The sequence below is a fragment of the Wolffia australiana genome, chromosome 12 (genome assembly GCF_029677425.1).
Source record: "Wolffia australiana isolate 7733 chromosome 12, ASM2967742v1".
Lineage (NCBI taxonomy): Eukaryota > Viridiplantae > Streptophyta > Magnoliopsida > Alismatales > Araceae > Wolffia > Wolffia australiana.
The window spans coordinates 11534578-11662211 of record NC_135846.1 but is presented as its reverse complement, the minus strand read 5'-3'; the positions used below and the strand labels follow the sequence as shown (position 1 = coordinate 11662211).

The window sequence follows — 127634 nt, the reverse complement described above, 5'->3', positions numbered from 1 at the left end:
TCTCGATGCCTGTATTTCGTGCTGGCATTGTCCTGAAGCCCTTTTGCTTGGGGGAGCAGGCAGAGCTGCACCCATTTTGGAGGCAAGACGAGCTCGTCAAGTTCTGCCAGAACAAAGGCATCCACGTTTCGGCGCTCACTCCGCTCGGTGTGCCCATCGATGGAAGTTCTACCCAGAACGACGGACGGCAGGAGGATGAGCCTGGCACCCCTCGTATAACCCTGTCTCGCTCGAGATCCGTTCACGGCCCCATGCTCAAGCTCTCCGTCGTCGCAGAGATTGCAGAAGCCCGCAAAAAAACGCCGGAACAGGTTACAAATCAATCTTTCATTTTCTTTTTCGTAATCGTGATAATCTTCTTAAACCTATTCTCAACGTGATATAACTTACATCTTTTACGTCGAAGAATACTTGAGAATCATATCGTATCGGATTCTTAAGGATGAAATCGATAAGGTTAGAAAAGATGGAGAAAACACCTGAGTCCATTGATGATTTATTAGTCTTGACGGTTAGCATTTGAGTCTACAAGTGGTGAACTTGTTTAATCTCTTGAGAGAAATTAAGCCAAATGCATCCCTATTTATTGGCGACGGAGAAACTTAATGTTGTTAGTCTATCCTAAGGTATCCCATCATTTCAATCAGGATATTCTTAGCCTTTACACGTTAATCAAGCTGCACAATTAGTGAAATGTCTACATTTTTTGATGATGGTTAATATGTTTACATTACAGCATTGATAGTCCCCTCACTTGAAATAATATCGTCCCCTTGGAAAATTATTTCTTTTTCGTAATTCGTTCTTCAGAGAAAATTACTCTCTTTCATAATAATAACAATTACCATCATAAAATCAACATTATCTTGAACAAGAAAATATTTCACATTATTCCTGTTCAGCGTATAATAATAAACTATACATCATCTGTAGGTGATTCTTAGGTGGGGGCTGCAGAGAGGGACGAGTGTTCTTCCATGCAGCGTGACGCCGGAGAGGATCCGGAAGAACTTCGACATATTTGATTGGTCTCTCACCGATCGGGAGCTGGCACTGATGAAGAAGATCGAACCGCAAGTCTGCCTCTTCGGCAGTGGCTCAACTACAGTGCCAGACACGCCCACAAGCTCAGCCAGCGGCCATCTCCAAGCTGTAAGCGAGATCGACGACGACGCGGAGGCCGATACGTGATCGTGTAATGCCCAACTCGATAATTGAAGAGATGCTGTAAAAGTCCTGCGCGATGCGTTGTTGCTTATCCTGTGGGTATTCTGTGGTTTGATATGATAAAAAAAAAAGCGATGGTAGAAAGACGATTTGGTGGAGAGAAGATGGAGAAATAATGGAAGCAGAGAGAAAAGTACTTAGGAGGAATTGAAAAGGACAATGTCCTCAGTAGACTCACAAAACACTTCCAACGGTTGTAATTCAAGAAGAATAGATAAAGCCTATGATTTGGAAGAAATACAGACTGGTATTTTTTGACGAATGGGAGGGAGATAGAAAGAAGGATGATGTATGAATGTCTTCACTAGACTCACCAAACACTTCAAACGTTGTTATTCAAGAAGAATGATAGAACCTCCGATAATTTCAAGTAAAACAAGACTATAAAAACAAGTGGAGAGGACGTTCTCCCTTCGCGAACATCAAAAGGGCATAAATTTTTTTTTTCCGAAACCATGTAGAGATCGCAGTTACTTTGGAGAGAATTCTAGTAGAATATGGGGGAAAATAATCGCTAGCCTGAAGAAAAGTTGAGAAGTTAAAATATAGACAGGTTTATTCTATGGAAGGGTAGCATGAGAACCTTTACTGGATGAAGCACACTGATTGAGACCCTAGCGGCCCCATATGCATAATGTGACACTGATGGCAAGGCCTCACATGGTTGGGTGTCCACTATGTATGTCCATATATGGCCATATGTGCGATATAAGACGTATTACCAACCTTATCCAAGCCGAAAACGTATGATGCAGTGACATAGGCATTGCGCAAGAGGTACAATGACGCTGCCAAATTCTTGTTTCTGCATGTTTATAATCGAGCAGTAGAAGTAGAAAAATTCTACATAATGGACAGGAATGAAGAAGACATTGTCTCGCACCCTTTAACAACAATCGGAAGAAGAACGTCTTTCCAGTTATTACAGAGACTCGTTCCCTGCGACGACCTTGTCCGGATGATTAGATCGGGCTGAGAGATCCTTCTGGTTTTGTGACAGATTGCTGAAGTCCAGGAAAGTGAACGAGTCTTCAAGAGACATGACAGCCTAGGACAGACGTAAGACGTAAGACATGTTGCTGTCCCCAAGGGCCGAAACAGCCTGCTCTCTATCTCATGTCGTTGTCAAGGCCAAGCATGTCAGTTATACGAGGCACTAAGAGAAGATATTTTCCCTTGGCTTGTGGCCAACGTACTCATTGTATCTCTTTGAGCATGAGGCATTCTCCCTCGTTTTTGTGTTGGCTCAAGAGGGTGGGGTCGTCTTCGAGAACCTTCCAGATATTCTAGACTTCTATAGAATCTTCTAGACTTTTCTAGAAGCTTATTAATCCTTGTAGAGTTTCTAGAAAGATGTTTGCATCTTCTAGAGAAGGGGATATTTAGAAGTTTCCATGCAGTGAAATGAAAGGAGGAGCTCACCTCGACCTTGAGGTGCTTTTGATAGTTGAAGATTTGAGATATAAGAGGAGGGGCAACATAGCACCTTCAAGAAAAACCTTGCTGAAGACGTGGCTCCTTGTGTGGTTCTTTTCATTCATTGTCCCTTTTGAGACTTTACTCTCGCCTTCTCTTTGTTCATTCTGTTATAGACCTCATTTGTGATCATTTATCATTGAATTCAAGAAGGTTTTTCTCTCAAATTAGTTTGTGGGTTTTGTTTACTCTCATCCCTTGCTCTTCGTGGATACCTTATCTTCGTTAGATGCATATTTATACTTATTTTAATATGCCTTTCTTGGTGAAGGCATCTTGATTTAATTTGAGAGTGTCAATCCTAATAAGATGAGATAATGATGGAACAAACCATAATCTAGATGTGTGATACATTATTTGGGACAGGGAGACTTAACAATATTCTTAAAGTATTTGAAAAAATTATGATATACATATGATATCATATATTATGTAACCTATATGCAGGGAAAACTATATTTTTTAATTTTATTTTGAACCAGTTTTATGTAAAAAAGGATCGATTTAGACCGCTGATGAGTGAACCATTACAAAAATGAGAGGCGTATATGAGGTAACAACTCTAGTCAATCAATGTCTTGTAAAGTATTGGATTTCAACCATGTCTTTAAATGGAACATTGTACATTCAATCGGGGAATACTTAGATTTACATAGTGTAAAAATTATGTCCTTAAACTAATAAAATCACTGTCAGCGCCAGGTAGCAAGACTGGCCATGATGGCGGAGATTAGTCGTTAAAAAACATATTGATTTTCAGCTGTTTGTATTTATTCTCAATGGGATCTAATAGCTACAATATGGTTGGAAATGATAGTAAGGATAAAGATAACCATAAGATTGACGGAGTTATTGATGATCACCATATGACTATGGTTTGAAAATCTGATCAGTGGTCTAGATATTAGAAAAAAATGATAGCTGGCCCAGAGTGAAGCATACCCTTAGATTCTATCAGTTTGCATACATACAGAATTTCCATAATATAAGTGTCTCCAATAACAAGAACATATCAATTAAATATATTTGGATCGAGTCCCAATTACTACGATCCAATCTCACTCTATATTCATCACCATTTTTAAATTCCCAGTCTAAACATTTCACTCTCAATATCTAGTCAAATCTATTTAACTCAACTCAATTATATATTTCACTCTCAAGATCTACTCAAATCTATTTAACTCAACTCAATTATATATTTCACTCTCAAGATCTACTCAAATATATTTAACTCAGCTCACTTATATATTTCACTCACAATATCTACGCAAATCAATTTAACTCAGCTCAATCATATATTTCACTCTCAGTATCCACTCAAATCAATTTAACTCAGCTCAATCTTCCACCCAATTTCTCAAATTTAACCCAATATTCAAACTTTCTCACTAATCAAAGTCCTTGTATCTAAAAAACTTTAGTCTCATTATCCCACAAATCCTTTCTGTTGGAAGCTAAGAGGGGGGGTGAATTAGCTTATCTACTTTTTGTTTGCCTAATTAGCTTTTAAGATTCCTTGATTTGACTCTCACCTTCTTTCTCTCAAACACTTAGATTTACTTGGTTCCTCGATCCGCTTAGTGATCGAGTCAATCCAAGGCCCCCCTTCGAGTCCAAATTAGGACTCAGGATAACCTTACTAAGGATCCTCCCTTGTAAGGTACCCTAACCCAACTTACAGAGTTGCTTCTGCAGAGGAGTCTTCCGATGGCATGTCGTGTTCTTTGGTGTACGAGCTTCAACCCCGAACCGCCTTCGGGTAGACCGTCACGAACTCTTCCTCGTACGTCCACTTCCCTCGTCACCGTCACGTCCTTGGTGCCACCAACGTCACCTCCTTGCCTTCTCGATCTTTGTCACCTGCTCATATTAGTGAAACAGAAGTTATGCCGCTCCCCGTGATTGATCAAAGGTCAATCACCGCTCTCAATGATGTATGACAGATAATCAACACTAAAATTCAAGATATGATATCAAGATCAATATGTCAGCCTTTTGCTTTCCAAAATGTCTACTCAGATCACAAATTCAATCCCACTAAAACTTCTTTCAAGGATTCAAGATCAATCCTTCACACTCTTTCAAGAAATCACACAAAGTCACCACTTATAACAAGAATGTAAAGGAAACTATCACTCTATTCACTAAATGGATGAATAATGAAAATGAAAAACTTCCCTTATCAATGGAGAAGCACAACCATGCTGATTGCAGGGGAGAAACTTCATAAGAAGGAGCACTTTCTTCTTCAAGAGTAGCACAAGAGAGATGGTTTTCAAAAGGGATGCATCAACCCTTGCTCTGAAGGGGTATTTATAGGGCCAGAGGGGTAGGTTGTAATTTTCTGAGAATTTTTTAAAAAATTCGAGCTCAAACGGAGCTGTATTTAATTTTTTATGAATTTTCAAAGATTTTTGGAAGGTTTCATTAATGACGTTAATTACCCATTAATGAAATTAATGAGGGAATGTCAAAAGTCGGAAAAATTCAAATTTTGGCATTTAATAAAAACCTTTTCGGAAGGTCAACTGTCGGACCCGCCCTTTGACCCTTTAAATTCCTTCTTTAATTAAGTTTAACTTAATTAATTATTTATATCAAAAGAAATTCTTTCTCTAAATAAAACCCACGTGTAAAATAGATAAAATTAATTTTTTTTTTTAAACAGACGACGTGGCACAACGGTAGAGTGCCACGTCGCGTACTTTGAGATCCCGGGTTTGAATCTTTCGTGCGCCGGAATTTTTCATTTGAAAAATTGTGGCGCGCCACGTGTCAAATACAATATTTTTTATATTGTATTCAAAGAGAACGTGGCCCAGTGGTGAGATGCCACGTTGCATAAGGGGAGGTCGCAGGTTCGAGGATAGAGAGTGCCAAAAAAATATTCTTTTTCTCTCTTTAGCGGATCCGGTTTCGGGTCCGCCCATTAAGGCCTTATTGGGCCCCCTTTAAAGGGACTAAAATACCAAAAATTTAAAAATCAAATTTGCACCATTTAAAAGGCTTTTAATTTTAAAAAAATTCAGAAAAATATTTTTAATATTTTAAAGTAGTTTTCAATATTTAAAAACATTTCTAAGGCTTCTGAAAATAATTTTAACATACCTTAAATATGAAATGACCTTTTACAATATTTTAAAGTATTAAAATATTATTTTAATACTTTTAAAAGTATTTTCAGAAAGTTTAAAAAATATTTTTCATTCTCCCAAATACTTTAAGATTATTTTAGTTTATTTTATAGTTTTAAAACAGTTTAAAAACATAATCTTAAAACATTTTTAAGCTCTAATTATAAATTAGTTTCTTAATTATAAATTCATGATATTAATGTAATTAGTGTCCATTAAAACACAAAAACCTCAACACTTTCATCTCTCAATTCTTATAAAATATATCAATTCAAGCAAAGCTTCTTTCATTTTTAAATTATATCTCTCAAATATCAAAAATAAATATACATGTAAATTATTATATTTCATGGAAGAATATGGCCTAGAAGCCAATTGAACATATATCACTAAGTTGAATTCATTAATAAAAATGATAATGTTTATTAATTAATAAAATCCAATAATATGTGAAATGATAAGTGAATTATGATTACCATACTATAGCGTTCACTTCGCCTTAAACACAGGCCCTAAACATTCTTTTTCATAGGATATTCATGAAAAATGATATTAGAGAAGCACATTGAAATTTTCCTATCTTAAATTATAAGGATGGGTTTATCCATCACCATTTGAGTGGATAAACCAAGTGGAGGCCAGGATAGAGAAATAGGAGAGATAATGGAGACACTCACATAATTCATACGAAAAAATGGATGGTTTTATCCCTAAGTAACATGTAAATTACCTTGGATAAACTATGCATATCAGATAAATATATGCATCTAAATTACCATATGTGCATGTTATTATGGTTTATGTTGATTAATATAGCATCTGGTGTACTTCTACAATGCTCCATATTCAAATTCATTAAAATTTTAATTTATTCAATGACAGAAAATTTTATAATTATTTAAGTGATATATTGTTGTTTTTATATTTTTTGTTATTTTATATACTATTCTAACTTCAGGTTCCTTTATAAATTATTGTTAGATGTCAGAAAGTATTTTTTATATTTATTAAATACATTAATATTTTTATAGAATTTAGTTTTGATTTATAGCTCTCTGACAAACCTAAAATTGGTGCGTAAAATATGTTGTAGTTTGGGTTTTAGACTTATGCAATAAAATTTGTAATATCCCCTAATCACTAAATACTATGTATAGAGCAAGCAAGGGGTCGAACCACAGGGAGACACTTTGAAAGAACGTATATCCTATTTCAATTGAATTTATTCAAGAATGAATTAATTTTACATTTAATGGGCCTTAATTGTGTTCAATGTTGTTTCGTCATTAATCAGAATTAACCAAAAGCTTAATTGTGATCTTAATATTTTCAGTCAAGAAACTCTAGATAGGATAATTTTGATTCTTGAATCAGATTAATTCGGATTATCAAGATATAAATCAATCTGATTTATCAACACAATTTTTTATGAATTAAAATAAGGAATTTATGAGCAAGAAAGGGATTTTGAAATTGGGCTTGAAGATGGACGAATTTTTCAATAAAATTTTGTATTTAGGTTTTTTATATATTGAATTGAATTTTTAAACAATCAATTTCTATATCTAGATAGAGAAATTGGACGAATTAACCTAGAGAGAGAAAATAGAAGAATTTAGGGGAAAATGAATTAAAGATGAAATTTGACCCTAATCTAGAGACCTAAGATGCAATATGAAATGAAAATCAATGTAGTAAGATTTAAGAGTAAGATCTTGAATCAAAATCAAATTACAATGCTAATCACCATAAAAAGCATCTCCAATGGCATGTACATTTCGCCCATGCCTTGACGTTTTAGAATCGTTCAAGAAGAAGTTCAAATAGTGAAGAAGAAACTTACAACTTTGAATAATAAACCAATATCTGTCGACTTCAAAAGCAGCACTTGTATCCTTCCTGGATAATTTCTTGGGGGATAGCTTCCAAAGTGAATTACCCCTTCTTCCCAACTTCTATTTCAAGATCCAACAGTATGGATCGTAGAGGGTGAAAATACAAACCTACCACCATAATTTAAGCGCGATCGAACGGTTAGGTCTCAAGATATCGCGGATTTTCTATCTGTCCTTCACGTGGATACAAAATGACATTTTTTTATTAGCCGAGGCTTTTTCTTTGTATTCTCCACCCTCTGATCACGTGCTGCCATGTCTTTGTGCATGGAAAAAATGAAATCATTGGTGTTAAAGAGAGAAAGAGAGAGAGATTATACCTTTTAACGGCTGGGAAAGCGTCACGTCGCCACAGCAGCTTCATTTTGAATTAAAAAACAAATGTGAGCTTACCACTTCTAATAAATACACGCAGAGTATCGAGTCGTCGTGTGCATTTATTGCACACGGTTATCGATTCTATGCATGTATTAATTACACGAAATTCCAAAGGCGCAAAAGAACAAAATTACATTTACATGTACCATGGTCACTTTTGTTTATTTATATTGCACGAATGATCATGTTTCCAATCATTGGGGAACGGCCCATTATGACTCAGATTTGTAAAGCATTATAATGTTGTGAAGCATAAGGGCCAATTATGAGCCTCATCTTCTAATGGCAGCACATAGGGACAGGGAGAAAAAGGAGAACACAAACATGGGGTTGAATCAATGAATTCAGGTTGGTTTGCACAACAAATGTGACTGAAAAGGGACTAAAAGGCAGTATCGTGTGATCCAACATGAAGAAGGGATTTTTAGAGCAACAGATGTCAGTAGACACCCCACAAATTCCTATACAAATGGCAGATTGCAGTGGAAGGAGAAAATGAAGAATCTTAAATAGCATATCCCGATGCATAAGCTGTTATCATAAATTTAATGATCAAGTAATCTCTTTATTTTTTATACTTATTAAATCGAGAAAAGAGGCTGTAATTTGTTCATCAGTAGAGAAATCAAGGAAATGGGCAATGACTGATTATCTTGCAGAACATGATCCAGCTGGCTGCTACCTTGAGGAGAGATAAAATGATTCAACATTTGAGATTTCAATAAATTAAAAGTTCGTTATCTGAAAAGCCAGCTGTCTGATAGGGCTGCAATTTGAAGAGCATTTTTTTTACCCTCTATCCATCCATACAATTGGATCAGTTTAGAATATAGGTTCAGAAAAAGTAATTTTGAACCAATCCCAAAATCTATTTGGCCAGGTTGTACACAACAAATTTCTGGAATAAAAATTCCTTGGATATTCAAGAGAAATTGTAATTTTTTATTAATCATTTGATTTATTTCTTGATTGTCTCTGAAATGCTAAGGCATGTGCTGCATGTCAATGCCCTTGAACCAATTTGACGATAAAGATAACTATATTTCATTCATTAACATGATTAAAATGCATAAGTATTAATGTAGTATGTTTCTGATCAATATCTATATCTGACGTTCCTTACAAATCATTTTCCCCAATTTTATCACGATTCTCTCTAGATCAATTTATCTATTTTATCTTTCTAGATCTAGAATTTCATAAATGAATTTTTCCCAAGTTATAACTAAATTTTTCCCAATTTTATTATTCCATAACTCTAATTCCTATATCGCATATTTGTCCCTAAAATTTCATAAACGAATTCATTCATTTCCCCTTCCAGTTTTGGAATAAATTTTTCTTGTTTGAAAATTTTGAACAGATTCCATTCAATTCTTCTTCAAATCCAGTGTCATTCCATTTTGTTCAGCTGTCTATGCATGTACGTGGCCAAGTTTTGGCAAAGTTTTGAAATCCTCCCTCTTTGCAAATGGACAATTGGGCCTAACTCCACGTGCCCTTGGCTGCTCTATGCAAAATGCTGCACAAAACTTGACCAACCATTAGTTGTGAAGTTTTTAAGTATAAAAGTTTAATTAAATTAAAATAATTTAAAATAAATAAACTACATATTTTATGTGCCCTACAAAATAACCGGTCAGATTTGGTTCAGGTCACATGATTTACAACTCTGCTTTGACTTTTGGGGGTTCCTAGGTATTACACCTGTTATCATGAAATATCAAGTATTTGTTGAATCGTGTGAATCACGTAAAATTAAGATACTCAATATTCAAGAAGAGACTATTCTTTCTTGGGAGGATTCTGATCTTTCTGAACACAAAAAAAATTCTTGAAAAATCCTTTAATATTTTAAAAATACAAAAACAATCACTTATGTCATTCTTTCTAAAATCTTAAAATATTTTAATCATAATTAAATTCAGATTTTTTATAACTACCTCCTTATGGACTGGCCACTTTCTCATCCAATTTTTTTATTCGTTTAAAAATTCAGATTTTTATCAATTTCATTTTATGTATAGTAATTGATAAACCAAACCTCACATGTTTCCTCATAAAATAGGTATCTATATACACTGGATTTCACCGATTCAATATAAAATTTTGATATTTTCTTCATGAAAACAGGCGGTTTTAGTTCATGGTTGAGTATGTTACGGTGTGGATAAAATGAGGTGGTCAATTTTTACTTTTGACTTTGTGAGAATGCAATAACCTTAGGGCTGGGTGTCATCTTATAGTCAATTTTAATATCCTATTCTAGTGATCCTAAGTCCTCTTTTAAATTTAAGTCATTCTTCATTTACCTATAAATTATAATCAATCTAGTATGAAGTTTTGACCTCATTATTTTTTAATTTTCTCCTAAAAAGTGTTCTTCTTGTTCCACCCTATCAGTGACTATTTAAATTTTGTGATAATATTTATGACATACATTCAAAGCCTAGTATTCATGAGTATGGTTCATTGACTTGTACGCCCTAACTTTCTTTTCAGTTTCAATTTCTATAAGTTCTTGATGCATGGGCAACAAAAGGCCACCTAAAGTGAGCTAAATCCACATAAAAGGGGGAAGAAAGGAGATAAATACATTTATACACACACAAAGTAGAAAGCTGATGAACCTTCAATTTTGACTAACACCATTGGAATGTGCCAGAATGGAAGATATAAAGTAAAGTGAAAATTAAGCTAGCATAAGTATTTTTTCTCATAATTATTGTTCTCCACCTATAATTTTCAAAGAATTACGATTGGATAATAGGGCCTTGATTCTAGAGTCAAATGCCAAACCTAATGATCGAATCATATGTGAATGTATTGGACACGTGATTTTTCGATTCCATGAGCAAGACAGAATGACTTGTTCATGTGTCCTGACTCTAGATATCCATGAGATCTTTCGCATTTTGAATCTCCTCCTCCGTATTCACAAGAATCTATATCAATACGAAATCATCATTACTCCATTTTAATCACATCAGTAGTAGAGAGGAGTAGAAGAGAGAAGCCAGAAGAAGGGTGGGCGCCATAAATTCTGGTGTAGGTGAATTTCATATAGGACCTTCCCTTTTTATATCTAATGATTCTTTTCATAAAACTCCTTAACTTTAAGTATGTCTTCCAACATCAAAAAGACAATTGTGTGTGATCTATAGGCCCATGTATCAATCTAGTTAATGAGTCTAGTAGCTTGATAATATTTATTGGTCTTTCAAATTAATTATATATTGAGTTAAATATAAATTAAGTATATTTTACCCGATCAATGTCACTTCATGTTCTAGAAGATACAAAGCTCCAAAAATGGTGTTTTTACCCTATCTATAATTTTTAATCGTGTACATATGGTAACTAATTTGATTGAGGCTTCAAAAATGGCTCAAGATCTGTCAAACCCTAATTGGCTATTCGTTTAGTATTGATACATTCAAAAATCATAAGAAACATCTTCTCTGATATTCTATTACCTTGGTTAAGAACTTTATTGCATCATCTTCCTTCAGATGTCTTCTCTTCTACCAAGGTTGATGATCCCATATTGACCACTCAATCATTTTGTGAACTTTTTGATGCACCTAAGCTAAGAGGATGTGTACTTCATGAATAGTAACTTGTATCATAATCAAATTGTAGTTGTCCATTTACAGGTTGTCTCTGATGTCTCATGTCCTTTTACCATGGCATGAATCAACATGATTGATAAATTGGCATAATACCATTCAGATTAATACGGAACAATTCAGTGAATTATTTTTTCCAAAGACCACCCATTATCTATTCTTAGTGTCTCCAATCTAGTGACTACAAGATCAATCAAACTCATCATATGAGGGGACTAGATAGTGCTACCCTACATGGATATTTTGATGTCCTTCTCAAGTATTCGTTGAATAGGAATACTCATATAACATTCTTAAAGACTTGTGATTTGTATATGATCTCATCATAATTCATGTGATCTTTATATTATGATCTCATCATAAGTCATTGTGTCAGATCATGCAACCATGGACTTCATGACAAGCATCACACATGAAATATAATTAACACATTTTATTAATGAACAGTGAATGATGTATAGCATGTGTGATTAGCTTGTTGGCTACATATTTTTTATCAGCTATAAAATGAGATATTATAGTGACATTTACATATTATCTCTAACGTTGGGACTACGCCCTTATGTAAGGGTATTTCTAGAATGTATATGTTTCTTGTTTATTTTTCTAAAATTAACATTTTTATATGGATATATTTAATACTTGATATTCGATCTCAACATTTGCCACCATCCCTTCAATATATATCCTGATATCTAATATTCACTTTGGTGCCAATTAATAGACCATTATGTGATGTTTCTATGTGATACCATTTCTTTCTTACCATGTATGACATTTCGGTCTTTTATATCCAATAAAAATGAAACAATACAAGAAATTTGGGCTGTCTCATTTTTATTGGAGCACCAGATTTTATTTTCCTATAAATAGAGCATGCTCATTGATGGATTAATGCTTACTTAATTTCAATGTTTAAAATTTAATCTATACATTAGAATTTGAAAACATAAGTCACTCTAAAATATTAATTGTTAGTTTTGGTGGCTAAGGAATAACCTACGAGGGGGGCTGGATTAGGTTCTCTAGCTATATAAGTTATTTTTTTTAATTAACCTAGGATTTTTCTACCTAGGAAATAAGTGAGTGGAAATGGGAGACATAGTTATTTTTTTTAGACAGCTTAGGCTAATCCTTAATGCTGTTAGAGGGTATCCCTCTTGAGGTGATGATGTTTACTAAGTCTGTTTGTATGAATTCCACCAAGAAAATAACTTAGAAATAGGGCTAAAAAATGATAGCAAAAAATGGAAAAAGCTGATGAAGCTATATCGTCCTCAACCCCCATAGTCCTCTAGGAAATGATGTTGTTTGGCCTACTTCAACTTGGCCCCAAAAGCCTTCTTCTTATGCTCCCCTAAAGCATTAATCTGACTGACCATGTTTCTCTTCTGATGAAAATTTGTGATTCATGTTTGACCTTTGGTGCTTAAAACTCAAATATCTTCTTCATTCCTACACCAAATGAGATGATTGAAACTTCTAAAATTTGTTAATATAATTATGAACATTTATCTCAGACAAAATATTCAACATTAAATCAATTAAATCTCCAAAGGTCAAATTTTCTACGTTCTTAGGCAATCATCTGGTTCCTCCGCAACCAAGCTCAAACCCCTATAACGCTTTCAAAGCTCAACCAAAAGATGTGATTCCAAGTTCTATGGATTTGATGAATGTTAGAAACTATTCAAGTTGAATAAAAAATTAAAGTCAATATAAAAAGTCGTCAAACTTATCATGAGGTTGAGGACATGCAAAATTCAGAGGCTAACCTTTTTTCCTTTGATTCTTGAATCCCCCTACACCAAAAATGACAATTCCAAGTTCTATGGACTCAAATTGACTTTAACAACAAATATCCGCTTGAAGAATTTCTGGAAAAGTGCTTGAAAATTACTTCAGGGAGTGAAAGATCTCTCTAGCTTTTGGATTGTGATTTTCAAATAGCAAGGAAAAGTGGAGTTTGAAATTAGGGCTCAAAACTGTTTATATGGACTTATACCGGTCATAATCCCAAAGGATATACCGGTAATTTTCCAACGTTCCAACAATCATGTGTGGATTATGATTGGAAAATATGAAACACTAATCCTTTTAATTTTGAATTTTTATATTTACTATTTTTCTACAATTTCAAAATACCTCTCAAGTGTTAAGAGTAAAAACTAGCCGTTATGCCAACGAATTCTGTTTTAAAATAATCTCAAAAAATAGGAATTATTATAAATAAACTCAAAAAAATTGGGGTAAAATTAAGTCATTGTGAATTTGAGTTTAGTCAAAGCTAGTGAGTGATGATCAAGGGCAGTCTCCATGGGGAACAGATCTTAGGAGATAACTCTCTCTTTAGGGTGAATTTGAGATGGTAAGAAGCTAGTGTAAGAGATAGAGATAAGACAAAGATAGTGATCAAAGATAGGGATAGTAGTTCTTTAAGAATAACGGTACAGGTATGATATGAGTAGTGAATCGTGATCAAAGTGAGTGGAATCGAGAGAGAATGATGAAGGAAGTCATGATAAAGGGACAATTAGATGAGATGAGAACTAATGGTTGATGATAATAAGATATTTATATTTTAGGGTTTTGTATTGAAATGAGGGTTTAGTATTGAAATGAATGTTTAATATGACATAGGTGGGTTTGAAGGAGAGATGTGATGGTCGTAGGTGACGCAGGGATGAAGGTGGTTGAAATAGGAATAGATTAATGCACAATACGGAGGAAGCCAATAATTTAAGTTTTCTTAGATAAATAGAGAGGGGATAGATGACTAGATCACGAAGGTGTAGGTGATACGTGAGGTAGATGGTAGATAATGATAAATAGGGATGATGATGGATGTTGATAGATATGGACGATGAATAATCTACCAAAATGAATGTGTTGAAGAATAATCAATGTAAGGCAAGAGACTAACCTTATATCCCTATGTTATGTCAAGATCAAGGCGTCTTCATGATGCAGATCAGCCTCCCCAGTTCGATTTTGATCCTCTTGAGGCACTAAAGACACTAAGCACACTCTTAATGAACCTTCAAAACTTTACTTTCTTTCAATTTGTCTATCTAGGAAGAAGCGAGCTTAAAGATGTTTTTTTACAAAGATAGGGAGCTCAATTTATTGATCCAATGTATTTAATAGATAGATGATGAAAAGAAGAAGATAACTTTAAAATTTCAGCTCAATTGGATCTTTGGATTGTCAGATATCAAGCCTATAAGTTAGATTATTCCTTGAGTTCTTTTAATCCAAAGATTACTCTGCCCTTCTCCTCATCAGCATCATCATGTCGTTCTATTAGGGTTTTTTCTTTTCATGGCATTTTATGCAATCATGGCTCAGATTCTTCCTCGTCATTTGCAAAGAATGGATCTCATTGCGCTATGTGTTGTGTTATGAAAAAAGACAAAATGTAATTTATGGTATTTTAATATTTGTATTATTTAAATAAGAAGAGGATGTGTAACAAGGTGGCACAGCAACACTCACCACGTCAGCACACCTCTAAGATGACTAATGAGAGTGAGACAGATGCGCATCACATATACATGTGACGCCACGTGTCTCGCGACACCTTAGTTGAACCATAGTATTTGACAATTCAAAGGGAGAAAAATCATTATTTTAGGTCTTTGAAACCTGGTTGGGCCACATCGCATCTAGTGCAAAAAAGTGCTCTTTTTTTTATTAGGACACCTCACCCTTGTGATTTAAAAATAAGAAAGAGATTTTTTTAGCTATAAATGCCATAAGGGTTTGCCATTATTAACCAATCATTAACCATAACGGCTGGTTGGTTGTCATTTGATGAATTAAACACCGACGCTGGCATGGTGATGCTGGACATTGTCAATGATGTCGCCAAGTCGAGTATTGAGACGATGCCCTGATACTAAGAAGATACCGGATGTCGTCAATGGCGTCGCCCGGTCGAGTATCAAGATGATGCTCTAATACCAAGATGATGTCAGATGTTGTCAATGGCGTCGTCCGACGCGTAAATCCCCTAAGGATATGTAACTACGTGATGATGTGAACCCTAGGCGGATGTACGTGCAGGCCTCGACTCATGGGGATTCGCCGAGCTCTGGGCTTTGGGGTGGACAACCGGTGATGGTGACGGTGACCTTCTGACCCTCGTCGGAGTGACGACGATGACTAAGACATTGAACGAAATAATTCCAATGACGCTCGCATGTAACGCACGAGCTCGACCCGTACCAGGGAATTCACTCAATTCTAAGTTTTTGATATATAATATCTCACCTATTCTAACCCGAGCACGGTGGAGCATAGTCGACAGTATACTAAAGATGGTAATATAACTGACGAGCAGAGGGGAATGACATACCTTGTAGGTGGCGGCATTCATCGTTGGGGTCTTCGTCGATGCGTGGGCCGGTGTGGGCAGATAGGTGGGGGTGCATCATTGACGGGCACAACTTGGCTCAACTGGCGGCAATGTTTCACAACAGGAGCGCGGTGTTGGAGATTGGAGGCAAGGAGAGGAGAGAGACGTACGATGGTGAAGTGTCTCAAGCAATCAGCTAAGTCCGGTGGAATGTCTTGGAAATGGGTCAACACAGGTGGAGCCAAGCAACGGAGGTGAGCCACGACAGGCAACACACAGACGGAGCACGTTCTCGAGAAGTGGACAGTGGGTAGCAGTGCAACACGTTGGCCAAGTAACGTGGCGTGCGGGACGGCTCAAAACAGTGCACAACTGAGCGGTTGGTCCTCGGCACGATCGTTCTGTCCATTCAACTTGACACCACGGTTGCCCAATGGCGGTAGTGGGTATAGGCGACACCGCAAGCCAGGCCGTGAGCAAACGGCACCGCCAATGATAACTCGGCGGGCCTGACACCACCGATTGCCTAGAAGGATACAGTAGGCTGGACAGCACCGACGAAGTCAGATGACGTTGTTGCAAGGAGGACGTTTCTCAGGTGATGTTGCCAGCAGAGGAATCCGCGGGATCCACGAGATGGGTCAATGTACGCGGAACGTGAGTGATCACCAGTCGGATTGACAGGTTGTGGATTGCTCACGTGAAAACGGTGAGTCACCGATGTGAAGCATCCACGTTGGCCATGTGGTGAAACTTCATGAATGGGCGACAATGCGGACCCGAGCTGAAACAACGGGCTTTATGTGGTATTCTGATGATGCAACATTGCGCACAGCACGTGCATGGGTCGCTTGAAGGCAACTAGAACGGGGATGCAATGCTGATGGTTCAGCGATGGGCAGTTGAGCGATTGGCAAGGGCGACTGGGCGATCAACGACATTCAGCAGAAGTATCGGGGTTGGCGACTACGTGAGAGAACTATCAGCGGTGTAGGGAAGGTCGCGCGATACCTCGTTTCACGCACGAGGTCATGGTCATGCGTTGACCCCAAACTGGTGAGCGTGTGATATCAGGCATCGACAGAGGATCCATGGACGTGAGTCGTTCACGCGTGGTCCACAGTAGCAGTGCAACTGCGTTCAATTCTGCACCTATCACGATGGCCAGGCACACGCACTACGATGGCAATGGGGCAAGCGTTGTGACCCCAAGGGATGGAGGAAATGGTATCCTTATTCCCTTGTTTGGCTGATACTTCTCTTCTCCTTCTCCTTCTCTCTTCCCTCTCCTTCTCTTCTTGCGGTGAGACATGGCAGATGAAATTCCACACAAAATAACTGCAACCAGATCTCAACTGTCTTGGTGCCCCATTAGGGTTCTCCCAACCGATATCCGTCTGTCATCCGGTATTGGACAACCAATATCCGATAGCTATGAAAAATTGGGACGGTGCCGGATATTGGATATCATATATCAGATGATATCCGTCTCTGAGGGGTAGACGAATATCGGTACCGAAAACCGTAGGTAGAGGGAGGCGATGGATACCGGATGCCGGATATCAGTTTTCGATATGGGAATCGGTATCGGTATGGGAATGGAATATTGGAACCAGTGTCGACAGTAAAAATATGATTTTCATATCAACCTATGACTTACGTAAACTAGCATCAAATGGTTTTAATCTATTTTCAAGCTCAGTTAATATATAGAGTGCAAAATTTTTATTTTCTTCCATATGGGATAACAGGATTCGAAGTGTAATGTAAACTCATAATCTCGTTATCCCACATGGAAGAAATTAGAAACCTTTCTCTATATATTAAATGAGTCCGACTATACATTAAATGGTAAAATGTTATTTTAATCTATACTCGCCATATTTAATGGACCTCATATTTGTTTATTATTTAATATAATAACACATCGTCCAATAAATAGAAGTAAAAATTTCTATTTTCTTCCATATGGGATAAAGGGATTCGGAGTTTAGCACCAAACCCGAATCCTGTTATCCCATATGGAAGAAATTGAAAATATTTGGCTGTAAATATTAAATGAGATGTGTAAACAATCAAAAACCTCACTTATTACTCTCTTGCCCATGTTAATCACTGAACACATAGAAGTTAATAATAATTTTAAGTATCCTTTCGATGTGGATATTGAAAACCGATATCCACACCCGATATCCGATGTCGTCATCCTCCCTTTCGATGTGGATGCTGACATTGAGACAGATATCGATATCCAATTTTTGGATATCGAAAAGAACGGATACTGGAAATTGCCTTTTCGGTATCTGATACAGCATCCTTCCTGATACCGGCATTCGGTACCGGTATCGGGATGGGCGAACACTACGCCCCATCATGGCCTTATATAGGACCATGATGGGCCCATAACATAGGATCCATTATGGGGCCCATATGATTTGGGGCCCCATTTTACAACAAACTAAAATAAAATAAAAAAGGAAATACATTTTAGAAAACACAAAACAAACACAAAATGACTGTTATATGAAATGACGCGCGACTGGATGGATACGCACAGGACAAGAACAAACACGGTAAAACGAGGAGTCAAACGAGCACGAGCAGATGAAGATCAAAATGCGAAGAATACTCAGGGTACTTAAACCTGGGCATCTTCACTGATGCTTTGGCGTGTCGGTCAGGCTGGACACGGACCGTCGGGAATGCTGATGACAATGAGGGTAGCTTAGAAGACGTCTCCAGATGGTCGATTTGGTGCGCTCCATCACATGGTGGAAATAAAGGACCCAAAAATATCTCAAAATTCATAGAAAATTAAATAATAGCCCAAAAAATCTAAATATGTATATGTATATATGTATTTCGACTTAGAAAATTCATATCTTAGAGAAATAAATGACAACGAATTAAGGGAAAATCATATTTTAAGTCAAAATATTATTTTATTTCACAATATGCTGTCATAAAATCCATAAAAATATGTAAAATGCACAATATGCAAAACATCATTCTAACGATGGATTTAATCATTTTAGGCTTGATAACACGCATATATAATCGACTAAAAATATATGTAAATATAATCATATTAACCTCTTAATTGTTGGGTTCTTAGGCCTCTATCTGGATGAACAATTTAAATTGATTCACAATCAAAGACTTTAACAAAATCATAATGATATCATTAAAACATGAAAATGAATAACCTCTGCTGAGATCGCATCCTTGATTCCTTCGATCCTCGAATGAGTCATGTGGAGATTCTCAAGAGTGCAGCCTCCGAAAGTAACCACACAATCCTATGCACGTTGAAACTCCTCTTTTGTCTTGACGAACTCCATTCAACCTATGTCATCATCGTTTCCCGATTGCATCAGGAATGGAGATGGCACTATTTGATCTAAATACTTCGATGTCCTCCTTGAGTATCCTTTGAGTAGGAATATTTAGAACACATGCTTAAAGACTAGTGATCTTTCTATTACGATCTCATCATAGTTCACTAAGTGTAATCATGTATTCATGGACTTCATTATAAGCATCACACATGCACTATAATGAATATGTTCTATTAATGAACAAGGAACGAGATATGGAACGTGTAGTTGGTTTGACAGCCACATATATTTCCATCAACATGGGCCTAGAGGGTCACATGCATAATATCATAGGGGCATTGGTGAATATATTTTACTTAATGGGTTTTGGAGAAAAACTTAAGTTAAATATAACGTGGGCTAGGGCACTCATTTTAATCACCCAAGCCATGCATAATGGGGAACCCCACCCTCCCCCCTTTCTCCATTCTCATCTCTTGTCTACTCAACTAAGGAGAGTGTCTTTATGGTGAGAAGATCTTCAAGATTTTCAATGAAAGTTGAGTAAGAAATGGAGACCCAAGAGCAACATGATCGCATGGATACTTCTAGAGGTCGGGCATGAAAACAGCTTCAGAACATGTGATGTATAATTTCAATGATCAATTTGGAATCAAAATCGCTTCCACATTCATGAAAAACCTTGTTTTCCATGATTGAACCACGCCATAAAACCCAACATGCCGGTAGGCCATTTTTCATTTGAAAGCAATTTAGAATCATTATTTAGCTTGAAAGTATATATAATAGATCAAATACCCTTTATGACATTCCATCATTTTTTCTCTTTCTCCCTTGTGGATGATTAAATTCATTAAATATGTATTTAAGTGGGGTTTTCATGATACATATTTTCCAGTTACCATTTTTAATCTTCCCGCCTAAAATTAATGCATAAAAATTGTGTTAGAAACTCAACTGACTTCTGCGTGGACAACCTTGTACTCGTCATGATGGAAATGTCGAAACTTCTTTGAAATTTGAGATTATAAATGTAGTGAATGAATTAACTATAAACCAAAAAACATTGGTAAAGACTTGATGATCCATCAATTGGCAGAAACATGATGTGACAAAACTTTATCAATATAAATTATAAAATATAACATTTGCAGTTTAACATAAAAATATGATTAATTTATTTATAAATCATATATTCATTGTTTGCATTTAAGCACTTGACACTATGTGATAAATACGCTTCAGCTCAATATTTAATTATCAACATTTATCTTTTTAATAATATTTTTACTTGGACTTTTATATGTTTATGCAAAATCAACTGGTGTGTTCGAAATCCAAAGTTCAATTCATTGCAAATGAAATCAAATATCAGTATTTTATGTGTATGAGAAAAATCAGAACCACTACAAGTAAACATGCAAAAAAGAGAAGGGTATAGATTCAATGCAAAGTTAACAACATGAGTTAAACTACACCAGCATCAGTCATATAAGGAACTTTAATATCAACTTTAATATAAGGAAGAAAAACCACATCAGTCACTGTAAAATTGATGTAGCCCAAAAGCCTGTTTCTTGAGGCCCATTAGAAAATGGTGGGCCACGATGGACATTCTTCTAGAAGCTAAAAAGTGTTGGGCTATGCGCCTTGGTTCAATCATTGAAAACAAGTTTTTCCATGAATGCCAAAGAAATAATTGATTCAAAACAAACCTATGAAATCATGCATCACATGTACCTTGTGGGGAACCTTGTCCACCATTGACATGCTCATGTTGAGATTGTTCTAAAGCCATTCACTTGCCCAACCTCTAAAAGTATCCACACGATATCATTGCCCTTAGATCTCTGCATCTTCTTCTTCAACTCTACTTGAAAATCTTGGAGATCGTATCACCATGAAGATAGTCTCCTAGGTTGATTACGGAAGAGAGTAGATTGGACAAAGGGGGGGCTCTCAATTCTGGCCGACCAAGGTGGTTGAAAATGAGTGCCCCTTCCCTATTTATATTTCACTAAAGTTTTCTTCTCAGAAACCCATTAAGTAAAATATATTAACCAATGACCCGATGATCTTATGTGTGTGTGGCCCTCTAGGCCCATGTACCATACTAGTTAATAACTTTAGTGGCCCAATAGAAATTATTACCCAACCTTATTAATTAACTATATCAACCTATATATTAACTAGCTAAAGATACATTTAACTTAATTTATAGGTTAATTTTCCAACTGGTGGGGTGCCAAGCTATACCTCGTGCTCAAGAAGATATTGATTAGTTTTCAAACTCTCTCATGGAACTTTTAGCACATCAGTTACCGTATACGTATAATCCATTATCCGCATGAGACTCTCGAATGACTTGGGGTATAGTTGATCATCAAACCCTAATTCGCCATTGGATTAGTACTTATGTGTAACGGGAATCATAGAGAACTCCTTCTCTAATATCCTCACTACCCTGGCCAGGGATTTTCTTTATCATCTTCCTTGAGTCAATCTCCTCTTATACCGAGGGCGGATGATCCTCTCTTGACCACTCAATCATCTCTTTGAGCTTCTTGCTACATCTAAGCCATGACTTGTTTGAATCCCTTGATTAGAGGCTTGAAAGATATAGTCAAAATGTAGTCGTCCATCTACGAGATGTCCTTGGTGTCTTAGGTTAGTGGATCACTTATACAACCATTACATGAATCAACCTAATTGATGTTTAGGTATAATATCATCCAGGGATTCTTCGGATCAATTCAGTATAATATTTCTCTGAAGAGCACCCATTATCTATACTTAGTGTCGCCACACTAATAGCCACATGATCAGCTATACTAATCGTATAAGTAGGATCATTTACGTTCACTATGTCATTCCACATATTCATGGACTTCATTATAAAATCATACTAGAATAATAATGAACGTAATATTTTATTCAATGAACTTAAATAAAATATAGTGGTGTGACTTGGTTTGACGGCCACATAATATCCATAAAATATACGTAGAAAACTACCTCTAGACTCTCAAAATCCTCTGACAGATTTTTATTCGATATAATTCTCAGAAAGAATATTCATTTGTCAGAATCTACAAAAATATATCTGCTACACCTTTTGATAGGTCCAGATATTATATTTTGTCTCGTAAGAATCTTCTTGAGCGACACATTGTTTATTAACAAATTCTACATAGATTATAATTTGTAGAATATCATTGCTTTGGCTACTCAAGCTCCTGGTTATTTTGTTTTCATTTTGGATGAGTTTTTTTTTCAATTTTATAAATTGTCTTTTTAAGGGTATCGTCATTATGGATGACTCTGAAATTTTAGGGTTCTATAGAAGGCCCTTTGTACAGTTGAATGATGAATATTGAATTATTTTATTTTGTTTGCTAATCATTTTCTCTCCTCTAAGTATTCTCTTTGTCACAGAGTCCTCAAGTGCTGGTGGATTAAAGCACAAAATTGTCATGGGCTCAAGGAGTCGGAGAAGCTAGTTATGTGGATTCAAGATTTGGCTACGCCAATTATGTAAAAGGTTGTAGTTTCAAGCTGAGTTCTTTCACAAAAGCTGTGTCAAAAAATACTCCTATGTCTACACCTTGAAACCATATCCCAATGTCTTTATCTTCGATTTCTATTGAATACCTCATTAGTGATGTAATACAAATTTGATAAAAATTGAAGAAAAAAATATGGACCAATCCCCTAAAAGTGATTTTTTCGCTTAATGAGATTCTCATTCCATTCTTCAATGTAGAGAAAAATCATCCACAAATTGGCACTTATGAAACCTCAAAAGTTATTCATACAAAATATGAATGATCCTTGATTAGAAAAGGCCAAATGGCCCTTTGAAAGTACCCCAAACCAAAGTAAACACTTATTAATATATAACATGACTATGAACAACTATTACTTTTGAATCAATGTAGTAGAACCAGAGAATGATGAAATAGCTAATTTCAGAATAAATATTACCTTTGAAGAAATGAGATGTAGTATTCACCTAATATATTATTTTTATGAGTAAAGAAAATTTAAACAAATATCCATGGGATCAAGACAATTAGTGTTAATGTAAGACTTTCGTATGACAGGGTGAATATTCAGATTTCACTATTAGTATATAGATATATTTTCATAATTTATTTGCTAAAGGGATAAAGACAAGTGACATATGCACATTATTACTATTTAAGGTGACTTTTGACTCAAGTCGTTTTGTTCACTGAAGTGCAAAAATATTTGTGACTCAAGGATATGAATACTCAAATATCTATGAATACTTCATCTATTATGATTACTAGGAAATCTGAAAAAATCATTGTAGATGTCATTTCAATGTGAATCAAATTAAAAGATAATGAAATATAATTGTAAAAATATGTCTCATAGATGTTCTATACTATTTGATTAGAATCTTGATAATGTTTAATGTAATTTATGATTAGTACCAGTCATAAATGTATACAAGTTGTTGTAGGATCATTTGAAAATATGAGAAGCATAAATATATAATTAAAATATAAATAAAAACACATGAATACAATATATAAAAATATTAGCTTCCTGCTTCAAAAAGATCTACTGCAAGTAATCAAATTGATATTTAGAAGACTATTAATTGAGCTTATACAAGATAGTGCGCTAAATTTAGAATGAATAAATGAATAAATGAAGTAATAAAAGAGTAAACTAAGGAATAGACAGATTCTCTTAGATCACATCATAGGATAGGGGATATAGAATTGTTTCCAATCGTTGCAAGGATCTCACCCAATGAGTATGTACTGAGGGTAACAAAGTGTGGATAAGAAGCCAAAGAGTCATAAGAATGAAAGGGTACATTCTTCTCACATAAATATAATTCATCGCAGTGCGAGGAGTGGGAGTAGTTATGAAACAAAGTAAATAAAAATTATGAAGCAAGGAAGGGATTTTCAGATACTTTCAGGTTACAAAGTATTTTGAAATTTCAATAATTTATCTTTAGGTGTGTAAAGTTTCTGCGTAACTGGCTTGAGATATAGGAATAACAGTGAGATCCTTATGTCTAGATCCCTAATATATTCTGAATCATTGTGGGGATCTTCATTCCTTGCGTAGGTGGCTTGGTAGCATGATATTTGAAGTCATAGACCATTTGGTGAACATAGACATTGATTCTCTAAGAGGAAATGGTCTCTCAATTTTTAGGGATATAGGTCTGGGTCCCCTGAATTAGAAATTTATTTATCTCCCTCAAATATAGTCATTTATGTATTTTGTTTAACTTCTGTGTAAAACTAAGGTGTTAACCCTCTAGATTTTAGGAAACTAGGGATGCTTAAGTGATTCACAAACTGAAGCAGTTCTAAATTTTAATGAGTTAAACTATAGTATACAACCACTATTCTCCCCTGTTTCTTATCTAGATTTTTATTTATAATATATCAATAGGAATTATATTTGTTTTCTCCAACTATGTTATCTTATAAATCACTTAAGCATAGTGAATTGACTAAAGTCATTTCCATTTATCAAATGTTAAGTTGACACGTTTCTAACAGACATCACTCCCTTTCTTAAGTGTCAATTAGAAAATGTGTTAGGCAATATTCACATTATTTTATTTTTTACATCTATTGCACACAAATAATTCAAAAAACTATTAAAACACATTAAACTGGATAAAATCATATCCAACATAACTCTGTATTATAATTATGGTTAAAGTATGAAATACTTTCTTTTATAATTCGTATTTTATAAAAAAAATGCTTGTTACCAAACAATGAGCTCACGAATTGGAAAAAGTCGACATTAGAAGTAACATTTAACAAATTTCTAATGTCGAATTTTTCCAAATCGCAGAAAATAAAAAGGTAACAGGTTTGGGGTGAATATCCACGTCGGATCCGTCGTTAATTATTAATTAATTCCCCAGACAGTTACACTTCCGCACGCGTGGAAATAACGCAAAGGAGGCGACGAATGGGAGTGCAGCGACAGATGCACGTGCGACGGTTGTTCAGCGCTACTATTTATGGACCTCCTCGAGATCATCTCCGATCTTCTCTAGTTATACATTCCATCTCTAGCTTTCTGTAGAGTTTTTCCGTCCCCAATCCGTCGATCGAAGGCGGAAAGCTTGCGTCGATCTCTCCAATGTCGACGTCATGGCAATCGTTTCGATCGCGAGGAAGGATAACTCCAGTTTCGGTAGAAATTTCGTGTTTGCACAGATCGATTTCGGAGAAGATGCCAGATCAAGCGGCGGGGATGATCTTCCACGGCTTTCTTGAGCGGTTTACTCGTACGCCGACCACCGTTTTCCGAGGCAAATTTCGGAGCGACTTTGTAAACGGTTCAAGAAAGTCGCGGAAAATCATATTCGATCCTTCTTCTGATCGGTACATCTGCGTTTGAATCGCCATCGCCGCGGGAGGAGTATAGGAGAATGGCGAGACAATTAGGTTATTTAACTCTTCCTTCGTTTTTCGTAAATTTTTTTCGCCGTGATTTGGCTTCCACTAGGCAACAAAGCGTTTATCTATCTCTCTCGCTCTCTTGCACGGATTTCAAATTTTACCATCCAAGCTATCATACTTGAATGCTCATTAAATTACGGTTACAATTTGACAATAGGAATTATAGGATATTTTTTCGACTGTAGGGGAGTTTATGAAATTTTGCTCGTCGACTTCACGGATTTGGCGAGAGCACGTCTCGGATTTCCAGAAGTCTAGCCCATCTGCTGTCGATTTTTCCCTTTTTATCGTCAATATCTGCCAGGGAGCGAAGATTTGAAAACAAATCTGAGATTATAAACATCGGACGAAGAGATTAGAGAGCATACAGTTCCATCTCGGGGAAGACTTCTCGCAGGCCAACGAGCAAGCACCCTGCAACGGGATTCAACCGAGGTTTCAAATTTTTCCTCGAACGAACAAACTAACCACCAAATAGTAATTCAATCTCTGAATAAAATTTTCTGTGATTACAGCATTTGCCGTCACTGCCAGACGAATCGTGTCCCGGATCAGAGAATCGAGATCCGCTTCCGTTCCCGGCTTCACGTAAATCACCTGCTCATCATCCGATTCTAAATTCAGAGTATTTTACTCATCTATCTATCAATCCTATATATCTATCTACGTTTTACATATCTACGAATCTATCTATCAATCGATCTATCTATCAATCTAATTTTTACTTATCTAGGCATCTATCTATCAATTTTCATATCGATCTATCCACTTTTTTACAAATCTACGCATGTAATCTATCAATCATTGTATGAATATAAGCACCGATCTTTCCAAAATCATATACAGAGGGATCGCCGCTGCCGATCTCGGGGAGCTCTGCAGGATCGCTTCTGCTCGAAGGAAGAACCCAGACATCGAACGACGCATCAATCTGCAGAAAAATCACCGAGATTACTAACAAAAACAAAAAAAAAAAACGATTTTCACGACGAAATTCCTCATTCACCGGGCTACCTCCTTGTCGAACGTGGAGAGGCAGCCGCTGCACTTGCGAGGAAAACAAGTGGCGATCTTCCCTTCCACGGAGAATCCAAATCCCGCGTGCTAAAGAACAGATCAAGAAACAACAAAAGATCAAATCAAAAGACGAAGACGAAGAAGAAGAAGAAGAAGAAGATTCTAGAACCTTCTGGACGAGGAGGCGGATGAGGACGGCGGCATCGGCCTGGCCGAGATCTGCCACGTCACCCAGGCCGAGCTCCCGCAGAGTGAAGACGTAGTCGCAGTTCCACTCTCCCTGCCATCGCCCGTCCGCCGTGGAGATGGTGATCAGCCGCCGCGGCGCCTTCGGCCCTCTCCGCGCCGCCGCCGCCGCCGCTCTCTTCTCCTCCGCCGCGAAATCGGCGGCGGCGGCCCGAGCGCCGCCGCAAGATCCCGGCGGAGGAACGGAGATCCGATGGCCTATCGTTACCCAGCGCCGCCGTATCGGCTGCAGCACGTGAGAGATCGGCTGCTGGCCGTACGATCTCGCCGCCGCCATCGTCGCAAGCCTTCTCCCCCGCCGCTCCGCTCAGATAATCCCCTCGAATTGGGCGGGAGCGGCTGAAACAAGCCCACGTCACCCCCCGTTCAAGTATATTCCCTTTTGCTTTCCGAATTACACCAATTATATAATCGGATATAAACGAATTTACTTTACTTGATTTCAGGAAGCTGTTCGTGGAGCTCCGTCTTCGTCCTCGCTAGGGCATGGCACGGAGCTCCTGATCTGTCGTTCTTGGCAAGAAATGGAGAAGGCGACGAGTCTAACGCCGCAGGAATGGGAGGCGCTGATCGAGGATTTTCAATCGGGAGACTCGTCTCGCCAGCTCCATTGGCTGTCCAAGCACTCCGCGCCTCTATCTCTGCTGCAAATCGCCCTCGCCTCGATCCTCCGGCGAGATTTCCCGTTGAAATCTCTCGTCGTCCTCTACCTCGAGGAATTCGGCCACCTCCTGATCAGATCCCCCGCGGAAGACGCCGCCCAGGCCTTGTCATCTCTCTCGGAAGCCCTCGACATGCTCCTTCGCGCCCCGGCGGACTCATCCAACGCCCTCAAAGAGCAGATGATGGTGGCCGTCACCTCGATCGCGATCGCGATCGACGGTCTCGATCACGCGCCGCGCCAATTCTCGGCCGTGGTGGAGACTCTCCTCGTCGTCGCGAACCGCCCCAACCACAGCCCCGATCGGCAGACAAGATCGATCGCCTGCGACTGCCTGAGAGAGCTGGAGGAGGCCTTCCCCTGCCTTCTCTCGGAGACTTCTTCCCATCTCTGGAATCTCTGCCAGAGCGAGCGGACTCACGCCGTCCAGAGCTACGTCCTGCTCCTCACCGCCGTGGTGCGAAACATCGTCCGGCATTCAAATCCCCCGACCGTTGGGGGGATCCTCTCCACCTCGCTTCCTCTGGTTCCCTTCAACGCCCCCGAAGAGAAGAAGAGCGGCCTGGCGCTGTCCGATGAGAATCTGAGGGACGTGAAGAAGGTGATGGCGTTTCTCCTCGAGCGGCCGATGATTCTGACGCCGATGGGGATCGCCCAGTTGATCTTCATGCTGATTCGGGTCGTCGTGGAAGAAGAAGCTCAGATTGGGGCGGCCGCGGCGGTTCTTCTGAAGGTGCAGTTCTCTGGCCTGCTCTCCTCGTACCATCCGATGCTCTGCCACGCCGTTCTCACGCTCTGCTCGCGTTTACCAGATGCGTTCAGCGGCGACGATTTAGAAATCGCTCGCCGGCTGACGGTCTTATCCAAGGAAACCCAACAGCCGTTGGTCTTCCGGGTTCTTGCTCTTCACTGGCTGTTGGGCGTAGTGGCCTCTCCAACTGCTGACAAGAACGCTCTTCTGATTTCCATGGCAGCTAGTTTTTACCCGGATTTGTTTGACCCTCTGGCGTTGAAAGCTGCAAAATTGGACGTTTTGGCCTGGGTGGCGGCGTCGCTTGAATCCGGAGAGCAGAAGGAACAAGTGCCTGGCGTTTCTCCGGTGAAGCTCTACCAGGATGGCCTTGTCTGCGTGTCGGCTTTCAAGTGGCTGCCTCCGTGGAGCACGGAGACGTTGATTGTGTTCCGCACTCTGCACAAGTTCTTGATCGGCGCCGTTTCCGGGTCCGATTCGGAGGAGTCTCTCCTCGTCCGCGCCGAATCCACCACCTTCTGTTCTCTTCAGGTACTCCTCGTCGCTTATTATTATTATTATTATTGGGCAAAAACACGGTGCTGGGTATAACCAACCAAGGGACATATATGTAAAGATTTAGTGTTTGCAAGAGTTTGTAGGTGTAGTATACCAATTGGACATGAATCCTACTTGTCCATGCCCATGGCTCAAAGTAAAGACATACAATGGGGACACGTATGTAAAGATTTAGTGTTTGCAAGAGTTTGTTTGTAGGTGTAATATACCAGTTGGACATGAATCCCACTTGTCCATGCCCATGGCTCAAAGTAAAGACATATAATGGGGACATGTATGTAAAGATTTAGTGTTTGCAAGAGTTTGTTTGTAGGTGTAGTATACCAATTGGACATGAATCCCACTAGTCCATGCCCATGGCTCAAAGTAAAGACATGCAATACGGATACAGCGGCAAGACGCAAAGTAGGCCTCAAATGTCAGCTGCTGAATTGTGTCCCCCTCTGAGTCTTCTGTGATTTGTGTCCCCCTCTGAGTCTCTCTTCTTCATCCTCCCATATCATCATAAGAGCTCAGCGTTGTAGACCTCCTAGGCAGCATTGCATTGTAGCTGGTTCATGCCCTCCTCATAGCTTAATTTCCTTATAATTCGTTGCAGGGGATGTTAATAGACATGGTGTTGGAGAACAGGGAACTGGTTCCCGTGGCGGCGGCTTTTCTGGACCGCTTGAAAAACGGTAGCCAGATGGAAGTCCTGCTGGGGGAGCGACTTCTGCAAGCCATGGACGAATCCCTGTTGCCCAAGCTGGAATTAGACTTGACGACGTCGGCCTACTTCTCCATTCTCGAACGGATCGCAGAAAACAATAAGATACCGCCGCGTTCCCTGCTTGAATTCCTGCTCAAGTACATGGCTTTCCTGTCTAAGAAGCGAGGCCCAGACTCGGGTCCGAGGCTATGGACAAAGGGTAGCCAAGTCCTACGCATATGCCGCACGTTGATGACGACCCACCAGAGCACGAGAATCTTCAACCCTCTCTCCCGCCTCCTCTCCTTCACTTGTCAGTGTTACCCCGACCTTGAAGTCCGGGACAACGCCAGGTAAACAATAGAACAACATCCCGCTTAAAAATGAAAGTAGCGCCCTTGCTATCATCTATAGCTTTTAACACAGTTGGTAACTCGCTGACTATAGGATATATCTCCGGATGCTGATCTGCATCCCGGGGAAGAAGCTCCGGCAGCTGCTGAACCCGGGAGAGCAGCCGCCGGCGGTGGCGCCGCCGCCGCAGAGCGGATTCTTCTACGAGAAGCCATCTCTGCCGAGCCCGTCCTCCATCGTCTGTCTACAGAGGAGCACCCCGTTACTGCTGAACCAGTCCTGGTCGCTCGCCATCCGAGAGATGGACGGCTACGGTTCTCCGGAACCGATCAAAGACCCCCCTCATCCGACGGCCGAGACGAGAGCAGACGCTCCGCGGGTGGTGGATTCCAAGGCGGCCGAGATTCTAAAGATTCTGCGGCGGCACTTCTCCTGCATCCCAGACTACCGCCATATGAAGGGGCTGAAGGTGGAGATTCCCTGCGTACTTAGCCTGAACGCGGAGGCTCTCGGCCAGCCGGCTCTCTTCGCCGTGGTGCTGACCTTCTCTTCCTCGGCCGCGCACGGGCCAATCCCGTGCCGCCGCGTGCCCTTCCTCCACGGCGCCCGGCGGTCTGCGGTGGCGCTGGAGCTCGAGCCGCGGGAGCCGGCGCCGGGCCCGGTCTCGGTCGCGGTCCGAGCCAACGCCGCCGACGGGCTCCTGCTCTCGGGCCAGCTCGACAGCGTGCCGGTCGGGTTCGAAGACATGTTCCAGAAGGTTCCTCTCCCGGAGGAGATCTCCGGCGCGGAGGAGGCTCGCCTCTACCTGCTGGAACTGTTTAAGGCTCTCTGGGAGGCCTGCTCCAGCGCCCGGCCCAGCGAGACGTTCCCGTTAAAGGGGGCCAAGGGAGTGGCCGCGGTGCAGGGGACCGAGTCCGTCAAGCTGCTGGACGGCGGCGGCGGGGGTCTGGTCGACGCCGTCCGCCGCCGTCTGGCGCCGTTCATCGTCTCCGTCGAGGGTGGGACGCTTCTGCTGGAGTATCGGACGGCGGAGGAGAGCGGAGACGCGGAGATCGACGGCGGAGGATCGTCGGTCGTGGTCCTGGTTCTGATCTTCCTCCCCCCCCGTTTCCACTTGCTCTTCCGGATGGAGGTTTCGGATTCTTCGACTCTGGTTCGGATCCGGACCGATAACTGGCAATGCCTCGCCTACGTGGACGAGTTTCTCGAGTCCCTTTTATAAATAAATCTTAATCCTCCTTTTTTAAAAAAAATAAAAAGGCTTGATCTGTTTTTACACGTGGCGAGATCTGGGCCGTTTAGGGGGGAATGGGGGGGTATAAAGAGGGCTTGGGGGGTGGGAAACCCTAGAGCGACCGCAGTCGGGAGGGAGAGGAAAGGAAGGAGAAGATGCCGGCCGGCCATGGTGTGCGCTCTCGGACGAGGGATTTGTTCGCGAGGCCGTTCAGGAAGAAGGGGTACATCCCCCTCACGACTTACCTGCGCACGTACAAGATCGGGGACTTCGTCGATGTTAAGGTGAACGGCGCCATTCACAAGGGCATGCCGCACAAGTTCTACCACGGCCGCACGGGGAGAGTCTGGAATGTCACCAAGCGGGCTCTCGGTGTTGAGATCAACAAGCAGGTAGAGCTGAGCTTTTTCTCCCTCTTTCTTTAGTATTTTTCTTGATTTTTTCTGTTTGGAGTGATTCAACTCTTAGTTCTGCTCTTTTTTTGTTTTTTGGGTCTCTAGATTCGGCCAAAGACTTACTTGGTTTGATTCCAATGTCTACGCGTCTCTGCTCTTTCTCTGTTCTTATTGATTGAGATGGCTACATCCGAGTTATGAATTGCTCTTTTGCGTCTTAGAAAGTTTTTCACCATTGATGGCATTGAGGTGGAAGCGTCTCGTTCTGTGTTTTCCCTCATTTTTCTGCCGCGTCGATTCTTGATTCTTCATCTCAAGAACTTCGTTCTTTGATATAAATCGAACTCACGAATTCTGCCGCCAATCAAATAACGCATCTTCCGCTAGATTAATTTCATTTCAATGGTAATCTAGTCACACCCAGTTCATCAATCTGCGTTCTTTTACCGATATTGGGGGATTTCGCAGGTGGGTAACAGGATCATCCGGAAGCGTATTCATGTACGAGTGGAGCACGTACAACCATCGAGGTGCGCAGAAGATTTCCGATTGAGGAAGATCAAGAACGATGAGCTGAAGAAGGAGGCCAAGGCCCGTGGAGAGAAGATCAGCACCAAGCGCCAGCCGGAAGGTCCCAAGCCCGGATTCATGGTGGAGGGCGCCACGCTTGAGACCGTCACCCCCATCCCTTACGATGTCGTCAACGATCTCAAGGGCGGCTACTAAAAAAGCCCACCAGGTGTGCCAGCACCGCTTTTGCTCTCATCTTTCTATATTTTGTTTTCCTTCTGGATAATTTTTTAACTTCTTGGAGAGGATGCTTAGTTTTCTCCGTTCTTGCTTCCGGTTTATGTTTTTTTTCGTGGGTTGATCAGCAATGAACAAATATCAGTTAGTGGGAATGCGTTCAAATTGTCATCTAGTGAGTAATTCCATTATAGGCTCCTACAATTGGATTGTATGATTAATTTTTCGTGTACTATATCACAAATCAAAATATAAGTTCCAGGACGCACTAACGGTTGACTTCCTAATATAATGTTGGGCTGAAGCAGAAAATAAATATTACTCCTCTTATTTGAAATGTAGTTGGAGTCCAAGATCATTGTGACTCAAAAGTTCATTGTGGGTCTAGCGATAAAAAATGGATTAGAGAGACATAATGAGTAGACCAATAGATAAGAATCTCTACTTAAGTAAGAAGAGTCGAGGGAAAAAAGAGATCCTGTTGTTTGTTGAATTATCGGTTGAACTCCCTAAGGGGCGGTCGTGATGTCTGATGAAACATATATTAGAGTTAAACTTATTGTTAAAAGCGTAGAGCAATATTTATAAATTTCCTTCGGAACGTAGAGCAAGTAAGAGCTCAATAACCTAGGAAGTATTATTTAATAAATGAATATTAGCTTTACTCTATTTATGAGTTTTGAATTTTATTTCATTTTTTAATATATTTTAAGAAAAGAAAACTCGTGATTATTTATTTAGCATTAAAATCTCTATATCAATGAGAAAATATTTATCATAATGAACCTATTTTTAAATTTATATAATGATTTTAGACAATTTTGTAGAAAAGTATAATCATTTCTCGCTAAAGTACATTTGCAAATGCATCAGCACAATAATTATAATCATTTCTACCTAAAGTATATTTGCGGACTAATGCATCTGTAACGAGATGGTTGCAACAAAGGTGATAGTGGGTACTCTCCCACTAGCAGCGAATCAGGGGTAAAGGATGACAATGCTATTGTTACCAGTGTGACAGAGATGGAGTCAGCTAGGCGACTATGGCAGAGATCAAGATCGTGCGCGTGATAGTGGAAACCTAAGGTATCTGTGATGATAACCTAAGAAAAATGAGCGAAATGAGTCAAAAAAGGATAAAGATCACAGAAACGACGTTACGTGCCCTAAGGGTCAAGTGGTGGTTTTTTCACATGACTTGATCTGAACATCAATCTGTAAATCATTTATTGTCAGATTACAAAAACTTATCCAGACCATATTTGAATATGCAAATCACTCTGCTAATCGTAATTAGGAAGAAAATCTAAAGGTATGTTTTCTGCGATGATGGGGGGGGTTCTATTTAAATATCCAAAATGGCGGATAGATAAATGAGAAAAAATGGAACTCCTTTCTTTTCTGCTTGAAACTCCTTTTAGATGTTATATAAGATTGTTTCAATTTGGATCCAACTTTCGCTCATATTTAATCTTTCCCCTTTTTAATTTGCAAATTGTCAGCATGGCATGCATTCCTAGGAGCGGAAAAAAGTCAGCAAATTCATTAAAGTATTTAATTAAGTTCAAATATATATTTTAATGACATATTCTTTTTTTTAAATAACATTCCTCTCTAGATGCCCACATGTCTGGCCCCCCCACCCCGCTCGCGCTTATAAATTAAATTTATGTCAAAATTCCATAAAATAGAAGAAATCTAGAAACAAATTAGAATACCATTTTAAAATTATAAGAACCACCTTGAGGCTTTTAAATAAATAAAAATAAACATTTATGAATTTTAAAAATATCTTATTCATAAAATTATGCCTCAAAACTATGTTAATAACACCATAAAATAAAAAAATAGGAAATTCAATGTAAAAGGGTAATATTTCATTTTAATCATCGATAACATGCATTTGTGACAATTTTAATGAAGATAAACACACAAAATGCATGAAAGTATTACTAGTAATGGTATGGTGTTTATGAGTATCGATCAGACTCATGCCAAATACCCATAAACTTTTGACGAACTGGTAGGATAATCACCCCCCTTGAGAGTTATTGCATTCACTGTGAAACAAATATCTTTAATTCATCATATCTTAGAATAATGAAATGATTTGACCCCATGACATGTTTTTACCCAAACAAACACATTTTCGAGCAGCACTGTGTTCCTATTTTTTATATCATCCCTGTAGAGATTCTCTTTTTTGCTCTTACAAGATTGTTTCCCCAAAAAAAATTGATGTTTAAATCAGTAAAACTCACTTAACCATTCGTGTCATGTTACAATGTATGTTACTCACATAACTGGACTATGAATCAGATGAGTATGGTTGTCCAGTCACAATGTCCTTCAATTGACCTCTCTATCATAGTACCCACTAAATGTTGGCTGGGACAAGAGGATGTTGTGTATCATGATTATGTCTCTATACAGTCATAATAAGGTCAAAGGGGAATGATCCAAAAATTTTAGACTGGGGTACAAATGACTTCAATCATTGAGTCTAAAAAAAGTAAGGGGTTGTAATGGGTTCATGATCCCCATTCAACTTTTTCTCAACCACTTACATCAAGCATATGAAAACAATAGTTAATAGTTTAACTCCGCCAATTTTCAAGTCATAAATGGCTACTGGCTGGGAAACTGCTGTTTTAGATGGAATGATCTCACAACAGACTAGGAGATCTGATACCATATCGAGATGGAGTTCTTTGCAAGAGCTTATCAGACATCAATCATTTGGAAAACATTCAATACATGTTAAAAGAAATTGAATAAGGTTAGGTGCCATGTAGTAAATCAAAATATTTTGTGTATATTTTATGATTTAATTAAATATCTGCTCTGCAACGCATGGCTAACCGCGATATTCGTCCCAAATGTATAAGATACGACAACGAACTTATAGATGAATCTCACTACTTTAAAATAAGTCCCAATTTTTTAAAAATGTGGGAATTGAATTTGATCTTCTTTACGACGCCAGATTTAAATTTTCTGTGTATATTACAATTCCACCATAAAACACGACTTTTCTAAAATTCTCCGTGTTAGTACTCTAGATATTCATGATACCAAATTTTTGTGATTTGGGATATATCGCTGTAAAAAAATACAAATAACGTTAAACTATCTAGTCATTTATTGTTTGGAATTCAAGGTACATGAGCATAAAAAGGGTTGATGTATTTATAATATATCAGTTACTAGAATGAAGTCCAATACTATCGATGTAAACAAAATAATGGAATAACATCTTTAAATTATGTCTATCTGGTGTATTTTTTTGGCAGTAAAAATCGTTTTACAGTCGTATGTATCTGAACTGTTTCCCCATAACATTATACAACGTCCACCAGAGGTCATCTAACAGATTGAACTGCACATTTAAATTAATTAGTGTGGACAATCTGATGTGATACAACTCGTGTATATTCGATTGATTGAACAATATAGAGTAATTTCTGTGTTTATTTAATTCATGAAACATGTTCAATGATATACATACATATATATATATATAAACTGATGTGTTATAAAAATAAAATACAATATGCATTGGTAATAGAATTAGCCATGTCCGTTATACTTTAAAATTAGCCAAGTTATATATATATAAACTGATGTGTCATAAAAATAAAATCCAATATCCACCAAGCTTTGATAATTAGCCAAGTTAGTTACCTATATTTGAAAAAAAAGTGAATCATATGTTTATACTTTAAAATATGGTCATCTTAAATAATCGTTTTAATGCAATATCAGTTAATTGAACCAGTTTATGAAAACATTAAAATCTGGATTCAGTAAAGTTAATTATGAAACAAAAAAATGAATCATCATGGATAATCTCTTTCCATCGGGTTTGGGTCAATAGTTGTATATACTCATGTCACTAGTCCTGACGTTTCAGTAGCAGATCGATAACACCAACAAGTTAATAATTCAATATTTTGAGCTAGTAGATTTAATATCCTCAAATTATATATATAGTTCTTACCATTTAAATGACAACATGGATTGTTACTACCAATAACACCCAATGGTCCATTGTAAGATAGCAGGGAATGTGTTTAATCTGCATGTAACATATCATTTTATACAAAAACACATAAATAGTGAAATCAATACCAAAATTTTTTTGTTGAAAAATATTATTCAAAAATTTATGAAATTTCCCTACCATGTTTTTGAACAAAAATGACCAAAGAATCCTGTGACACCTTAAAAATTGTGATTTTTTTTAGTGAAGCCAAACTTATCCACATGCAATCAGGAAATATTAATCCCACAAAAACATTTTGAGCAAAAACTTAGTGTTCAGCCCGTCTCTTTGTAAGTAACTTTATTTTAACATATTTATTTTTTTCTATCCCACTTACCTTTTTGGGTTTCCAGAAAAATAACTATTCTAGTTCTACACTTGGGTATGTGATGTCCTACAAAAGCACCGTAGCTGAGTCCGAGGGAGTCAAGAACCAGCTTCTAAGAACAGAGGACTCCCCGCAGGCCTGCCAAGATTGCAGTATTGTATCTCTTTACTATGGTACCTGTGTGTATAGTTACGGATCATCTGGGACGTGGACGATGGACGGGATGGGACGAGACAGTTTTTTCGTCCGAGACCTCCAGATGGGGCGGTTTTTTCGTCCAAGACCTCCGGACGCTACGTTTTTTTCGTCTAAGCGGACGAAAACCGTCCCGTCCGTTTGTCTCGGACGAAAAAATCATCCCGATTTTTTTCCAACCTTGCGCAGGATGATTTTTTCATACTGGGATGAAAAAACAGTCCTGTCCGCGTCCCTGCACTTTACCTGTGTAATTGGAGTATGTATGTTCTCTCCACGCCAACAAACTCTTGCAAACCTTTACAAATGTAAAACCCCCCTCGGGTGGCTTCTAGGGCACTGATGGATCGGTCTACGAACACGATTCTTGAGTAGGTCTTTCCCGGCACTTTATTTTTGCCAAAAAAATCTACCTTGTAGGATTTATTTTATCTTTACCCAAGTTTTCTTTCTCAATAACTGTCATCGTTTGGGCCGGGCTGAAGGTATGGTTTTGGGCTTTTGCAGAGGCCCAAAAATAAACCCAGCCCAGAGTCTTTTTATACGATTTAGGCGGTGAAAGAAGCGCCTGTCCACCTTCGCCCGTTGTCTGCCCGCTCTTCCCATTGATCGCTGCTGCTACCAGACTCCACAGGTCAGAATAATTGCTCACATCCTCTCTCAAATCTTCTACTTTGCTGCTCGTAATGGGAAATTCATCTTCATCTTCATCTTCATCATCTGCAATTTCATCTCTTTTCGCCGCCGGCCGCTTGTGTCTGTTCACAGAGGTCTGTTTTCACTGCCTCCTTCTTCGCCATCGATGGTGTAACTCGCGGGTTTTCTTCATTTTTCACTTTCCGCCGTACCCAATTTTGTTTTTGATCATTCTCTGTCGTTTTGGTTCTTTATCTTCTTTCTCAATGTCGCCTCCTGGGCACTATTCATACATTCCTTGTAGAGGTATTTTATCAGCTGGGTTTACTTTTTTAATTTGAGGTTCAAATGATCACGACGAATCTCGTAGAAGGCACGGTGACTCCTTTAAGAACCCTAACCCCACAGCCCTAAATAACGATCAATTTCTTTAAACCCTAGGTGAATCTGTTTCGGATGTTATTCCTTCACTCAATAGCTAATTCTACCTGTGACCCAATTTTTTGTATTCCTAAAACCATTACGATGTTCTAGTTGTTTATAAATCTTGTTAATTTGGACTCCAAGACTTCTTACAATTGACCCCTTGTTGTGTTTGTGATCCAGTCTCTAAACCCCGAAAAAATACTGAATCACTTCGGGAAATAATAAGAAGATGGCGTCGAAATTCGATTCAGCTCAGCAGGGGCAGTTGCCCAGCACAAAGTCCACACCCGCCAATGGTTCTAAACTCTCTCTGTTTGGAAACAAATCTGGATTTGTCATTCCGAGGAATAAAATTTCCGGCTCTTTGGTACCCTTATACCGAGGTAGTGGCAAGGCCGAGCCCGGTGAATCAGGGAGAGATGACAACAACAAGCAATTACAGAGGAAGACAAGATGGGGCTCCGATCTAACGCAGGTTACATCGGTGAAGAGAGGAAGATCTCTGGCGTATCAGGTACATTTAGCGTTTGATTTCATTTCTTGAACTGCATTGTAAATTTCTCCCTTTCCTCAAGAATTGTCCGGATTCCGTTGCTAGTATACCGTTTATCCAGTTGGGAAGGAGTGATTTTGGTAGTGGTAAGGCAAGTTTATCATATCGTCGATGAAGGAAGCGTTGGCCCTTCCCGTGTGCATCTCATGTAGGAAGAACTTCAAATTCCAGGTGGCATTAAGTGATATTACTGCCTGTGTGCTGGCACAAATTTTGAGCAGACTAGAGTGGAGCAAATCACTCGGCAGCTGAAATCCGGGACGTTGGAGTTTGACGATGATCGTGGTTTAGAGTCTGAAGAAAATTTAACTTCTCTGGAAAAATTTGATCTCTCAAAGGTGCTTATCCTGCTGAATCTGAGACCACTAATGTACAGATGGAGTACTTCTAACGTCCTTTTCTACTTTTTAAGAATCGGGAGGCTCTGGAGTTGGAGAAGCGGGAGCTGATCGGTAATAAGTTTAATTCTCCGTGTGAAAGAGTTTGAATTACTCTACTGACTGTGTTTTGTCGGGCTCTATAGGCGAAATACTGCGGTTGAACCCAAACTATAAGGCGCCCCCTGATTACAAGCCACTTCTAAAAGAGGCAAAAGTTCCGATTTCGGTTAGTGCACCCACTGACGGACCTTGCAAAGTATCTTTCACGTCATTTATAATGTCTATTTTTTCTTCGAAAAAAAATCTGTAATGTTAATTTCAATCCTGGTGATTTTAATATTGAATTTAACGTAGGAAAAAGGTTCCTTTGATTTTCACGGTGCGTTTATTCTGATTCTTTCTCTTTGTTCTATTTTATAGGTGAAAAGCCCTTCTGGGCACAATATTATCGGCATAATATTGGGAGCTGAGAACAATACCCAGAAACGATTAGAGGAAGTAAGATCTTCAATTTTTTGCGAGATCTGTCTACTCTTTGATTGGGTACTAACGTGGCTCATCTAAATTAGGAAACGGGTGCGAAAATGCAGGTATATGGGACCCATAAGGTGTCAAAAGAGAAGGTATCCTTGTCTCCTAATTTGGTTATCATACTTTATGTGAATATAGTTTGTTTAAGCTTATCAGGTGGACGAATATTTTTTAAAAAATTCTGAAACTTTTGACAAATTCTTAACCGGTTGGATGTGGTTTGCAGCGCGAGATCACACGGTCAGATGTCTCTGATGCTCAGGAAATGTACGAAGATCTCTACATTCATTTATCGGCCGACACCTACGAAAAAGTCGATGCTGCTGCGTCTCTAGTAGAACTTCTAGTCACTCCCGTATTTGTAAGCCTAACCGTCTTTCCCTCTAACCTGTTGTTTTTTTTTATCCTGGGTCAACTCCCAGTCTCCTAACGTCGTCCCCATTTCTCAGCCTGTTCCTGCTGTGGCCCCATCTGAGGACAAAGCACCTAGCGTTGAATCTCAAAGTCAGAGCCAAGGTCAAAGTCAAGGCGAGTCATCAGCGGTGCAGTCAATGGCAGTCCCTGTTAGTCTTGGTCAACTTCCCACTCAACCCCAGATTCCAGTACATCCTGGACAATGGGCCCCTAACGTTCCCTCTACTGGGCCTCAGCCTGGGCCCTACTTGCCGGGCCTCCATCAGCCATCTATTATTACCCAAGGCCCTGCTCTGCAGGTCCCCCGCGGCTATCCTCCTCCCGCAGCCCAGTCAGCTCCCCAGTTAATCCCACATACCCGTCCTGCGCAGATGTTCCCACTACCTGGCACAATACCACCTAACAGCCCACATTTCATGCAACCTTTCACTTCTGTTGCACAGCCACCTCTGAGACCTACTGCGCCCGTCTTCACTATGTTTTCCCCCTCACGGGCTCCTACTCAGGGAGCACCCCTTCCGCAAGTCAATTCTCCCTTCCAGACCCGTCCTCCCTCCTTTGTTGCCCTTCCGTCGCATCCAATCACGAGTCCCCCAACAGCTTATCCACGTGTTCAAGTTCAGGCCGGTCCGTTCCCCGTGACATCGGGTCCGCCACCAATGGTTGGCAGTGCCAACCCTACCTTCTTCCCCCTGAGACCGCCCTTGACGTCCCCAAAGCCGCAGCATCCGAGTCCAGGAGACTTCACCTTCCAGCCGCACAGAGCGGCCCCGCCAATGCCCAGCCAAAGCCCAACTACACCTCAGCCGCCATTTGTGCCAGCCTTCCGGACGGCAGCCCAGAACCCTGTCATGCCAGGGCCGCGGCAGCTACCCTCTTACGTCAGCCCGCCATCTCATGCCGCTGCTCTAATCCAAGCCCATGGACACCACATTCAGGGCCACAGCCCATTTGTCCCGGCAGCCCGTCCTTTTACTCTGGCTGCCGCCCCCCGACCCCCGCCGGGGAAGACAGACCCTGAGTATGAGGACCTGATGGCCTCTGTTGGGGTCAAATGAGCTGCCAACTTTTGTTTCATAGTTGAATTGTACTGGCCAATTTTATTGTTGCAGGTGATCATCAAAAGGGTAGGGGAGAGTGACGATATGGTTGTGGGCGACGGACCCGAGCCAGAGCCTGCTGTCAACCTCCTGAACCTCGCTGACGAGCTTGGCCACCTCGCCGTGCCGGTCCTGTAGCACGTCCAGCACCTGGCCATCGGTGCCTAGAAGGGCTATCTCAGTGTACATCTCTGCCCCAACCATCCTGGCCAAGAGGCTCAGAGGGAGCGGCAGCCTGAAGTAGAGGCTCCTCAACCATGGCCTCCGTGACAGGAACTCCGCGGCAGCCGTGCGGCAGCAGTCTGTGGCCACCCAGAACTTGTCTCCCTGCTTGCTCCTCCTCACGTTATCGGGGTACCCCGGCAGGTCTGCAAACACCTCCACCTTTCCTGCCTTTTCGCCCTCCAGCCAGTACCTCATCACCCTGCCAAGGCAGCAGGATACCACAGTTTTTTTAGCAATCTCTGATTAAGGAAGAAGATGATCCCTCCCTTGGACATGACTGCAGTTAGGGTTCATGGATGGATGACAGTCTGTCATCCATCTGGCACCCTACTGCCATCAGGCATCCCTCCATAGCCCGTGGCGATGGACTGTCTGGAATTCAGAACGGTACGTGGATGGGACTAATTTTGGGACAAAATTTCCCATCATCCTGTTTGTCCCATATCGTTTCCAGGACTAGGGAGGGGGGGGGGACTGCTCAGGCTCGCTGCTCAGTCCCCTCCTGTCCCTTTGCAGTACCCTCCAATCATCCCTGGACCCTAACCTGCAATTGGTGGTCTCAGTGAAGAGGAGGAAGCTCTGGTCCTCTGAGAGCTGGACTCCGTTGGGGAAGGCGAGCCCGGCGAGCAAGACATGGGTCTCCCCTGTCGGCGGGTCGTATCTCAGCAGCCGGCCTGTCCCTTCTCCTTCCAGTAGTATCAAGAAATGATCCCTGAAAAAAGGCAGGATACTCAACATAGCTGGAACAAGTCTGAGAATCAAGAAATGATCCCTGAAGCTCAGGTCAACCCACCTTCTCTGGTATCTGGTGCTGGTATCAGTGAAGAAGACGGAGCCATTGCGGTGGATGTCGAGGTCATTGGCAAAGAGGATGGGCTTTCCCTGGACATGGGTTGCCGCCGGGGTCGCGACGCCGCCGCCGCTGCCGACAACCATCAGGCCGTGGTAGGCGTCGGCGATGTACAACTCCCCAGTTCGCCGGTCAAACCGCAGTCCCAGCGGCCGGCCACAATTCTCCTCCTTGGGGTGCTGCTTCTGGGTCGTTGACTCAGATCCACCGGCGCACTCTGCCATTGACCAGTTGGCAACCACCAGTGCAAAGGTCTCCCAACGGGCTGGGTCATGGCCGGTCCTGCGGACGACCCGGCCGTCCGCTAGACCGGTGTACGGGCCCCGGCCCGTGAGGTCGAATTCCATGGACTCCGGCCCGAACACCTGGCCGACGAACTCCCGCCGCCCGGCCCGCAGCCGGCTCGCACTATCCCCCCGCCGCCCCGCCATCACCGTATCATACGGCGCAATGTCATGCTTGACGGGCCGGTAAGGGTGCCGGCCCAGTGGGCCCAGCCCAAGCCCATCAATCAACACCATCGCGGCCGCCAGCCCGATCACCGCAACCGCCGGCCGCCGGAGCAGCCCCCACTCTTCTCCCCGGATCCCCATTTCTACCCATCACCCCACCCTCCCTCTCCCATTTATACATGCAAATCTGATCATGAGAATTAAGAAGACCCATGAAGGGTAGAGCACGGATTCTGCCTGAAAGGTGGAGGGTGGAGGGTAGGTCAGCTTCTCTTCTTCCGTGGGTTAATTGGGCCGGCCCACTTCCCCAGCCAAACTGGAATCCAACGGCGGACCGACCGTTGCCAGCGGCGCCAACCTCGCGTACAAAACAAGAGGTTCACAGCCCCTGACCGATACCCACTCGTATAAAACCAAACTTCGCGCTTCTTGAATAACACACCCTTCAGCCAGTGCAATGCATATTCGCTCTCTCTACGAAGAGACAGAAGCCCAGAAGAGCTTCCAAGGCTCTCTAGCGCCGGCCGTGGAAGCCGCGTCTTCCGCGCACCGTCTGCTAGAGAATCTCCTCTACGAAACTCATCTCCGAGAGGCCGACGTCGAGCCCGTCGTCTCCTTCCTTAGCGCCAGCGTCAAACTCTTGGACCTCTGCAACGCCATCTCAGACCAGATAAACAAGCTCTGCCATGAGCGCCTGCTCGCCCTCCTCGCCTTGCAGCTTCTCTCTTCCCCTTCCTCGGAGAATATCTCCAGAGCGAGGGAGCTTCTCCGGGGATGGGAGAGCGTCTGGTTGGATGGCGACGTCGGGGAGGTCGCGGGGGAGTTGGTGAAGAGGGTGGTGCGAGAGAGAGCGCCGGCGGAGGGGGCGGTGGCGCGCGCGGTCTGCGCCGTGGGCGGCGTGTCTGCGCTCGTGGCGGGGCTGTTCTTGCGCGGCGGAGCGCCGGCGGAGTTTGAAGGCTTTGGGGCGGCGGTGGGGCGCTGTCTGTTGCGGATTTCTACGGGGGGTTTTGGAGAGGAGAGGGAGGAGTTGGCCGCCGCGGCGGAGAGGTTGGGGGAGGGGCTGGACTGCCTTGGCGCCGCTGTGGAGTCTTTGTTTCGTTCTGTGCTTCGCTCCAGGAACGCTGCTCTTCGGAGCTACGGTTTGCCACGTTCGGAGTAGTTTTTAGATGAACGTAAGTACGTACATTACTGTAGTTTTGTACAGTTTTGCAGTGATATACTGGTGCGTGCCCGCCCTCTGATGTGTCTGCATGGCTTGAAGAAGCTCGGTGTATTAGACTAAGGGGGGGGGGGATTAGTTTTGTAGTAAGTCGATCAATACATCTATGTTGTTATCAAGAGATCCATCTTGTCAGCTCGGTGTATCTAAATATCTCCTATGTAAGATACAGATGGGGATAAAGAGGCACAAAAATTTAAATGCATGTTCAGGATGCCTTGTCCAACTTCATGGGGGCGTTTATCCTTCCCCAGTCAATAATACTGCCACGTCGGGAAGATCCCAGCTCGGTTTTGGCCTGGCTCTAGCAAAAACCTTAAACAGGATTGAAATTAGTTAAAGTTTAAAGTTAAAAAAGAAAATGTCGTGATTTTGAACAAAGTCAAGCGCTCAAAGTTAACAATGAAAGATAAACTATTAGCATTCATGCAGTGAATCAAATTCCATCTTATCATGAATTTCCACTTCAAGGAATAATATATGACTATATTTTAAGTCAGTCAAAGAAAGTACTGAGTTCCCATTTATATGCGTTCCACTGAACATGGTCTCCCTTTATCCTTCTTATTTCGCCTGTTCTCCACTTGATTGTCTCTCAGAACCTAGCTAAACATAGTTTGAGTATTGCCTTGAGTGCCAAGAAGTGTTTGGCCTTTTGAACCCAACATAAGCAATCAAATTCATTATGATTGAAAATGTAAAAAATAATGCAGAAAATATAAGAGAAATTCCAAAAAAATAGCTGTAGAAAATGGTCACACATCTTTCAGACTTCAATTTCCTTCACTCCGCTTTCCTCGACTTCAGTATCCTCCCTTTGCACTATACATCATTCTTCAAAGCCAAATATTTCATAGTCATAATGATGGATATAGCGTGAGAGAGTGGAAGGGTGATGGTCAACAAAAGAGTCAGGGAGAGGGAGATGCTGACAGAGATACTGTGAAACAATAAGAAGGAATAATAGAGTCAGACGGAGACGCTGAGAGAGTAAAATAGAGAAAGAATGGAGGAGCAAGAGAGAGTGAAATGGAAAAGTAAAGAGTTCAAGAGGGTGAGACAAATACATGGAGAGATTAAGAGAGTCAAAATGAATGATATAATGGGAGAGTTAGGTAGTGAAAATGAATAGGATAATGTGATACTCAGATAAGGAGAAGGAACAAGAGGGCAAGAGTGAGGGAGCGATACGGAATGATATTGTTGGGGAGTGAGTGAGTGAGAGTGAGAGAGGGGTAGAGTAGAGCATGAGAGAATGATGAATTAAGAGAGTGAGATGTGAAAATAAAGGGTTAGAAATGCAGAGACAGTCAGAGGAAGAGAGTAAGAGAAAGAGAAGAAATGAAAGAGAGTGAGAGTAAGAAGGAATGAGAGGGTGAGAGAGTGAGATGGGAAAATAAAGAGTTACCAATGGGGAACAGTGAGAATGAGATACTTAGAGAGTGAGAACGAATGAGAGAATGAGAGGGAGAGAGAGAGAGAGAGAGAGAGAGAGAGAGAGAGAGAGAGAGAGAGAGAGAGAGAGAGACGGAGAAGGTATGAGAACATGAGAAAGTGAGAGAGTGAGAGAGTGGGATGGGAAAAGAGAGAGTTAGAGAGAGGAGATAGTGTTAGGGAGAGAGTGAGGACCGAGAGTTGGAGATACTGATAAGGAATGAGAGAAAGTGAGATAGTGTGAAGGAATTGGAGAGTGAGAAGGAATGTGAGAGTGAGAGAGTGAAAGAATGCAAGAGTGGGAGAGTGTAGACAGTGAGACAGCAGGAAAGTGAGAGAGTGCGAATGAATGTAGAGCGAGAGATCAAGATAAAATAACAGCATGAGAGCGTGAGAATGAAAGAGATTGAGTTGGAGAGGGGGGAGAGAGGGAGCGGGAGAGCGTGAGAGAATGAGAAACACTGAAGAGTGAGAGAGTGAGAATGTGAGAAGAAAAGAGAGACTGAGAGTGAAAAAGATTGAGTTAGAGAGGGGAGATAGAGGGAGAGGGAGAGAGTGAGCAACATAGAGAGTGTGAGAATTTGAGGAGAGAGTGAGAGAGCGTGAGTGAAATATAAAGAGACAGAGATGAAGGGAGTTGGAGGGGAATTGTTAGAGAGGGAGAGACAGTGAGAGCACCTTCTATATCAAGCGAGTGTGGGAGAGTGATAAATGAGAGAGTGTGAGAGAGAATACGAGAAGGAATTAGATAATGTGAGAGAGAGAGAGAGAATACAGTTAGAGGTGTAAAACCTTCTTAGGGCAGTGGTCTTTGGTAATAACAAAATGGAGACAGGAAAAGGAGAGAGAACAGAGGAGAGAGAGACACAGAAGAGAAGAAGGAGAGAGACACACCGAGATAGATAGTTAATATCATTAATTCTGAAAATATTTCATCAGACATTGGTTCGTATTTATAGTTTTCTATTGTAGTGCAATAATGGAAGGTATTTAGCCATTTTAATCTTAGCCGTTATACCCAATTATAACAGCTAGATTTGATTGAATCCTAACCATTGATTTGTTTCCTATTTAAGGTTTAATCCTGACCCTTTATCTGTGATCCTATTTTTGTTTAAACTTAGATTTAATCCTGGTGGCTACTTCTAATAATGAGTATAAGGTGTGTGTCATGTTTTTTACTGGCTAATATTTAATTTATGTTCCTATTGGCTGACGCTGCTGCTGCCGTGGCTTGCAAATTGCTGACTCTGACCTGTCTTTCTCAATAAGGGAAGGGAGACAATGAGAGAGAGAGGAATGAGATATTGAGAGAGAGAAAGAGTGACAGAGTGAGAAAGGATGATAGATAGAGAGAGTCATGGAGTGAGAGAATGAGAAAATACGATAGAATATTGGCATTGAATGAACCACATCATGATTCATGTTCTCGATTAATCAATCAGTCTCCTGTTCTTGATCCCTGATATTTTCCAGTCACCCATTTTTTAATTTAGATTCCAGAAGATATCATGGTCAACCAATATTTTGACTAGACACAATATCATGTACACCAAAAGATAAGGAATTTATTAAAATATTATGCAAAAGTTGAGCCTAAGCTTCATCTCAAATTTCAGAAAATACCCTCTCTTTAATTTTCTTCGGGGAAGATATCATGGTTTACACATGAATTTACTGTGGAGAAAGCCATGAATTCAAGTCTCAACGTACCAAAAAATGAGGTAAATTAGCATAACATTTTCTGAGGATTCTAGATAAATTCCATCTGTCAATTATGAAAAGTATCTCTTTTTATTTCTGAAAAAAAATTATTGTCAACACAAATGTTTACCGCACATATGTACATCTAAGAAGATAAATCAACCATTTTCATGTGGAAGATGAAACATAAAATGCTATTGATGTGTGATTCAATGTTGTAAAGTTTGAAAAATTGAATGCCATGCTTTATTCATTTAAATAACGGTTTACCCATTGGTTACATCCCTACGTGTTTTTATGAGTTATCCTCCCATAATCACTCTATTATCTTAAACACTAACTTGTTCATTGACGAGGCAATGCTTAAATATTGGAAGTGGTAACTAATGTTTCATTATTCACCAACTTGATAATATTTTAGATCATGGCTCAGGCAAAATTTTATCATTGCGTATTATTTGTTGCATAGTATTCCTATCGTAAACTCACCATATTTAGTTAATCACAGTAGTTGTTAGTCTTATTTTTATCCATGATGCCTAATAACTAATAGATTATTATTTGAATCTAATTATAGTTTCAATAGGAAGTATGCCAAATAACCACATTCAGAGATTATTTTAATTATGTGTTACTTATCATCTTACAAGTGATCATTTTCCAACTTTCAAGCATTTTAAAACTCAATTTCCAGTACCAACGTAACTCTAGAGTTTCATCCAATAAAAGACAAGTCCGCAATGTAATAAAAACAATGACCACAGTCAAAGATTATTTTGATTATGTATCACATATCATATTACTAGTGATAATTTCCAGCTTCGAGCATTTGAAAACTCAATTTCTGATAATAATGCAACTCTAAAGTCTGATCCAATAAAATATAAGTCCACAACGTTATAAAAACTTTTTTATGGATGAAGTAACCACAATCTAAGGGGAAGACAATTCTAGTAAGATATTATAATATTTGTTTCATCACTTGAGTAGTGAATAAAATAAGTTTTTTGGTAATTTTTACACATTAATTTATCATGGTAATGGTGATCACAATATGGTATGAATTCGATTCAGATGTAAACTCAATCGAAGGAATCCAATTCTGATCAAAGTTGAAATTTTGCTAAAGTCAATTCAGATCAGCACAAATTTTATATGAGATAACTTTTATAAGAATTTGAAACTGATGAGAAATTTTTTTTTATCAGAGTAAAATTTATTACTCACACTCTGAGTAAAGTCAAATTCATATCAGATATCTGATCTGGTAAAAATATGACTCTAATGATATTCATATTCTGATCAGGTCAGATTCTAATCATATTTTTAATATGATTAAGATCTAAAAAAATTCCAATATAATCATATTTCCAACACGAGACAATTCTGATAAGATTTGTATTACTTCATTATCATTCTTCATAACCCCTCAATTGGTGTTCCCCTTGTTGTTGTCATACCACTAAACTATTCTGGTTACTTTGCCTTCCTTGACCTCGGTTGACAAGACATGAGGTGTTGGGTTCTATGGTCATTATTAACATGAAACTAAGATGGCTCTCAAGCACCCATTATCTATCCTTGGTGTCCCCACCCTAATTGCTACTAGATCAGCCATATTTATCATATCATTGGGATGATATAGTGCTATAATATCTAGATACTTAGATGTCCTTCTCAAATATTCTTTTAATAAGGATGTTTAGAAAACATGCTTAAAGACTAGTAATATCTGTATTATAATCTCATCGTAATTCACTAAGTCAAACCATGTATTCATGGACTTCATCATAAGCATCACAAATGCATTATGATGAATATATTATATTAATGGATATAGAATGGGATTTAGAATGTGTTATTGGCTTGACAGACACATATTCCCATCAAATAATAGCCCAAATATGGTGAATGAGAAGAATGAGTATTTGAAGGAGGATTATAGAAATAACATGTACTTATATGCCACTGGGAGATCGTGAGTTTCTATGAGAGCCAATTGATATTTTCTTCCAACCTCTTGAACTGCAATCCCACTCTCCTCACTAAAGCACTCTTGAAAAATAATAGATCTCTCAAAATGTTGTTTTACTAGGCTACCCATTGCTAAGTCACAAAAATAAGATGAATTTTAAAAATGATAAGGGGATGTATTTATAGATTAAAGGGGGTCCCTGGTCCTCCCTATTTGGGTGTCTGTTCTCTTAATGGTGGATACCCATTAGAGATGGGAAAGGTTTGAATGCTATCTGATTAACACCCTCTAGAAGGTTATTGGGTGATTTAAAATAATATGTAACTTTCCTAATCTAGGGTGCCTGATACAATGCATGAATGCCCCACTAAAAAATATGAAGGGAATTAACAGCACCCTTCTATCCTTCTTTTTCTCCCTTGAGCCTCAACAAAATCTGGGCCAAGTTCCTCGCTTGAGTGGGACTTTTTTCCCCATTACTCATCTGTGTCATTGCACTTCATTGGCCCGACTTATTCCTCACTCCATTCAACTCAATTTCATCTGCTCCATTTTCTTGTTTTCTCCATCAACTAAACTAAACTCTGGAGGAAATCCATAAATACATCAGTAGTGTTCAACTTGAATTTTTATCAAGTGAAGTGAGAATCATTTACAAGTCATTATATTTTACAAAAGTAAATATTTCATGCATTATCATGAAATGCATGAAATTGTAAAATCATGAGAAAATTCATCTTCAATCAGTTAAAACATTTACAATTGAAATGCATAGACAAGTAGGTAATATGACTATCATCCACTTGTCTTAGAAATAAGTCTCTGTTTCAAAATAATTCCGTACGTGCATAATATTGAGGAAGGCAAATAATTCACAATATTTATGTCATGTTTTATTTTTTAAAATTAAATAACATAGTTCATATCCTGATACCATTAAAATGTATTGAATAGTTATTTGAATTTAAAGATAAAAAATGGGAACAAATAATCGACAAAAACGGCCCACTCAAAGACATGAAATTACTATTGTTAGCACAATAAAATATTTTGAAGTACATGATATTGTTCAAACCTAATAACCTCAACATGAGTTATGTTGATTGAATATTAACATTTTTATATATAAACATATGTAGTTTGATACTCCAATGGTTTAAGTTAGCTTAGTTTGGTTCTATTCACCAGCATGCATTTAGTTTTAAACCATTAGATGAAATGTATTGTTGGGTTCTAGAAGCCTTGATATGGATGAACATGATGATTCCATGCAACGGAAGAATTTAACGGAATTGCAATGGCATCAACAAAAAATATTGAAAAAAGAATCACATGTGCATGGATCACATCCGTGATTTCTTTGATCCCGGACTGAGATGAGTCAAGCTACTATGTGTGCAGCCCCTAGACGTATCTACGAGATCCCTGGCATGTCGAATCTCCTTCTTCACCTTGGCGAGCTCCGTTCAATCTCCTTTGTTGTCATTACGTTGTTTAGATCGCATCGAAAAATGGAGATGAGCCATGGGGAGAAAGGAGAAGAAGGGGGAGGCCCCTAAATAATTTGGCCTGGTGAGCTTTTTTCAGCGCCTTCCCCTATTTACATGAAGTAGGTATTTTTCATAAAACCCCCCAAAACTTCATTATATTGGTATTTTATGATGTCCAAAATACCATTTGTTTGTGACCTTCTAGGCTCATGTATCGGTTTAGGTAATGACTCCAACAACCTAATAATCTTTTTTGGCCTTCCAAATTAAATAAGCATATCATCACATAGATTAATCAATGTTGGATCGATTTAACCTAATCAATACGTCGAGTCTCCAACCTATAGGGTGCCAAGCTACACCTCGTGCTCTAAAAGATACAGAGGAGGGTGTATCGACTCACTCATGGAATATGTTCATCATCGGTTACCATGTACATATAGTCCCCATCCACTTGATGCTCCAATGATGACTTCGGGTATGGTCAACTGTCAAACCCTAATCGGTCACCCGAGTTAGTACTAATGCGTTTGGAAATCATCGGAGAACTCTTCTCCTGGTATTTCATCGCCTTGGCCAAAGACTTCATCGCACCTTGTTCCTTGAGCTATCAGCTCTTATACCGAGGGTGGATGATCCCATCTTAACCACTCAATCATCTTCGTGAACTTCTTGATGCACACGAACTAAGACCATTTAGAATCCCATGATTAGGGACACATAGTTCATAGTCAAAGTACAATTGTCCATCCACAAGATGGCTTTGGTGTCTCAGGTCTAAGGGCCACTTACATAACCGTGACATGAATCAGCCTGATTGACAGTTATGTATAATTCCATTCAAGGATTCATACGGATCAATTTAGTGAACTCTTTCTACTAAAGAGCACCCACTATTTATCCTTGGTGTCTCCACACTAATGGCTACGAGAACAGCCATACTCATCATATGAGTGAGGCTAGATAGTGTTATTCTATTTAAATACTTCGATGTCCTCCTCGCGTATCCTTCGAATAGGAATGTTTAGAACACATGCTAAAAGACAAGTGATCTCCATATTATGATCTCATCATAATCCACTAAGTTCGATCATGTATTCATGGACTTCATCACACATGCATTATAATGAATATGTTCTATTAATGAACATGGGACGAGATATGGAATGTGTGATTGGCGTGCCAGCCACATATATTTCCATCATGGACACCATCTGAACATAACCAACTTATCCATGTCATTTTTAATACATAAATGACGTGGTGATTGCGCGAATAAATGACACTACAATCCGTAATATTTGCCACATTTAAGTACAATTTTTGTTTCTTCTTATTTGCTTGATGTGGATGAAGCTTTATTGCCAAAAGCTATATATTATATAGTTTATGTTAGATATATGTGAAGGCCAAAATAGAGGGATTATTTGGATCATTCATGTAAATTTTGTAAGGTTCTGGTCCCCATAAAACTGATGTTATTCAACACTTCAAATAAATGCTATCGGTTTTGACACAACCATCTTAAGTTGTGAAAATAGGTATCAATGTCCTCAAAAATATTTTGTTTGAAGAAGGCAGATCACAGTTAGTGTTCCATTAACAGATTTAGTTGAAAAAACCTGCACTCTACCCTTTATACGAACCAAACGTATGATGGGCACTGTGGCACCTATATCTGATACCGTCATCCTGTATCTGGAAATCAGTATAGGCAGATATTGGATAGCCTATTTCTGAGACCCAGTTCAGCATCTGTTCTGATATCATCATCTGATATTGGGCTTGGGAAGTACGAACACTAATAACAGCAAATAAGTTACTCGTTGGATAAGAAAGCCTAAAGAGAAAATAAAAATAGAAAAATAAAAACCTTGTGGAGTAGCGGTAGATACAGAGGAATAGGACAAGCCAAGTACAAAGCAATTACAAGAGTATTAAGATCACTATAATTTGGGGTTTGGATGAGAAGAATACCACTGATAGTCATTTTTCATGGTAAAAATGATTTTTTTCTTGTTTCCCACAACTGGGTCAATCAGATTCTGCCCAAAGCTTTCTGAGACAAGTGCTCTCCTCACTGAAGATAACGGTGGAGCAGTCGACTCAAGAGTGCAGCGAAGAACAGAGAGAGGAGCTTAATTTGGCCTGCAGAGATGGGGATTCCGGCTTGCAGAGGTGGAGAAGCAGCAGTTTTCTCCATCGCTGACTGCTCTTTTCTGGGCAGGCGATGGCCGCTGCCTTGGTTCAATCCATTGATAGTACCCGCGAGGCCATTCCCCCAATGGGCGATCCGGGTTTTCTCTTCTGGGCGATTCGAGGCGTTGTGCTTTGATGGGTCGCTTAAGAGACGACGAACTGCTCAATTCCGCTCAGCGCGTCGTCTCTCTTCTTCCGAGCGTGATTACGACTTGCAAGCGGCCTTTGATGACTTCGTCGTCGTCAATTTCTACCATTTTGTGCATTTGAACAACCCCGAAGCAGAAGTCTCCAACCATCTTTTGTTCCTCCAGGTTATCGTCCTCTCCCATCTCTCAATCAGTTATTCTCTTCATCAAACTCGTTCTTTCTCCCTTTCTATCAAACTCTTCTCTCTCTTTCTAACTTTCTCATTCTCTCCATCAAACTCATTCTTTCTCGTTCTCTCTATCGAACTCATTCTTTTTCACTCTAACTTTCTCCCTCTCTCTAACTCTCTCTCTCTAGTTCTTTCTCTAACTTTGTCTCTCTCATCCATTCTCCATATCAAACTCATTCTCTATCTCTCTCTCACTTGATCAAACTCATTCTTTCTCTCTCACACTCATTCTCTCTGTCAAACTCATTCTTTCCCTCTCTCACTCATTCTCTCTGTCTAACTCCTTTCTCACACAGTCTTTAACTTTTTTCTCTCTCATTCTCACTCACTCTCAAGCTCTCTCTCTCTCTCACTCTTTCTCTTTATCAAATTCTCACTCAATTCTCTGTATCAAACTCATTACCTGTCAAACTCATTCTTTCTCTCTCTCACTCATTTTCTCTACCAAACTTCTTTCTCACACAGTCTCTGTCCAACTCTTTCTCAGTTACTCTCAAGCTCTCTCTCTCTCTCTCATAATTTCTCTTTATCAAACTCCTTTCTCATTCTCTCTTTAAGCCTAACTCTTTCTTTCTCTCTCACTCTCTAATTCTATCCTCTTACTCATTCTCTTTATCAAACTGCTTTCTCACTCTCTTTTTCAAACTCCTTTCTCACTCTCTCTCTAATTCCAACGCTCTTTTTCACTCTCTCTAACGCTATTTTCTCACTCTTCTATCTCTCTATTTCCCTCCCTCTCTCTCTCTCTCTCTCTCTCTCTCTCTCTCTCTCTCTCTTTCTCATTCAAACTCTCTGTCTAACTCTGCTTCTCACTCATTCTCTTTCACTCTCTTTTCTCTTTGCAGATTCTGCCTCTCTACCTCACTCTTCTGACTCATTCTTTCCCCGTACCTCTACCTTCTCACTCATTCACTCTCTCTCTCTTTCTCTTACTGACATTAAAATGACACATTTTCAATGGCAGGGCCGTGACATACACGGGCGAATTTACATCAATGAACAAGGAATAAATGCACAGGTCTTATTAATTTGACTTGTTTAGGCTATGAAAAATGGAATTCTATTGAAAAATAGTTTCAAAAATATTTTGGGTGACTGGATTTGCAGTACAGCGGTCCCCGTGTCGACGCCATGGCCTATGTCGATTGGGTTAAACAAGATCATCGTTTCTGCGATGTTCTTGTTCAAATTTCACCTTCTCCTGCTGGCCACGCTTTTCCTAGACTGAGACTGCGGTACAAACCTTCTCTTGTCCAGGCAAGAACACTTCAATTTCCAAAAATCAAGTAAATACTTTTCATGCTAATGATTTTTCCGTTCTTGTGGTTCTTGTGATGTGATGGGTGCTGCTGAATTGTCTGTTCTTCCTGAATTTCGTTGATGAATTTTCATCATTCCGCTTCTTGTGGAATCTTGGAAATACCTTCTTGTGTGATTAAACAATCTCTCATGTTTCGCATTCATTAATCCGGGTTAGGTTTTGGGTCTCAAATTCGTCTCAGATATCCATTACATTGTTTAATCACAGGTAGCAGTTCTTATGCACTTGAGTTGCCTTTTTTGAAAAAATATTCTAAAGTTGCCTTTTTGAATTATGGTCTCCTTCTCAGAGTTGTGCTTGTCCTCATAAAGAATCATTTCTTTAATCAATAATCCCCGAATTTGTGTCAAATCATGGTTAAATTGATGTATATCCATCGGAAAACCTTACATTCTCTCTTTTTATACCTGGAATTCATCAAACGTCACTCATAAAGTCATAATCATCTCGTTATATAGCACTCTTTCATTTGTTTACTGTAATGTTCTTTATTTCCCTCGGTATAAATCCCAAACATCTAGCATTATTTCGTAAGACCCCTTGATACCAATTCCAATAATCTTTCGTTTTCCCATTTTGACTTCAGTTACTGCTCTTAATATTTCCTTCCAATGTAGAATTCCAAAAAAAGTCTCGCATCTTCTCCAAACAAATCCTAAATAATCTCAGACCTTATCACTTGATCTTGACATAGGTTTCTATTATCCTTGGTATTAGTACTAAAAATCCAGCATTTTTCTCATTTGACTTGAGTAATCCTCAAAATCTCGCATTTGCTCCTTCGAGCTCGCTTTCGATTTTCATAATGCGGATCGTCGAAAACTCAAATTTTGGATTGCTGACCTTTTATTTATAAATTTATATTCATCTGGGTATAATATTCCAGTTAGAAGGCGGATCCTCGCACCTCCCCCTCGTCGACCCGGAGATGAGAGCCACGCCGTTGACTCCCTCCGAGTGGAAGAGTAGACTCCAGGGAACTGATGAAGAAAGCCCAGAAAGAAAGACACTTATTTTGGATGTCAGAAATGGTATTTCTTTTCTTGTTGAATGTGCTTCTTTCTCAATTTCTCTTATTAACATGGCTCATTTCGGATTCTCTCTGCTTCCATTATAAGTAGCATGTAATGAACCCTAAAACAGATTATGCAGGTTGAGCCTTTTTTCCATTCTCTCTGCTTCCATTATAAGTAGCATGTAATGAACCCGAAAACAGATTATGCAGATTGAGCCTCTTTTTCATCCTTGATTTCCCTCGGTAAATATGATAATACCTAAAAATTCAGTATATTTGTGGTCGATTTCCGCAGGCTATGAATGGGATATCGGGCATTTCAGGGGAGCCCAGAGACCAGATGTTGACTGTTTCCGGAGCACAACCTTTGGTCAATCAGAGGTAGATATGAAAGAAGATTTTACAGAAGCTTCATATGATTAAATATATTTTTGTATTTTCTACGATATTTATGGAATTTGGTGTCATAGTTACATAGAGAAATTAATTATCCTAGTTGGGGTTTCAAGGGGAAATTATGACTATTTTGTTTATCTAACGGGACTTAAACCAAAAATGTAGATTAAGATTCAAGCACTCTTGATGTAAAAATTAAAATTTTGCCCAGTCTGCAGACTCGGACCCGTTGGCCGGCGTTGACAAGGAGAACACATACATTTTAATGTACTGCACAGGGGGCATCCGCTGTGATGTCTACTCTACCATCTTAAGGTACATTCTGAATAAAATGATCATTTGAATAAATAAGGGTATTGAAAACAATCAGATGTTTTCCATGTTTTTTTTCTGAACAATGATGATCATGATATCTCAGGGAGAAAGGGTTTAAGAATCTGTTTACCTTGAGTGGGGGAGTATCAAACTACCTCCGCAGTGAAGGACCAGAAGAATGGGTGGGCAATCTCTTTGTCTTTGATTCTCGACTATCTCTTCAACCAGCAGCTTATAATCCAGAGACCGAAGATAAATCAGAGGAGAATGTTGTAGCCTTTGCCAAGTGCTATATTTGTCAATCTCCGGTTAATGAGCTACGGCACCGCAACTGCGCAAATCTGGACTGTAATCTCCTCTTCCTGTAAGTTCACCTTATATTTTTTTGCATCCTCTCTCTAGAGAATCATTATGGAATCTGTCTTTTCTATGCACTTCTCAATCTATCAGTCTCACCTATCTATGTATTGCTGTATTTGTTGCTTGTCTATTCATCTTCTTCATCCCTGGGTCAACAATGAGAGGTTCAAAGTATGTATTATCCGTGTTTATTGATAATTTTGGGCACGTATTTCTTTTGTGGTGAATAAGTAAAGATGAGTAATCTTCTCTCTTTCTACCTATCTATTTATCTGTCTATACATCTCTCTGATCTACTTATCCACTCTCTATCTATCTATACAGCTCTCTTATCCACTTATCTCTCTCTAGCTAATCTTTCTATGTATCTCTCTCCTGTTTAGTTCTCTTATCTATTTTCTTTCTCACTCTCTCTATATGGTCATTCTTTCTCTCCCTTTTATTAATTTCCCTCTTGCTAAATCCCTCTCTCTTTGTATCGTTATCTTTCTCTCTTATTTATATCTCTACCTCTCTCTCAAAATCTATCTCTGTATGTGTCTCTGCCTGCCTATCTCTCTTTATATATTTCTCTCCTATCCACATCTCTCTTACAATATCTATCTATATGTGTATGTGCATCTCTTTCACTTTCTCTCATCGAATTTATCAGAGCATTTATGTCTGATACAATTCTAAACCTCGGTCATAGAGAAATCAAAATTTCCCTCAAAGATCTAGATTTCTCCCCATCTTGAATTGAGATGAATGAACATTCTTTGATCTCCAGGTGCTGTTCAGGATGCGTGGAGAAGATGAATGGTTGTTGTTGCTCAGATTGCACCACGGCACCCCGGTTGAGGCCTCCTCTAGTGGGTTCTCAGAGATACACCAAATGGCACATATATAGAGATTCCAAGGCCTGAATGATCGACATTCTTCCCTAATTTTCTCAGTTATTATTCCATGCATACGCATCGAATTCTTGGGGAAGTTGGAATTCCATTGATGTTCATAAAATGTATTCCGGATCCGAGCATGGGCTCAAAATTTTGACAGGTTTCCCTCTTTAAGTGAATGTTCCACTTGAAGAAAAATAGAAATTGATTTTGATCCGTAATCTAAGATGCACATTCCAACGTTCTAAGAAAATCGATTCCGATTCCATCATCCTTTCGTGAAGAAAACAGATCAATCGATCAAGAAGATCCACCAAATCACAGAAACACAAAACAAAAGGCATTATCGGTGAATTACAACAGATAATTCATCATACAAGACACGATTCGAGTTCAACACACCATATTTCAGCAAATCGAAGCAGAATCGACGAAGAGATCGCACGGAGAAGCTTACACTGGCACATCCTTAGGACGCTTCCTTGAGAGGGGCAACCGGGGAAGCAGGCGAAGCAGGAATTCCAACATAGCCCATCTTCTTGGGACTCTCCATGGCATCCAAACGCTCATCCTCGTCGAGATAATCATACCCATCAATGCGTTGAGTCTCGTAGCGGCTGTAGATCAAGTACCAAGCGAGATAAACCGAGGCAGAGGTCAGAGCAGCGCAACCCACACCGAAGAGGAGGCCAGCAACCACAGCCAGAATGTCCCTGGCACGCTCCCTGAGCGAACTGATCCCAAAGTACTGATCCGAATCGATCGAACGGCGAGGAAGCGCGTAAGATCGAAGAGGAATCAGGCGATACACGGCCATGAATCTGGACGGACGGTGATCGTACAAGCCGGAGATCTGCGTTACTTCGATCGAGGCGCTGGCGTATTCATCGCCGGAGTTGTCGAAGGCGTAGGTGATGAAGAGGGTCTTGCAGGGCCTCGCAGAAGCGCCGGAGACGAAGAACGAGGACAGCACGGCGATGGCGAAGAGGAAGACGATGCCGGAGGAAGAGGACGAAGTCGCCATTGCCGTCGATCGAGCTCGGATTTCGCGATTTCCTGCCTTTCTGCGCCCTACCTCGAAGAAGAAGAAGAACAATCGAGAGAAGAATGGAACAGCGAGGGGAGAAATCCCCGATTTTGACCTGAATCTCACAAATTTCCAATGTGCAGGCGTTTTCCGCGGACTGCTTCTTTCTTCAGGGAGTTATTCGATAAATTCCACCGACAGGACTCTCGATACAGCGACTGGTCAACCGTTTTGGGCCCATTAGCGGCCCAATTAAATCTCGTTTGTAAGCCCATTAATGAATTGTAGGTTTGACCGGCTGGTGACAGCCACCGGTCAACGCAAATGGCTATAAAAGGCACAAGCCTGGTTGTAGAGTTGCACTGCCTTCCCCAGGGAGAAAAATAGGTGATTATTTTTTTTTTCCTTTTCTATACATTATTTTGTTTATTTATTTATTTATTCTTTTTGATGAGATAGACCGATCTAGCCATGACCTGGACACCATTCCGGAAGAATTTTTATAGGTAAAAGTTCATGAATATCCCAATTTATTCACAAACCCCATCACAGAAAGGAAAATCACCCAGCATGCTTCGAATTCCAGGTGCTGGTCTAGGAGAAATGGGAGCTCGTTCGTGCCGGTTTAATTAATTAATTTATTTATTTACCCATGAACGCTTAAATAAGAAGAGAAATCATCAAACGTTTGTAGGAAAATAAAAGAGAATTAAACATCCATCGTGGAGCCAGCCGATCATGGCTGCGCAGCCGGCACGGTAGCGCCGCCGTCTTTCAGATTCCGAGCCCGTCTGGCTCCGCCTCGGAATCCTGTTCTTTCTTTCTTTCTTCACCCTGTTTTTTTTTTTTGTGGGATTATCGGATTGGGTGGTACTGGCCGAGATCGCGCTTGGGGGGAAGTTTCCTCAAGATGAACAGCACCAAAGTCGACGGCAGGATCTCCACCAGCTGTCAGTCAACGCCAACCAATGTTTGACCGTTGACTAAAGTTATTAGCATGCAATTCATACGACATACTTACCAAGTAGAAGATGAAATTAAGAACTGGGTGGTTGAGGACGTCAAGGTCGGCGGCCTTGTCGAAGGCGCTGAAGCACATCTGAAAACAGAAGAACAGAATCAGAGAGCGTTGACTCGAGATTTTGACCGGAGAGAAGAAGGCCAGGTTTAGATTACCATGACGCATCTTATCATGAAGCAGGAGAAGCAGATAGTGGTAACATAGCCGACCTGCATTATTAAGATAACAGATTAAATATGATATATAAGTGAAGGAAATTAGCAAGGGATCCTCACCTCGACAAGTTTCTTCCTTCTCCCCCTGGATTCGACGGGGAAGCGCCGAAGCATCAGGTAGAGCCTGCCATGATTTTGGAGAGATAAATGAGATTGGAAATAGAATGTCTTTTGTTTGATTACGATATCCGCATCAAAATTGATGCTACCCTTCGGGATGAAACAGAATCTTTAGTAGATCCCTTCTACTAGGAGTGGTGATCGGCATCAATGACGGCGATGGCAATTTGCCATCTTCTCCATCCTTGTCCTCGTCATTTTAAACCATTGGTTAATGATAAATCAGCATCATCATCATCATTTGTCCAATCCCAAACATGCACGAAGATGACAAGATACAGGGATGATGATGAGATGACACATTTTTCATCATTCTGCCAACACTAGTTCCATGTTTGATGAAGATGACGAGCTAACAACGACGTTTCATCCTCCCCATTGTCATTTAGTTTCCAAGATTTGTCATTATCACTGTCCTTGCAATCCAATCATCGATTTTGTCATCCCAGGATAACAATGACGATGATGATGGCAGAATTGAGGGATTATGATACGAAATTTTGGAATGACCTCAACGGGGACGATGACAAAATATAGGGATGGTGATGACGATGAAAAACTATTCATCATCCGTCAAACCTAGCCAGGAGGAAGAACGATCAAACCCGGAGAGATAATTAATAATGTTCTCACCTTCCTCCATAGACCAAAAAGCCGAGGGCAGCGAAGAGAGAGACGCCTGCGGGGGTTGAAACCGATGTGTACATTAATTAATTTTTATGTAAATAGAAGAACGTAGAAATATCCAACCTGCAAAGAAGACTTTGGATAGAACATGCGGAATATGAACTGGCACCCACCACAATAGTAACCATAGAGCAATCTGAACCATAAATAATTTGATGGATCAATGATATAGAGTTCATAACGAAAATAGCTTCTGATTTTCAGTAAAACTTGCCAGAAAAGATAAATCTTACTTGAATTGTGTAAATTATGCCATTTACAATGATGAAACACGGCCTAAGTGAGTCCGTTGATTGTCCACGCGCCTAAAATAATGATAATAAAATGTTTCCTCAATTTCACGTTTAGATCATACTAAGGAAATTCGATACTAACCTGATAATATATCTCTGCCCAGAAAAGCACCAAGAGAGCATAAGTGGTGAAGAAAAGAAGACCAGGCGTATCTATAAGAACATGTTGGATAACCTGAGATAATTCAAAAATGAGTGTACAAGCAGAATTAAAATTGAAATTTCAGAAAATGTAGGTCGGCAGATCGAGGTCAACTTCGGGCTTCAATTTCTGCACAGCACGACGCGACAGAAAAACGAGGGACCGCACTGCAGAGGAGAGAACATGGAATATGATTAAGTAATTACCATTAAATAGAAACAATTTTATGAGAAATGTGATAAAAAAGGAGGATTCAAACCTGCGTTCACTATAAAATTAAGCAAATGGAAAACCTTCTGCGTCGTCCAACCGTATTCCGGAACTCTACATTCAATCCTCACGAGTTGAATCTGAAGGATTCATATTCAAGAGAGCGGTTCAGACGACGATGGCTTAATTCCAGATGATGAGAGGGATAATGTCTGAAGGATATCAAGAATAAACCCAGCATGCAGATCGAACGTATCAGATTCTTTCCAGGTCATTAAAAAAATTTCGATTTGTTCCCGTCAAATTTCAGAGTAGGCAGGAGCGAAATGATTTGGACTCTTTGGTAACTTACTATGTAGTTCCTCATGAAAAACGATGGGCCAATTTTGTTTTAAAATGATTTTTTGTGTCCTCATCTAAGGAAATACAAGCAGTGATATCGTGTTTAGACGCGTAGAATTGCCTCCCTCTGCATCAATCTTCCTAGTTTGTCAGTTGGATTCTGTGTTTTGTATCCAAGTACTCATCAATTACCAAAAGAACCAATTTTAATCTTTTTCCACCAGCGAAACCTTTTTCACCAGAGACGCCAATTTTACAAGTACTCTTAATGTCTCTTTCAACTGGATTGAAGAACTCGCGACCCATTAACTGAAAATCTTTGTGATGGACGAAAACGGTGGAATTAAATGACAGTCGATAAACAAAAATCGCCAAGACGCCGAAACAATAAAAGAAGGAAAATGATGGAAGATTGTTTTTTTTTCCAACACCGGAATCGTTCAAGAACGGAAAAAAAAAGTGGAAGAGGACGATCACATACGAGCGCGACGATTCCAACCAAACCGAAGAGGGCCGACAGCGCGTGAAAGATCCGATCTTGCCAGATGGGGGAATCATTCAATTCCTCCCACAGATCTCTAACGCTGGTGAGCCCCGCGGCAGCTGCAGCCACCATTTCTTCCGCCAACAAACGACCCCGATCGACCGCAAAATCTACAATTGCAGAAATTGAGCGGGATCTGAATTTCTTGCCGACGAAATCGAGATTGGGGAAGAATAATTCGGATGGGGTTTGCTCGACGAGATGGAGAGAGGTCTGCAAAAAGGGGTGGCCGTTGCTTCCAGAACAGCCCAGGAAAGCATCACAACCTGGTAATTTGTCTCCACATACAACTAAGTATTCCCATATACCGTTGCTTGCTTTATGTTTTACATTTCTATTATTAGCTAATAATTTCAATATTTGGGGAATATATTATGTAGCATTTAAAATAGCATCTCTACCATACATTTTAAAGATAATATATGATCCAAAGCAAAAGGAAATTTCATATCAATTAAATTTTCTATATCAAGTGATATCCTTGGGGAAATATATAGCAATTAAAATAACATCTCTACCATGGAATTTAAAGAGAACATAAGGTCTAAAGCAAAAAGAAAATTCATATCACGTCTATGTAATTTCGTGAGCAATGAGAATGTTTATCTTAGGAGTCTCTAATTTTTTAGACTAAAAGAAACAAGGGAAGCATTGCTCAAGGGAAGGTTTACCGACTTTACAGTTGATTAAACCTTGGGCTGGAAATGTAGGGTCTAAGGTTAAATATTGTAGTTTTATATAAAATGCTTTCCCCCTCTAGGTGTATGCCATTATTTTATGTCTGATAAATACTCTCCCGCTCACATAGTATCAAATCTGGAATGATGTGATGAACCAGAAATTAGGGTTAGAAACGCCCTTTAAGGCTTTTGGTTTATACAACAACATTTATAATTTTCCTTATGAGGATATGGCGAGTAGGGGTCAAATTTAATTTTAATCCTTATTATTTGGTTTTTATTGCATTTATTTCAGAAATTAAATCTAATTAATAAAAGGAAACTGCTGAAAATTAATTCAAAATTATTCTGTAATGATTATAAAATGAATTTCCTTATTAAGTTAATTTATTAAGAAGTTATAAAAATAATTTAAAGAGTTTTAATAGAATTATATTGTATAAACTACTAATTAATTCTAAATAACTACCTTCGCTCGTGCTTTGGTAGCATCGAGTGATGATTGATGGCAATGGATGTGAGTGGAGCGGAACGGATGGAAAGAGATATCTCCGTTGATTGTGACAGAGATGAAAGCAGATATGCACCAATGAACATCGAAGCGAAGGTGATCTATGATGATTTTACCCTCATTGGTGTGACAGAGATGGAGGCAGATACATGCCTACGAGTGGCAGAGTTGGAGGTGATATGTGTGATACTGTAAACCTAGGTTATCGGCGATGATAGCCTGGGAAAAAGGACGAAGAGGTGAGTCAAAGAAAGATGAAGATCACACTAACCTCGTTGTCATATCCTCCATGAAGTCATTCCATATGTGAATTTCATATCAACTTAATTGCGCCAGAGAAAAGGTTTATAAGGAAAATGTGCTAGTTTTTGAAATTCCACATATCTCATTTATTCTTGGTATCATATGTAGCGGTGTGTTTGATGTCAGCTGCTCCAAAGATGTAAAGATCCAAGATATCATCGGCTCTTTGACCCCTAAAAAATGTAAAAGTTGTCCAACTTAAAAAGTCATGTGCATCATAGTTGAAAATATTCTTTCTACCCATTCAATAGATGCACCAATGTAGGCACAATAATTCTCGAAAGTTCCTTTGTTGTGTGAATCATCTTCTAAGAGAGGGAGAAAAATACTACCATATGTTGTTACTGCCTTTCAATGTTGACAAAGAGGGTTTCACATAAGCAACATGGGTCTCTGGAAGGTCCCCTCCAATATGGGTGTTTAAGATTATCCATTTTGCCTTAACAATGGTTAAAAAGTTGATTAGATATAAGCCAGTAATTACGCACATTTTAGTATGTTAATATGACCATATTTACATGTTTATTTGCATTAAATGAATTATAAATGTCTTTTATCAAGCATAAAATGATTATATTTCTTAGAATTCTATTTTTAATTATAAAGTATTTTTAATGGTTTTTGGGACATCAAATTCTGAAAGAACATAATTTTTTGAGTTGGAATATAACTTTTTCTGAATTTTTGGCATTATATTTGAAGATATATCATATTTCAATTTAAAATTATAAATCTATAACATTTTATGAAATAATATATGTTTTTGGAATTATTTAATGGTTCTTTGATTTTTTGGATTTCGAAAATCAAAGGAGAGAGAAATTGGAGGGCTGAAAATAATCTGAATTCAAATCACGATATCTGACAATCTAGAAGGAGTTTCAATCTGAAATTTTGAGCAAAGCTTTATGTTTCATGCCTCTTTACACCCATATAGTTGGATATAAAAATAGAGCCTCAGATTTTGTAAAAACCATCTTTGAACTCACTTCCTCCTAGAGAGGCTGATTGAAAGAGAGTGAGGGTTTTTAATGTCCATCAAGGTGCTCTTGGTGTTTTGAGTGATTGGGGAAGATTAAAAAATAAGTGGAGAGGATGATCTGAATAAGAAAAAAATCGGATATAAACCAAGTATATTCGGAAAGCAAAACCGGATCTAGTTGTAAGTGATCGACATAGATAGGAAGGAATTAGAGAGCATCACCTCGATCTTTGTATCATACTTAGTTAGAAGTAGGCTTCACTCCTCATGACTACCAACTCTTTCCAAAACCACAAGGGCTTCTATCATGTGAAATCTAATATTACATGGGTATATTCATACTTAGAGGTGTGGTTGATATCTTAATCACTTCATGCTCATATTGTTTGGTCCACTAGGGGAATAGATGATCCAAGGGAAATTATAGGTCATTGCTAAGGGACTAGTAATGATTTGAGTTGGGGGGTGGTCTGATAACATGTATTTTTGTAGGTTAATATGACCATATTTACATGTTATTTGCATTAAATTGATTATAAATGCATGTTGTCAAGCCTAAAATGATTTTTTTTTACAATAATATTTTTATTTTTATAAATTTTAAAGTAATTTTAATGGTCTTTATGACATGAAATTCTGAAAGAACATAATTCATTGAGTCAGAATATAACTTTTATTGAATTTTTTGGCATTATATTTGAAGAGATAGAATTTTTAAATTCAAATTATATATATCTAACATTTTATGAATTAATATCTTTTTTTGGAATTATTTAATGGCACTTTGGTTTTTTTTTCGAACTTCCAAAATCTGAGGTGAAAGAAATGCCTCAAGAGTCAAATGACGCCAAATTATGGCGCCACGGAAAATGATATAAGCTTTTCCCTAAACTCTCTATTTGGGCCCAAGACTTCTTGTTTGTGCAACAAGTGCACTGACCAAAAGATTATTCTCCACTTGCCGAGGAATCTGTACGTATAAACGGTCAAGGTTCTTGGCATAGAACATATCCATTCTGATGACATTAAAGTTTTGGTTGAGGCAACATTATCCAGACAACAACATGTAAGAATCTTTGCCTTAGACTAAGGAGGCCAAATTGATGGAAGAAGGCTCATATGATGAGTCTCCACGAGAAGGGTGCGATGGAAATACATGTGGTTGGCAAGCCAATCACACATTTCGTATCTCTTTCAATGTTAATTAATATAACATATTCATTATAGTGCACGTGTGATGCTTATAATGAAGTCAATGAATACATGATCGGACTTAGTGAATTATGATGAGATCGTAATACGGAGATCACTAGTCTTTAAGCATGTATTCTAAATATTCTATTAGAAGGATACACGAGAAGGACATCACAGTATCCAAATAGAATAACACTATCTAGTCTCACTCATATGATGAGTATGGCCATTCTCGTAGCCATTAGTGTTGTGACACTAAGGATAGAAAGTGGGTGCTCTTTAGTGGAAAGAGTTCAATGAATTGATACGTACATATCCCTGAATGGTATTATACCAAAATTTCAATCAGGTTGATTCATGTCACAGTTGTGTAAGTTGTCCTTAGACCTAAGACACCAAAGACATCTTGTGGACGGACAATTGTACTTTGACTATGATTTATTCTTCCCTAATCATGGTATTCTAATAGTCTTAGTTTGGGTACATCAAGAAGTTCATGAAGACGATTGATTGGTCAAGATGGGATCGTCCATCCTCGGTGTAAGAGGTGACAACTCAAGGAAGACGATGCAATGAAGTCCTTGGCCAAGGCGGTGGAATATAACTCGGATGATCGTTTGACAGTTGATCATACCCTAAGTCGTCCTAAGAGTGTCAAGTAGATGATGGATTATACGTAAACGATAACCGATGATGAGTGAGTCGATACATACTCCTTTGTATCTTCTAGGGCACGAGGTGTAGCTTGCCACCTCACGTGTTGGAGACTCAACCTATCGATTGGGTTAAATCGATCCGACGTTAATAAATTTATATGATGATATGGTTAATTAATTTGAAAGGCCAATAAAGGTTATTGGGCCACAAGAGTCGTTAATAGACTGCTACATCTGTTAAGGAGTTCTTCTCTCCACGTCAGCGAAACGATGTCTTGCCACAACACGCCACATCAGCAAAATGTTACACCACATCAGCAAAATGAAGTCCAGAGAAACAGAGTCAGTACAACGTGGACCAATAGGAACTTTAATAAAGAGTAGCTAGTAATAATTGAACACATACCCCATATACTCGTTAGAGAATTAGATGTAGGATTCAATATAAGTTTAAACATAGTATAGGATTAAATATAGATAGGAATACACATAGATAGGATTCATATAGATAGGCACATATTTTTCAAGATCCAACGACTATTATTTGTTATAAACTAGCCGTTATAGCTCGTTATAACTCGTTATAACGGTTACGATTAAAAAAAAATAACTCTACGTTATAACCATATATTTAGACATTAATGTACATTTTCTTGCGGATTAACAACGATCTTAACTACCTTATGGCTTGTTCATACTGCCCTCTTCTCTCTCTCATTCTTCACTCTCTCTCATTCTTTCCTCTTCTCTTCTTTGTTCGAGAACCATGAAGCGCCCGCCTCAACTACATGGGCCTAGAGGGTCACACGCAGATGATGTTTTGGACATCAAAAGATATATTTTACCCATTTAGTATAAATAGGGGAATGCCCTGAACGAAATTCACTGAGGATAAAATTGTTCAGGGGCCTTTCCCTTCTTCTCCCTTCTCCCCATGACTCCTCTCCACTCTCGATGCAATCGGGACAGCGTTACAACGTCAACGGAGGTTGAACGGGGCTTCTCAACAAGGAGGAGATCCAGCGTGCCGAGGACCGCATGGATACATCTAGAGGCTGCACACTTGAGCAGCTCAACTCGTCTTGCTCCGGAATCCAAGAAATCATGGAAGCGATCAGTGCAAAACTGAGTATCGTTTTGATTTCTTCATCCATATCAAGGCATGCAGAACACAACAGGGTGGAAATCAATGAGGTATTAAAAAAATTTACACAATATCTCCTCTCATGAGAACGTTGAATAACCTCATTGTTATGGTATCCAGATGCATTACAGTTTTCTTAATCGAGGAGAGAAAGGGACACCATCCATAACAAAGGTTTATAGTAATAAGTCGTTGCTCTCTCTTATGATATGTATTTTTAACTCAAAATTTTGCTTCATGAAATGCACAGGAATGTCTCGCACACTCTCACCCTTCATATTTCATTTTATTTCTCTAAAATGGTAGCCACATTATTCCGCGCAGCTGCCTATGGTGGAGTGGGAGGGTGAACTAGGTTGATGATGGTTCAGTAGAAACTCAAAGCACCATTTTTAAGGATGTTTATTCCTTTCTCGCCTTTGATTTTCATGAAATTACAAGCCGATGTGAATGATGAATTTGTGGTAAATTCGCCGAAAATCTTGTTCATTAAAAATGCAATGTGCTTTTGGTTGTTCATTTAGTGACGAACAACAAACTTCTGATCCTTAGTCTATGAGCACAACTCTCTGTTCCCTCCGACCCGGCACCATGTTTATTGCCAATAAACCAAAAAGAAAACCTGACATCTCAAAAATAAAATAAAATCTAGCAGGTTTTAAAGCCTCCAGAGGATGGGTCTTGGGAGCCGTCAGATCTCCATCCGATGGACAGGGTCAGCAAAGCCCAGCCTTAAGAAAGCAGCAATGGCCGGATCGGTTTATGAGCATGCTTATTGCCAATAAACCCAAAAAAAAAACCTGACATCGCAAAAAATAAAAGAAAATCCAGCAGGTTTTAAAGCCTCTAGGGGAAGGGCGTTGGGAGCCGTCCGATCTCCATCCGACGGACAGGATGATCACCGTCGGTTCAGTCTTGTACCTGGATCTGCTCCATCCCAGCCACAGCAAAGTCCAGCCTTGAGAGAGCGGCAATGGAGAGGGCGGCGGCGACCTCCTCCGACGAGGACGATGGCGAAGCTCTCATGCCGCAGAACGAGCGCAAGCACCGCCGATCCTTCGAAATCTCTGATCATCACGATCACCGCGCCCGATTCGACATCAGATCTCGCTGGCCTTACCTTCTCGCCTTCTTCTCCTTCTTCCTCCTCCTCTTCCTCCTCTTCTTCTCCTTCAAAACCTTCCAGAAATCCCCTTCCATCTCCAATTCCTTCTCCGAGGCCGACAGAATGCGAGAGAACGAGCTCCACGCTCTCAGCTTGCTCAGAAACCAGCAGATCAACCTCCTCCGCCTCTGGAACAAGACTTCGGCGGACGAACTCCGATCCGCGCTGAAAGAACAGATCAAGCTGAACCAGCAGATCCAGAAGAGCCTCCTCTCCTCTCACGATCTGGATTTCTTCTCCGGGAACGATTCCTACTCGCCGATCGACGGCGGCTTCGAAGACGTCTGCAGGAGATCGGAGGCGGCGTCGTCGAGGAGGACGATCGAGTGGCGGCCGAAGAAGAACAGGTTCCTGCTCGCGATCTGCGTTTCCGGACAGATGTCCAACCACCTGATCTGCCTACAAAAACACATGTTCTTCGCGGCGATCTTGGATCGGGCGTTGATTCTGCCGAGCCCTAAATTGGACTACCAGTACGATCGCGTCGTCGACGTCGAGCACATCAACCGTTGCTTCGGCGGCAAGGTCGTCGTCCCCTTCGATCAATTCGCGGAATCGAAGAAGAACAGCAAGATCCAGATCAACAGATTGATCTGCTACGCGGCGTCCCCGCCTTGCTTCTTGGACGACGAGCACATCAAGAGGTTGAAGAACTTGGGAATCGCCATGGGCAAGATCGAAGCGGCATGGCCGGGGGAGAAGAAGAGGAGAACGGCGGACGAAGTCAGGGGGAAGTTCGCCTGCGACGACGAAGTTCTTGCCGTGGGGGATCTCTTCTACGCCGATGTAGAGGAAGAGTGGGTGATGCAGCCCGGTGGGCCTTTGGCCCATAATTGCCGGGCCGTTATTGAGCCCAATAAGCTCATCCTCCTCACCGCCCAGCGATTTGTGCAGACCTTCTTGGGCAGTAACTACGTCGCTCTCCACTTCAGACGCCATGGTTTTCTCCAGTTCTGGTACGTAATCTTCTCCATAAATATCTGGGTTTGGGCCAGAGGACGACGAAGAATCAGTTTCGTCCTCTTAAATAGTGTTCGCCCATCCGATCTCAGTCTGATATCCAATTTCCAGATAAAACTCGGGGTGGTTTCAGATACCAGATGTTGGATGTGGAACTATAGTTCCAGATCGTCCCGGACGTGGCCGATGGACGGGACGGGACAAATTTCGTCCCGTCCAACGTCTGGATTCAGTGCAGAGACGAAGGACGGGACAAATTTTCGTCCGACGGAAAGAAAACCGTCCTGTCCAGTCCTTGCAGGATGAATTTTCGTCCCGTCCAGTCCCGGACGAAAAAACCTGTTTTATAAAATAGATTAATATATTAATATAGATTTTTTTAAGTTGTTTAGGAAATTACAGAGGAGAGAGAATGCAAAGGGCCATATGTACAATTATTTCTAAGCAGCATCTGTTTGCACGCACGTCAAAAAAACAGGGACTTTAATGCAAACTGTCATTGCGAGGCCACGTGGCTACATCTTAACCGTAGGATGTGAATTCAGCAGTACAGATTCGTCTGTCCAATGTCCGAGACCTCCAGACGGACGGTTTTTTTGTCCCATGGGACAAAAACCATCCCGTCCGGTGGTTCCTGGCATGAATTTTCGTCCCGAAATCCGTCCATATCTTTCGACGGAACAATTTTTTCGTCCCAGGATGAAAAAATCGTCCCGTCCGTGTCCCTGCACAATATGTGGGACAGATATCAAACAGCCTAATTCCGATATCCGATTCAGCATCTGCCCTGATGTCGACATGGGGTTTGGGATTGGCAAACACTGGTCGGCGTGCCCGCAGATGACCAAAAAATTCACAACATTTACTGCCCAAAAAAACTTGTGACCTTATACGTACGGACTGATCCTATTGACCAATCACCCACATGAGTCATTTATTTAATAAACGATAGAGACTGCCCAATGATTAGTGGGATGTGGGAAAGGCAAGTCAAAACTTTGACCTGCACGGTGCAACCACCCAACCATTGTATGTACTAATGATGATGATGATGATGATGATGATGATGATGATGATGAGTGTTGGATTATATGATGCAGCAATGCCAAGGCGGAGAGCTGCTTCTTCCCGGTGCCTCAAGCTGCTCAGTGCATCCTTCGGGTGGCGGAGAAGGCGAACGCTCCAGTGATCTATCTCTCTACAGATGCAGCAGGCAGTGAGACGGATCTTCTCCAGTCTCTGGTTCACTCGGATGGCCGACCCATCCCATTGATCAAGAGGCCAGGTCATAACTCAGTGGAGAAGTGGGACGCTTTGCTCTACAGAAACCATCTCGGAGACGACACTCAGGTATTTTAAATTTCCAATTATTTAAACGGAAAAAGATCAGGTGGATTATTCTCCTTTAGAAATGGACGGATGGATGGGATGGGACTCAAACGGCCATCCATTCATCCATCATTTCATCATCGTCACCATTCGTTCATCTGTAATGAAAGTTGAAATGTCATTCCTCCGTCATTCTCCATCATTTGTCGTCCATCGTCTTCGGGGATGACTGATGACTAATGCAGGATATGATTTAGTACAGTCATCCATGCATCAGTGTGTCGGATGATGGATTGAGAATAAATGGATGACGAGCCATCATCTGTCCTCTAATCCTATTCTCCTTCACACAATATGCTAACCGTAGAGCTAAGAGTTGAAAACAACAAATCTAAAGCAATTTTTTTGAGTTCTCTGAATGATTTTGAGTTTGTAAATTTAATATTGAAAGTAAATCACACGTAATCCATCATTTGACGCTGTGTCTGGGCAACATCCGTATGCATTAGTAGAAATATGCATATGATAAATGTTAACACGCATTATTTCAATCAACTCAATGCATAAAAAGAGGATAAATGAAATGTAGATGCAGATCATGAATGCATGTCATTATATCTTCCAGACATAAATCATTTCCAGTCATAGAAAATATGTAGATGCATATGATTATATCTTCCGGACATTAATCATTTCCAGTCACTGAAAATACATAAAGAACCTTAAAAGATTGTTTTTTTTTAAGGTGGAAGCAATGCTGGACAAGACAATCTGTGCCATGGCGAGAGTGTTCATTGGGTCCTCTGGGTCGACATTTACAGACGATATATTCCGGCTGAGGAAGGACTGGGGATATGCATCGGTTTGTGATGAGAATCTCTGCCAAGGAGAGCAACCCAATTTCATAGCTTCCAAGGCGTAGTTTTTCGGATGATTGGCATGTGGCGTGTGTCCATATCATCATCATCATCATCATCATCTTCATCATTTCTCTCTCTAGATTCATAACTAGGCAATGAATGACTCTCTGTCCTAGTATGATGCCCAAAAACCGGAATGCAATTTTGATATCAGTAAGTTTATAGAAATAGTAAAAAAGAGAAAGATAACCAATTTTGAAGCTCAATCATTATCTTCGAAGATATAGTTTCATGTTGCCGTCTCTCTCTAGATTCAGACCTGGTTGATGAATGACTCTGACCTCTTGATTATTTACAAACATCAAAATAAAATCATTACATCCTGTCTTGAATAGAAATGAAAAAGAAAGGCAACCCACTCTGATATCCAATTTATAGTTTCGAAGACAGTTTTATGGATATTTTCATGCTGCGGTGGGCTATGACATCATCATCTCTCTTTCTGAGATTTAGATCAGGAGGACGAATGACTCTCACCAATTGATGATAATTAATCATCAAGATACAGTAGTGACATCACTAATTCAATAGAAATGGACAAGAGAAAAACCGATATTATTGATTTTGAACGGTGTATCTTCGGATACACCCTCTCCCTGTCCATTTACATAAGAATTGCATGCAATGACAAGGGGCATGACCTTCAGAATCTTTCCGGCAGGCCAAACAATGAAACCTTCATCAGACACCAAAAGTAAATTATGTTAAAAAATAATTTCCATCTAACACGCATCCATAAATATTCTATGAAAAGCCCGACATTTTATTTTCATGAACGAAACCGAAAAAACATTCTCTCGACCAAGATAATAGTAAATCACAAAAAGAAACTTAAACTCAGTTCCTAGACAAAAGGAAAATAATAAGTTCTCATTTATACATATTCATAAATGTTCGCTGAAACCTGGATTTTGATCTTTTACGTCAATGAAACCAAAATAAACTTATCAGAACCAAAATCATGGTAAATCACGAGAAAAGTAAAACCCTTTTCTCAGCCAACAGGGAAATAATACGTTTTATTTATATCAAAAACACATTCGTGAATATGCTCAGAAACCGGAATCGTTTGTAAACTTAAACACATTATTTTCTTGACTCATGAAACCAAAAAATAATGGAAATAATGGAAATTCACAAAAACAAAACTTACACCCAGTTCTAAGGCAAAAGGTAAAAACTAAGTTTTTTTGCCTGTAATGGCGTTATGGTGTAGCACGTGAGACACACGAGCTACACAGTTTGAGGCTATCTGATACGATCCTCTACCCTCAAAGGGTATCTTAAGAATTTTAGCCCACTAGGGGCATTTTAGTCATTTCATGTTTAGGGTAGATTGCTTCCTTTTCTTATAAATATGTGTAGCCCTCCCTTGAGAAGGTAAGATCGGCCTCTTGGCTCACTACCTCGATCCTCCCTGTCTCAGTCCCGTTCTTGTCCAGCGATCCCCTATCCCTGTGATCATCTCACCGGATCTTCAGCCGGCTCCCCTCCAATCCGATCCCTACCCTTACCGTTCGGTTCTCTTCTAGTCTCTGATGATCCCCATCCCCGCGATCATCAACCCTTCGCCGCGTCATCAGGTGGCTCGTCTCTCGTCAATCCCTGCCCCATCTGTTCGACCCCTCCTATCATTCCCGTTTCGACTCTCCTACCCCGGGAATGTCTACCTCGCCTCGCCCTCTACCCTCCTTCTGATAAAAACCTAGACTGAGGTTCTTATCATAATCTGACGATTATACTACCGTTATAACTCATATGGGGCTGTGACTGATGCACAGCCCAGTCCCCACCTCTACTATTACTTAACAGAAAAACTCGTTGGTTTTCGCTTTGTATTCAGCCTTCTCTCCCCCGTGGGGTCCGCAGCTCGGCTGACATGGTATCAGACAGCGGATCTGATCAGTGGATGACACATTGCCTAACCAGTTTTTCTCCGTCTGGCCTGCATCTGATTGGTGGCGCTACAGCTCGCCGGTGTTATCCCGGCCTACATTACTCGATTGCTGGCGTCTCCTGCCCTGCATCTTTGGCAACTCCTGCAGTCCGTCAATTGATTTCCTGTTTAACTGGGTGTCAATAGTTCTGCTACCTCTGTGACTACAACTAGTCTAACTCTTCAATGCTGTCCTGCTACTTCTGTGACTCCCTCCGAAGGTGTGATCGTTCCTTCTTGATTCAGTTGTTTTCTCACTTGAACAACAACCTTTATTTGCGGGGTTCTGTAGTCTGTCTTCGAAGCACGTTTTCCCATAATTATTATACTCCATTGATGGCCAAAGAGGAAACGGCCTGATGCAGGAACTACCCTCATGACTATGGGGAAAAGTGATAAACGCACTTGCCTGAAATCACTCCACGGAATTTGTTCACTGGCCATAATCTTTGTCGATCGGCGCATACCTTGTCCTCAGGGTCTACTATACTACTTGACAGATGATCTGCCTAAGCACAATGATTCAAAATATACCAAATGGAGTCGTGTAGAGGATTTTCTCTACACCTGGGTGTTAGGTTCTATGCTACCCGACATGCGTAAATGATGTACCAACTATGATCACATCAACGTGATATGGGATCTCATTCAGGAAAGATATTCCATGCAGGAGGATGAAGAGCAGATTACTGATCTTGCAGATTGATCCATGAACCACTCCAGGAGAAATTCACTGCATATGATCTGCGCATTATGGACAGAAATCTATTTTTATTGACCTCTTAACGCGGGGCAGCCCGGGAAAAAGAAGAATCGACCAAAGGAGCCACAGGGAGATGATAAAGATCAATTATGGTGCAGTCATTGTCGCCAATGCCAGCATACTAACAAAACATGCTAGAGAATTCACGGACGACCTGCCTGGGAGCTAAGCTTATTAGAAAAACCAATAATGTGATACTAACTGACAGGCTAGAGGTTGAGCAGCATACTGTGCCAAGAAATTAGATGAACAGAAAGAAGGAAGACCTGTCCCGCCTTCGAAGCCAGCTAAATGCCGGTGAAAGTGTTGGACCCACATCTCTTCATCACTCAGGCATCTCCCAGTGTTTTCCAATTGTAAGCATATTGTCAAACAAATTTCCATTATGGTTCAAGATTATGGTGCCACTGGTCATATGAGTCCATAGAAATCAGTATTCAAAGAATATAAATAAGCCATTGCACTAAGAAAATTCAAAATGCTGATGGTAGTATACTTATATTTGTGAGCATTGGTGGTATCAACATTGAACCAGTTGGAATCCTTACTCATGTCATACATGATCCTCACCTATGTGTTTGTCTGATCTCTGTTCAACGTTAGTTCAACTCTCCTTGCATAAGCTAATCTTTTGAAGGGTTAATGCATTTATTTGTGACAAGGTCATGGGTCTGAAGCATGGCCTATAAAGGATAGAGATGGCCGGTAGTAATTGTATTCTTCTGACAACGGCACATCCTGCATGGCATTGACAGCAGGGGAGGTTCTGATGCCCAGGACTTTATCGGACAAGGAAGACCAAGTCTGGCTTCCCATCGACAGCTGGAACATCCCTCCTTTCATATATAGAAAACTTTATACCCTGATGTTTGAAAGGGCGTATGTATGGAAAGGTTTGTTTGCCAAGTCTGTCCCTTGGCTAAAATGCAGTACTTATCCTTTATATGATTCCACGGCCACCAGTGTTTCCCAACTGCTCCACTGATATGTGGGGACCAGCCTGTTTAGTGACTTGCATGGTTTCACTGGTTCTTAATACTTGCAAATGATGTCAATGGATTCACTTGATGAAGCAAAGAATTTATGGCTATGATCCAACAACAGTACTGTAGATTGTTAAACGTTTCCGCAAGCATGGACTTAATGAGTTTTGATCTCACATCTTTCTATACGGAGCAACGCATAGTACACGATGCTTCTTGCTCTTACACCTCAACAGATTGGTGTGGCCAAGCGAAAAGTGGGACATGTTCTAGGAAAGAGCAGTGAGTTAATCATCCAGTTTAACACCCCCAACTCCTTGGGGAAGCAGCTATGCTATCCCCTTACCTCGTCAATAGGCTTCCCATGCCCTCGCATCATGGCAAAACCCCCTTAGATATGGTTACAGGCACCTACCCTAATCTCAAGGCCCATGCTGACTTCGAACTTCATACTTTTGGATGTGAATGTTAAGTGCACTTACATCCTCACTAAACGAGCAAATTAGCTCCCAGAGCTGTCAACTGTTCTTTGTGAGGTATTCTAACACTCAAAAAGGCAATAATTATTACATTCTAAGGAAAGGATATTCTATTATCCATATCCATCCTCACACACTGAATCAACATCTCAGTACCCAATGCCTTCTCTGTTGTTCTTACAAACTTCACCAATCTCAACTACTTCATCTCTTTCTCTAGAGACCCCAACTCGAGACCCTGCCAAAGAGGCAACCTTAGAGGTGGGTAGGGCAAGTAAAACTTCTGGCGGAGCATGTCAAGTTGACGAACACCATATCCTCAACATTCATCAAGACATGTTCTAGCTCAGCCTATTGCTCAACCCACTATGGTTAAAACCAGTTGATACCTCAAATCCAATGGACTCTTAGAATGTTCCGCCAGATGATGTAACACATCTCACTTCTCCCCAAGATGATAGTGTGAAGACATCAGATTTTTGTTTCATTAAGTGAATCCAGGAGAAACGACCAACAGATGGCATACTCCCTAACACCAGTACTATCCCTTTCCCACTGAATAATGTTCTTAGTTACCAGAATTTCTTACTCCCTAACACCAGTACTATCCCTTTCCCACTGAATAATGTTCTTAGTTACCAGAATGTTCTTACTCCCTAACACCAGTACTATCCCTTTCCCACTGAATAATGTTCTAAGTTACCAGAATGTGAGACACGCGTGCTAATTAAATCGAGTTCTGAGCCAAAACGGGAATAATAATCTTATTTATACCAAGCAAGCATTCATTAAAATTCTCGAAAACCTGAAATATATTTTGCAATCATGATAAAACACTCAAGTTGGACCAAAAATTATGAAAACATAAATAAAATTCCTAGCCAAAAGGGATGGGAGCTTTTAACCTGAGGTGAAAGGAATAAAAACTTGGTGAAAAGGTTCTCATCCAATGCTATGGGTAAGGGGGCCATCTGGGCCAACCTCGCAACCTTACTCATCCTGAAACAAAGAGCGGAAATATTGTCACGAAAAAAACCAAAAATTTGTCAGATTAAACTGTTAAAATTCTCATAGGAAAAAAGGCAATAAGGTTACCGGGGTACCTATCAAGGATGCTGGCCAGGTTGTTCTTAGCGTGGAAGAGGAGGCGGATGTTATCATCCATCTGAACACCAGCAGATTCATGTCAGCAAGAGATACAGGTAGTTACACGATATGAATAGAGAAAGAGATTAGCCTAGACTAGCATCCATTAGATAAGACTAGATTAAATTAAATTATGCAGATAGATATATGGAGTCAAACACATGGAGAGAGACAGAGAGTGAGGGAGACAGAGTTAGTGCGGGAAACAAACATGCAGCGAGAAAGAGACAGAGAGAGAGAAAAAAACAGACAGTCAAGAGAGAGAAAGAGAGACATAGACAGAGACCGAAAGAGAGAGAGAGAGAGACAGAGACATAGAGAGAGAGAGAGAACAGAAACAGAAACACAGAAAAAGAGAGACAGAGACAGAGAGAAAGGAGACAGAAACACAGAAAAAGAGAGACAGAGACAGACAAAGAGAAAGGAGACAGAGAGAGAGAGAGAGAGAAGGGAAGAGAGTGAGACAGACAAACAGAGACACACATGACAATAATAATACATTATTTTCAAGAATGTATTGCAGGAGATGCAAGAGAAAGGCGCACGAGTTAGACGCTTGCACAAGTGGAACTATAAATAAAACGCCGGAGGGAAAGAGGGGAGGATGGAATCATTTTTCAACAGATTAGTCGGGAGGGAGAGGCTGCGGCCAGAAGGGAGGGCTACAGAGCATAGATCCTCAGTTTGTCTTTTGAATCTGGTCTACCCTATTGTTCTGTACAAGATACATTCAGAAATGCCAGTTGAATGGAAGTAGTTGAACCTAATTCAATATTATTTTTCAAGAAAGATCACTACAAAGTTATAGATACTGCTTCGGCGTATCAGACATCAAAAGAGCGACAGAGAGAGGCACAGAGAGAGAGAGAGAGAGAAAGAAAGGAATTGACCTTCAATGAGTCAAGGTTATCCTTGATCTGGCATAAGACCTGTGCATTTTCGTCCAGGAGCTGCCGCATGGAACTGGTAATACAGGATTCTGCGTAAAAGTAGGCGTCACTCATCTGCATCATGATCTTAATCAACAAAGCACCACCTGAACCATCGGATGATGCACCATTGGCGGAACAGTCTTGATGATTCGCCATGAAAGGCCGAGGCGGCACATCCAATGGCCCATTAAAAGTTGCCAAGCGCGCTCCAAAGGAGAAATCAACCTCTTTCACCTGTTGGTAAAGAAAAAAAAAATTAACAATATATAAATGTCAATAATATGAAGAATAATCGGCTGACTCGTCCACTGCCATCCTATGAATATTTTGCATCATCTACACCTTATGATCTTTCATTATCTTGCCGCCGCTGTAGTCTTGCTTCTTTCGCCTTCTGCTCTCCTTCTGTGGAGATAAAATGATAAACGTAAGGTCATTATTTTTCCACTGACAGAAAATCCAACAGGCAATGGGAGCTCGATTTAATTACTTAAAACTGGGAAGTTCCCAGTAAAGTCAGGTCCTCAGATCTCGCGGTAATTCATTTCATGTCTTTGAGCCTGAAGTAATTCATAAATTCTAAGATATTTTTAAATTACTTAAGAATTTATTCATGTCACGAAATCAATTTTTTATATCAATTTTATTCTTAAAATAACTAAGACAAGTATATTTGAAAAATTTTTAGCGAGTCTAATTTCGCCAATCAAGTTTCCTCTAAATCTTATTATATGTTAGTATTTTTTGATTCAGGAAATTTGCAGACAAATCATTTTATTCACATTTTATGAATCTCTACTAAATCCTACATGTCCATACATTAGCTCAAAGGAAAGGTTCATGTAGGGATCTTGCAAACTGGGGGCCTTAGAAATCTGTCCCAGGTCCGTGTCTCTTGTCAACATGGTGCAAGTGTGTTAATTAATCAATCGACTAGAATCGCAGGTACTATAAATGAAATGGAAACGGAGAAAGTGAGGCATTTCTCAGATTAGAGAATGGGGCATCAAAGTAACAAAATAAGCACATCGCTTAGAAATGATAAAAGGAATTAACATTCTCATTTAGGGTATTTCAGTAACACTATTACCATTGCCATTCTTTCATCAGCAAAAAAAATATCTTCGAAATATTTACAGAATTGCAGAAAGCAAACCCTGACATTTTTTTAGCTTAACCAAAGAATTCTAAATCCATGACTGGAACTGAGACAAAGAAACCAAAAGATACAGAAGGTCCAAACGGTAGGGGCAAAGAACGAACTATGAGATAATACATTTGAAGAACTGTGCCAAGAACAAACAATGAGATGGTACATTTGTGGTTCAAAACCGGATAAAAAGAAAAAATGATAGCCAGGTGAGACTGACTACCACTCGCAGGAGACAAATCAAGAAAGGGAAGAACTTACTGTCATCCATTTGCATCTGAACGCCACATCTCGCACAGTTTTCTTCTGCAGGGTGGCCGCTATCTTGACATACTTGGTGATACTGGGCTCGTTGGAGAACCTGAAGCTTGCCATTCAATAAGAATATTTTGGGAAAATTGAAGGCAGAGAGAATAAAAACCACAATATCATTCAATTTCTTTAGCTGTCAGGTCGTTATCCTACATCGTATCGCCTTGTTTGAGAACTATGGAAGCTATGTCCCACAGTCATCATTTATTTTCCGAGGTCTAAAAATCTCATCTTTTCTCTTCTTGGCTCGTTACAATCCCATCTTTTACCTTACATAAACTGGAAGAATCTCACCTTTTTTTCCTCTCAGATCGTTGAAATTTCATCTCGTTTCTACCAATATCATGTTATGTTTTCTCTTCCCAGATTAAACAACCTCATCTTACCTCGTGTTTCTAATTTCTTTTTCCAACCCGGATCGCCAAAAACCTTTTTTTTCGATCATCCGGATCGTCATTCAGTTTCCTCGATTAAAAACACTAGAAACGTTGGCAGAACGAACTTGATTAGGAAATGTTAGAATAAATTCTTGTTAGTGAGAGATCACTCAATCAAAACACGAATTAAGGAATAAAACAGAAGGCAGAACATTCACCTGGCGAGGCCTTCCTCCAACAAGAGCTGCTCTTCGAGTGACCAAGACAGTGCCAATCCGGCATCATGCCTAAGGTCCAAAGCCGGATCAGGATGAAGAACCCTAGAGATTCTCTCGTGTGGCATCGATAGAGAAATATTTTCCCCGCCAGAACAAACATTCCAGGTATTAGGATCAGTACATTCGACCATATTGGAGCTATTCACAGCTCCGGACTGAAAGGAAACCATGCGACGATTGTGGAAGAAAGAAGGTGAAACTCCCTGCTGAAGATCCATGTTCGACTCTGCAGCCATCTCGGCTCAACCAACTCCGCCCTAGAAACGCATTTCCTTCCCGCGATTACCAGAACTCGGCGTATTCCATCAGAAAAGAAACCAAACCGAGTTTTAAAATTCCGTTTCCTGGACTCCTCTCGTCTTCGATTCTGCTTTCCCTCCTGAAATCGAATCCCGTCCAGATTTCAACAAAAATATGGATAAACTCCATGAGATTGCAGCTATAATCCTAAATAAAAAAGAAGCCAGACGAACGATCCAAAGCAACTAGGAACCTCCCTAGCTTCCACTATGCTCAGCAATTTCTAAAATTCACAGAAATCGAAGCAACCAAGGCAAAATCGACTAGGAAGAACGCGGACCTCGGATTCCGTCGACTGGTTAGGGATTCGATTTTCCTCCTCTTTCTTCGCCAAAACCTTATCGAAATACAAATCTTACTCACCAAAATCAATACCTCGGCCGTAAATTTCACCGTCACCTACCGCCGTTCTTCTCCTTCCGCCGCCGCCCCGCCGCTTCTCAGAGCGAGAGATCCCCAAATTAAATCAATTTCGCCATTATTTGGCAGGGGAAAGAAGAAGAAGCTGGATCCGGTGCTTCCCCAGGTCCGCTCACCGCCCGCCGCCTGCCAGCGCTGTGCAGATGACGGCTGAAGTGATGGGTCAAGCGGTGAGCTCACCACCTGGCCCCACCTTTTATTCTAAAATACTCGCGACGAGTCGGGACGAAGCGAGCCTTTATCGAAAGATCTCAGGGATGACGTCATCTTACGTACAGGCCCACGTTTCACGCGTGCGCGTCTCTTTCGGTACGGATGGCGAACCCGTTGACTTTTGGGTATTCGCGCTCTCTCTCTATCTCTCTCCCTCTCGCTGTCGCTCTGTGAGTGGTTGATAGAGCTAGTAGAGAGAGAAAGGACGGGATGCTATCCCTATCCATCTCTCCAAAATATATCGCTCACATATCCATGCTCTTTCTCTCTCTCTCTCTCCCTCTCTCTCTCTTCCTCTCTCTCCATCTCTCTCCCTCTCTCTCCCTCTCTCTCCCTCTCTCTCCTTCTCTCTCCCACTCTCTCTCCTTCTCTCTCCCACTCTCTCTCCTTCTCTCTCCTTCTCTCTCCCACTCTCTCTCCTTCTCTCTCCCACTCTCTCCCTCTCTCCTTCTCTCTCCCACTCTCTCTCTTCCTCTCTCTCTCCTCTCTCCCTCTCTGTGTCTCTCCTTATCTCTCCCTCTGTCTCTCTCCTTCTCTCTCCCTCTCTGTCTCTCTCCTCTCTCCCTCTCTCTCTCTTATGTACCTCTGTGACTGGTTGAGAGAACTGATAGAGAGAGAAAGGAAGACTGCTCTCTCTATCCGTCTTTCTGCCCTTAATATAATGTGCATGTATCCATGTGCTCTCACACGTTCTCTCTCTATTTGTCCCTTTGTGACTGGTTGATACAGCAGATAGAGAGAGAAAGGACTAGCTGCTCTCTCCATCCATCTCTTCAGATTTATCCATCTCTCTCTCCAAAATATGATTTCGCTGTCACCACTCTCTCTCTCTCTCTATCTCTGTCCCACTTTGATTGGTTGATATCCCTGCTGGAGAGTGAAAGGACGAGTTGCTTTCTCCATCCATCCCTCCGAATTAGTCTTGTTGGACTGATGACAACCCACCTTTGTTCTGTTCAAATATGTCATCTGTCCAATTATGGAGTGGAGGGATGATTGAACAAATTGTCTTCAGTCATCCGTCATAAATGACAGATGACTGTTGATGTGAAGGACGGAAATGTGAAAGAGTATATAATAAATTAAAATAAAAATGTAGTGTCTTCGTAGATGGAGAAGGTGGGGACGACGATCGTTGACAACAATAGTGACGAAGGGGACGAGAACTCTACACAATGTTGATGGGAACCGACAGAGGCTGGGATGAAGATTGTCCACGATGCAAATGACGATGAGGGTAAGGCTAATGTGGACAATTGGGACGATGAATGCTGACAACTTGTGATTGTCTAAATGATATATGTCCGACATCGGACAACCGATATCCGATATCTGCGAAAAAACCGGGGACAGTGCCTGATATCGGATATCGGACAATATCCGTCTTTTGGATGTAGACAGATATTGTTGGCTAATGACGCGACGGATCTCGGATACCGGATATCAGTTATCGATATCCTGATAGTGAAACCAATATCCGGAGATCGATATCTAATATCCGGTTATTTTTTCCCAAACCGCTGTAATCCCGTATGGAAGAATTCTAACATTTTGTAAAGTATGAATGTTGTCCACCCGATTTTCATATAAACCCCTCTATTACATTTCGCGCGCAAACGGATGCTGCCAATGACATTATAAGAGAAATGCCTCTCCGACTCAATATTCTCCAAATTTTAGTAGGAAAACTGTACGAAAATAAAAATTATTTATTTAAGCCCCTAAAAATAATTTATTTGGATTCATACTCCTGCAACGTGTAACATATAATTTTTTTAGGGACCTATTTCTAAGGGATAATTAAAATATTTTCCTCGAAATTAGAAGTTAAACTAATAGCTTATTTTAATAAAGTTATATCATGTAAAATATTTTATTAAAGTTATATCATGTATGTAGTGAAGATGTCTCTTTATCCATGAATAAATCCCCCAAAAATTAAGAATTTTTTAGGGAAATGTTGAAAATTCTGTAATTAATGCCCACACTATATTGATCTTATACATGATTTAAATACATACATACACACAATATAGCTAATATCACTTTGCACATCATATTAGAAAATTAAGCGCATGTTTAAAATATTTATATTAATATTTGTGCATGTTCTACATTCGGTAATTGAAAATTTTTAATCTTGAAAAAATCAATTAAATTTTAGGGAAATCTTGAAATTTTTTTAACACAATTTGTGCAACAAAATAGGCCACTTTTGTAATATTTGACCATTAAAATACGCCCTTCTTCTAAGAATTTTCTCATGGCTCCATCAACGGTATGTACTTGGTCATAACCTGCATAGTAAAAGAGAACAAATAAAACACGATGGTTATGTAAAATATGCACTATACGACTGTCAATGCAAGGCATGTGTACCTCGAGCAGATGCAACTACCCCATCCTGGTCATCCTCACCATTTGAACCCAGCTCCACATCATTGTACCATTGTTTGTTGTCCACACGCAGCGAACACTTCACAGTGATTAGTGTTTCAATGCTTATCAGTGACAAACGTGCTCTCTTATACGTGACAATAACGTTTCCCGTACGGAACATGTCTTTAGTAGGAGCGCTTGTTGCACATACAGACAATAGCTCTCTTGTAATGGAGGCAAGTAAGGGGAAACATTTTGCCCCTGTGTTGGCCTACCAAGATAGTGGGGTGAACACTCCCTCATTAGGCACGACCTCTGTCAGATATTGGTTGTACTCGTCTAATGCCGACCTCGCTGGCACATGTGCAGGTTGGACTTTTGGGTGATCAGTTTCAGTGTGCTCAGTTGCTGCACATATCAGCGAGTCACATGGTAGCATGGATCGTACATATGCAATGGTTGCCTCTCTGACGTCTGACGCCCTCACGTAGCATGGACCCTTTGTGGAATGGGTCCATTAATATCATGCAAGTGATTTCATCATTCTCCCACAGGAGTTCTGCATACTGCACTAGCTTGTGTTGCATCGCCTTGCACGCTTGCGCCATGTTACAACGATCTCCTTCATGCAACCATCGTACACAGGTGAATAAAGTTCCCTCTTCAACATTCTGGATGATCTCCTCCTCCATGCGGCACATGAAACTGTCGATGAGAAATAACACATCACATATGACTGGCGTCTCTATCCGGAAAACATGATCGGTGGATATAGAAAACCACCAAAAGATGCAACAGAACTCTTTCACCAACTCCCACTCGTCCTTCGACATCTTTGTCAACTTCCCCTTTTTGCCAAATTTCTTCGATACTTCATCAATCACATCACGTTTCTTCACGGCAGCGGATAACATAGCATAAGTGTTGTTCCAGCGAGCCGGATAGTCCAACACGACCATGTTAGAATTTCTAACTTCGGGGTCGTCTTCTCATGCCTTCGCATACTCCTCTCTCCTTTGAGCAGAGCTCCGAATACTGCACACTAGCGTCCACACCTTTGCTACTACATCACCAAATATAGTATATGACATGCTCTATCATTATCTTTAGACACTAAGTATATATCTCCATGCACGTTGTCATTGTCGCTACCATACTATTCTATTGTCCTGCTTACATCGCCTTCATCGGGCTCTACTACTTGGGCCAAAGGAATGCCGAAGCTTTAAATTGCCGCTTGGACAATAATGTCCAATATGTGTGCAACACATGGGACATGTCTTCCGGCGATAAACGTTGGGTTGACGGTCTTTATCTTCTTCGCAATCACAAACAACATCCTCTTATATCCAGAGGCATTGTCAGTAGTCACAACGTAAACCTGCATAAACAAATATCACATATAAAATCACATGTTCAATTACAAAGATAAGTTCGATGCTGAATGATGATGTTTGGTCGCAAGCAAAATTCTTCCAAGACCTTGAGAGTGATGGACGCCACGGTGTCCCCATCATGCTTGCTAATGATCTCTCATATGGCTAGTACTTGCTCTCGGTACACCCATTTCTCGTCCACCCAATGCACGGTGATGCCTAAAAGACCAGTACCGTTCTCCGTAGTCCACAAGTCTTAAGTGAGGGACACTCGGTCCACATTCTCCCATAGCTTCTTCACCTCTTCCTTCATGCAGCCATGCATTTGGATCATCCACTACTTCATGACCTTTGCACGTGGGGTTCCAAATCCAACTATGTAGCGTAGGGCCAGAACTCATTGAATGCTATATTATGAACGATGCTCCATGGGGAATCCGTCAAGAATATGAAATTTGCAATGACATTCTTCGTTTCATTAGGGGTATGCCCTCTTATAGGTCCTCGTCGGCTTGGCCGTCCCTGTTGTTGCCCCATAGCAATCTTGGGGGGGGGCACTACCTCTAGGTGGGTTCATGGTTCTGAGAAGCATAATTCGGTTATCAACGATTGGTTCTTCTAGATTACATTAATGCATGTTGATTCACTATGCTTAAAACTCTAGAGATATTATAGAAATTTGCAACTTCATACACAAACAATATGAAAAATAAATAAGATCAGACAATAAGGAAAAGGAAAGACTATTAGAAGAATAATTAAAAAGAGATGAGAGAAAGAAAGAGGAAGAAGGGAAAAGAAGAGTAAAAAAATGAGTGGAGAAGAGGGAAGAAGAGTCGAAGAGGAGAATAGTAAAAAAACGAGAAGTGGAGAAGAGGGAAGAAGAGTCGAAGAGGAGAATAGTAAAAAATGAGGAGTGGAGAGGAGGGCAAAAGAGTCAAAGAGGAGAAGAAAAAGAAATAGGAGAGAAGAGAATAAGAACCAAGGAGAGGAGCAGAAGATAGAAGCATGAGGATAGGAGAGCAAGGAAAAAGAAGAGAGGAGGAGAAGAAAGAGGAAGAAGGGAAGAGGATTAAAAAAAATGAGGAGTGGAGAGGAAGGAAGAAGAGTAGAAGAGGAGAAGAAAAATAAAATGGATAGAAGAAAATAGCAGACAAGAAGAGGAGAGGAGAAGAAGATAGAAGAACGAAGATAGGAGACCAAAGGGAAAGAAGAGAGAAGGAGAAGAAAAGAAATAGGACATGAAAGAATAAGAATCAGGTGGAGGAGGGGAGATGAAAATAGAAGCATCAGGAGAGGAAAGCAGGGAAAAAGAAGAGAGGAGGAGGAGAAAAGAAAGAGAGAGAAAAAGCAGCAAAGGAAAATTTTGAATGAGCAGTGAAGAAGAAAAATTAAGAAAATATGAGAAGAAGGAATAGGAAGAAGGGAAGAGAAGAGTAAAAAAAATGAGGAGTGGAGAAGAGGGCAGAGGCAGAAGAGTCGAAGAGGGCAAGAAAAAGAAATAGAGAGAAGAGAACAAGAGATAATAAGAGAGGAGAAGAAGCTAGGAAGAGAGAAGAAAAGCAGCGGAGTAAAATTCTGAATGAGCAGTGAAGAAGAAAAGTTAAGATGAGAACAAGGAATAGGATAAAGGGAAAAGAAGAGTAAAAAAAAATGAGGAGTGGAGAAGAGGGCAGAAGAGTCAAAGAGGGCAAGAAAAAGAAATAGGAGATAAGAGAACAAGGGATAATAAGAGGAGAGGAGAAGAAGCTAGGAAGAGAGAAGAAAAGCCGCAGAGTAAAATTTTGAATGAACGGGAGGTCCCTCTTGCGTGCGTTTTTTTTTAATTATGATTAATTGCCATCTTTAAGGGGAGGAAATTCATGTTGGGCTTCTTCTCCCCCTAAAGAGCCTTTTTAATGGGAAGTCCAATAGGCTTTCCCCTTAAAAGGGGGCCCAATTGGGACACCCACAACTGCCACTCCCTCTCTATAAGAAAGGGGAGGGGTGGACGTGGGAGAGCAGGCTTGGTCATTGTGAAAATTTCCAGATCTGAATTGTAGTTGGCAGTTATTTTTTTCTTTAGTGAGAATTGAAGTTCAAGTTACTTTTCTTGCTTCTTACTTTCGTCCATTTCTGTCTCTGGAGTATAATCGGCCTCCCCTTTGTTTCTGGTCGAGAAAGAGATCTTCTACTCGGGTGTTACCAATCGAAATCATTGTTTCCTCGTCTGAAGAGGGGTAATTTACTGCCCTTTTCGAATCATCCCTATTTCTACCGCAGCGAGACAACCCAACCGTCGGAGGTTAAACAACTCCAACGAAGTGTCTCGGCAGACACTTCATCAATTCACCGAACGAAGATCAATCTTCCTTCCATTTGAACTACATCGACTCCCTTCAGAAATTTTTTTTTGCATTCACGGTCAAGAAATATATGTTCGTTGTGGATTGTCGTGCCTCTTTCAGGGATCACGATGGGTTTACACACTATCGTACTCTCAAATTGACTCTCGGTGCCAGGCAACTGATTCGTGAATAAAATCGATGAACCAACTTGGTGATTGTCAAAAATCCTGCGTCAGATGCACCCGTGATTCCACTCAATGCCACAACCTCCGATCAGTGAATGATCCACAAGTCACCGCAACAGGTCTACGATTGTCGACCTGTTTGTTAAATCATCACAAAGTTTGGTATTTTGACCGATATCGGGACTGCCATTGATTGAATCGTCTGTATATTCCGATTCGCCTACCCTGATAAAAAGAAATACAGTCATTCTGTAGGGTGACATTTCGATCATTCTTGGCGGGACGCTCACCGTGGAATAGTCCTTTGTTAATTTACTGAGGAAAATTATGTGTCTCTGTTATCGTACGGAGTACAGATCGTCATCCTCCTCCTCGATTGTGAGTGCACAACGGGCAAAAGGTCCAACCCATCTTTTGGGTACTCAAATTGACGGACAACACATGCATTCTTCTGCTACTTATGAGCCTCAATCTGCTGTGATTCAAGTATATCACAACCAGTGCCCATTACTCTACATTGCCGTGGAATTCCTCTTCATCAAAATTGGCGTTTGGGTATGTCGGACGGATACATTGGTCTGATCCGTGACTGCTTTCGATCCAGGTCCTAATTCTTAATTCTCTTCCCATTTAATGTCAGTTTTAATTACTTTTTATAGTGCTGATTTCTGACTTCTACGCTGCCACGAGAGAATTTAAACGTAAATATAGGATTAGCCACCCGCTCATGATAGAAAGGTTTCTTTGTCGGTATTGGATCTGGTCGTTCACTTTTGATAGTGTTGACACTCTTGGACGGAGAACGTTCCTCATTACGTAGTCTCTTCGATTCAATCTCGTGGGTCATTGGGAGGTTGACCACGTCAAAATCCGTTTGTGTTTTCCAATTGAATTACGTCTCGGGTCATCTGACGATTGCCGTGCTTCTCATTATTATTTTCTCAAATCATATACATATTATTCCACGTCCTTAACATTGCATTTAGTGTTTATCCTATGGATGTAAAACAATGCCAATTGTGACCGTCATGTTACATCAAGACTTTCTTTTTAATGCAGCGATCACGTAAAAACATAAACTTTGAAGCTCAATAGCTAAATACATGGCAATTGAATCATGAGTCGGGATCATAAAGAGCATCCTGCGAGTAGGAAGTGGAATTACTACAATGAATTCAGAAGCATCAAACCTCTCTTGTTCAAAAGAATCAAAACACATCGAATGGTACCAGCCGTACTTAATAATGGAAGGATTTGGCAGACATATGTAGAATGGTCCCTCCTAAAATTTTTTTTCCAGAATAAATGGGCAATAGTTAGGAGAGATGCGCCAGCGCCGAGCAGAAGCAAGGTTCTAAATGACCAGAACCACACGTGCAAGTTTCCTTGCATGTGGCTCGTCCGTGATAACGTCTTCTGATTTGCGTGAACCAGCGGACCGATCACTAAGTGGGGATGCTCCCTCAAGCATAAGCGAAACTTTTCGGTACTGGTTAGGAATGTGCGCCACTATCCCAGCTCGGATCCAGCCATTATTACGTCATAACCTTTCATCGTTGTTTCATCTTCTCTACGCTTCTGCTCCTTGCGCCCCCTCATAAACTCGCTTTTGCTAACGCGCCCGCTCACTCGCGCCTTTTGCTCGTCTTCTGCTCCCACTCGTAAACTCACTTCTGCTCCTAAGCGCTTGGAGTCGCTCGCTCTGTTGCACCTTGTCTTGGGGCTTGGCTTTCTTTATGAAACCCTCGAACAAAGAAAGTATTTCTCTTCCCGTTTCGGGTGTGAGGCAGAGGGCCTCCACAGGAGAGGAAATCGCAATGCATCTTGCTCAACATGTGTAGCTTGGAGTTGGAGTGTCGTAGGTTCTAATTTATCAGAACAGTTCTTATTTTAATCAGAAACAATTCTTTCAAAACCTATAGAGCGCAGCTAAGCTAATATGCGTCAGAGAAAGCCAGGTGTCGGAGGAATCTTCGGTCCGGAGCATTGATTCCCCACTAGCTCTATCTCTCAATTGCCTATTCTGTGCTCGAGCTTGCTCGACTTCATCTTAATCTTCACGCTTGTGTGAATCCTCATATATTCACCGCTTCCGCACCTCGAGTTTAGTTGTTTTAGTATGTACCATGGCACCTTTCGCTTATCCATTCCGACCGCCTGTCCAAACGCTAGCTCTTTATCATTATCATCTACCGCCCTTTTCCTTCATTATTTCATAACCTTCACGCATCGCATGAAGATCGTCGTATCTATGCTCGACTTCACTTCGGTTGCGGGTGCAACAGGTAGGAGTACATTATGACAGGATCTGTCACCCGAGCAATCCAACCCTCCTCCAAGAAGAATGGTGCTATGCCCCCCCGATATCCCTATGGAGCGAAAGAGCTGCCTGGTGATCCCTAGGTTGCAGCATGTCTGCTCTTAAAATCGTGCCTCGCGCCACAGCCGCCGTTTCTAGGACCGACCGATGCCTCACATGCATAGGTACCTACGTAGTGTAGTATGAGTCGCACATTCAACATAGCGTTCGGACTCATGCGCCTTCCAAAACCAGGGGATTTCCCTTGCTCTTGCTGTGTACGATTAGCCAGCCTTGCGGCGGCAAAAAGGATTAGGACGTCCCCCATGCTACGATTCCCCGCGGTCCGACCGCATTAGGTTAGGGAGCTGGGTGATTAAAGCTCTTTCGTATCCCAAAGGGCTGCCCTCCTAGGCGTGCAACACTAAGTAATCCAAGCCAACCCACATTACTGACTAACGGTGGATAATCATCTTTCTTAGAGGTACTAAATACAACTCCATGAATGAGGAAAATGAAGGTTGCGTTAATGATAAAGATCTCTGAGGAAATTGCTAAAAAAAGATTGAACATGTAGGGGGGAGGTTCTAATTTTAATCAGAAGAATTCTGCTTTCATTTCTTTCAGAACTAAGCACTGAGTTACTTACTGTTCCTCACCCTTAAAAGAACTAAAAGAAACAAATTCTGAGAAATCAGAACTTTTCATTTCTTGCAGAACTTATCTTGAAGATAACTTCTTCACTCCACGCCTGATTCTTCTTCCTCTTTATTGACTTCGTAACATTCATTTTCATCTTCTTTATTCATGACTCCACTCCCGCTAAAATTGTAGGGGTAAAAAAAAGAGAAGAATAGATAGGGCTGAGCCGATAGCTGGGTACGATGATGGGCGATATAGGGTTCCTTCAGGATGGATCAAGGAAAGTGACCTTGATTTCTTGCAGAAAATACACTTATTATAATTCAATTATAGGGGTAAAATTTATGAGAACAGAAAATAAGTGTATTCTCAACCCTAGTACCCCCTCGAATCATAGGTAGGTAAGAACAGTTCTGTAAGAACAAAACAACCCTTAGAACCATGATTTTAGACATAGTGATAATGACTGTCTAAAATCAGCCATTTTATTGAGAATTTCGTAAGAAATTAGACATTATTCTAAAATGGTGTATAGGAATTAGAGTTACTAGTAATAATTTTAAATATATTATATTAGAAAAGTTTAAAGTATAAATGAGAGAGCAAGGATTGGCTGTGAGGCTTTGTCGATTGAGAAATCCTAAGCTCAGTACTTGGAGGCTTCACCGATTGAAAAATCCTCAGCTAAGTTCAAGGAGGCTTCGCCGATTGAGAACTCCTCAGCTTAGTCCAAGGAGGCTTCGCCAATTGAGAACACCTTAGAGGCTTTGCCGATTGAGAACACCTAGAGGCATCACCGATTGAGATCACCTCAAGCTTTAGAGGCTTCACCGATTGAGAACACCTCGTTTACTCATGGTTAAGCAAAATCCTTATTTTTACAAGGGCAAGTTTCTATATAACAGAAACCATACAAAGTTTTTAACAAAAAAAGTAAAAGCTCGAAACTTGCCCTTGTAAAAATAAGGGTTTTGCTTAACCACGAGTTAACGAGGTGTTCTTAATCGGCGAAGCCTCTAACGCTTGAGGTGATCTCAATCGGTGATGCCTCAAAGGTGTTCTCAATCGGTAAAGCCTCCATTGCCTTTTGGCTGAGGTGTTCTCAATCGGCGAAGCCTCCTTGGACTGAGCTGAGGAGTACTCAATCGGCGAAGCCTCCTTGAACTTAGCTGAGGAGTTCTCAATCGGCGAAGCCTCCAAGTACTGAGCTTAGGATTTCTCAATCGACGAAGCCTCACAGCTAATACTTGCTCTCTCATTTATAATTTAAACTTTTCTAATATAATATATTTAAACTTATTACCAGTAACTCTAACTCCTATACACCATTTTAGAAAAATGGCTAATTTCTTACTAATTTCTTAGTAAAATGGCTGATTTTAGACAGTCGTTATCACTATGTCTAAAATCCTGGTTCTAAGGGTGTTTTGTTCTTACAAAACTGTTCTTACCTACCTATGATTTGAGGGGGTACTAAGGCTAAGAACACACTTATTTTCTGTTCTTGTGAATTTTACCCCTATAATTGACTTCGAATAAGTGTATTTTTATCTGAAAGATAAGTTGTTAGAAGTCTTTTCCTTGGGCAGTATCTCCCAACAAGATTGATCCGTTTGGATCTTGGTCCATGATGGCCTTTTTATTGATTTTGACGATTGGATCTCTCTATGAATGGAAAAGGGGTGCTTCGGATCGGGAGTAACAACTAGTTAGAGGGAAAAGGGGGAAGGTTCCAAAGGTTATTGGAGATGCCTACATTAAATCAATTGATTCATCATGGTAGAAAATAAAAATGGCGCATGGACCGTATTTGAGCTTCAGATCAATGTCCCTAGATGCAAGGAGTACGCTCGCGTGTTCCGATGAGAAGACCAAAAAAACCAAATTCAGCTCCACGTAAGATAGCCAAAGTACAGTTGAGCAATCGACATGATATATTTGCTCACATTTCAGGCGAAGGTCATAATTCGTAGGAACATCCTTTAGTCTTAAACAAAGGAGGTAGAGTGAAAGATTCGCCAGGTGTTAAATCCCATTGTATTCGAGGAGTCAAGGATTTGCTGGGAATTCCAGATTGAAGAAGGGGAAGATCTAAATATGGTGGAGAAAGACCCAAACCGATATGAATGTAAGATGCCTCTAGAACGTTGTTTTTTCGGTCAGTTGAGAGATTCCTAACTCATCGCTTTTTGTTTGATGGAACAACAACTTTTCTTTCTTTTGTTGCAGAATGTTGATTCATCGTTTCATCATTTCTGACTTCGTACCAGTCATCACCTTTGGATAACCTTCTTTCTTATAATTTCATTTTTATTTTTATCAGAATGTGTTTATTTCTTGAATCACATTCTTTGCTCCTAAAGTTATGCTGTCGCTTCTTCACTTCGCTCCCTCGCGCCTTCTTTTTTTTTTACTTGATCTCGCAGGCATCTTCGTTCCAATTCCTACCTACAGGATGAGTCTTTCTGGACCCACTAACCACCGTGGTACGCTATTGAGAACTAGGCTCTTAACGCGGAAATGTGGTGATGATAATCGGTTTTGAAAGAATTCAAAAAAAAAGAATAAAAATGCTCGTAAACTCGCGCCTCGCGCCCGCTCGTAAATACTCGTAAACTCGCGCCTCTTGCACGGTTCTAGATAGAAGTGGAAGCTCTGGCTTTCGAAAGGGCTTATTTTCTGGTTGAATGAGGCCCATAGCACTAATCATGATGCGAAAGTACGAAGTAAAGCAGGAATAGCAGACCGTGAAAGCACTTGCTCGATCCGGGGAAGCCCTTTTCCCTGATCGCTTTGATACGACAGCAAGGTAGGGTTTTCGCTCGATGTGATTCACCTTGGTATTGGTAGTAGCATCACCCAAACTTGTTGGGAAGGTCGCCCATGAAAGAAATGTGACTTAAGAGCAAACCAGACTCTTTTATATATCCAAACAAGAAGAAGGTGCGAGGAGCAGGAGCAAGATATATGACGAAAAAGGATCATTGAGGTGCGAGTGAGAGTAAGATATGCTGCTTCCAGTTTAGGTGGAAAAGAACAGGACCCAGAGTTAACTATCCATCGAGCTAGTGGGTGAATTCAATCATAATCCAATCCAACTTTACAGAACATAAGCAAGTGCAGATCTCAAAGTTGGGTGGAGGTTGTTTCCGATTATCATCGAATGCATTATTAACTTTTGGAAAGGGGGTGGGAGTGTTAGCCGAATGCTAAGAGCTAAATTATGTTCTATAAGTGCGAGGAGCATAAGGGAGCAGAAGCGAGGTGCGAATTTATGAGCAGAAGCGACACGCTACTTTAGGAGCGGGAGCGAAAAGTGACTTCAGGAGTGAAGGTTATCCATCAGATAAATAATGGTAGTGCCTTTTGAAGAATGACTACAAACCATTGTAGGATAGGTTATGAAAAAAAGTTTGGGTGTATGGAAATGATTCAAACATGGAATCTAATTCCATCATGGTTCCTGGAACAGGTTCTGAAATAAAGATATGGAAACATTAAGTTTGTGGAGAATGTCCCTTCTTTAAGAAGCACATTGCAAGGAAACTCCAATGGACATGCACTTTCAATGGTTCTATGGTAAGGCATATCTTTAGTATTAAATAGAAGCTTTATCGCTTGTGCCCTCAAATAAAATAAAAGAATCAGAGCAGGCTTTTTTTTTATGCTCCACGTGTTGAAAAATGACCGTTAAACAAACTTTCTTCAATCATTCATTTGATAGGACTCATGCAATTCACTCGGCCTATTCCACTTTAGGTAACGAAGTTAATTTATTTATGTGTGTTATATAAAGCTCTGCTCTCATGCTCATATACCATACCATGGGGAAGAGGACCGAACGGAACCTTAGTGGCTGGGAAAGAGAAATCTCGCAGAGGGATTATCTGGAGATGCAGAAAAAGCCAAGGGGGAAAAGTAAACCTAACCAAACTTTTCTAGCATTTACTTTTGTAAACCTCACTGATTCCACTCAATCTTTTACACCGATGTTTTGTACTCTCTCGACCAGGTCATCATAAGAAAATACTTTAAAATATTTTCAAAGTTAGAGAAGGCGCTTAGGGCTTAGGAGCAAAAGAGGAACCTAGCACTTCTTTCTTGCAGAACCTTCTGATGACCTAGCGAAATAGGTCATTAATAAGAGAAAAAATAAATAGGAGAGAAGAGAAAAAGAACCGGGGGGAGGAGAGGAGGGGAAGATAGAAGTATGAGGATAGGAGAGCAGGGAAAAAAAAGAGAGGAGGAGAAGAAAAGAAAGAGAGGAAAAAAGTAGTAGGGAAAAATTAGATTGAGAAGAAAATTTAAGAAGAGGTGAGAGGAAGAAAGAGGAAGAATGGAACAGAAGAGGAAAAAAAGCAAGATGAGTGGATAAGAGGGAAAAAGAGTAGAAGAGGAGAATAAAAATAAATAGGAGAGAAAAGAATAAGAACCAGGAAGAGGAGAGGAGAGGAAAATAGAAGCATCAGAGAGGAGAGCAGGGAAAAAGAAGAGAGGAGGAGAAGAAAAGAAAGAGAGAAAAAAGCAGCAGAGAAAAATGTTGAATGAGCTGTGAAGAAGAAAATTTAAGAGTAGATGAGAAGAAGGAATATGAAGAAGGCAAGAGAAGAGTAAAAAAATGACGAATGGAGAAGAGGAAAAGGAGTAGAAGAGGAGAAAAAAAAGAAAATTGAGAGAACAGAAGAGGAGACAGGAAGACGAGAATAGAGCAGGGAAAAATAGAGGATGGGAAGAAAAGAAATAGGAGAAGAGAAGAAGAAAAATGATAGTGATGAAAAAAAATAGCAGAAGCAAAAGTAAGAAGAGACGAAAAATGATGATGCCATCGTCGTTGCCGTCCGTCGATGCCGCTGCCCACCGTCCGCCGTTTGCCTTATGCCGTCCGCCGACCGCCACACCATCCGCCGTCCACAAAGGCGCCAACAATTTGGATATCAAAAATTGATATCCAACATCGATAACCGATATCGTCATCCTACCCCTGAGATGGAGGCGGATAATGACATCGAGACATATATCGATATCGGATATCATTACTGTAGCAACGATATCCAATACTGATATCCGATATCTGGATATCGAAAAAAATGGATACCAGAAATTCTGTTTCCGGTATCCGATACATCATCAGTCTTGATACCGTCATCCGATACTGGTATCGGGACGGGCAATCCCTATTGAAAACATTGACGTGGACCACATTATATGTGAAAAAACTATTAGTGACTATTATGACAAAAATCACCTATGGGGATGGGTAATGTGGACAATGGGGACAACAACCGTCAACAATGCAAATGTTGAATGCAAATGGGGGTGATGACTATCGCTAACTTGGTCGCTGACCACAGAGGATGCTGATGAGAACCATATATGTCAGGGACAATGACTGCGGAGGATAGGGGTGACGCTTATTGATGACGGTGGCGAAGTTGTGACACCAATGGGATGACGAGCAACGATGACGGGGACGATAATTATCTATGACCAATGATGGTGGGGACAATGATAGAGGAAGACACAGATAGTGACGACAACAATAGGGACACCAAATGACAATGCATAACACAATGACCAGCTATGACACGGATTACGATAATTCAATGATTGATGACAACCGCACGACCATTGATGAAGACAGGGATGAAGACCATCGACGAGGTGTTTGACAACCCCAATGACGGGGACAATGACCACTGATGAAGGGGATGATGACCACATAGAAAAGAGACAAATACCATCTACAGGGTGTAAAATGGTTGTTGTTGATGGCGACAATAATTTTTGTCATTAAGGGAGATGATGTTCACCTTGAATGGGGACAAATAAGAAGACAGAGACAATACTTAATCTCTCCCCCTCAGGCTCTCGATCTATTTATTGTTCTCTCTCTTGCCATTTCCCTCGCTTTCTTTCTCTTGCTCTCTTATTTGTTTGCTATGTTTATTCTCCCTCTCCCTATCTTTCGTTGTCGTTATGTCTCTCCTGCTCTATCACTAACCACTATGCTTGTTTTCATCCCTATATATACCTCTCTCATTGTCACTTTCTCTCCACCTATATATTGCTCTCTCTCTCTCTCTCTATTACTTGCACTACCTCATTCTCTCTCACTCTCGCTTGTTCTCCCTCTCTATTTGTCTTGCATGTGCTCTTCTTGTTTCTTCTCGCTATCAATTTCACTCCACATCTCTCTCTCTTTGTCTCGCATGCTCTCTGGTGGAGGCTGATTGCGTAATAAATTTTAATTGTCATTGCAAATTTAATCTGCCTAAAATCAAATAAATTTGATAAAATATATATCAAATGTATAGTGTGATTAAGGTCGTCTCCAGAGGGACTGGCCTTTAGAGAAATATTCAATAATTGAGTTGTTATTTAATAAGATATAGTAATAATACTAAATACAATAAATATAAGAAGAGAACACTAATTAGTAAATAGAGGGAACATTTGTTTAATAAGATAACTAGAGAAGAGAGAATATCATTTATTATATGTATATATATTTTACAGATACTAGAAATAATAAAGAAACGAGAGATGTGAGATTCTGTAGTTAAGGATTATAGTAATATAGTTAGCGACAAAGTAGAAGGTACTTAATAAGAGTAATTATTTAATATAATCTTACTAAGTAACTAGATATATATAATGATATTAAGAGAGGAAAAAGGGAATATTATTATTAATTAATAAGTATTATATCAGTACAGTGGCAGAATACCCCTTATATATGTTTACTATTTATTATGAAATTACTATTGGTATTTTTAGATGTTTTTATATGTATTTATATTTTTATGTGTGTTTTTAGAGTAAGAAATCGGGTGTAGAATGGGTTATTTAGTCGAACATCGTGGAGGTATTCGACCAAATGCTCGAGAGGGGGTCGAAATACGAGTTTATATAGTCTTTATATGATTTTTATATATTCTATATATATTTCTAATATAAGAAAATCGGGGTAGAAGAGACAGTTCTATCGAACGCCACTCGGGTGTTCGACAGAATGCCCGATAGAAGGCGATTAGGCGAGAGGGATGAACATGTTCTTAAATTTTATAAGGTTGATAAGGTCGAACTTAGATAAATCAATGAAAGACTCAAAAACACACAAAGTGTCTGTAAATATGCCTCAAAGAGAGTGCCATATCAAATTTCAATGAAAAATTGATCATTATATAGATTGTATTAGAATTCAAGCATCCAGAGTAATTGAAAACGTAAAAATCAACCGAAGAAACTCAAAAGGTAACCTGAATCGCCCTGATTCGATGAGCTAGAGTGGCGACACCGGTTGGCGTCATCTAACGTCAGTATTCATGTTCCTTGGCTCTTCTCCTTCGTCCGAATGTGAATCAAAGCTGCTCCAGAACTTCTTTGACGCCTTCCTCGCTGTCCACAGCTTCCAGCGCTGCCATGATGCTGTAGTTTGCTTCCAAACGCAGAAGGGATCTCCGTCGCCGATGAGGGCTTAAGGTCGAAAGATGAGAGAATTAGGCGCCTTCGGGCCCCCTTTAACGGCTTGGGAGGGACCTTCCAGGCTGTCTGACGTAGGGGAATGGCCCTAGGGGTCCTCCCAGGCCATTAGATGCCTTGCAGTCACCCCCTTGGCAGTCAAAAACAGTCTTCGGCCAGAAACGTCGACGACCAAGGGGGGGGGAATGGACAGAATTGCCCCTGGCCGTCAGATCCTCCTTATGAACTTCCAACAGCTGCGACTGAATCGCAGTCGTGGACCCTTCTTATGGTGTACCCCCGTCGTCGCCACGTCAGCATTCCCAACAACAGCCCTATCAGCTGCTTCGTCACCAAGCTCTTCTCTGGTATGTCTGCAATAGGGTCTCGTGTCCGCATCATCCTTGTTAGCCAATATGGAAGCCTGAAAAAGAAATAAAGGGCATTAAATAGAATAGGATAGATCTCACCGTCTAATTTTCTCTAAGAAGATCAGACATATGAGATCATATGCGTCTTTTAAAAGTAGCTTGAAAAGACACAGGCTTCAGGCCAAGTTGGCTCAAAGCCCGGTCTCATTTTACTTCTGTTTCTTAAGAGCGTGGTCCATCAGGCCGTGATCGTTTGGTTACGCGGTGGCCTGGCCCGCTGTGAAGCTAACATAGATCATGGGATTCAAATCCCATATCAGAAAGTTTTAAAGATCGAGACACTATATATGTTTTGATGCTACATTGAATTAAATTGCTATACCTCTCTTGTGTACTCGGACATACTTCTCTCTGTGGGCCTTTATGGGCTTTATGTTCCTTGTGTGGCTAGTTGGGCTTGCCTGTCGGGCGCAACCCCTTGTCGGCTGCGGGCAGGCTGAGCGCTCACACTTGCCTGCCTATGGCTGGCTTGGGCGCTGATGCCTGTGGTCGGCCCTGCCTGGCCCACTAAAACCATTTTATTATTATTATTTTTTCATTATTTTTTATCATTCTTCTTTCTTCTTCTTCAATAATTTTCTCTATTTCTTCCCTCGACTTCAATATTGACTTCACCACTACAATTGCATAGATAACATGCTAAATAGAACATAAGAAAATTAACAATGTCTTAAATATATTTTTACTAGGAAATTCTTGAGTATGTAGAACATGTATAAAAATGACATTAAATGAAATTTTAATCAATTTCTCTATTTAGAGGATGAAATACAAAATCTTGTGAAATTGAAGATAATACACATGAACTAATCCCAAAAATGACCTTAAAATGTTAACGTTTTCATGCCACATTTTGGGTCTATCACTTTCTTCCTGTTCTATCTCTTTATCTTTCTGTCCTCTCTCTCTACCTCTCCCTCATTATATCTCTTTCTCCTGGGTGCTCTTCTCACTTGCTCTCTCTCACAATCTTTTCCATTTTATCTCTCTACTCACACGCACGCACACTCTCTCTCTCTCTCATATTTCTCTCTATTTCTCTTAAGCTCTCTCCATGTGTTGCACGTTCTCTATCTATCTCTAGTTCTCTTCCTATCTCTCCCTCTGGCTCTCTCTCTCTCTCTTTCACACACTCACTCTCGTGCATTATTTCTCGCTCTAACTCACTCAACACACTATTTTTTCACTTTCACTCTATATCTCTCTCTTTCTTTTTCTTTGGCTCTCTCAATCTCGCCCTCAGTCAGTCCCTCCCCGCTATCTATGCATATTTAGTCTGCTTTATCATCCATCCCTCTATGATCAATTCTGTTTTCTGGGAAGGACAGATGTCAAATTGGGTCTGATGATGGAGTTGTGGCAGAAGACGAAACGTACATAATGAAATGTTGTGGACAGATGACAGAACGGAAGTCAGTTCAATCCCATCTTGTCCAACAAGCCTACAAATATTTATCCATCTCTCTCTCCAAAATTTAATGTATCTGTACTCATACTCTCTAACTATCTCTCTCTCTAGCTTTGTCCCTCTATGACAGGTTGTCACATGGTCAAATCTTGAGCTTGGTTTCTTGCTCGGAATTGGCGTGTGCCGGCCTTAGTGCTTGGAGCAGAACACTGAGCAGCCTTGATCTCTTGCAGCGGAAGCTTGTGCAATTGCTTAAGATCGCTTGAAAGGGGTTGGAGGAGATGTTGGTGCTAGGCACCGTCAGTGAATAGGGTCATTGCATCGATATCTTAAAGAGTACATCAAGATTACATGGGGGAAGACGAGGGGTGTTACAAGGAACGAGACGAGGTGCCTTGGGCCGAGGTAATGTCGCCACACCGCCTCAGGGCCGCCGCTCCACGCGCGCGCGCCCGCTCTACCGCTACACAAGCGCGCCGGGCCGGGCGCCGTGCGCCCGCGGGCCTGGCGATCACACATGCCACCCCTGCCTCGACGATCACACACGCCACCGACACCCATGTCAACACTCTAGCGCGCAGTCCGCGCGACGCCGTCGCATTCGACACCCCCGAGCTGGGCGTTGCGTGCCAGCACTACCCGTAGGGGTGCTGTGCGCCTGCTGTGCCGTCTCGGCGCTCTCTATGCGTCACATGCCTTAGTCTCCTAGCGGGATGTCTCCCTACCGCGCGCGGCACCCCGCACAACTCCGTGCGCTGCACCCGCGGCATGCCGCCCAGCCTGCGCATCCCGCACCCGTGCGCAGCACTTCCCGCTCCCGCTCGCAGCGCTTGGCGCTGGTGCGTAGCGTCGGCGCCCGCGCGTGGCGCTTGGCTTTGGTGCGCGCGCACATGTCGATCAGCCCGCGCGCCCAGCACGCGCGGACCGTACCTGATCCGTCCCGCCTTGGGCGTGGAGGGGCATGTGCGCAGTCTGCCGTGAATCACCACCGACAGTGGCAATGGCCTAATAGATCAGGTATTTGGGCATCGCTACCCATTATGACTCAGTCCTTAAAAATGTCCTGAGCTGAAATACAACGGACACGCCCTCCCAGTAAGCACGCAGGCCTCTGGGCAGGGAATGCCGCCTAGTTAGGGGCCTAACACAAGTTGATAGAGCTTATAAATAGAAAAAAGGAAGTGCCGCTTTTTTCCAAATTTATCCATCTCTCTCTCTCCAAAACATGATCTCCCTGCATCCACCCATATAAAAAAATACTGTTTTCCTTGCATGCATAGATATGAAATACACCAATCCATCTGCTCACCCATCATCAGTTCATCAACCAATCCAATCATTCCATCCTTCTATTTAATTCCTCTATCATTTATCCTCTTGCACTGGCGGGAAAAATTGAAGTGGTGATGTGCGAAGGAGAAATCATGGCTTAAGATGTTGGTAGAAGATGGCGGATCAACTGGGCAATGATGCCTAGATTTTAGCCAGTTGAATCGTTCGCCAATAGGGTTTTGTAGAGGATGAGAACTAGGGTTCCAACGACCCAGTTCATCTCTCCCGTCGCCAGTTCATTCGTCACTGCCTCGCTCGATAATGGCGAAGAATCAACATCAATGGTGCGCCACCTTTTCCATTTTTTTTGCTATTGTTACATATTTTCCGAATAAAAGAAGAAGAAAACCCAGAGTTTGATTCATTCTATCATTTCTATGCAGAGCGGAATCCACGAACCGTGCAGCGATTCTCTTCCCGTGAATGGCGCTGCATCGGAAGAAGACCACTCCGGCCTGGATAATAGCTGCGATTCATCAAGACCCGATCTTCTTCCGCTAGTAGACGGTGACTGAAGAACTTTTTCTTTCAATCTGTCCCGCCTTCTGATCAAGTAGACGTTTTTTTCCATCGTCTTGCTGCTTATTCTGCGCATTAACTTTGATTTTTTTATTCCACCCCTCCATTGTGATCAAATATAAATTTTCTTCCACCCTGCCATTGTGATCAAGCAGAAGTTTTTATTTTCTTTCTCATCCTGGACAACAACTTTATTCTCCATTCCACCCTACCATTGTAGTCAAGTAAATGTATTCTTCGCCTTTCTGCTTCTTGTGAGAATGGTTCCTCATTGTAGCCAAGATGACAATGACATAGGCATCATCCTCTTCAGTATCACTCGTCCAAGACTGGGATGATGATGACAAAATCATCATTATAATAGTTATCCTATCCCACCGTCTTCTCATCGCCCTGCCCAGCTTATTTCTGCAGATTCATGGCTGATGTGGTTGCAACCACCAACCTTCTTGTTCTCGATGAAGATGACAAGAGGACAATGACAAGTCATCATTCATCAGCACCAATATGACAATTAACATGACAAACTCATTCTCGTCATGGTCATTCCTCTGCAACCAGGATGATGACGATGAATGCGTCATCATCATCCTCACACATGCTTGTGTCAATGATGACAGCGATTGTGGACGACGATGACGATATCGTCATCATACTCCAGACGCCAGATTCTGGGTAATAACCTTATTGTGGAATAGAAAGTTAAATGTATTTATAGTCTGTGGTCTTCCTCCAGGAGATAGCTCAATCTTTCATTCCACCCTGCCATTATGATCCAATATAGGGTTTATCATCTTTCTGCTTGTTTTATGGTGGCAATAACTTAACTTTTGATTCCACCCGCCTGTTGTGATCAAGTATAAGCTTTTGTCTTATATTCCTTCATCTGGGCCAGATGTGACGCCAATAGAGAACGCCCGAGCAAGGTTCCAGCAAGTTCTGATAGACCATTTCCTCCGTAAACATGTTGTTGAGGTGGGTCAGGTTGAGGAAGAAGTAGAAGAAGAAAAAGAAGATGATCGTGTGTATGACGGGGCCAGGAAGAGAAAGCAAGGAGAAGCTCAGTATGAGGGTGACCCCCGTTTTGCACTTCCTCTGATGTATGTGGCCAATTTGTATGAAACCCTGGTCAGCGAAGTTAATGCCCGGCTCATGTTTCTTGATGGCATCCGTGAGAAGACCATTGGCGTTGCCCTTGAAGCAGCTGGGGGACTTTATAGGAGATTAACCAAGAAGTTTCCCAGAGAAGGTCTGAGGCCTGCTCTGATGTTTTTCATCTGTAGAATATGGCGAGGATAATGATCATGACAATGATGATGACGATGACGATGACTACAACAATAATGAAGGTGATTTATGATTATGAGGATGATGATGACAGTGGATGATGAAGAAGACAATGACAATGGATGATGATCATGATAATGAATTGTGATCATCATCCACTTTCTGAGGGCTATCAACCTCATTCATCATTTGACGGCAAATTGTTGCTGCCATCCATCAGTTTCCTAGCTAAGATAGAGCATTAAATCATGTAGCCATCATTTTCATCCAGTTTCCAAGGATTGTCATCATCATCATCATCCATCAGTTAAAGTCATCGTCACCATTTGTCTCAGCCCACCATGAGTGACCATGATGAGTTTATTGATGAATTTGTTTTTGTCATGGACTGTAAAAAATGTTAGTTCATATTTTGGCCCGAGAAAAATATTGTTTCTCCTTATTTTAGGAGCTTGTAGATTCAGAAGAAGGGAACTCGCAACTTCTTTGGAGACGAGGTCAAGATTTCCAGAGCTGGTGAGAGAAGAAAAAAGGGTCCGTTTTGTGGTAGTCAACGGGCTGGAAATTGTGGAGAAACCTGCCACCTTCCCCAGCGAGGATGCCGAATGGTTAGATTAAGAAAATCTCCTTTTAAAGGGTTTTTTTATACTTTCTTAGAATTAAAATTCGAAGAGACATGTCGATAATTGCGATATAGAGAAGCTTTCTTATAAGTTGTATCAATATTAAGGGTTGACCCAGGTTTAAAAGATTGACTGGGAGGTGCCAGGCGGCCATCTCTGAAAGAGATTACAAGTTCTATTCTCCTCGCCATAAGTGCAGGCGTGCTCCATCAGAAACTGTTACAGACTTCCCAGAAAGTCAAGTATTTACCTTTATAGTTTTTTCCCAAGTATTTCTTTTTCAGTTTATTTTTCATTGTAATTTGTTGATAACTAAAAAATCAGCTGATATTAGCTATTAGAAACTCATGGGCAATGGGTGTTTCAGCTCATGTTCCATCCCATTCCGCAGCCACATCATCAGAATCTGCCCAGTCATCATCTGACTCAGCACAGCAGTCCGCACTTCCCTCGCACCGTGGAGATCCCATTTCAGTCAGCCTCGGCTCTCTCTCAGCATGTGACCTGTTTCCAGCCAATCCCTGTCAGCCACGTGGGAAGCTGCATGGCGATGTTGGCGGTATATCTTAATTTACTATTATTTTTCAGTTAAGTTAATTATATTTTTTAGTTTCTTTTTGGCTCTGTTTTCAGCCTACCGGCCCTGCCAAGTTCTGTGATGAATGTGGTGTTCCTTTTCTGAGAGAAACCTCCAAGTTCTGCTCTGAATGTGGCGCCAAAAGGCTGGGCATCTGATCTTTTTTTCAGTTCTCTCTATTTATTCCTCTCAAATTCCCCTTTATCCATTTATCTTCGTGGCCAATATTTTCCATAACTTGTAGCAATCTCTTCGCCTCTGCAATTATTTATCCTCTTCTGTATTATTGTGTTGCCTCTCTTTAGTCCCTAATATTATTTCGAATTATTTCGAATCATTTTATTCGCCTTTCATGTACCCATCAACTGTGCATCAATAATCAGCTCTGTTGGAAGAGAGCAGTAGAGTGAATAGACAGCTTCAGATTCAAGATTATTGCAGAGGAGAATGCAAATGATAACCAGGTTACACGTACTGAAAAATATGGTTTGAAAGAGGAAATTATATATTACATGCCTTGGGTGAATGGCCCTTGGACAGGGTCAGTCATCATTTTAGTTGAATTTGGAACTGGTTGATAAGAACAGGGGAAAAGATACGAGAGTGTACTTACAAGTACATTAAAAGGGAAGGTCGTTTTGTAAATGTATAAAAAATAATTTAACTTCGATTCAGTTGCTTCGCTTTCAATGTTCCCCCTCTAGTTGGGAATATATATTTGGTAGGCCCATCGCAGCCACTGGGAGAAAATATCCAAGTCTTCATGAGGGACCCAAAAGCTGAAGCAAGCAAGGAATAGTCCGAGTGACGGATCCCTACGGCAGAGAGAGCAAGAGATAACTATAACTAAAATAAATATTTCTGCATAGCATAAAGGTCATATAAATCTAGAAAATTTTTAATTATTGAGAAAAATTCTAGAAACTTTTATGCTACATTTCATTCATAATACATTATATTTAGTTATCTGCAAAGAATACAAAAATAATAAAAACATGTGTAGGCATGAATAATATATGTATACAAAATTATCAATCATTATTCTAGTCATGAGCTTACAATAGTGATAAATAATGTGTAAATGCACGATATTTATGCTTGTTATCAATGGTTATATAGTTTACAAGTAAATGATGCGTTAATGTTAATGTCTAGGGACCAAAATGTAAACCTCAAAGTTCATTTGAATGTATAGTTTAGCGAAAGTGGCCAATTGGAGTATGTGTTTAGTTCTTTTTGGTAATTTCTCCACATCTTTTGGCTTGTGCCTCAGTAGGCGTAATACATAGTGTATCAACACTAGAGTAACCTCGATGATGGGCAAAAAGGAGGGAATAGTTGTACCTCATAATTTTTTCACTTGATAGAACTTAAGAAGTCCCTCCTGAGTATCTCTTATGTTCTCTGCCTCTACTGTGATTTTTCATTAATATTTCATCATTTTTCTAGAGATATGCGTTTTCTTTATGAAGTATGAGTTTTAGACCTAGCATTTTCTGTATTGTCCCTATGAACTAATTAGTACAGCCTACATATTTTATTTCTAATCTAATGACAATTTTGGAACCAAAGTTTGCAAAACCATAAGTCATCTTATTCTGAAATGATAGCATTCAGATTTTTTTTTTTAATTTCAAGACTAAAAGCCTCTTCAAATCCCTGGTAGCATGTAAATTAACAAGGTCTTCAATGAGATGAATTATGCATCCACCCAAGATGTTTAATAGATATCATTGTTCTAGCTTTATTTTCAAAAAAGCAAATCATTGGATACAAAGTAAGTCTATAACAATAGAAAGTGTCACTAAAAAATAAACATCAGATAAAAGGATTGAGATGTGCATGTAAACACTCATACATGCATTCTAACATTCAATTTTATTATGTCCTTGAAATGATAAGGAAACATGTGATTTTGTACCAAGGTCTTGGGAAAATATTTAAATGTTTGAAATAGATGGATCACAATGGAGGGTATTTGGTTTCATTTTAATCCAAATGAACCTTCATGTCAACTACAAATTCATGGTGTCTCTACAACGCTACCAGGAATGACGATGTCGGTAAAAGAAGTGCATGAGACATATGCTTTTGCGTTTATTTCACAACACAAACCTTTAATTTATTCTCAATAGTAGAAAAAAACTGCAAGTAAATGCAAATATATAGAAGATTAAGAACTTCAAGTAAATAATACAAGGGAACTTAGATTTGACTATCTTCAATAAATCCAATTGAAGTCAATGGATATTTGGGCTCAAGCATGGATAATTTAGATGGATATTATGTGGCCGTCAAGCCAATCACACTACCATGTTTATTTAAGTTCATTGAATAAAATATATACGTTCATTAATATTCCGTGTGATGTTTATAATGAAGTCCATGAACATGTGCAATGACTTAGTGAATTACGATGATATCATAATACAATGATCACTATTCTTTAAACATGTATTCTAAATATTCCTATTCGATGGATAGTCGAGACGGACATCAAATTATCCTGATAGAATATCATTAGCTGATCCTACTTATACGATAAGTATAGCTGATCATGTGGCTATTAGTGTGGTGACACTAATGACAGATAGTGGGTGCTCTTTGGAGAAATAGTTCACTGAATTTATCCGTATGAATCCCTGAATGGTATTATACCTAAACGTCAATCATGTTGATTCAAGTCACGGTTATATAAGTGATCCACTGACCTGAGACACCAAGGACATTTCGTGAGTGGGTGAAAACACCCTAATTTCGGTCTTTATTTCATGTTATTAGCATGATTTATGCATTTAAAAGGCTTAAATTTGGGTTGTTATCATATATTTACACAAAAATAATGCTTCCAAGTAATTTCTGATTTTTACCTAATTTTCTGTTAATTATATGAATTTTTAAGGATTTATTGAAGCTCGAAATAATTATTTTTGGATGAAAATGGCACATTCAAAAGTTTATTTCGACATTTATCAACATGGGAATTAATCAGGGAATTTTCTAGAATTTTCTAGAATTTTTTACGAATTTTTAGGAATTTTCTGGGATTTATTTCAAGAAGAAATGCATTTATTCTATGAAAAAGGGCATATTTATAAGAGAAAAAATGTATTTATGCAATTTCTAGACTTTTTGGGGCCTTTTTGCAACGTTTCGTTGCAAAAAGACCCTAAAAACAGCTCTCGGTCGCCACGGCAGGCGTAAAAATCCTATTTAAAATCATTCAGGGTTTTATTGCAATTTTTAATATATATTTTTAATGTTTTAGGAGAAATCGGAGGAGAGAGAGTGCGCCAGGGGCATATACGCAATTACTTTTGGGCGGCGTCCAAAAGCAATTCCAGGCTTTTTAAGGACTTTTCTGCAAAAAGGAGGATTCAAAATGCGCCAGCCAATGAGAGAGCGACACGTCATTGCGTGTTTAAAAACGAAACTAATAAATAAATCAATTTTAAATCCAATGGATTAAATTGGTTTAAAATTGATTTATTAATAACTTTTGATCCTGAAGTCCGATTGAGATGATTTTTTTATGGATTTGTTCGTCTTGATCCCCTCTTTCTATCTGTATGGTTAGATCATTCAGATCTAGCCTACATTGATAGATAAATATTAAGTACTAAACGGGGGTAAAATGGTGATTTTTACCCTATAACCTAAGTATAAAAGCTAAATTTCGAGAGGGGGAGCTCATTCTGGAGGGTGCTTCATCACAGCTGCAAGACAGAGAGGAGTCCCAGCCTGGATCAACAGTTTTGGTATTTTTTTCTTTCATTGTATTCAAACTTTTGTGCATTTTGAATGAAATAGGTTAAGTTGTTTGTTTCTTCATCTCCATTCTAGTCTGAACTTCTAAATCGCTTGGCTTGAGCGGCATGTACAAGCCCTGATTAGGATTGAGAGGAGAAATTGAGGAATTTTACCTGAGCATTCAATTGCATTACAAAAGAAAATTATAAAAAATTTAGTTTTAATTTTTAAAAGTCTCAATTTACCCCATTTTAGTTCTGAATTATCAATCTGAAAAATCAACCCAACTCATTTTAAGAACCCTCTTTCAACCTCTCTAAATTCTCACCTAATTAGGGTGACTTGATCCTCATTGAAGATCAAATTCACTCTAATTAGGATCTAAAACACCAAAAATTAAATCAAATTGAAATTCCTACTTGCCTCCCTTGGACGACACTCATACTTATCACTATACATATTAAGTAGAGTTTTATAAATTTTATTGCATAAGCCAAAAATTCACAACGACAAGGGCTAAAAATTTGCGTAATTTTCACCCCTATTTTCGGCTTATCAGTGGGCGACTACGTTTTGACTATGACTTACAAGCCTCTAATCATGGGATTCAAATAAGTTATAGATTGGATGTAGTAAGAAGCTTACGGAGATGATTGAGTGGTCAAGATGGGATCATCCGCCCTCGGTATAAGAGGAGATTGACTCAAGGAAATGATGCAGAAAAATCCCTGGCCAGGGTAATGAGGATATTGGAGAAGGCATTCTCCAATGATTTTCGTTACGCATCAATACTAATCGAATGATGGATTAGGGTTTGACGATAAACCATACCCTAAGTCGTTCGAGAGTCTCGCGCGGATGATGGATTATACATATACAGTAACTAATGATGGTAAAGGTTTCATGAGAGAGTTTAAGACTACTTGGTATCTTCTAGAGCACGAGGTGTAGCTTGGCCCCCCACGGGCTAGAAACTTAATCTATCGATTGGGTTAAATTGATCTTTATTTAATTAATCTATATGTTGATATAGTTAATTAATAAGGTTGGTCAATAAATGTTATTGGGACAATAAAGTTATTGACTAGAATGATACATGGGCCTAGAGGGTCACACACATAAGGTCATAAGGGCATTGGTGGATATATTTTACTTTTAGGGTTTTTGAGAAAAAATTAAAGTGAATTATAAAGAGGAAAAATGCTTTTATTTTAAGCACCCATGCAAGCCTGATTTGAGAGCCCCTTCCTTTCTTCATTCTCTACATCAACCAAGGAGAGAGTCTCCAAGAAGAGTTGAAGATGAAGAGGTGGAGATCCAAGCGCCGAGTGATCGCGTGGATACGTCTAGAGGCCGGATGCGTGAACAGCTTCGAAACGATCTCAAAGTGAGCATTCCAAGGTGGAATAAGTTCCCCAAAAAGGTACATTTGATATTTTTTTAAAGATTGATTATGAATCGATCGACATGCTTTCGCACCCATGGAACGTGTTTTCCATGGACGAACCAAGGCATCAAACCCAACCACTATCTACAATGAGCCAGCAATGGAGTTAGTAGGCCTAGGGGTGCCTGGGGAACCCTTCTTCACCATAGGCGTCTAGGGTACCCTTCTTTTGAAATTATAAGACATCTATTTTCTTCATTATTGATTGGTTGTGATGTAAACTTGTTGGTGTGTGAGGCATGTTCGTTGGCTAAACACAAAAGGCTATTTACAATAATATGTCTGAACCTAGTTTGATTCCTTTTATCAACATATGGGTTCATGCACCTCTATCTAGTTTGTTTGGGACCAGTTGGTCTCTTACATTTGTTGATGACTGTACAAAATTTAGTTTGGTATATCTGTTGAAGTCCAAATATGAAGTAACAAAAACAATAAAATTATTATGTGATATGATACAAAACTAGTTCGACACCTCGGTGAAGCAATTTTGATCTGACAATGCCAGGGACTACTTTAATTTTAAAGTATTAGACTACTCTGATGAAAAGGAAATATGCCATGAATCATCATGTTTGAGCACACTCCAATAGAATAAGTCATTGAACAAAGAATTATGAATGTTATGCCAACGTCTAGAACCTTGATTTTTCACCGACTTGTTCCCAAGGATTATTGGTGAGAAGTTGTTCCTATTAGCACTTATCTCGTCAATCGGATACCTTCCAAGAATGTGGGGGTATTAGAGTCCTCTGCATAAACTGTCCAAACATTTTCCTCACGTAAAATTGAGGACTTATATCTTCCCTAGGACTTTCGGTTGTGTTGCATGTGTTCCTGACATATCAATCTCTGTGGGAAAGCTTGATGCATGGTCCATGAAAGTGGTGCTAGCGCCACTTTCGAAATGAGTCATCCCAAGTGATATTCTTGACTAATTAGGGGACAGTTGACATTCTACGATCTGTAGAACAAGCTTTGACCGAAAACCCCTAGAATTAGGCAATGGATGAGGAACTAAAGGCCCTTGAGAAGAAAAAAACATGGTTTCTAGTAACACTTCCACAAACTAAGAAGCTGGCGGGTGTAAATGGTTATTGATAAAAAAATTGTGTTCTTAATTGTAGTGTTTCTGTCGATTAATTTACCTAAATCAAATAAATTTTCTAATCATACAAAACTCACGCAAATGTATAGTAAGAGCGAGGTCGTTTCCTCAGGGACTGGGCTTTAGAGGTGGATTTAATGGTTGAGTTATAGTTAAAGAGAATTTGGATTATATGTTTTACCAGTACTAGTAAGTAGCGATGGAGATTAGTGAAAGGTAGAGTGATTAGATAAGATCACTATACCACTTCTTATGATTAATATTTTTTGTTGATTTTCAAGATAGTAAACAAGTAAGATTATGAATTCGATTTACAGTTTTAGAATAAAGGATGACACTAAGATGGTAGTAGAAGATGTATATAAGATCAGTAAGATAGACATAATAATAATATAATATTCTTAATAGAAGATGGGAAGGTTATTTATTTAATCAGCAGTAAGTTGTATAGAAATAGGAGATAAATATAATAATAATGGATATTCAGATTTAGTTAGATAGTGAATAATATTTTACTTTAAATTTAAAAAGTTAATTAATAAGAGTATTTGTCTTAAAGAGAGGTAAGAAGAAGAAGAATGAAGAAAAGAGTAATACTTATAATAGGGGGAGAAGCGATTATATGTTAAGATATTGATTAATGGAAGACATAAACATCTATGTATACATATATGTGTGTTTAGAGCTTAAGAGTAAGAAAGATAGATATGAGAACATGGATAACCTAATTTAGAGAGACTTCACTGGTTAGATTGAAAGGAAGTTTAAAGTAGTTTAGTTATCTAGATAGTTAAAGAGAGAGAAATTAAGAAGAGGGAGAAGAATTGAGACGATTAGTAAAATGGATTTTAGTGGATATTTTAGGTTTTTATATTTACAATTATTTTAGAATAACATTAATATGATTTATATAGGTAAATATATTTAAGAGATTTTTTAGTATTCTTATGAATGAAAGTTGAAGAAAATCGAATAATTCTGTCGACACCCTGTAGGTGTTCAACATAATGTCTCATAAAGCCCGCTGCTCCCAAACGAGATGAAATCAAAACTCTTTGAATGAAAATGAAATCTACCAATTCTACTACATTTATGGACTATTTTTGATTTAGATCGAGCTAGAAAATGCATCAAATCCACCTTGATTTGAAGGGGAATGCTGATCGTCGCTGCCCTAGTTTCAGTGTGCAGTTTCCCCCTTTCTTCTCCTTCATAATGGTGAAGATTTTTCTCTTCCTAGACCTTCTCTGGTGCCTCCCCAAGCTGGCTGTGCAGCGGGAGAGCTGTCACGAGTGTGAACGATCACTCCAAGCTCTAGAAGGTACCTCCATCCACATTATTTCCTCCTACAATGAAGATGAATGTTTTGGCATACAAAATCATCTTTTTAACTGTTGAGAGAAGTTCTCTCTACCCTCCCATGGCTTAAGCTTGATCCAACGCCTCTTTAGGAGCTGTTGAATCGGTCAGTGGTCTACCTTTCTCTGACCTCTACTAGCTGACCGATGAGAATGACAACCGAGGGTGGAGAAGGACAGGTTTACCCCCATCCATCTGATCTCCCTTGGATGGATTCAGTGGCTGTAATTAAATCACAGCCATGGACCCATTTGTTAATGGCATACCCACGTGTTGCAACATCATCTGCCACATATTTGTCTACATCCTTGTGTCATGCTCTCATTCTTTGTTCACATGGTCCCGCCATTCACGTCAGCGACCTGAGCCAATCAGAAATTTGAGATAAACATTTTGTAGAAATAAAATGATCTCATTGTCTGATCTCTCATAAGAAGATTGGATAGTCGAGATAACGTCCGCATGCTTAAAATGGCATGTTATGACACGGGCTTTGGGCCAGGTCGACTCAAAGGTCGGTCATAATTTTCTTTTTGATTTCTTAAGATTGCGGCTCAAAGGGTCCCAATCCATTTCTTTGTTTTTCAGGCCAGCCTGATATGGCACTGAAAGAAATGTGCAAAAAATTATTTATCAATGATCTTTAAAATCTAAAGAAGTATTTAAATTGTGACTAGATTATGAACTGAATAAACAATATGCATCCCCTCTCAAGTGTGTGGATGGGCCATGTCTCTACACATCGGGCCTTATGATTGTGGGCCTTTGGTGGATCCTTGTGTGGCCTTTGAGACCTCATTGGGTAGCTATGTCAGCAGTAGTGCCCCCAGCTGCAGGTGGACTTGAGCACTCTACACTTGCCCCCATGTGGCTGGCTTGAGCGCTGCCAGCAGCGTGCTCGCCTACTGGCTCCTAGCCTCTTAAAAACCTTTTTAAAATTTTATTTTTCATTAAATTTTTTCCTTGTAAAATCTACAATACCCACTTGTATGAGATGATGATACTGAATTCCATCAAGATAGTAATATTAAAACATGTTCTATAAGAGAATATATGGCCTTCACAAACTAGGTAGGAATTTCATTAAGAAGGGTAAGTTTAAGTTTAATCCAAAATAAATGTATAAAATGGGAATGTATACTAATATTGAGGTATGACCAATAAAATGATGGCTGGAATGAGTGTAAAATGTGTATGTTTTAATGACTTAAAACCAGTTTATCAGATATACACTCCTAAGTATCGAGTTAATGGAACTTTGGAAATGCTCAAAGCCAGGCTGGTAGTCAAGGGTTTCACCCAGTCTAAGGACATAGACTAAATGGAGACCTTTGCACCCATTGCAAAGTTGGATATTATTCGAGTATTGATTGCTCTTGCATCACACCTGAATTGGGATATCCAATGATATGACGTTAAGGGCATTGGCCCATGGAATTTGTGAAGGCATGTGGGTCAAGGGAATCCTAAAAGAACTGAAGTTCCAGTCTGATGGTCCAATCCAACTGCACTGTGACAAAAAATTAGCAATAGTAATTGCACATAACACAGTACAGCGAAACCAAACAAAACAAAACATTTGGAGGTTGATTGCCTCTTCATCAAGGTAAAAGTTGAAAGTGGGGTTGTAAATCTTGCCTTTGTTGAATCAGCTAGTCAATTGGCTGATGTCTTCACCAAAAGACTCTGTTCATCAACCCTCCACAAGTTGATCAGCAACCTTTGCATGGACAACATCTACACCCAGCTTGAGGGGGGTGTTGAACACAAGCATCCTTCCTTGTGTTGTTTTCCTTGTAACTGGGATTGAGTCGTAAGTGAATAGGCCGTTACCAGATAACTTATGTTGTCTTTATTATTCTGGGCCCATTAATGACTTACTCCTAATGGGTCCTTCATCTTTTATTGGTATTTAAGCCAATGGTATCTGAATTACAATTTTGAGGCTCTTATTTTCCAAACAATAGCCTCCATTGATGCATACAGAAGAGCACTACTCTTGCAGTTCCACAGAAATTTCTCTAATGATGATCCATAAGTTCTTGCTAATAAGAGTCTAACACTCATAGCTCCTACAGAGTAACAAGCCCACAAATAAAACTATGGGGTTAAGATCAGATCATTTACCTTTGATATGGCATGGATTAAATCTTTGATTTCTTGACTCCTAAAGTGAGCCATGTTGAGATTTTCAAATTTAAGCTTCAGCATATACCCACATGATCCTTATCACTTCCAATCTCATCTTCATCTGTCTAAGCCATATCATTGATGAACCATCACTATGCTATTAATCCGATCACAACGAGAAGGGTGACATTGATGGAAATTTATGTGGTTGGCAAGCCAATCACACATTCCATGTCTCATTCCATGTTCATTAATAGAACATATTCATTATAGTGCACGTGTGATGCTTATAATGAAGTCCAAAATACATGATCAGACTTAGTGAATTATGATGAGATTGTAATACGAAGATCGCTAGTATTTAAGCATGTGTTCTAAATATTATATTCGAAGGATACGCGAGAAGGACATCAAAGTATCTTGATAGAATAACACTATCTAGCCTCACTCATATAATGAGTATGGTCGGTCCGGTAACCATTAGTGTGGAAACACTAAGGATAGATATGGGTGCTCTTTAGTGGAAAGAGTTCATTGAATTGATCCGTACGAATCCCTGAATGGTTTTATACCAAACTTTCAATCAGATTGATTCACATCATGATTGTGTAAGAGGTCCTTGAACCTGAGACACCAAAGACATCTTGTGGATGGGCAATTGTACTTTGACTATGAACTACGTGTCCCTAATTATGGGATTCTAAATGGTCTTAGTTCGGGTGCATCAAGAAGTTCACAAAGACGATTGAGTGGTCAAGATGTGATCATCCACCCTCAGTATAAGAGGTGACAGCTCAAGGAAGAAAATGCGATAAAGTCCTTGGCCAAGGTAGTGAAATATCGGAGAAGAGTTCTCCGATGATTTCCGAATGCATCAGTACTAACTCGGATGATTGATTAGGGTTTGATAGTTGACCATACACTAAGTCTTCCAAGGAGCGTTAAGTGGATGAGGGACTATACGTACATGGTAACTGATGACAAACGTGTTCCAAGAATGAGTCGATACACACTCTTTTGTATCTTCTAGAGTACGATGTGTAGTTTGGCACCCCACGTGTCGGAGTCTCGACCTATCGATTGGGTTAAATCGATCCGACATTAATTAATCTATATGATGATATAGTTAATTAATTTGGAAGGCCAATAAAGGTTATTGGGCCGCTAGAGTCGTTAACTAGACTGATACATGGGCCTAGAGGGTCACACGCAAATGATCTTTTGGATGTTGGAAGATATACTTAAGTTTTGGGGGTTTTTATGAAAAATACCCACTAAGTATGAATAGGGGAAGGCCTTAAATGAAATTTTTAAGGGGCCTTCCCATTGTTCTCCTTTCTCCCCACACTTCTCCATTTCTAATGTGATCGGGACGGCGTAACGACATCGACGGAAATTGAACGGGGCTCATCACCAAGAAGGAGGAGATTCAACGTGTCGAGGATCGCGTGGATACATCTAGAGGCTACACACTTGAGCAGTTTGACTTGCCTCGCTGAGAGATCCAAGAAATCACAGATGGGATCCGTGCACAGGTTTTCGTTCAATGGTTTTATCGATGCCGTACGATTTTGATAAAGTCTTCCACTACGGATCATTATGAGTTCTTTATCCATATCAAGGCCACTAGAACCCAACAAACATTACATAATATCGTATATGGTTGGGAAGAGAAAAGTGGAATTTCTATTCACTATAAGGGATGAGTCTTTCTCCATAATACAAGCATTGACAAGATCAATGAGCTCTTTGCCAACGCCGTAGTATCTATGAACTCTGGTAACTAAATTACACTTTATCCTGTCACATGTCTCATCTATGTTGAGTTTGATGACGTCGGAGGCATGTGTATGATATTCAAGATATTTGTAATAGTATTTGAATTACTAGTGTGCCATCATGAATCTGTCCTCTGTAACATTACTAAAAAGACACCATGCCTAGGTGCACCCTTGCTATGAAATTAAGAGACCACATCATTGATTACTGACCGAGTAGGCTTAGCCAAGAAAATCAAGTTTTCCTTTTGCATTTCTAACACACACAACAACACATGGCATGGCGGAAGCAAAGCCCAAAAATCCATTAAAAATTCATATAATATTAAATATAAATCCAAATATATAAATAAACATATATTATGACTTAGAAAAATCATATCTTCATATGTATAGTGCCAAAATTTTTAGGGAACTCATGTTTTGACATAAAAATATTTTATTTCAGAATATGATGCCAAAAACATCCCTAAAAATACTTCAAAATTCAAAACTTCATTCTAAAAATGGGTTTACTCATTTTTTGACTTAATAGAATGTAAATATCACCATACTAACCAATATTTGTTGAACGAAAACTAATAGATTATTTCTACTATTGATTGCCATCAACCAATCATTCAGTTTTCTGAACGATTAGCGTCAGCTAATCATTAAAATGATATTGTTTGTGACATCACTATTAGCAATGTCATAATGACATAAATGCCCGATATTTTATTTCTTATTATTTTAAATGCAGTAATGATGTGACCCAATAGAAAAAGGAGTTATCTTTTGAAATAAATGCAATGCACAAACTGAGGAGATTTGAATTAAATTATTGATTATTTTATTTTTTGTATTCTCCTTTGACAACGCCAAGGACGTGGACATGTGGCGCTAATGTGTCCATCTTTAATGGGTTTCTTTAAAAAAATGGCATTGACATGGTGCATGTTATGTACCACCATATCACTCGTGTATTCTCCTTACTAAATTTAGATTATTATATATAATAATAATATAGCGTTGTACTACCTTTTATCTTTTTCCTACAGGGACATGTGGCATGAAGCAAACTGTCAATCAAGGATGTCACAAACTAATCATAGTCAATAATCACATTTAATTCCAAAGTAAAGATGAAAACCTAAAAACAATGTGATGGTAGTGACAAGGACAGGGAGAGAGAATTCTTCAGATTAAATCGACTACTCAAAAGCGTCCAACTTCAGGGCCTGATATTTGACAATCCATAAGGCCAATTGAGTTGAAATTTTCAGGGCAGATTCATCTTTCTCTTCTATATCTATCTGCATTGTTGATTGTATAAATTGAGCTACAATATTTTTAAAAAGTATTTAAACTCACTTCATCCAAAAGCGGCAGATTGGAAGAGGGTCAGGGCTTGAAGGTCCCTTAAGACTTTTCTTTGTGTCTTGAGTGCTTGGAGAAGGTCAATAGAGAAGATCTGCATCAGGAAATTTCCCTGATCCTGGTGGAATGTATGCATTTGAGGTGAGTCTCTTGCCTGACATTGATTTAACTCCATCACATCCATTAGTTATATTATTACAGATTTCATCACCATATATCATCTACGTTGTCACAATTGTGTCTCATGTTCTCTCCCCCATTTAAATCATAAACCCTAAACCATTATCTCCCTCCATTGATGTTCTCACTCATCTCCTAAAACCACCATCTTTCCCTTACGTCTTCACCTCATTAACTCCATTTCCACTCATTTTCTTCGTGTCAGCCCACCTATGTCTCTTCTTACGTATCATCACACCCTAGTTAAAGACTTCATTCCTTCCATCTCATCTCACTGTTCCATGGCATCCCTACCTCTTACCTTATAGATATTCATGCGCATCCAACCCAAATCACTATCAAGACATAGTTAGATTCCTAATACATATACCCTGTGGAGACAACATGTACTCATCCGCTAGCTAGAGTTAATACGTGACTATTGGTTTATAATTTTTTATTGATTAAACTCTAATTAACAATAACATAATTTTGACCCGAAATATGAGTTTATTATTTGTCATATGGGATTTGATGGAGGATAGCATATTATTTGATGTCTTGACCAGCTTAGATCTAAAAACTAAAAAAATGGACTCAATTCTTTCTTCTTGCATTAGACCTAAATTTTGAATATTCCTTTACTAGAGATTTATAATCAAAGCAGAAAAAATGTGAGATCAATGCTTGAAAGAAACATGTGTTTCCATTGTTGGGTTTGATGCCTTGGTTCGTCCATGGAAAACACGTTCCATGGGTGCGAAAGCATGTCGATCGATTCATAATCAATCTTTAAAAAAATATCAAATGTACCTTTTTGGGGAACTTATTCCACCTTGGAATGCTCACTTTGAGATCGTTTCGAAGCTGTTCACGCATCCGGCCTCTAGACGTATCCACGCGATCACTCGGCGCTTGGATCTCCACCTCTTCATCTTCAACTCTTCTTGGAGACTCTCTCCTTGGTTGATGTAGAGAATGAAGAAAGGAAGGGGCTCTCAAATCAGGCTTGCATGGGTGCTTAAAATAAAAGCATTTTTCCTCTTTATAATTCACTTTAATTTTTTCTCAAAAACCCTAAAAGTAAAATATATCCACCAATGCCCTTATGACCTTATGTGTGTGACCCTCTAGGCCCATGTATCATTCTAGTCAATAACTTTATTGTCCCAATAACATTTATTGACCAACCTTATTAATTAACTATATCAACATATAGATTAATTAAATAAAGATCAATTTAACCCAATCGATAGATTAAGTTTCTAGCCCGTGGGGGGCCAAGCTACACCTCGTGCTCTAGAAGATACCAAGTAGTCTTAAACTCTCTCATGAAACCTTTACCATCATTAGTTACTGTATATGTATAATCCATCATCCGCGCGAGACTCTCGAACGACTTAGGGTATGGTTTATCGTCAAACCCTAATCCATCATTCGATTAGTATTGATGCGTAACGAAAATCATTGGAGAATGCCTTCTCCAATATCCTCATTACCCTGGCCAGGGATTTTTCTGCATCATTTCCTTGAGTCAATCTCCTCTTATACCGAGGGCGGATGATCCCATCTTGACCACTCAATCATCTCCGTAAGCTTCTTACTACATCCAATCTATAACTTATTTGAATCCCATGATTAGAGGCTTGTAAGTCATAGTCAAAACGTAGTCGCCCACTCACGAAATGTCCTTGGTGTCTCAGGTCAGTGGATCACTTATATAACCGTGACTTGAATCAACATGATTGACGTTTAGGTATAATACCATTCAGGGATTCATACGGATAAATTCAGTGAACTATTTCTCCAAAGAGCACCCACTATCTGTCATTAGTGTCACCACACTAATAGCCACATGATCAGCTATACTTATCGTATAAGTAGGATCAGCTAATGATATTCTATCAGGATAATTTGATGTCCGTCTCGACTATCCATCGAATAGGAATATTTAGAATACATGTTTAAAGAATAGTGATCATTGTATTATGATATCATCGTAATTCACTAAGTCATTGCACATGTTCATGGACTTCATTATAAACATCACACGGAATATTAATGAACGTATATATTTTATTCAATGAACTTAAATAAACATGGTAGTGTGATTGGCTTGACGGCCACATAATATCCATCAAATAGACCAAGGCAATCCCCCTCTAACAACAGTAGTAGTCCCTTGTCCGTTTAACATGCACAATATTCTTCCCCTCCACCTTGTCATTGATAAAACAGTCATCTCGACTCAAAATCCGAGAACATATAATGTCACGACTAATATTAGAGGAGAAACTAAGTGGGCTTTGAGTCCTAGCATAGGAAGGACACCAATGCCTGATATGTGGAGAGTGCTCCCTCGACAGTGACAGCCTTCCAGTTATGTTGACCTTTGGAGTAGATGATGTCAAGGTTCCTACACGAAGGTGGAAAGACATTAGAAGGATAAGTACAAAGTGGGGTGCTATACTCATCGGAGCAGACGAGGGAGGTAGAACTGATCACCGTTAGCAGCATCGCCGCTGGTCTGTGTCCAGCCCAACCGGCGCGCCAAAGCGTCCGTGAAGATGCCCGGGTTTAAATACCCCGGGTAGAGCATGCCCGTGCCCGTATCTTCGTGTTTTTGTTGTCTGTTTTTGTTGGTTTAGTTTCTGTCTTGTGTTTGTCACGAAGAGTGCTCCTACTCGTTGTGACGTGTCTGTATTTTTTTAATTCCGTATCGTTTTATCTCTTAGTTTTCTTATTTATCTTGTAAAAGGGGGTCTTTATTAGGCCCCTTGTTGGACTCTTTGTAAGGGGTCCATCATGGCCCTATATAAGGCCATGATGAGCCCCACGTTTAGTCAGATCTGGAATTTGTGTTTTGCAGTTATCCCACGTCCAGGTCTCACTTTGAGAGAAGAGGAAAAAAGTGGAGAAGAGGAGAGGGAGGAGAAGAGAAAGAGGAAAAGAGGACAAGAGAAGGGAAGGAGAAAGCTGTAGAAGAAAGTATCATGGATCTGCCGCCATCGCAAAGTGTTTCCTGCTCCGTTGTTTGGAGACTGTTCATTCCCGTGCGATGCCTTTGTGGATCATACCACTTGCACGGTCAATGCCCCTGTGTGGGTCAGTCAAGTTCATCCACGATTGCTCGCGCGCCATGCTGAAACTCCCTTCTGGGTATGAGACGCCGCCTGTTGTCCCTCTGGAACGGGTCATACGTTTGTGCGGGAGTCACAATGTGAATGATCAGGACCACCGTTGCTGTAACCGCACGGTCCATGTACCTCCGCAAGGGTAGTCCCATCTGCGCCTGGGTCGATTCACCACAAATGCCCTTGCGACGATCGATCTAGCAAGGCCGTGCAACAAACTCCCAGCGTCGATCGTAAGTCCTGAAAATCCCTCGATTGAACACGAGTCCGTGTTGCACCCACCAAGCATCCCTTGGTGACTGCGACACCCGCCTTCCATCAGACCGCCACCTGTGTGCATGACGCACGTACGCGATCAACGCCCTGTCGCTTGACTGTCGCTCGACTGTCGCTCAGGGCAATCTACACATCTGGTTGAGTCGTCTCGCACTCGGACTACTCACCCACAGCTCCCGGTCAATCTATTAGACGCACCGTGCACCCTGCCATACGACTCCAGCATTAACGAAGATGTCGACGATGAACACCACTACTAAAGAGTACGCCATTCCCTGCTCGTCTGTTACGTTACTTCTTTCAGTATATTTTTTACTGCACTCTACCATGCTCAAGTTAGATAGGTGAGAGAATATTATCGAGAAACTACTTGTGAGCGTCTTCCTAGGTATGAGTGAGCCTGTCCGTTACGTGCGAGCCCCCACAGAATGATTCCGTTCGGCGCCGTAGTCACTGTCGTCACTCCAACGTGGGTCAGAAGGTCACCATCATCGTCATCGATCGCCCACTCCGGAGCTCGGAACTTGGTGAATCCTCACTCGTATGCCCTGCACGTATATTTCACCTAGGTCATTTGCATCACGTAGTTACATTTACTTAGTATTTTTTTACCCGTCGAACGACGCCATCGACGACATCCGACATCAATGGGCTTTCTCCCACATCATAATCATCAGATTGAGCTACATAAACTTTTTTATGATCCCCCTTTGATGTTGGTCGCCTATCCATGGTAGGTAGCTTTGCAACTTGAAGCAAGTCTCCTTGGTGTGTCATTTGCACTGACAATGCGTCTAGTACAGATTGTCACAAGATTCCCCTAGAGAGAAGTCTGCTCTTTTGGTTCAGTCTGATTTGGAGAAGTCTGGGAATCTTTTGAGAAGCAATTGTAGTGGTGGAATCGACCTTATTTCTTAATCCTTGCACGATAAGTCTGGTTTCCTCTTTTTAGAGGTTGTGGATGGCCTCATCTAAATCAGAGATATTCTCTCGATGAAGAACCTGCTAACACATTGTTTCCTAGTCTGTCTTCACGCCCACCAAACATAAAGAAATGATGGCACATAGTGTATTAATGTTCCTCATAGTTGGAATTCTTCACCGTTCAATAATGGTCAACTTTACACCATAAAGCTTTGAACTCACAAGAATACTCCATAATGGAGCGGCTCCCTTGATTCAACTTTTGTGCTTGATCAATTAGTGCATAGATATGCCAACCATTGCTCTTGTGAGAAAAGTTTGTGTGGATCTGGTCCCACAACTGCTTCATAGAGTTTTTATGAAGATTATTATCTTACCGCCTAGAGGTCATGGTGCCAAGGATCCAACTATGGCTAAAGGCTTCTTCAGCTTCCTCAACTATGAGTTAAGGCTTCCTCAACAGAAAATCTGTTGAACAGGTTGTGAGCAATGCGTTGATCATACAATCTGTCGAACAAGTTTTAATAAATCTATTTATCATAAAATCTGTCAAACAGGTTTTAAGCACCGAAGCAATCTGTTGAACAATTTGCGGGCATAAAAGTTATCAATTGAGCAGGTTTTGGGTGCATGTCTAATATTTTGAGCATGAAATTCTTCAAACAGGTTGTGGGTGTGCAGCTGACTCTGTGCAATAGTTAAACATCCACACAACAGAAAAGTGACTTCCCAAACCCTCTAAGAGGGACATCATATAGGTTATGTTTCAGTCAGACACACATCAACAATAGGGTGCACAACAGAGACACACAATACGAGCAACATACTTGTGGAATGGAGGACAGATGTGCTCACAACCACAGAGGGTTGATATCTTCACCTTGAGACCTCTAGTCCAGGCTTTGATACCATGTGGAACATTGCAAGGGGCAATGCTTGTTTGGATGCAACAATGGAGGCTAGGGTTTGGAAACTAAGAACCTCAAAATCATAACTCAGACGAAGGGTCCATTAGGATTAATTCACAAATGCACCCAGCATTATACAATCAACATAAGTTATCTGGTATGGTCCTATTTACTTATGACCAAATGCCAGTTACAAGGAAAATAGACAAAACAATGCAAGGAAGGATGCATGTGTTCACCCATTTCTAAATGCATGAATAAATCTATATGCATTAATAGATGATGATCAATGAGCATTCCTTTAACATCTTAAGGCACCAAAATGCTCTTATAACCTTAATGAATGCCTTTTTTTAATTTTTTCAATTTACCCACTGATTCTTCCCATATCAGACAACAGACTGTTTGATTTTAATGCTTACATCCACAACCACCATTTTTTGGACTGCTCATTGAGCCTAGATAATGTCAAACTTTAGATGGACAACCAAATTCCAAACGTTGGACCTACCCATTATGAAGAGTCCCATTATTTTGAGGTGTTATCTATCCATAATATTTTATTGGCATCATATTTCTTAGGATTACTTATTTTATTCTGACATGAATGTACCCAGTACACAATCATATATGTTATCAATCGGGATTCATTGGCATCAATTTAGTGAATTATTTGCTCAAAGAGTACCTGCTATCCCTCCTTAGTATCTCCACATAAATCGTTATGGGATAAACCATATTTATCACCTGATAATCAATAGATAGTTTTGATATCCATATCACACATCCTACAAATACAAACACACTCACAAGTGACAAAACATCGTAGTGTGATCTAATTATTATTTGGTCATTATTGTGCACTTATTTGGGATTCATTATTAACATTGCACATTACAAGTATGAATATAACTAAAAATTAAATAAGACATGTAGTATGTGATTGGTTTTCTTGTCATATAAGTCCATCAATACTGACATATAAAGAAAAGTTATTCAACAAGGTATGCACAAAGTGATGGAGATTATTATCTTAAAACATGTTCACTTCTGGGATGATTTGAAGTTGTAAGGGTCTTTTATGTGAATAGTTAAATCTGCTTTCTTAAATATGTATATGAATGAAGAAGTTTATAGTATACAATTTGAAGAATTTCAAGAAAAGGAAAATTTTATTGAGCCTACAAGTTGCAGAAAGCATAATATGGCTTCAAACATATCTCTTTATATCTATTTATGGATATTTTATGTCTAAGTATCGTTGTATCTAGCTATTCTATGTTTGTCTGTGATGGAAATATATGTGGCCGGCAAGCCAATCACACATTCCACATCTCGTTCCATATTCATTAATAGAACACATTCATTATAGTGCGCGTGTGATGCGTATAATGAAGTCCATGAATACATGATCGGACTTAGTGAATTATGATGAGATCATAATGCGGAGATCACTCGTCTTTAAGCATGTGTTCTAAACATTCCTATTCAAAGGATACACGAGAAGGACATCGAAGTATCCGGATAGAATAGCACTATCTAGCCTCACTCATATGATGAGTATGGCCGGTCCCGTAGCCATCAGTGTGCCGACACTAAGGATAGATAGTGGGTGCTCTTTAGTGGAAAGAGTTCACTGAATTTCTCCGTACGAATCCCTGAATCGTATTATACCGAACTGTCAATCAGGTTGATTCACGTCACGGTTGTGTAAGTGGTCCTTAGACCTGAGACACCAAAGACGTCTTGTGGACGGACGGTTGTACTTTGGCTATGGCCAACGAGTCTCTAATCATGGGGTTCTAAACGGTCTTAGTTCGGGTGCATCAAGAAGTACACGAAGGCGATTGAGTGGTCAAGATGGGATCGTCCACCCTCGGTATAAGAGGTGACAGCTCAAGGAAGATGATGCGATGAAGTCCTTGGCCAAGGCAGTGAAATATCGGAGAAGAGTTCTCCGATGATTTCCGAATGCATCAGTACTAACTCGGATGATTGATTAGGGTTTGATAGTTGACCATACACTAAGTCTTCCAAGGAGCGTTAAGTGGATGAGGGACTATACGTACATGGTAACTGATGACAAACGTGTTCCAAGAATGAGTCGATACACACTCTTTTGTATCTTCTAGAGTACGATGTGTAGTTTGGCACCCCACGTGTCGGAGTCTCGACCTATCGATTGGGTTAAATCGATCCGACATTAATTAATCTATATGATGATATAGTTAATTAATTTGGAAGGCCAATAAAGGTTATTGGGCCACTAGAGTCGTTAACTAGACTGATACATGGGCCTAGAGGGTCACACGCAAATGATCTTTTGGATGTTGGAAGATATACTTAAGTTTTGGGGGTTTTTATGAAAAATACCCACTTAGTATAAATAGGGGAAGGCCATGAACGAAATTCACCCAGGCCAGAATTTTTCAGGGGCCTTCCCCTTCTTCTCCACTCTCCCCACAGCCCCTCTCCACCCCTGATGTGATCGGGACGACGTAACGACGCTGACGGAGATCGAATGGGGCTCGTCTACGAGAAGGAGGAGATCCGATGTGCCGAGGATCGCGTGGATACGTCGAGAGGCTGCACACTTGAGCAGCTCGACTCGTCTCGCTCCGGGATCGAAGAAATCACAAATCAGATTAGTGCAAAGGTAACTCGTTTCAATGTTTGGGTTGATGCCGTTTGATTCACAAAAGACTTCCGCTGCGCATCGTTTTAGATTTATTCATCCAAGTCAAGGCCCCTTGAACCCAACAGTCTGCATGTCTGTCTTTGTGCCCTTACTTTTATTCATTTGTATGCCTAAATGTTTACTCTTGGAGGGATGGTCCAAAGGTGCGACCGAATCAATTTTGTGCGATTGTGTGGTGCGGTGCGATTTTCGCACAGCACTTTGTACAGCCTATGTGGGAACCGCACCACACACTGCACAGACCTCTGTGCGTTGCGAATGTGCAATTTTTTGACGACCTATTCGGGACCCGAGACTCGAGAGACTTGGGGAGAGAGTGACTAAACAGGTCTGGTTACTAGTTTCTGATTTCTCTCCATCTCTCCCCACAAAACTTGTCTCTCTTTCTCGCCACCTCCCTAAGAGAGAAGCGTCAAACAATGAAAATAAGAGAGAAGCAAGGGAGTGAGGACATCGCGCTCCAAGCTCAGATTTTGCTCACAGTCGTAGTGAATAGAGAAGCAAGGGAGTGAAGGACATCACACTCCAAGCTCAGATTGTGCTCGCAGTTGCAGAGAAGAGAGAAGCAAGTGGCATGATATCTGGTTTTTATCTGAGTACCATATCGGTAAGTCCATCTATAATATCTCATTTTTTCAACAACGTGATATCTGGTTTCTATCAGCACGCTGCATTTTTTTAAGCAGTCTGTTTATGATCATTTGATCAATTTCATTGATCAGATTGCATATCCCGATTGGAACAATAAGGGATTGGCCTAGTATTAAAGATCTAGTGCTTGAGTTAAGCTTTGGAAAAATAAGGGATAATATGGATAATAAGAGAAAAATCTGATATAGCAGAATAGAAGAATGGATAAAATGAGAAGATGAGATATAAAAAAGATAGGTAATCAGATAAGGTAGAAATTATGATGATGTATAATAATAAGTAATAGAAAGTAGCATTAGGGAGGACTAGAGAAAGTTAGAGGTAAGAACAAAAAAAAATGTTCTGAATTTGAATGACCAATGGATGTGCTATGATCATGTCTTGCAAAAAATTCCAAAACTAAACCATTGATGTCTTTCCATAACGTTAGTTTTTTAAGTCATAATAATAATCTATATTTATTGGAGAGAAAGAGATTGGATTTTATTTGATCTTGATCCTCGGCAAGGGAATAATAAATAATAATACATCTAGACCTACCTATCTGTTTTATCACTATCTGGTTTTTATCTCGATTTCAAGCCTAGACCATCACAACCAAGGCTCGACCGCTTTCTTGCTTGTAGTACATTTTTCTGTAAATCCCTGAAAAGTTAGATTTTTTGTAAATCCCCAAAAAGACATCATTAATCTATGTTCTATGATAATCTCAATTTTAGAGGTTTTAATTTCGTCATTGGTAATTGAGATTATTCAATAAAAATTATATTTAACCATACCTAAGAATATTGAGTTAGTAATGAGTAGGGATCGTCTCCACAAGGAATGATGATTACGGAATTAATTTCTTATGATAATGATGATCAACACGGTAAGAGATGAAGACTAGTGATATCATGTAAAAAGATGTAAGTTATATGTTAATTAAACTTAAAGAAAAGAGTAAGTGAACATGACGGACATGATGATGGTTGATGGTATGAACGGTGGTAGTGGTTGAATGTAGAGTGGTATGATGAAGAGGATAGAGATACAAGATAAGAGAATAAAAATGAGTAAAATGTGAGTGAAGATACGATGAAAATCACTAATTAAGCGAACGATGGTATCAGAAAAGATAACAACGTAAGGTGAAGACACTTACTTTAGATCCTTCTGTTCTGCCAAGATCACAGTGATTTATGAGTGCCGGTAAGTTCCCGCTCTTCTCCAATGCTTCTCCGCACAAACCCAGGACATCAAGAACACACTTGATGGATCTCAAAACTCACTATCTTTCAGTCTGTCCACACAAGTAGGAATCAAGTTCAAGATGAATTTTACAATGATCCAGAACTCCATTTATAGATCAGAGGGTATGGATGGAAAGAGGAGGGGAATACAAAGCAATGCTGAAAATTTCAGCTCAATCAAAGTTGTAGATCAAAAGTGATGGCCAATTGAAGTTGAGTCAATCCTAGCCCTTGATTTCCTTCTCTCCTCGTTAGCGTCCTCATTTTCTGTGTCTGTTAAGAAGTCAAAGCCCTTTAAGTTGAGCTTTTTGTATTCCGTGCGGGCTCCTTTCGTATTCCGCACCACGTGTACCTGAAAAAAGGACAAAAAAGAAAGAAGGGGCCAAGTAATAAAAATGAAAAAAAAAACCTTCTTTCCCGAGGCTGACATGGCGGCGCGTCAACACGCCATGTCGTTTTTCTTCTTTTTTCCTTTTCTTTTGTTTTGAACAAGTGGCCACGAGTGCGCCACATCATCCTGCACAAAAAAACATGTTAGTCATTGTGCAATGATCACTTCGCAAATCGTGAAGCGATGATTGCCTAGTTAATGATTGGCTGTCGCCAATCTTTATTTCAACTAATGATTGGCTGGCACCAATCATCATAGAACGCAATGATTCACCGCCGTTCAATGAATCGAACGATGACACGTGGCCGCAAAAAAAAGACTAAAAATACTTTACAAATTCATATTAAATAAAATAAAAGCCCA

General features: G+C 40.2%; 13 protein-coding genes and 2 long non-coding RNA genes across 24 annotated transcripts in view; 10 read left to right on the top strand and 5 right to left on the bottom strand.

Annotated features, from left to right (window-relative positions):
* The window catches only part of LOC144710255 (NADPH-dependent aldo-keto reductase, chloroplastic-like), a 3582-nt gene extending 2115 nt beyond the window's left edge, over positions 1-1467 (top strand). Inside the window, exons 3-4 of the mRNA XM_078583974.1 lie at positions 60-311; positions 934-1467. Coding sequence (XP_078440100.1) covers positions 60-311; positions 934-1191 — 510 coding nt within the window. The 3' untranslated portion in view covers positions 1192-1467. The remainder of the gene's footprint in view (positions 1-59; positions 312-933) is intronic.
* Positions 1468-26008: 24541 nt separating this feature from the next.
* Positions 26009-27453, bottom strand: LOC144709987 (E3 ubiquitin-protein ligase, putative (DUF177)). 2 transcript variants are annotated; one of them, XM_078583621.1, is made up of 6 exons: positions 27100-27453; positions 26928-27017; positions 26736-26844; positions 26427-26510; positions 26282-26327; positions 26009-26210 (listed from the first exon to the last, which is right to left on the bottom strand). In XM_078583621.1, the coding sequence occupies exons 1-6, from the start codon at positions 27451-27453 to the stop codon at positions 26204-26206; spliced, it is 690 nt and encodes a 229-aa protein (XP_078439747.1). In that variant the 3' UTR covers positions 26009-26203. The 2 variants fall into 2 exon arrangements, with proteins under 2 accessions (XP_078439747.1, XP_078439746.1); XM_078583620.1 differs by having other exon boundaries at positions 26758-26844.
* Positions 27414-31447, top strand: LOC144709986 (AP-5 complex subunit beta-like protein). The gene is made up of 4 exons (XM_078583619.1): positions 27414-27546; positions 27623-29119; positions 29745-30187; positions 30282-31447. Exons 2-4 carry the CDS (start codon positions 27701-27703, stop codon positions 31408-31410), a joined length of 2991 nt encoding a protein of 996 aa, XP_078439745.1. The 5' UTR covers positions 27414-27546; positions 27623-27700; the 3' UTR covers positions 31411-31447.
* A 91-nt stretch (positions 31448-31538) lies between these two features.
* LOC144710208 (large ribosomal subunit protein eL21z/eL21y) lies at positions 31539-32649 on the top strand. Its single transcript, XM_078583908.1, has 2 exons — positions 31539-31814; positions 32286-32649. Exons 1-2 carry the CDS (start codon positions 31578-31580, stop codon positions 32541-32543), a joined length of 495 nt encoding a protein of 164 aa, XP_078440034.1. The 5' UTR covers positions 31539-31577; the 3' UTR covers positions 32544-32649.
* Positions 32650-37708: 5059 nt separating this feature from the next.
* On the top strand, positions 37709-41173 carry LOC144710272 (RNA-binding KH domain-containing protein). Its single transcript, XM_078583998.1, has 9 exons — positions 37709-37769; positions 38378-38711; positions 38972-39088; positions 39163-39202; positions 39274-39356; positions 39551-39628; positions 39700-39753; positions 39888-40022; positions 40111-41173. The coding sequence occupies exons 2-9, from the start codon at positions 38427-38429 to the stop codon at positions 41131-41133; spliced, it is 1815 nt and encodes a 604-aa protein (XP_078440124.1). The 5' UTR covers positions 37709-37769; positions 38378-38426; the 3' UTR covers positions 41134-41173.
* LAP3 (Calcium-dependent phosphotriesterase superfamily protein) lies at positions 41133-42771 on the bottom strand. The gene is made up of 3 exons (XM_078583999.1): positions 42194-42771; positions 41945-42112; positions 41133-41599 (listed from the first exon to the last, which is right to left on the bottom strand). Exons 1-3 carry the CDS (start codon positions 42769-42771, stop codon positions 41176-41178), a joined length of 1170 nt encoding a protein of 389 aa, XP_078440125.1. The 3' UTR covers positions 41133-41175.
* Positions 42772-43159: 388 nt separating this feature from the next.
* LOC144710088 (UPF0496 protein 4-like) lies at positions 43160-43861 on the top strand. The gene has a single exon (XM_078583747.1). The coding sequence runs from the start codon at positions 43160-43162 to the stop codon at positions 43859-43861; it is 702 nt and encodes a 233-aa protein (XP_078439873.1).
* An 8709-nt stretch (positions 43862-52570) lies between these two features.
* Positions 52571-57608, top strand: LOC144710724 (Rhodanese/Cell cycle control phosphatase superfamily protein). Its single transcript, XM_078584560.1, has 8 exons — positions 52571-53037; positions 54067-54120; positions 54210-54359; positions 55310-55454; positions 55734-55819; positions 56046-56149; positions 56253-56513; positions 57279-57608. Exons 1-8 carry the CDS (start codon positions 52681-52683, stop codon positions 57412-57414), a joined length of 1293 nt encoding a protein of 430 aa, XP_078440686.1. The 5' UTR covers positions 52571-52680; the 3' UTR covers positions 57415-57608.
* A 97-nt stretch (positions 57609-57705) lies between these two features.
* Positions 57706-58550, bottom strand: LOC144710728 (uncharacterized). The gene has a single exon (XM_078584567.1). It carries the CDS (start codon positions 58409-58411, stop codon positions 57857-57859), a length of 555 nt encoding a protein of 184 aa, XP_078440693.1. The 5' UTR covers positions 58412-58550; the 3' UTR covers positions 57706-57856.
* Positions 58551-58790: 240 nt separating this feature from the next.
* Positions 58791-59295, top strand: LOC144710729 (uncharacterized). The gene is made up of 2 exons (XR_013583393.1): positions 58791-58920; positions 59001-59295. It is a non-coding gene; the product is annotated as an uncharacterized LOC144710729 (long non-coding RNA).
* LOC144710727 (protein TOM THREE HOMOLOG 1-like) lies at positions 59033-62280 on the bottom strand. Its single transcript, XM_078584566.1, has 11 exons — positions 61926-62280; positions 61152-61242; positions 61007-61059; positions 60833-60925; positions 60691-60762; positions 60521-60593; positions 60404-60449; positions 59711-59774; positions 59591-59644; positions 59436-59513; positions 59033-59362 (listed from the first exon to the last, which is right to left on the bottom strand). Exons 1-11 carry the CDS (start codon positions 62058-62060, stop codon positions 59270-59272), a joined length of 852 nt encoding a protein of 283 aa, XP_078440692.1. The 5' UTR covers positions 62061-62280; the 3' UTR covers positions 59033-59269.
* Positions 62281-68302: 6022 nt separating this feature from the next.
* On the top strand, positions 68303-71989 carry LOC144710723 (O-fucosyltransferase 36-like). Its single transcript, XM_078584559.1, has 3 exons — positions 68303-69579; positions 70684-70933; positions 71658-71989. Exons 1-3 carry the CDS (start codon positions 68432-68434, stop codon positions 71832-71834), a joined length of 1575 nt encoding a protein of 524 aa, XP_078440685.1. The 5' UTR covers positions 68303-68431; the 3' UTR covers positions 71835-71989.
* A 379-nt stretch (positions 71990-72368) lies between these two features.
* Positions 72369-81020, bottom strand: LOC144710725 (uncharacterized). Of its 6 annotated transcripts, XM_078584562.1 has the most exons (10): positions 80892-81014; positions 80769-80825; positions 80129-80567; positions 79483-79582; positions 78414-78476; positions 78173-78305; positions 78030-78118; positions 77097-77158; positions 76899-76992; positions 72369-72508 (listed from the first exon to the last, which is right to left on the bottom strand). In XM_078584562.1, the coding sequence occupies exons 3-10, from the start codon at positions 80422-80424 to the stop codon at positions 72476-72478; spliced, it is 870 nt and encodes a 289-aa protein (XP_078440688.1). In that variant the 5' UTR covers positions 80425-80567; positions 80769-80825; positions 80892-81014; the 3' UTR covers positions 72369-72475. The 6 variants fall into 6 exon arrangements, 5 of the variants coding, with proteins under 5 accessions (XP_078440688.1, XP_078440687.1, XP_078440690.1 ...); XR_013583392.1 differs by having other exon boundaries at positions 77089-77158; positions 80769-81020; XM_078584561.1 differs by having other exon boundaries at positions 80769-81018.
* A 19953-nt stretch (positions 81021-100973) lies between these two features.
* Positions 100974-104304, top strand: LOC144710621 (PPR containing protein). 4 transcript variants are annotated; one of them, XM_078584433.1, is made up of 7 exons: positions 100974-101245; positions 101345-101468; positions 102376-102729; positions 103216-103375; positions 103509-103627; positions 103782-103949; positions 104024-104304. In XM_078584433.1, exons 1-7 carry the CDS (start codon positions 101150-101152, stop codon positions 104047-104049), a joined length of 1047 nt encoding a protein of 348 aa, XP_078440559.1. In that variant the 5' UTR covers positions 100974-101149; the 3' UTR covers positions 104050-104304. The 4 variants fall into 4 exon arrangements, with proteins under 4 accessions (XP_078440559.1, XP_078440558.1, XP_078440557.1 ...); XM_078584432.1 differs by having other exon boundaries at positions 100975-101245; positions 103758-103949; XM_078584431.1 differs by having other exon boundaries at positions 100976-101245; positions 103509-103632.
* Positions 104305-107261: 2957 nt separating this feature from the next.
* LOC144710502 (uncharacterized) lies at positions 107262-109387 on the top strand. Its single transcript, XR_013583303.1, has 2 exons — positions 107262-107725; positions 108993-109387. It is a non-coding gene; the product is annotated as an uncharacterized LOC144710502 (long non-coding RNA).
* Positions 109388-127634: the final 18247 nt, after the last annotated feature.

Excerpts from the sequence above, each read along its gene's own strand:
- LOC144709987 (XM_078583620.1), bottom strand. The coding sequence starts at position 27,453 with ATGGCGGCGGCGAGATCGTACGGCCAGCAGCCGATCTCTCACGTGCTG. Across the intron at positions 26,845-26,927 it reads TCTCCACGTTCGACAAGGAG|ATTGATGCGTCGTTCGATGT; the intron begins GTAGCCCGGTGA and ends ATTTTTCTGCAG. Across the intron at positions 26,328-26,426 it reads TGGCAGTGACGGCAAATGCT|GGTGCTTGCTCGTTGGCCTG; the intron begins GTAATCACAGAA and ends ATCCCGTTGCAG.
- LOC144709986 (XM_078583619.1), top strand. The coding sequence starts at position 27,701 with ATGGAGAAGGCGACGAGTCTAACGCCGCAGGAATGGGAGGCGCTGATC. Across the intron at positions 29,120-29,744 it reads CCACCTTCTGTTCTCTTCAG|GGGATGTTAATAGACATGGT; the intron begins GTACTCCTCGTC and ends AATTCGTTGCAG. Across the intron at positions 30,188-30,281 it reads GAAGTCCGGGACAACGCCAG|GATATATCTCCGGATGCTGA; the intron begins GTAAACAATAGA and ends CGCTGACTATAG.
- LOC144710208 (XM_078583908.1), top strand. The coding sequence starts at position 31,578 with ATGCCGGCCGGCCATGGTGTGCGCTCTCGGACGAGGGATTTGTTCGCG. Across the intron at positions 31,815-32,285 it reads GTGTTGAGATCAACAAGCAG|GTGGGTAACAGGATCATCCG; the intron begins GTAGAGCTGAGC and ends GGGATTTCGCAG.
- LOC144710272 (XM_078583998.1), top strand. The coding sequence starts at position 38,427 with ATGGCGTCGAAATTCGATTCAGCTCAGCAGGGGCAGTTGCCCAGCACA. Across the intron at positions 38,712-38,971 it reads GAAGATCTCTGGCGTATCAG|ACTAGAGTGGAGCAAATCAC; the intron begins GTACATTTAGCG and ends AATTTTGAGCAG. Across the intron at positions 40,023-40,110 it reads TTCTAGTCACTCCCGTATTT|CCTGTTCCTGCTGTGGCCCC; the intron begins GTAAGCCTAACC and ends CCCATTTCTCAG.
- LAP3 (XM_078583999.1), bottom strand. The coding sequence starts at position 42,771 with ATGGTGTTGATTGATGGGCTTGGGCTGGGCCCACTGGGCCGGCACCCT. Across the intron at positions 42,113-42,193 it reads AGCACCAGATACCAGAGAAG|GGATCATTTCTTGATACTAC; the intron begins GTGGGTTGACCT and ends GCCTTTTTTCAG. Across the intron at positions 41,600-41,944 it reads ACTGAGACCACCAATTGCAG|GGTGATGAGGTACTGGCTGG; the intron begins GTTAGGGTCCAG and ends CTGCCTTGGCAG.
- LOC144710088 (XM_078583747.1), top strand. The coding sequence starts at position 43,160 with ATGCATATTCGCTCTCTCTACGAAGAGACAGAAGCCCAGAAGAGCTTC.
- LOC144710724 (XM_078584560.1), top strand. The coding sequence starts at position 52,681 with ATGGGGATTCCGGCTTGCAGAGGTGGAGAAGCAGCAGTTTTCTCCATC. Across the intron at positions 55,820-56,045 it reads CAACCTTTGGTCAATCAGAG|TCTGCAGACTCGGACCCGTT; the intron begins GTAGATATGAAA and ends AATTTTGCCCAG. Across the intron at positions 56,150-56,252 it reads GTCTACTCTACCATCTTAAG|GGAGAAAGGGTTTAAGAATC; the intron begins GTACATTCTGAA and ends ATGATATCTCAG.
- LOC144710728 (XM_078584567.1), bottom strand. The coding sequence starts at position 58,411 with ATGGCGACTTCGTCCTCTTCCTCCGGCATCGTCTTCCTCTTCGCCATC.
- LOC144710727 (XM_078584566.1), bottom strand. The coding sequence starts at position 62,060 with ATGGTGGCTGCAGCTGCCGCGGGGCTCACCAGCGTTAGAGATCTGTGG. Across the intron at positions 60,594-60,690 it reads GCATAATTTACACAATTCAA|ATTGCTCTATGGTTACTATT; the intron begins GTAAGATTTATC and ends TTTATGGTTCAG. Across the intron at positions 59,363-59,435 it reads TTAATTTCATCTTCTACTTG|CTGGTGGAGATCCTGCCGTC; the intron begins GTAAGTATGTCG and ends GTTGACTGACAG.
- LOC144710723 (XM_078584559.1), top strand. The coding sequence starts at position 68,432 with ATGGAGAGGGCGGCGGCGACCTCCTCCGACGAGGACGATGGCGAAGCT. Across the intron at positions 69,580-70,683 it reads CATGGTTTTCTCCAGTTCTG|CAATGCCAAGGCGGAGAGCT; the intron begins GTACGTAATCTT and ends TATATGATGCAG. Across the intron at positions 70,934-71,657 it reads ATCTCGGAGACGACACTCAG|GTGGAAGCAATGCTGGACAA; the intron begins GTATTTTAAATT and ends TTTTTTTTTAAG.
- LOC144710725 (XM_078584561.1), bottom strand. The coding sequence starts at position 80,424 with ATGGCTGCAGAGTCGAACATGGATCTTCAGCAGGGAGTTTCACCTTCT. Across the intron at positions 78,306-78,413 it reads AGATAATGAAAGATCATAAG|GTGAAAGAGGTTGATTTCTC; the intron begins GTGTAGATGATG and ends CTTTACCAACAG. Across the intron at positions 76,993-77,096 it reads CTGGCCAGCATCCTTGATAG|GATGAGTAAGGTTGCGAGGT; the intron begins GTACCCCGGTAA and ends TCTTTGTTTCAG.
- LOC144710621 (XM_078584430.1), top strand. The coding sequence starts at position 101,150 with ATGAGAACTAGGGTTCCAACGACCCAGTTCATCTCTCCCGTCGCCAGT. Across the intron at positions 101,246-101,344 it reads GCGAAGAATCAACATCAATG|AGCGGAATCCACGAACCGTG; the intron begins GTGCGCCACCTT and ends ATTTCTATGCAG. Across the intron at positions 103,950-104,023 it reads GCTGCATGGCGATGTTGGCG|CCTACCGGCCCTGCCAAGTT; the intron begins GTATATCTTAAT and ends CTCTGTTTTCAG.